Raw genomic sequence first — 144,179 nt, forward strand, 5'->3', positions numbered from 1 at the left:
AAATGACATAGCTGCTGGACTGGGTCTGCAGCAGGTGGTGAGGGAACTAACAAGATGGAAAAACATACTTGACCTCATCCTCACCAACCTGCCTGCCGCAGATGCATCTGTCCATGACAGTATCGGTAGGAGTGACCACCGCACAGTCCTTGTGGAGATGAAGTCCTGCCTTCACATTGAGGGTACCCTCCATCGTGTTGTGTGGCACTACCGCTGTGCTAAATGGGATAGATTTCAAACAGATCTAGCAACTCAAGACTGGGCATCCATGAGGTGCTGTGGGCCATCAGCAGCAGCAGAATTGTACTCAAACACAATCTGTAACCTCATGGCCCAGCATATCCCCCACTCTACCATTACCATCAAGCCAGGGGATCAACCCTGGTTCAAAGAAGAGTGCAGGAGGGCATGCCAGGAGCAGCACCAAGCACACTTAAAAATGAGGCGTCAAACTGGTGAAGCTACAACACAGGACTACTTGCGTGCCAAACAGCATAAGCAACAAGTGATAGACAGAGCTAAGTGATCCCACAACCAACAGATCAGATCTAAGCTCTGCAGTCCTGCCACATCCAGTCGTGAATGGTGGTGGACAATTAAACAACTCACTGGAGGAGGAGGCTCCACAAATATCCCCATCCTCAATGATGGAGGAGCCCAGCACATCAGTGCAAAAGATAAGGCTGAAGCATTTGGCACTTCTGGATAAAGATTGTAGCAAGTGGATGATCCTCTCGGCCTCCACCAGAGGTCCCCAGCATCACAGATGTCAGTCTTCAGCCAATTCGATTCACTCCACATTAGTTGAAAAGACTATGGGCCCTGACAATATTCTGGCAATAGTACTGAAGAATTGTGCTCCAGAACTCGCCGTGCCCCTAGCCAAGCTGTTCCAGTACAGCTACAACACTGGCATCTACCCGGCAATGTGGAAAATTGCCCAGGTATGTCCTGTACACAAAAAGCAGAACAAATCCAACCTGGCCAATTACCGCCCCATCAGTCTACTCTCCATATCTGTAAAGTGATGGAAGGGGTCATCAACAGTGCTATCAAGCAGCACTTGCTTAGCAATAACCTGCTCACTGACGCTCAGTTTGGGTTCCGCCAGGGCCGCTCAGCTCCTGACCTCATTACAGCCTTGATTCAAACATGCACAAAACAGCTGCACTACAGAAGTGAGGTGCCCTTGACATCAAGGCAGCATTTGGAGTCATATCTAGCACAAAGGAAGATGGTTGTGGTTGTTGGAGGTCAGTCATCTCAGGTCCAGGACATCACTGCAGGAGTTCCTCAGGGTAGTGTCCTCGGCCCAACCGTCTTCATCAATGACCTTCCTTCGGTCATAAGCTCCAAAGTGGGGATGTTCATTGATAATTGCACAATGTTCAGCACCATTCGCAACTCTTCAGATACTGAAGCAGTCCATGTCCAAAAGCAGCAAGTCCTGGACAATATCCAGGCTTGGGCTGACAAGTGGCAAGTAACATTCGCACCACACAAGTGTCAGGCAATGACCATCTCCAACAAGAGACAATCTAACCATCGCCCCTTGACATTCAATGGCATTACCATCACTGAATCCCCCACTATCAACATCCTGGGGGTTACCATTGACTAGAAACTGAACTGGACTAGCCATATAAACTCTGTGGCTATAAGAGCAGGTTAGAGGCTAGGAATCCTGCAGTAACTCACCTCCTGAATCCCCAAAGCCTGTCCGCCATCTACAAGGCACAAGTCAGGAGTGGGATGGAATACTCTCCACTTGCCTGGATGAGTGCAGCTCCCACAACTCAAGAAGCTTGACACCATCCAGGACAAAGCAGCCCACTTGATTGGCACCACATCCTCAAACATTCACTCTCTCCACCACCGATGCACAGTAGCAGCAGTGTGTACCATCTACCAGATGCACTGCAGAAACTCACGAAGGGTCCTTCGACAGCACCTTCCAAAACCACGACCACTACCATCTAGAAGGACAAGGGCAGCGGACAGATGGGAACACCACTACCTGGAAGTTTTCCTCCAAAAGTCACTCACCATCCTGACTTGGAAATATATCGCCGTTCCTTCACTGTCGCTGGGTCAAAATCCTGGAACTCCCTTCCTAACAGCACTGTGGGTGTACCTACACCACATGGACTGCAGCGGTTCAAGAAGGCAGCTCACCACCACCTTCTCAAGGCCAACTAGGGATGGGCAATAACTGCTGGCCCAGCCAGAGGAGTCCACATCCCGTGAATGAATTTTAAAAAATCCTGTTTTTCTCTAGGACAGATTCCTCTCGCCACTCGGTCATTCTGTTCACTGAGAAAGTGCACGAGCTGGTTTCGCAACTCAGGCCCCAGGTCACAAAGTGAAAACAATGGCTCAAGGACCCCACCCTGTCTCTCCCACCCTCCACACCAACTCTCCCCTCCCACTCCATCTCTCCCACCCTCCACACCATCTCTCCCAGCCTCCCGCTCCAACTCTTCCCCCCACCTCCCGCTCCATCTCTTCCCCCCACCTCCCGCTCCATCTCTTCCCCCCCCCCACTCCCGCTCCATCTCTTCACCCCCCCTCCCGCTCCATCTCTTCCCCCCCCCCCCGCTCCATCTCTTCCCCCCCCCTCCCCCGCTCCATCTCTTCCCCCCCCCCTCCCGCTCCATCTCTTCCCCCCCCCCTCCCGCTCCATCTCTTCCCCCCCCCCCGCTCCATCTCCCCCCCCCCCCCCCCGCTCCATCTCTCCCCCCCCCCCCCGCTCCATCTCTTCCCCCCCCCTCCCCCGCTCCATCTCTCCCCCCCCCCCCCCCCCCCCCGCTCCATCTCTTCCCCCCACCTCCCGCTCCATCTCTCCCACCCTCCCGCTCCATCTCTCCCCCCCACCTCCCGCTCCATCTCTCCCACCCTCCCGCTCCATCTCTCCCCCCCACCTCCCGCTCCATCTCTCCCCCCCACCTCCCGCTCCATCTCTTCCCCCCACCTCCCGCTCCATCTCTCCCCCCCACCTCCCGCTCCATCTCTTCCCCCCACCCTCCCGCTCCATCTCTCCCCCCCACCTCCCGCTCCATCTCTTCCCCCCACCCTCCCGCTCCATCTCTCCCCCCCACCTCCCGCTCCATCTCTCCCCCCCACCTCCCGCTCCATCTCTCCCCCCACCTCCCGCTCCATCTCTCCCAACCTCCCGCTCCATCTCTTCCCCCCACCTCCCGCTCCATCTCTTCCCCCCACCTCCCGCTCCATCTCTCCCACCCTCCCGCTCCATCTCTCCCACCCTCCCGCTCCATCTCTCCCACCCTCCCACTCCATCTCTCCCACCCTCCCGCTCCATCTCTCCCACCCTCCACACCAACTCTCCCCTCCCACTCCATCTCTCCCACCCTCCACACCATCTCTCCCAGCCTCCCGCTCCATCTCTCCCACCCTCCCGCTCCATCTCTCCCACCCTCCCGCTCCATCTCTTCCCCCCACCTCCCGCTCCATCTCTTCCCCCCACCTCCCGCTCCATCTCTCCCCCCCACCTCCCGCTCCATCTCTTCCCCCCACCTCCCGCTCCATCTCTTCCCCCCACCTCCCGCTCCATCTCTTCCCCCCACCTCCCGCTCCATCTCTTCCCCCCACCTCCCGCTCCATCTCTCCCACCCTCCCGCTCCATCTCTCCCACCCTCCCGCTCCATCTCTCCCACCCTCCCGCTCCATCTCTCCCACCCTCCCACTCCATCTCTCCCACCCTCCACTCCATCTCTCCCACCCTCCCACTCCATCTCTCCCCTCCCACTCCATCTCTCCCCTCCCCCTCTCACCAACCAACAGTTCACAGATTAAGGAGAAACCTCACTGACTCTTCAAAGAGTTACTGAGCAGAAGGTTCATAAAGACACAAATCAGACACTCAATGCATCCAAGTGTTGAGGATGTCGATCTTTATGATGTTTCTAGGATGCTGACAGTTTACTGAACATCCAGCATTTGCACTCTGTAATGACTAACACAAGGCTGAGATTGACAGGGGTAACAAGCCGCGAGATTATCACTTTATTTATTGTGAATACTGAACTCCCGGGGGTAGAAATGTAGATCGATACCCCCTGACCTGACTCTCAGCCCCTCAGTCTTTGGGGAATTGCATTGAAATGAAGCTGTGGGGGGGGTTTGGGGTGGGGCGTGGGGGATGTCTCAGGTGCCTGGTGAACTTGCCCCCACTGAGATGGTCCAGTCTCGGTTAATGTGAACTGTCCCAGAAACCCACTCACACCAACACAAATTTCAAAACCTTATATTAATCTTTCTCTCTATATATATATATATATATTTATATAATTAAACCTGGATGAAAAATTAAGGATTATGTAAATAAATAAAGAATTATTCATTCAACCACAGTCTGGATCTGAAATCATTTCAATCAAAAACAATCAGGAAGGGAGAATAATCACTGAGGTGTGGTCAGTGGTGAGAGAGTCCTGTCAGAGGGCGACTCTGTGCATCCCACACAGTTTGGCAGTTTCACTCCGACACTGGCACTGGTTTGAGGTGCAGCCTCACCAAGAGAAACGGAGAACCAGGAGCTGGTATCACATGGAGTGTGCACAGAGTCACCCCTAATCCCTGAATATCAGGATATGTACAGCTGGAGTCCAGGGACAGTGCAGGTTTTGTTGGGGTGTGTGACAGGCTGAACAGCTCCTGTAAATCCTGCTCTAGAAAGTGACTTTTATATCAAATCACATCATTTCTTTCTCATTGAAAGAGAGTCACTAATTTTTCGGTGTAATTGATAAAAAGACAGAACATAATTACAACACCACTCACACAGCAACTCACTGTACAGGAACATTTACAGAGAGTGACAGTCACGTTATGTTAGGGCACCGTCATGTCACAAATCACTGTCATGTAACATCCCAAAGCTGGAACTTCGCGTTACATTACAGAGCATCATCACATCACAGGACACTCACATAACGTTACAGAGCACAGTCAAATCATTGGTTGCAGTCACGTCACATTAATCTCCAACATGTGGTCATCCTGGCTGGGAATGACAAGAATCTGCATGCTGGCACTGGTGTTGAAGACCTGCCCAGTTGAGAATGGTAACAAGTGTGGCATCGGCACGCCCTTGTGCTCACTGCCGCCTGAGGAATGCGTGCTTCCCTTGCTCCGCAAACTGCTGCTTTCTACCTGGTCATCAAGGTTCCTGTCCAAGGACAAACTGTCGTTTTCAATCCAACTATCTGCAGGAAGCAGAGACAGACAATCAGACAATCATCACCACAGAGAGTGCCAACGGAGGGAAAAATACCAGCCCAGATATCACCCGAACCCAAACCCACCAGTACCCCAGTGTTATACAGTGACAGATCTGTCCCCACCAGTACTGTACCCCAGTGTTATACAGTGACAGACCTGATGCACCAGTACTGTACCCGTGTTATACAGGGACAGACCTGTCCCCACCAGTACTGTACCCCAGTGTTATACAGTGACAGACCCGTCCTCACCAGTACTGTACTTCAAAGACTGGTGGACCGTATCCCAGCTGCTGTCTACAACAGGCAAGGTACAGACTGTATCCAACCAGCCCGTGTTTGCACAACTGAAAACACAGTGTCTGACATTGGATGTGATTCTATGATTGGACAACATTTGCTAAATAATCCTCACTGTGCTAAGAATTATGCTGACAACCAATTTCAGATTGTCATCTGGGCTCCCGATGTGGTTCATTTGCATGTGCTGGAAGCTACATGTATTAACACATGGGGCCCTGTTCTTTGCAGACAGAAAGAATATGTACACATCATTGCGCCTGTTTCAGCTAAACAAAATAAGGAACAGCCATTCGCTGGCTCATTCCTCAGGGCAATGCTTTGACCAATCAGGGTCAAGCTGCCTGGTTTAAAATTTCAAACAATACTTGGGAGTTAACTGTTGGTCACCATTAACTGATGCATTCTCCATGGCAACGCCTCTACCAATCAGAGTCAACTTGCCAACCAGTCAGCACTCTCTTCTCATACAGTATAAAGTTGTTGCTTCCCTGACATTGGTATTTCTTGCGAATTGTCCTGATGAATGCAAGACGAAAAACTTCGACAAAATGTCTTTTTTCAGCAATACTCAAGCTCTGTACTTGCAAACGACTGTTTGTACTTTGAACTTCTTGCCATAAATCTCAGTATTCCATTAGGTTTTAATCTGACCATTACCATTTGAAATGCTGTTTTTAAGTTCTGATCAATCTGGCCCCTAAAGCCACATCCAGATCAGCCCTGACCTTATTGAATGGGGGAACAGGCTTGAGGGGCCGAGTGGCCGACTCCTGCTCCTAATTCTCATGATCTTCTGTTCCAAATCTCTCTGCTCTTCCACATCACCCAACATTTTCTCCGTGCAAAGTATAATTATTACTTTTTATAAAAATCTACCACCTCACCCGTAATGAGTTCCATCCAACATTTATCCCCATTCCAGCAACTTTTCAAGATTTTCCTGCCATTTCCTGCGGGTCTCGGAATTATTTACTCTGTTTCCTTTAGTGTTTTTTCTAATTTGGTCCCCATTCCCTCAGAGTCCAGTTCCAAATCAGCAACGTACACAGTGATCAGATCCAGGAGTGAATCCTGTTTGACACAGTCACCCACTCACCCTCAAACACTGGCCTTCTCTCTTGTTGGCCAATTCCTTCTCCTCTAACCAGCTTTTTAAACCAACTTGTGACCCTCCACACCCTTGCTCCTCTCTCGTGGTCTCCTGTGGGGATCCTTGATCCTTAAAGGTCCATTCCTCAATCTCTTACCCGTGTCCATTTGTCCGGTTGGGCTGGGCTGGAACGGGAGGTACTTGAAGAGTCTAACATCAGGAAATGGGAGGAATCCAGCAAACAGAGGCATCACTTCCATGTGAACTTTGTGAGTGGCACGGGCAGCAACTGGCATGGAGATAACTCCGGAGCTCTTCCCACACACTGCCCAGTTACTGCTGTTGTCAACAACTGCAAAAGGAAAAAACATTTCAAAGCTCTACACAGCTGAAGATAGTACCCGCAGGACTCAGGAGCCAGGGCATATACAATCTTAACCCAAATCACTTAGAAGCAATATTTCTGCTGTAGACCTTGTAGCATCAGGTAACAGAGAATGTTTCACTTCATATACAGTGTCAACATCAGCTAGATCACTCTACACTGTCCCCATCAAACATTCCCAGGACAGGTACAGCACAGGGTTAGATACAGAGTAAAGCTCCCTCTACACTGTCCCCATCAAACACTCCCAGGACAGCGACAGCACAGGGCTAGATACAGAGTAAAGCTCCCTCTACACCGTCCCCATCAAACACTCCCAGGACAGGTACAGCCCGGGGTTAGATACAGAGGAAAGCTCCCTCTACACTGTCCCTATCAAACACTCCCAGGGCAGGTACAGCACGGGGTTAGATACAGAGTAAAGCTCCCTCTACACTGTCCCCATCAAACACTCCCAGGACAGGTGCAGTACGGGGTTAGATACAGAGTAAAGCACCCTCTACACTGTCCCCATCAAACACTCCCAGGACAGGTACAGCACGGGGTTAGATACAGAGTAAAGCACCCTCTACACTGTCCCCATCAAACACTCCCAGGACAGGTACAGCACGGGGTTAGATACAGAGTAAAGCACCCTCTACACTGTCCCCATCAAACACTCCCAGGACAGGTACAGCACGGGGTTAGATACAGAGTAAAGCTCCCTCTACACTGTCCCCATCAAACACTCCCAGGACAGGTACAGCACGGGGTTAGATACAGAGTAAAGCTCCCTCTATACTGTCCCCATCAAACACTCCCAGGACAGGTACAGCACGGGGTTAGATACAGAGTAAAGCTCCCTCTACACTGTCCCCATCAAACACTCCCAGGACAGGCACAGCACAGGGTTAGATACAGAGTAAAGCTCCCTCTACACTGTTCCCATCAAACACTCCCAGGACAGGTACAACACGGGGTTAGATACAGAGTAAAGCTCACTCTACACTGTCCACATCAAACACTCCCAGGACAGATACAGCACGGGGTTAGATACAGAGTAAAGCTCCCTCTACACTGTCCCCATCAAACACTCCCAGGACAGGCACCGCACAGGGTTAGATACAGAGTAAAGCTCCCTCTACACTGTTCCCATCAAACACTCCCAGGACAGGTACAGCACGGGGTTAGATACAGAGTAAAGCTCCCTCTACACTGTCCCCATCAAACACTCCCAGGACAGGTACAGCACGGGGTTAGATACAGAGTAAAGCTCCCTCTACACTGTCCCCATCAAGCACTCCCAGGACAGGCACAGCACGGGGTTAGATACAGAGTAAAGCTCCCTCTACACTGTCCCCATCAAACACTCCCAGGACAGGTACAGCACGGGGTTAGTTACAGAGTAAAGCCCCCTCTACACTGTCCCCATCAAGCACTCCCAGGACAGGTACAGCACGGGGTTAGATACAGAGTAAAGTTTTTTTGGAAGGGTGGGTGTTGATGTCTCGGTGTGACTAAGGAAAAGGAAGTGAATTATAATACGAGAATGTTAAATATAAGAGCAGGAAGAGGTAATGTAACATCTTAAGGTCTCATCGCCAAAATCCCACATCAACCTCACTGTCCCAATCAATCCCTTGATTCCTTTCGAGTCCAAATATATATTAATCTCTGTCTTGAGCGTACTTAGCGATGGAGCTTCCCGAGCTCTCTGTGGTAGAGAATTCCATAGATTCACCATCTCAGTCCTTATTAATCAGCCCATTATTCTGAGACTGTGACCATCCCTAGACTCTCCAGCCAGCAGATACACCTGTCAGTGAGGTCAACTGTCATTCTTATAAACGCCAGAGAATCTGGGCTCAATCCACCCAATGACAAATTAGAGGTTTTAAGTGAATTGAAGAGGCGCCAGGTTCATTCCTATCAATGGTTCAGACACTGACTGACACAGGGAGCCATTATCCTGTAAACACTGCAGCTTATGGGTTAAAATCCGGTGCAGCTGAAAACACAGACTTTCTGAGAGTGGATAGAGCTGTGCCCCCAAGAAACACCGTTACCTTCATACATCAGCTTCGTGGTACAATACCCATCGCACTCCACTAAAGCTTCATCCTTATCCACCTCGGTGATGTCAGACAGACGCACAATCGACACTTCCAGGTTGCACAGTGTTCCCATTTTACACATCTCAGCTCCAAGGGGAGGGAATATTTCAGCTTTAACATCATATAGAGTCTGAGGAGAGAGAGCAGGGTTACAACACAGTACAGGGGGCAGGGTTACGGCACAGTACAGGGGGCAGGGTTACGGCACAGTACAGGGGGCAGGGTTACGGCACAGTACAGGGGGCAGGGTTACGGTACAGTACAGGGGGCAGGGTTACGGCACAGTACAGGGGGCAGGGTTACGGCACAGTACAGGGGGCAGGGTTACGGCACAGTACAGGGGGCAGGGTTACTGTACAGTACAGGGGGCAGGGTTACTGTACAGTACAGGGGGCAGGGTTACGGCACAGTACAGGGGGCAGGGTTACTGTACAGTACAGGGGGCAGGGTTACGGCACAGTACAGGGGGCAGGGTTACTGTAAAGTACAGGGGGCAGGGTTACTGTACAGTACAGGGGGTAGGGTTACTGTACAGTACAGGGGGCAGGGTTACTGTACAGTACAGGGGGCAGGGTTACTGTACAGTACAGGGGGCAGGGTTACTGTACAGTACAGGGGGCAGGGTTACAGTACAGTGCAGGGGGCAGGGTTACTGTACAGTACAGGGGGCAGGGTTACAGTACAGTGCAGGGGGCAGGGTTACAGTACAGTGCAGGGGGCAGGGGGCAGGGTTACTGTATATTACAGGGTCAGGGGGCAGGGTTATTGTACAGTACAAGGTGAGGGGAGAGACAGGCGCATTACATACACTGGTCCTTCACTGTCGCTGGGTCAAAATCCTGGAACTCCCTCCCTAACAGCACTGTGGGTGTACCTACACCACATGGGCTGCAGCAGTTCAAGAAGGCAGCTCACCATCACCTTCTCAAGGGCAACTAGGGATGGGCAATAAGTGCTGGCCCAGCCAGCGAAGCCCACATCCCGTGAATGAATTAAAAACATACATTGTAAATAGTTAGCAAAGAGCGAGCCAGTGTAATTGGAGCAAAGATAACCTCCAAACACAGAGAGAAGCAATGGGGAAATCTGAGATATTGTCAGGAACACAAAGAAACTGGGCAGTTCCTGTGAAGAAACGAGACAATGTTAATGGTGACCTACCCAGATCCACAACATCCTGTGGCTTCATTCCTTACCACCTGAAGACCCAGGATCTGCAACTTCAACTTACACAGAAATTGTCTAGTTTGAGCTCGTAGGTAAATGGTTTCATCGATCCAAGTTCCTGGCCTGGCAGCGGTCTGAAATCCACACTGAATTGGCAATGCACAGAGGCCCTTGGTTCCTGGCTCCACTTGAACTCCCACAGGAAAAAGGTGACTTGCTTGCTGTACATGTGCTGAGGCAATAAAACAGAGCACATGTAGATCCCATCCAACAAGACCACATGGCCAATGTTAATCTCTCCCTGCTTAAATGTAATATCTCCAAATTTGCAGATGACACAAAGCTGGGTGGGAGGGTGAGCTGTGAGGAGGATGCAGAGATGCTTCAGTGGGATTTGGACAAGCTGAGTGAGTGGGCAAATGCATGGCAGATGCAGTATAATGTGGATAAATGTGAGGTTATCCATTTTGGTAGCAAAAACAGGAAGGCAGATTATTATCTGAATGGCTATAAATTGAGAGAGGGGAATGTGCAACGAGATCTGGGTGTCCTCGTACACCAATCGCTGAAGGTAAGCATGCAGGTGCAGCAGGTGGTAAAGAAGGTAAATGGTATGTTGGCCTTCATAGCGAGAGGATTCGAGTACAGGAACAGGGATGTCTTGCTGCAGTTGTACAGGGCCTTGGTGAGACCACACCTGGAATATTGTGTGCAGTTTTGGTCTCCTTATCTGAGGAAGGTTGTACTTGCTATAGAGGGAGTGCAGCGAAGGTTTACCCGACTGATTCCTGGGATGGCGGGACTGACATATGAGGAGAGATTGAGTCGGTTAGGATTATATTCACTGGAGTTCAGAAGAATGAGGGGGGATCTCCTAGAAACCTATAAAATTCTAACAGGACTAGACAGGGTAGATGCAGAAAGGATGTTCACGATGGTGGGGGAGTCCAGAACCAGGGGTTACAGTCTGAGGATATGGGGTAGACCATTTAGGACTGAGATGAGGAGAAATTTCTTCACCCAGAGAGTGGTGAGCCTGTGGAATTCGTTACCACAAAAAGTAGTTGAGGCCAAAACATTGTATGTTTTCAAGAAGGAGTTAGATATAGCTCTTGGGGTGAAAGGGGTCAAAGGATATGGGGAGAAAGTGGGAGCAGGCTATTGAGTTGGATGATCAGCCATGATCATAATGAATGGCGGAGCAGGCTTGAAGGGCTGAATGGCCTACTCCTGATCCTAGTTTCTATGTTTCTATGTCCATCCCCATATCCCTAAATTCTCTTATAGCTTAAAAATCTATCAATCTCAGTCTGGAATATCCTCAATGACTGAGCATTCACTCTGGGATAGAGAGTTCCACCGAATCACAACCCTTTCAATGAAGAAACTTCCCCTCATCCTTGGATGAAGGGACTGAAGGAATGGTTGCTAAATTTGCTGATGACACACAGATAGGTAGGAAAGTAAATTGTGAAGAGGACATAAGGAGGCTACAAAGAGATATTGATAGGTTAAATGAGTGGGAAAAGATTTGGCAAATGGAGTATAATGTGGGCAAATGTGAAATTGTCCACTTTGACAGGAAGAATAAAAAAGCTCATTATGTAAATGGTGAGAGATTGCAGAGCTCTGAGATTCAGAGGGATCTGGGTGTCCTGGTACATGAATCACAAAAGGTTAGTATGCAGGTACAGCAGGTAATTAGGAAAGGTCATAGAATGTTATCACTTATTGTGAGGGGAATCGATTACAAAAGTAGGGAGGTTATGCTTCAGTTGCACTGGGCATTGGTGAGACCACATCTGGAGCATTGTGTACAGTATTGGTCTCCTTATTTAAAGAAAGATGTAACTGCGTTAGAAGCAGTTCAGAGAAGGTTTACCAGACTAATACCAGGAATGGGTGGTTTGTCTTATGAGAAAAGGTTGGACAGGTTAGGCTTGTATCCACTGGAGTTTAGAAGAGTAAGAGGAGACTTGATTGAAACCTTTAAGAACCTGAGGGGTCTTGACAGGGGGGATGTGGAGAGGATGTTTCCTCTTGTGGGAGAATCTAGAACCAGGGGTCGCTCATTTAAGACAGAGATGAGGAGATTTTTTTTCTCTCAGAGGTTAGTGAGTCTTTGGAATTCTCTTCCCCAAAAGGCGATGGATGCAGAGTCTTTGAATATTTCAGGCAGAGCTAGATAGATTCTAGATTAAGAAGGGGGTGAAAGGTTATCGGGGATAGGCAGGGATGTGGGGTTAAGATTACAGTCAGACCAGCCATGATCTTATTGAGTGGGAGAGCAGGTTTGGTGTGCCGAGCGGCCAACTCCTGCTGCTAATTTGTATATTTGTATCTCGGTCCTAAAAGGCAGACCCCTGACCCTGAGACTGAGATGCTCCACCTGCAGCCAGTGGAAACAGCCTCTCAGCATTGAGCTTCTCCAGACCTTTACATGATAGGCCCCTTCTCTCCAGCGGGGATTGTGATAGGCCCCTTCTCCCCAGCAGGGATTGTGATAGGCCCCTTCTCCCCAGCGGGGATTGTGATAGGCTCCTTCTCCCACAGCGGGGACTGTGATAGGCCCCTTCTCCCCAGCGGGGATTGTGATAGGCCCCTTCTCCCCAGCGGGGATTGTGATAGGCCCCTTCTCCCCAGCGGGGATTGTGATAGGCTTCTTCTCCCCAGCGGGGATTGTGATAGGCCCCTTCTCCCCAGCGGGGATTGTGATAGGCCCCTTCTCCCCAGCGGGGATTGTGATAGGCCCCTTCTCCCCAGCGGGGATTGTGATAGGCCCCTTCTCCCCAGCGGGGATTGTGATAGGCCCCTTCTCCCCAGCGGGGATTGTGATAGGCCCCTTCTCCCCAGCGGGGATTGTGATAGGCTCCTTCTCCCACAGCGGGGACTGTGATAGGCCCCTTCTCCCCAGCGGGGACTGTGATAGGCTCCTTCTCCCCAGCGGGGATTGTGATAGGCCCCTTCTCCCCAGCGGGGACTGTGATAGGCTCCTTCTCCCCAGCGGGGATTGTGATAGGCCCCTTCTCCCCAGCGGGGATTGTGATAGGCCCCTTCTCCCCAGCGGGGATTGTGATAGGCCCCTTCTCCCCAGCGGGGATTGTGATAGGCCCCTTCTCCCCAGCGGGGATTGTGATAGGCCCCTTCTCCCCAGCGGGGATTGTGATAGGCCCCTTCTCCCCAGCGGGGATTATTCCAAAGGTCTGGAGAGTGAAAACTTTTACGTCTCTCATCGAGGACCGGGATAAACTGATGATTTGAGTAGATGGTGGCTTAATGGCAATGTTACTGGACCAGCAAACCAGACGCTGAGGCTAATGGTCTAGGGACATGGGTCCAAATCCCACCACACCAGCTGGTGGAGTTTAAATTTAATGAATTAATCTGGAATTAAAAGCAAGCACGAAGCTATCACCGATTGCAGTAAACACCCATCTGGTCCTTTAGGGAGGGAAATCTGCCGTCCTTACCTGGTCTGGCCTACATGTGACTCCAGACCCACAGCAATGTGGGTGACTGTTAAATGGCCGAGCAAGTCACTCAGTTCAAGGGCAATTAGGGATGGGCAATAAATACTGGGCTTGCTATTGACACCCACATATCATGAAATGCTCATTACAGCCCCCTCCCAGTCTTGGGACCATCCCACTGACCATCAAACACGGAGAGTCAGGAACCCACTGGCGAGAGAGGAAGGGGGTGAGGGAGAGGGGAACAAGAGTGTCTCAGTCGCAGTTGGAGAAGGAAATCTTGTTAAACAGCCCAGAGGAACCTTACCTGCTGTTTGAGGGAATTCATTGACACAAAGCTTAGCTCCGAGCTATTGGAAACTTTCACCAGCTGAGGGTCAAACAACCTGAAATCAATGTCCGACAGGTTGCGGACACACACCTGCAGGTACTTCCTGTCGGGCAGAGGAGAGATAGAGAAACTGAATAACCAGTACAGAGCCATGGAATGGATCATCAAACATTCAGCACATTCAGTAATACAAAATAGATTATGCCAGAGAGAGCGAGAGACGGGGCGAGAGCGAGAGAGGGGGCGAGAGCGAGAGAGGGGGCGAGAGCGAGAGAGGGGGCGAGAGGGAGAGAGGGGGCGAGAGGGAGAGAGGGGGCGAGAGGGAGAGAGGGGGCGAGAGGGAGAGAGGGGGCGAGAGGGAGAGAGGGGGCGAGAGGGAGAGAGGGGGCGAGAGGGAGAGAGGGGGCGAGAGGGAGAGAGGGGGCGAGAGGGAGAGAGGGGGCGAGAGGGAGAGAGGGGGCGAGAGGGAGAGAGGGGGCGAGAGGGAGAGAGGGGGCGAGAGGGAGAGAGGGGGCGAGAGGGAGAGAGGGGGCGAGAGGGAGAGAGGGGGCGAGAGGGAGAGAGGGGGCGAGAGGGAGAGAGGGGGCGAGAGGGAGAGAGGGGGCGAGAGGGAGAGAGGGGGCGAGAGGGAGAGAGGGGGCGAGAGGGAGAGAGGGGGCGAGAGGGAGAGAGGGGGCGAGAGGGAGAGAGGGGGCGAGAGGGAGAGAGGGGGCGAGAGGGAGAGAGGGGGCGAGAGGGAGAGAGGGGGCGAGAGGGAGAGAGGGGGCGAGAGGGAGAGAGGGGGCGAGAGGGAGAGAGGGGGCGAGAGGAGAGAGGGGGCGAGAGGGAGAGAGGGGCGAGAGGGAGAGAGGGGGCGAGAGGGAGAGAGGGGGCGAGAGGGAGAGAGGGGGCGAGAGGGAGAGAGGGGGCGAGAGGGAGAGAGGGGCGAGAGGGAGAGAGGGGGCGAGAGGGAGAGAGGGGGCGAGAGGGAGAGAGGGGGCGAGAGGGAGAGAGGGGGCGACAGGGAGAGAGAGGGCGACAGGGAGAGAGAGGGCGACAGGGAGAGAGAGGGCGACAGGGAGAGAGGGCGACAGGGAGAGAGAGGGCGACAGGGAGAGAGAGGGCGACAGGGAGAGAGAGGGCGACAGGGAGAGAGAGGGCGACAGGGAGAGAGAGGGCGACAGGGAGAGAGAGGGCGACAGGGAGAGAGAGGGCGACAGGGAGAGAGAGGGCGACAGGGAGAGAGAGGGCGACAGGGAGAGAGAGGGCGACAGGGAGAGAGAGGGCGACAGGGAGAGAGAGGGCGACAGGGAGAGAGAGGGCGACAGGGAGAGAGAGGGCGACAGGGAGAGAGAGGGCGACAGGGAGAGAGAGGGCGACAGGGAGAGAGAGGGCGACAGGGAGAGAGAGGGCGACAGGGAGAGAGAGGGCGACAGGGAGAGAGAGGGCGACAGGGAGAGAGAGGCGACAGGGAGAGAGAGGGCGACAGGGAGAGAGAGGGCGACAGGGAGAGAGAGGGCGACAGGGAGAGAGAGGGCGACAGGGAGAGAGAGGGCGACAGGGAGAGAGAGGGCGACAGGGAGAGAGAGGGCGACAGGGAGAGAGAGGGCGACAGGGAGAGAGAGGGCGACAGGGAGAGAGAGGGCGACAGGGAGAGAGAGGGCGACAGGGAGAGAGAGGGCGACAGGGAGAGAGAGGGCGACAGGGAGAGAGAGGGCGACAGGGAGAGAGAGGGCGACAGGGAGAGAGAGGGCGACAGGGAGAGAGAGGGCGACAGGGAGAGAGAGGGCGACAGGGAGAGAGAGGGCGACAGGGAGAGAGAGAGGGCGACAGGGAGAGAGAGAGGGAAAAGAGAGAGGGGGAGAGAATTAGGGACAGGCACAATCGCAGTTACAATCCCTCCCCATTCCCCTCCCATTCCCGTTCCAGTTCCCTGTTCCTGTACCCGTCCCATTCCCCGTTTCCCATTCCACTCCATCGCTGTTCCTGATGACACTGTATTCTGCAGTTTGTAACAACTCCTGTACTGTCTGTAAGAACTGGTAAGAGAGATGGAAAGTCCTGTTAAGAAGCAGCTTTACCTGCGACCGGATGATAGGAGTGAGTGTTTGGCGTTGAATGGTATATTGAAGGTCAGGGAGATGAGCGTGGAATAAATGGACCAGGGACAGTCGATGGAAATCTGCTTATATAAAAAAAAGTTATTAAACACAACGGCATCTGAAGGACAGAGCTCAATACACCTCTCCGACACGCAGCAACCCTCCGACACGCAGCAACCCTCCGACACGCAGCAACCCTCCGACACGCAGCCCCCTCCGACACGCAGCAACCCTCCGACACGCAGCAACCCTCCGACACGCAGCCCCCTCCGACACGCAGCCCCCTCCGACACGCAGCAACCCTCCGACACGCAGCAACCCTCCGACACGCAGCAACCCTCCGACACGCAGCCCCCTCCGACACGCAGCAACCCTCCGACACGCAGCCCCCTCCGACACGCAGCCCCCTCCGACACGCAGCAACCCTCCGACACGCAGCCCCCTCCGACACGCAGCCCCCTCCGACACGCAGCCCCCTCCGACACGCAGCAACCCTCCGACACGCAGCCCCCTCCGACACGCCGCAACCCTCCGACACGCAGCCCCCTCCGACACGCCGCAACCCTCCGACACGCCGCAACCCTCCGACACGCAGCAACCCTCCGACACGCAGCCCCCTCCGACACGCAGCCCCCTCCGACACGCAGCAACCCTCCGACACGCAGCAACCCTCCGACACGCAGCCCCCTCCGACACGCCGCAACCCTCCGACACGCAGCAACCCTCCGACACGCAGCAACCCTCCGACACGCAGCAACCCTCCGACACGCAGCCCCCTCCGACACGCAGCAACCCTCCGACACGCAGCAACCCTCCGACACGCAGCAACCCTCCGACACGCAGCCCCCTCCGACACGCAGCAACCCTCCGACACGCAGCCCCCTCCGACACGCAGCAACCCTCCGACACGCAGCAACCCTCCGACACGCAGCAACCCTCCGACACGCAGCAACCCTCCGACACGCAGCAACCCTCCGACACGCAGCAACCCTCCGACACGCAGCAACCCTCCGACACGCAGCAACCCTCCGACACGCAGCAACCCTCCGACACGCAGCAACCCTCCGACACGCAGCAACCCTCCGACACGCAGCAACCCTCCGACACGCAGCAACCCTCCGACACGCAGCAACCCTCCGACACGCAGCAACCCTCCGACACGCAGCAACCCTCCGACACGCAGCAACCCTCCGACACGCAGCAACCCTCCGACACGCAGCAACCCTCCGACACGCAGCAACCCTCCGACACGCAGCAACCCTCCGACACGCAGCCCCCTCCGACACGCAGCAACCCTCCGACACGCAGCAACCCTCCGACACGCCGCAACCCTCCGACACGCAGCCCCCTCCGACACGCAGCAACCCTCCGACACGCCGCAACCCTCCGACACGCCGCAACCCTCCGACACGCAGCCCCCTCCGACACGCAGCAACCCTCCGACACGCAGCCCCCTCCGACACGCAGCCCCCTCCGACACGCAGCCCCCTCCGACACGCAGCAACCCTCCGACACGCCGCAACCCTCCGACACGCAGCAACCCTCCGACACGCCGCAACCCTCCGACACGCCGCAACCCTCCGACACGCCGCCCCCTCCGACACGCAGCCCCCTCCGACACGCAGCAACCCTCCGACACGCAGCAACCCTCCGACACGCAGCAACCCTCCGACACGCAGCAACCCTCCGACACGCAGCCCCCTCCGACACGCCGCAACCCTCCGACACGCAGCCCCCTCCGACGCAGCCCCCTCCGACGCAGCACACTGACACAGTGATCCCCCTTCCTCTACACAGCGATCACTGTCCCTCTCTCTGCCCTCACACTCCCCTCAACAACGCAGCACTCTGACTGCACCTTCTGTTCGATGGAAGTCATACAGGGGATGTCCAGTTTGGTTTTCTCGTGACCTTTGCGAATTGCCTTTAAGTCGGTGCTGGGCCTCTCCGAGTCTGGAGGAGTTGGCAGTGTGGACGGCATGTGACAGATAACATGAAGTTCAAACTCGATCTGGTGATAAGCAGCAGCCAGTGGCAGGGTGATGCTGGTGATCTTTCCAGATGACTCAATGGCTAAGGGAGCCTCAGAGATTTTGTCTATTTGAAAAGAACACACAAGTTGTTTTAAAATTAAATTAAAAAGACCTTTGTTATAAACTAGCAGTGTTGTGCTGAAGGCAGGGGATCCTACTGCCCCACTGTTCAACACACAGTTCAGATTGTTAACACAGTCAAATATCCTTTATCCCTACTTCCAAAAACCCAACAGACCCTCGGGACGTTTGTGACCCGAGCTGACACAATCCTTGCCGACCTTACCCTGCTTTTCTAGCTATTTTATTTACTTTAGACTATAGCTAGCCAAAGATTCAGCTGCTGTAATGTAAGTTTAATGTTGTAATGTAAGTATCCCCAGGCCGATTGTACATACATCCTGAAAAACAAAAACATCGGAAACTGAAACACAATCAGCCCCAAGAGTTTCAGATTAGGGATATCAACCTGTACCACACTCCTGCATTCCCAGGACAGGTACAGCACGGGGTTAGATACAGAGTAAAGCTCCCTCTACACTGTCCCCATCAAACACTCCCAGGACAGGTACAGCACGGGGTTAGATACAGAGTAAAGCTCCCTCTACACTGTCCCCATCAAACACTCCCAGGACAGGTACAGCACGGGGTTAGATACAGAGTAAAGCTCCCTCTACACTGTCCCCATCAAACACTCCCAGGACAGGTACAGCACGGGGTTAGAAACAGAGTAAAGCTCCCTCTACACTGTCCCCATCAAACACTCCCAGGGCAGGTACAGCACGGGGTTAGAAACAGAGTAAAGCTCCCTCTACACTGTCCCCATCAAACACTCCCAGGGCAGGTACAGCACGGGGTTAGAAACAGAGTAAAGCTCCCTCTACACTGTCCCCATCAAACACTCCCAGGACAGGGACAGCACGGGGTTAGAAACAGAGTAAAGCTCCCTCTACACTGTCCCCATCAAACACTCCCAGGACAGGGACAGCACGGGGTTAGATACAAAGTAAAGCTCCCTCTACACTGTCCCCATCAAACACTCCCAGGGCAGGTACAGCACGGGGTTAGATACAGAGTAAAGCTCCCTCTACACTGTCCCCATCAAACACTCCCAGGACAGGTACAGCACGGGGTTAGAAACAGAGTAAAGCTCCCTCTACACTGTCCCCATCAAACACTCCCAGGACAGGTACAGCACGGGGTTAGATACAGAGTAAAGCTCCCTCTACACTGTCCCCATCAAACACTCCCAGGGCAGGTACAGCACGGGGTTAGATACAGAGTAAAGCTCCCTCTACACTGTCCCCATCAAACACTCCCAGGACAGGTACAGCACGGGGTTAGATACAGAGTAAAGCTCCCTCTACACTGTCCCCATCAAACACTCCCAGGACAGGTACAGCACGGGGTTAGATACAGAGTAAAGCTCCCTCTACACTGTCCCCATCAAACACTCCCAGGACAGGCACAGCATGGGGACAGGTGTAAAGTGATGCTTTAAAATTTTGCACTTCTCATGCTCTTGAAGTGACTTCAGTTATTTTATATCTCTTTATTCCCCATTATTACTAAAAGGGCAGAGACCAACAGAAGCTGATTCAGGCCAGTCCCCTATTGGGAACAGATAGACAATTTCCATGAGTTGTCTGTTAGGCAGCAGCAGGCATTGGTAAGAGCAGTGGAACTCAGTCTGTCCAGGTTCTCCATCCCTGTCCCAAATGGCTCTGTGTCATGGCTGATCAGTATGTGAGTGACTCACCTCCGCTGTTGGTGGAGACAGTGGCAGTGCTGCTTGCCGAATGTAGAATTGGCAGAGTGTCAGTGATGCTCAGTTGCAGTGCGTCTCCAGGCTTCACTGTGTAATGTCCTGTCTGTATGGTGAACTTCACTGGCTGAGAAATACCTGCCAGGAGGCTGTCTGAATAAAATAGACAAACACAAATTGTCACATAGCACAGTGCATCTACTCCATGTCACTGACAGAATGCTACACTGTCAGAGGGTCAGTACTGAGGGAGTGCTGCACTGTCAGAGGGTCAGTACTGAGGGAGCGCTGCACTGTCAGAGGGTCAGTACTGAGGGAGCACTGCACTGTCAGAGGGTCAGTACTGAGGGAGCGCTGCACTGTCAGAGGGTCAGTGCTGAGGGAGTGCTGCACTGTCAGAGGGTCAGTACTGAGGGAGTGCTGCATTGTCAGAGGATCAGTACCGAGGGAGTGCTGCACTGTAGGAGGCTCAGTACTGAGGGAGCACTGCACTGTAGGAGGCTCAGTACTGAGGGAGCACTGCACTGTAGGAGGCTCAGTACTGAGGGAGCGCTGCACTGTCAGAGGGTCAGTGCTGAGGGAGCGCTGCACTGTCAGAGGGTCAGTACTGAGGGAGTGCTGCATTGTCAGAGGATCAGTACCGCGGGAGTGCTGCACTGTAGGAGGGTCAGTACTGAGGGAGCACTGCACTGTCAGAGGGTCAGTACTGAGGGAGCGCTGCACTGTCAGAGGGTCAGTGCTGAGGGAGTGCTGCACTGTCAGAGGGTCAGTACTGAGGGAGTGCTGCATTGTCAGAGGATCAGTACCGAGGGAGTGCTGCACTGTAGGAGGGTCAGTACTGAGGGAGCACTGCACTGTCAGAGGGTCAGTACTGAGGGAGCGCACTGTCAGAGGGTCAGTGCTGAGGGAGTGCTGCACTGTCAGAGGGTCAGTACTGAGGGAGCGCTGCACTGTCAGAAGGTCAGTACTGAGGGAGTGCTGCACTGTCAGAGGGTCAGTACTGAGGGCGCGCTGCACGGTCAGAGGGTCAGTGCTGAGGGAGTGCTGCACTGTCAGAGGGTCAGTACTGAGGGAGCGCTGCACTGTCAGAAGGTCAGTACTGAGGGAGTGCTGCACTGTCAGAGGGTCAGTACTGAGGGAGCGCTGCACAGTCAGAGGGTCAGTGCTGAGGGAGCACTGCACTGTCAGAGGGTCAGTACTGAGGGAGTGCTGCTCTGTCAGAGGGTCAGTACTGAGGGAGTGCTGCTCTGTCAGAGGGTTGGTACTAAGGGAGCGCTGCATCATCAGAGGGTCAGTACTGAGAGAGTGCCAGGCTGTCGGAGGGTTAGTGCTGAGGAAGCGCCGCACTGTCAGAGGGAAACTGAGGGAAACTTAGATGCATTACTCTTGGTCTCTTCATCTAAATCATTAATATAGATTGTAAATAGCTGAGCCCCTAGCACTGATCCTTGCGGCACTCCACTATTCAGTGCCTGCCAACTTGAGAAAGCCTCACTTATGCCCACTCTCTGCTTTCTGTTAACCAATCCTCTATTCATGCTAATATATTACCCCCAGCTCCATGAATCTTAATCTTGCCAATTAACCTTTTGTGTGGCACCTTATCAAAAGCCTTTTGGAAATCCAGCTATACTACATCTAGTGGTTCTTCTTTATCTACCTTACTAGTTACATCCCCAAAGTCCCTAATAAGTTTGTCAAACAGGATTCCGCCTTAGTAAAACAATGTTGACATGGTCTAATCATACCATGCTTTTCTGAGTGCATTGTTAAGACTTCCTTCATATCGCTGAAAAAAGACATACTATCTAAGCTTTACGTCCTGCACTCATTAGGACAGATTGCAAGATTACCAATAGTAAAGGAAACAACAATTTATACTACCTGAGAAGAGAGTGCTGATTGGTTGGCAAGTGGACTCTGATTGGTAAGGGTATTGCCATGGAGAATGCAGTAGGGACCAGTTAACTGCCCAGCTTTGTTCAAATTCAAACTGAGCAGGTCGACTCTGACTGGTCAAGGCATTGCCATGGGGAATGAACCAGGGAATGGCTGTATACCAAGGTTCTGTTTAGTTAAAAAAGGCACAAGGCATGGACATGCTCTTTCTGTCTGCAAAGGACAGGGCCGTGTGTGTGAATATATGTGGCTTCCAGCACACGTAAGTGAGTCACACTGTGAGCCCAACTGATAATCGTAAATTGGTTATCAGCATAATTTTTTAGCACACTCAGGATTGTTTAGCAAATGCTGTCCAATCGCGGAGTCACATCTAATGTTGGACACTGTGTTTTGAGTTTTGCAAGCACGGGCTGGTTGGCTGGGACATGTTGTTTGATACAAGAGAAAGTTGTGCTCACCAAGCAATGGTGGGTGACTTCGTCCATTGTGGCTGCAAGTCACTGTAATCTAATTCATTCAGCAACTTATGCCCTGGCCATTGTTAACTATTTATTGTAATAGGGCACACGATTGGATGGAACATTACAAATATCAGTCTTTGATATTGCTAAATGGATTAGCAATACTATTTGGTTCTGGGAGACAATGAAGGAAACTCATCAACCACTGGAGGCTGAAAACAAGGGGCACCTCTAATTACCACCTAAGCCAAATTCCTAACACCTCACTCAATCTACCTCTCACTCATGCATAGTCTTGTGTCTGCGCACCCCCTTTCTCCGTCAAATCAGTATAATCAGTAAAATCAACATGAAGTAGATGAACAAACTGCTGCATTTTGAGGTCACCACATTACTCAGCATTGTTGAGTAAAGAGCTGATTTTATAGTGTCCAAATGCAGCAAGACCTGGACAATATCCAGGCTTGGGCTGACAAGTGGCAATTAACATTCACACCACACAAGTGCCAGGCAATGACCATCTCCAACAAGAGAGAATCCAAACATCACCCCTTGATGTTCAATGGCATTACCATCGCTGAACCCCCCACTATCAACATCCTGTGGGTTACCATTGACCAGAAGCTGAACTGGACGAGCCATATAAATACTGTGGCTACAAGAGCAGGTCAGAGGCTAGGAATCCTGCGGAGTGTAACTCACCTCCTGACTCCCCAAGGCCTGTCCACCATCTAAAAGGCAAGTCAGGAGTGTGATGGAATACTCTAGTAAGAGATCATAGGCCTGGGGACGATTTAGCTGACCTTAGCAAATTGCAGAAGGAACCTGGACCCCAGAACCAAATGGAATTGCTAAACCATTTAGCATTATCAAAGACTGATATTTGTAATGTTCCATCCAATCCTGTGCCCTATTACAATAAATAGTTAACAAAGGCCAAGGCATAAGTTGCTGAATGAATTGTATCACAGTGACTTGCAGCCACAATGGACGAGGTCACCCACCAACTGATTAGTCACTGCGGCCGCCTGAAATCCTGCCAACATGAAGGAGCCATGCAGCAAAGAGGGATAATAAAACCTGTCAGCTTTCAGCCAGGGGAGGAGAAAGACAGGAGAGAGAGAGAACAGGAGAAGAAAGGAAGAAGAAAAAGACAGCTGATCTGCAGACAGACACAGGGAGAGGGGTTTGGCTGGTCACCAGCTCCATGGAAGACCGACTGAGCAGACGATAGTGAGCAGACCTGACCACGAAGTAAATTTTGTCTATTGTAGTTTTACTCAATAAACAACATTGAGAATGGGTTTGCAACCAAATTCTGGTGTTGGCATCTCATCTTGTAATTCTAGTATTTAATAACTACAAAAGGGGAATTGAATAGCCGCATGTCAGGATGTGTAGTCCAGGGGATTTGGTCACACGTCAGGGAGATGTTACACAGGGAGGGGTGCGGAAATTCTCCCGACTCTCCCCACTTGTCTGGATGAGTGCAGCTCCAACAACATTCAAGAAGCTTGACACCATGCAGGACAAAGCAGCCCGCTTGATCAGCACCCAGTCCACCACTGAGACAAACCCACAACCACGACCATCTAGAAGGACAAGGGCAGCAGATAGATGGGAACACCACCACCTGGAAGTTTCCCTCCAAGCCACTCACCATCCTGACTTGGAAATATATCGCCGTTCCTTCACTGTCGCTGGGTCAAAATCCTGGAACTCCCTTCCTAACAGCACTGTGGGTGTACCTACACCACATGGACTGCAGCAGTTCAAGAAGGCAGCTCACCACCACCTTCTCAAGGGCAACTAGGGATGGGCAATAGATGCTGACCCAGCCAGTGACACCCACATCCCGTGAACAAATACATTTAAAAAGCTAAAATTCCAAATGAACTCACCAGTCATTGGCTCGACTTTGAGCTGAGGTTCCTGTGAGTACACTTCATACTGAATGATTGGATAGATATGAGGAAGAGTGAACTGGACCCGTCCCACAGATGCACAAAGCTGCCGCAAGGTGTAGGTCCCAGCTTCCTTAGCCTGCACAAAGAAATTACAATCAAACCAAAGCTATGATACAAAAGCACCAACATCCTCTCAGAATCACTGCTTCATCACAACCTGGGATTGGTACTAATGCACACCTTACTGTGAGACAATGCAGGGACTTCCTCCACTCCTCTGCTCAAGAGACAGACTCTCACTGGGGTACGGGTCCCACACACACTGACTCTCACTGGGGTACAGGTCCCACACACACTGACTCTCACTGGGGTACGGGTCCCACACACACTGACTCTCACTGGGGTACGGGCCCCACACACACTGACTCTCACTGGGGTATGGGTCCCACACACACTGACTCTCACTGGGGTACGGGTCCCACACACACTGACTCTCACTGGGGTACGGGTCCCACACACACTGACTCTCACTGGGGTACGGGTCCCACACACACTGACTCTCACTGGGGTACGGGTCCCACACACACTGACTCTCACTGGGGTACGGGTCCCACACACACTGACTCTCACTGGGGTACGGGTCCCACACACACTGACTCTCACTGGGGTACGGGTCCCACACACACTGACTCTCACTGGGGTACGGGTCCCAAACACACTGACTCTCACTGGGGTACGGGTCCCACACACACTGACTCTCACTGGGGTACGGGTCCCACACACACTGACTCTCATTGGGGTACGGGTTCATAAGACCATAAGACATAGGAGCAGAAATTAGGCCATTCGGCCTATTGAGTCTGGTCCGCCATTCAATCATGGCTGATAAATCTCTCAACCCCATTCTCCCACCTTCTCCCCGTAACCTTTGATCCCCTTACCAATCAAGATCCTATCTATCTCGGTCTTAAATACACTCAATGACCTGGCCTCTACAGCCTTCGGTGGCAATGAATTCCATAGATTCACCACTCTCTGGCTAAAGAGGTTTCTCCTCATCTCTGTTCTAAAAGGTCTTCCCTTTACTCTGAGGCTGTGCCCTCGGGTCCTAGTCTCTCCAACTAATGGAAACATCTTCCCCACGTCCACTCTATCCAGGCCTTTCAGTATTCTGTAAGTTTCAATCAGATCCCCCCATATCCTTCTAAACTCCATCGAGTATAGACCCAGAGTCCTCAAACGACCCTCATATGTTAAGCCTTTCATTCCTGGGATCGTTCTCATGAACCTCCTCTAGACCATCTCCAGGGCCAGAACATCCTTCCTGAGATATGGGGCCCAAAATTGCTCACAATATTCTAAATGTGGTCTGACCAGAGCCTTATAAAGCCTCAGCAGCACATCCCTGCTTTTATATTCTAGTCCTCTCGAAATAAATACCAACATTGCATTTGCCTTCCTAACTACCGACTCAACCTGCAAGTTAACCTTAAGAGAATCCTGGACTAGGACTCCCAAGTCCCTTTGCACTCCAGATTTCTGAATTCTCTCCCCATTTAGAAAATAGTCCATGCCTCTATTCTTCCTACCAAAGTGCATGACCTCACACTTCCCCACGTTGTATTCCATCTGCCACTTCTTTGCCCATTCTCCTAACCTGTCCACATCCTTCTGCAGCTTCCCCGCCTCCTCATTACTACCTGTCCCTCCACCTATTTTTGTATCATCTGCAAACTTAGCCAGGATGCCCTCAGTTCCTTCATCTAGATCATTAATGTATAAAGTGAAAAGTTGTGGTCCCAACACTGACCCCTGCGGAACTCCACTAGTCACCGGCCACCATCCTGAGAAGGACCCCCTTATCCCCACTCTGTGCCTCCTGCCAGACAGCCAATCTTCTATCCATGCTAGTACCTTGCCTCTAACACCATGGGCTCTTATCTTACTGAGCAGCCTCCTGTGCGGCACTTTGTCAAAGGCCTTCTGGAAGTCCAAGTAGATAACATCCATTGGCTCTCCTTTGTCTAACCTACTCATTACCTCGTCAAAGAATTCTAACAGATTTGTCAGGCATGACCTCCCCTTGATGAAACCATGCTGACTTTGCCCGATTTTACCATGCACTTAGCTCCACACACACTGACTCTCACTGGGGTACGGGTCCCACGCACACTGACTCTCACTGGGGTACGGGTCCCACGCACACTGACTCTCACTGGGGTACGGGTCCCACACACACTGACTCTCACTGGGGTACTCGTTCTCTCCTTGCTGCATCCCCCATTCAGCCTCTGAATTGTTCAATGTTGGGCTACCTGCCCCATATCAAGTCACTGACCCTACAAAATCTCCTGATCCCTCATCGCTCTCTCTTATCTTCTTCATCGTTACTTCCCCACCCCCATCCCATGGTTTCCCATCTTTGGTTTCAGTCACGCACTTGCCTGTTTCCCAACATAAATTACATCAGTCCCGCTCTGTGAAACTCCATGTCCCAGCACCTCCCATATTCGGTTTCTCTCTCAACTGACCACCCCACCGCCACCCATTTCTGGCTCCCAGTTTCCTCTCTGGGAAGTTCCTGTGGGTGTTTTACACTTTGCATAAACATGAGTGAATTCTCCTTGACATTGACAAACCTACAGAGAGCGGGGATTATTTTGGTTTAAGTTGAGTTTTAAAAGCACTGGCCTCTGTCTTGAAGCAGATGGTGTTGATTCCTGGTTGCAGCAGAATGTCACTGGTCCGTAAAGCATACGCAGCATCTTCTACAGCCAGGCTTGAGGATCGTTCCAGGGAAGTGCTGCTCTCCTGCCTTCGTAACAGCAGGTGCATGTTCTTACAGATGATGCCGCTGGAATTCAGCGAGCTATCTGAGGGACTGCGGTCATAAAGCTCATACAGTTCAATGAAAGGCTGCTTGTTCCTGGAGAAAGGGTGGCCAGTGGGCTCACTCGGGAAGAGGAAGATCCCATTTGCATTCCGACTGCGGCCACCAAACTCACCGCTCCTCTTGGACGTGTCTTTACTGACAGTGAGGTGCAGGTGAACAGAAAGCTGATCCAGGTGCACAGGGAGGGGCATGAGGCTGTGCACAGTCAGTTCAACATCCAGGACCCCACCCACATGCACCATCGCACACGCTGGATTAAAGCATAAACTCTTCAGCTGGGCAAAGCCCTCCATCCCCAGCAGCAGCCGGTCATCTAAAAACACAGAGCAGAGCACAGTGGTTTAAACAAGTCTCTCTCCCCTGATCCAAACCTTGCCCCCTGCCCCTCATCTTCCCAACCAATCAAATCCCCCCCCACCCCAGTGACCCCAGTCTAACTCTACAGCCCCAAATTCTGGCATGCTGGGATTGGACAGTGCAGATTAATGAATCTGAGCACATGGTTAATGATCATCTCAGCTCTCACCTTGCCCACCGCCAGTCTGCTTAGCCAGCTTCACAATCTCCCGGCAGAAGTGTATCCGTTCTGTCTCGGTCAGCTTATCATCACCAGCCAGCAGGCTGCTGGTCTGGAGGTAGCTCGGAGGTTGGGTTAAGGGAGGGTAACAGAACGAGCCCCATCTCCTCCTGCAGACTGATCACAGAACAGCTCACTCCCTGGGGTTCCTGGCTCCCCCAGAGACCAGCCTTCATCACCCAATCAATCCCACAAAAACCCAAAGCTCAGGTCAGTTATTACACACAGCTTCAGCAAAAATGACAACTGTGGCACTGTTTTACTGAACACCACCGGACATGGACTTGATTATTCCTAGAATCACACAGCATTTACAACACTAAAGCAGGCCATTCAGCCCAACTGGTTCATGCTGGTGTTTCTGATTCCCACCAGCCTCCTCGTACCATATTCATCTCACACGTTCAACAAATCCTTCGATTCCTTTCTCCCCGTGTCAGTCACAGTCACTGCTGGGTTGAGGAGTGACAATGGCCACCAGTCTCCTGGGGCTGAGAGGAGGGAGATCAAACACTGGTTTGATCCCAAAACCCTGCCCCCCGCCGACCTTCATCTGGAGTGTGCACGTTTGGACGGAGCGGCGAGCCGGGGTGGAGGGAGCGGAGGGCCGGGGTGGAGGGAGTGGAGGGCCGGGGTGGAGGGAGTAATGGCACAGTCTGAGAAGGCCACACTAGCACAACAACAACTGGTATTGATATAGCACCTTTAGAAGTTGAGAGATCAGCCAGGAGTCTATTGGAATGGTTGAGCCTGGAGGTAAGAAAGAGGCTTTCGGGAAGTGAGCGGAGACAGGGGTGAGGTCAGGGGATGAGACAGCGGTGGGAATTAGCCAGTCTCAATGACACTGTGGATATGAGGTTGAGAGCTTGTCTCAGGGTCAAATCTGAGACAGGTTTTGAACAGAGTGGTTTCATCTCAGGCTGGTGCCAGGGAGAGGGATGGAGTTGGTAACTAGGGAATGGAGTTTGTTGCAGGATCCAAATTTCAAACTTCCTAAATTTAATTGGAGGGAATTTTTGCTCATCCAGTACTGGATGTGGGATAAGCGGGTCTGATAATTTAGGAACAGTGCAGGAGTTGGGAGAGGTGGTGGGGTAGAGCTGGGTGTTATCAGGGTACATGTGAAAACTAAAGCTGGGTTTTTGGATGATGTCACCGAGTGTCGTGTACAAGGATACTTCTGAGTTTGTTGAAGCCTCTTCTGACACTCAGCCAGTTGTTTCCTGGTGTGGGTGATCAGCAGGGGCCAACCCTCAGCCTGGTATGTCTTCAGTGCCTCCTGGAGATAGGTTTCGGCTATTTGAGGCTCTCCTTTTCTCCTAAAAACAAAAAAAAAATGGTCGGATTAAAGGGAAATAAACAGAGAATGCCAGAAATACTCAGCAGCTCGGTCAGTATTTCACTCCTGTAGCAGGTGACAGTTCTGGGTTTAAGAATTTGTGGTTCAGTGGTCAAAGAGGGGGGGGTTATAAAGGAGGATATAATGGGTCATTAACTGCTGTCTTTCTGTACAACCAGCCCTTCAGCTCACACGTGCAGCGCTTTGAGACATCACCTTTCACATTCATTCCAAGGATGTGGGCATCACTGGCAAGGCTGGCATTTATTGCCCATCCCTAGTTGTCCTCAAAGTGGTAGCAACGGTCCTTCTGGAAATACTGTAGTCCATGCGGTGAAAATACTCCCACAACCGATAAGGACCAATGCTGTCCTTGTCCTTCCTAGGTGGCCAAGCTCGTGGGTTTGGAAGGTGCTGCCAAAGGAGCCTTGGTGAGTTGCTGCATTGCATCTTGTATCTTCTTCTTAGGCAGATGAAGGATGACTTGCTTCCTCTCTGGTTCAATGGGGTTTGGAGATGGCTGATAATTCCAATAAATTAAGGGACACTTTGGCATCCAATCGGGGAGAGGGGGGCTACTGAACCTGTCAAAGCAGGGGGTTGGGGGGCCTCAGAGGGGCCTGTCAGGTCAGTGGGGTGCTTTTAAAGGTCAAAGAATGCAGGCAGTCCGGTACATAGGACAGCTGCCTCAAATACACACACAATCCCTTGAAATTTGAGATGGTTGGTCACCCTGGTCCCATGTGCCAATCTGCAGACTCTGCCACACATGGGACAGGTGGTGCTTGAAGGGTTGGGCAGTTGACATGTTTGGAGGTTTTTGCGCCCCCTCTGATGCCTCAACTTCACCTCTGCGTGCTCCCAATGAAGTCCCTCAATGCGTTCAGTGCCTTCCTGAATAAACCTTCTCCATTTTTGTCATTCAGAAACCAGGCTCGCTCATGAGGATGTTTGACCTCTTCAAGGATGCTTTGAGGTCATCCCTAAAGTGTTTCCGCTGTCCTCCTGGGGTCTCCTGCTGCGACCGAGTTCTGAGTAGAGCAGTTGCTTCAGGAGTTTGGTGTCAGGCATATGAATGACATGTTCCATACAGCGGAGCTGGTTTTGAGTGATTTGTGCCTCAATACTGGGCAGGTTGGCTTCGGAGAGGACACAGCTGTTGGACTGTCTTTCTTGCCAGTGGATTTGGAGGTTCTTGTGAAGGTAATTCTGGTGGTACTTCTCCAGTGCTTTGAGGTTCCTGCTGTAGCTCATCCAAGTTTTGAAACATCGCAGCACGGGGATCACTGCTGCCTGGTAAACAACGACATTAGTCTCGAATTTAAGAATATATATGTATATGGTACATACAGCTGCCACCATGCGTCATTGGTGCAGGGAGTGAGTGTTTAAGATGGTGGATTGGGGTGTGGATCTAGCTGCTGTGTCCAGGAAGGTGTCAAGCTTCTTGAGCTGCACTCATCCAGGCAAGTGGGGAGCATTCCTTCACATTCCTGACTTGTGCCTTGTAGATGGTGGACAGGCTTTGGGGAGTCAGGAGGTGAGTTACTCGCCACAGGATTCCTAGCCTCTGACCTGCTCTTGTAGCCACAGTATTTATATGGCTAGTCCAGTTCAGTTTCTGGTCAATGGTAACCCCCAGGATGTTGATAGTGGGGGGTTCAGTGATGGTAATGCCATTGAATGTCAAGATGTGATGGTTAGATGCTCTCTTGTTGGAGATGGTCATTGCCTGACACTTGTGTGATGCGAATGTTACTTGCCACTTGTCAGCCCAAGCCTGGATATTGTCCAGGTCTTGCTGCATTTGGACATGGACTGCTTCAGTATCTGAGGAGTCATGAATGGTGCTGAACATTGTGCAATCATCAGCGAACATCCCCACTTCTGACCTTATGATGGAAGGAAGGTCATTGATGAAACATTGATCCGAGAGTCTCAATAAGAAACTATTGAATCACCAGCATCCTGTGCAAAGCATTTTAGGCCATTCTTGCTTTGGGCTTTCATACATTGTTAAAGCTTTTTGTAGTAATTCTGGGATTGTATGTTGTATCATTATGAGTTAATGTTTACTACTCTAATCCTGGGGGTACACTTTTTGAGTTGCAAAACTAAGGCTTGAGGTGCTCAGCACCAAACCCAAAGAAAGCTTCATGAGCTGAGTCCTCTACCCTGATACAAGAAGCAGTGAAAAATGAACTTTCCTCTTTAATGCTCTCAAACCTGTGGTCTTAATCATCCAATATATAATTCTTGGTTCCGTTGTGTGGGAATGAAGTTGTCAGTCAGTCAGTCGCTAATGATCACTCTACACATTCACTAGGTCAGAGCGAAGAGACTGGAGCCAGTGCCTGAAGGCATCACCCCGACCCCCGCCCAACTGAGTGTTGGTGCAGTTTGTTCTGGAACATTCCATGTACGTACATGTAGAAATCAGCAAGGTCCTTCCCTAGCAGCTGAGCTGAACGGATCTGTCCAATGTTTTTGTACATCTCGATTGCAGCATGTGAAAGGTCCTAGAAAAGGAGTTAAGAAATATATCGATTAGCGTGCCAAGCAAAACCTTGTCTGTCTGAGCCATAAACTCCCGCTCCACCATCCCACAACTCCACTCAACTGCCTTGTGCCCACCATTGAAGCTAATGGCACTGAAACTATCCATAGCTGGAGAGCTGATTCGCTGAGTTAAAACTAAATACTTGCCAGGAAAAAGGAGAAAGATTCAAGGGAAGGATAATTGAGAACACATGGGTAGTTCAGTTCATTGTGGCCTGCTTTCAGACAGATATTGACATTGTGTGTCCAGTACATGCCTAAGCCAGATTACTAGGCGTGTTACACACAAATTGGAAGCTAATCTTAGTAATGGTGACCACGAAACCACCATTAATTGTCATAAAAATCCATCCTGTTCACTGATGTATTTTAAGGAAGGAAATTTGCCATCCTTACCTGCTCTGGCCGACATGTGACTCCATAGAAACAAGGAGCAGGAGTAGGTCATTCGGCCCTTCGAGCCTGGTCCACCATTTAATATGATCATGGCTGATTCTCTAGCTCAACGCCGTATTCCTGATCTCTCCCCATAGCCCTTGATGCCTCTAGAGTCTATTTCCTTCTTAAATATATTCAGTGTCTTGGCCTCCACAGCTTCTGTGGTAGAGAATTCTACAGGTTCACCACCCTCTGAGTGAAGAGGTTTCTCCTCATCTCAGTCCTAAATGGTCTACCCCGTATCCTGAGACTGTGACCACTTGTTCTAGACACCCCAATGAGAGGAAACATCATCCCTGCATCCAGTCTGTCCATCCCTGTCGGCCCAATCTCTCCTCATATGACAATCCTGCCATCCCAGGAATCAGTCTGGTGAACCTTTGCTGCACTCCCTCCATGGCAAGTATATCCTTTCTTGGGTAAGGAGACCAAAACTGCACACAATACTCCAGGTGTGGTCTCACCAAGTCCCTGCACAGCTGCAGTAAGACATCCTTGCTCCTGTACTCAAGTCCTCTCACAATGAAGGCCAACAGATCATTTTCCTTCTTAACTGTTTGCTGCACCTGCATACTTGCTTTCAGTGCCTGGTGTACAAGGACACCTAGGTCCCTTTGTACATCAACATTTCCCAATCTAACACCATTTAAATAATACTCTGCTATTCTGTTCTTCACACTAAAGTGGATAATTTCACACTTATCCATTTTATACTGATTCTGCCTTGTATTTGCCCATTCACTCAACCTGTCTAATTTGCCCTGAAGCCTCTTAACATCCTCCTCACCGCTCACATTCCCACCAAGTTTTGTGTCGTCAGCAAACTTGGAAATATTACATTTGGTTCCCTCATCCAAATCATTGATATATATTGTGAATAGCTGGGGCCCAAGCACTGATCCCTGTGGTACCCCACTAGTCACCACCTGCCATTCTGAAAAAGACCCATTTATTCCCACTCTGTTTCCTGTCTGCTAACCAATTCTCAATCCGTGCCAATATATTACCCCCAATCCCATGTTCTTTAGTTTTACACACTAACCTCTTATGTGGGATTTATCAAAAGGTTTCTGAAAATCCAAATACACCACATCCACTGGTTCTCCCTTTTCTATTCCACTAGCTACATCCTCAAAAAACTCCAATAGGTTTGTGAAACATGATTTCCCTTTCATAAATCCATGCTCACTTTGTCTAATCCTGTTGATATTTTCTAAGTGTCCTATTATCACATCAGATTCCAGACCCACAGTAATGTGGTTGACTCTTAAGCGCCTCTGATATGGCCGAACGAGACACTCAGTTGTATCAAACCACTACAGAAAAAGTTGATGAGAAATAAAATCAGACGGACCACACGGCATCGATCTAGGCGCCGGAAACGACAACGGCAAACCCAGCCCTGCCGACCCTGCAAAGTGCTCCTTACTAACATCTGGGGGCTCGTGCCAAGTTGGGAGAGCTGTCTCACAGACTAGTCAAGCAGCAGCCTAACATAGTCATCCTCACGGAATCATACCTTACAGATAGTGTCCCAGACACCACCATCACCATCCCTGGGTATGTCCTGTCCCACCAGCAGGACAGGCCCAGCAGAGGTGACGGCACAGTGATATACAGTCAGGAGGGAGTTGCCCTGGGAATCCTCAATATTGACTCTGGACCCCATGAAGTCTCATGGCATCAGGTCAAACATGGGCAAGGAAACCTCCTGCTGATTACCACATACCGCCCTCCCTCAGCTGATGAATCAGTGCTCCTCCATGTTGAACACCAACTGGAAGAAGCACCGAGGGTGGCAAGGGCACAGAATGTACTCTGGGTGGGGAACTTCAATGTCCATCACCAAGAGTAAGGCTTGGTAGCATCACTACTGACTGAGATGGCCAAGTCCTAAAGGACATTGTTGTTAGGCTGGGTCTCCCACAGGTGGTGAGGGAACCAACAAGAGAGAAAAACAGACTTGATCTCATCCTCACCAACCTGCCTGTCGCTGATGCATCTGTCCATGACAGCATTAGTAGGAGTGACCGCACAGTCATTGTGGAGGTGAAGTCCCGCCTTCACATATGCTCAATCGTGTTGTGTGCTAAATGGGATAAATTCGGAACTGGGCATCCATGAGGTGTTATGGGCCTTCAGCAGCAGCAGAATTGTAATCGACTGGAAAAATCAGATGGGTAAAGGTAGCCTAAATGAGGAATTCATACAATGTTTTTGGGATAGTTTCTGAGAACATCATGTTCTGGCACCAACCAGACAGCAAACTATACTAGACCTGACATTGACCAATGAGATCGGATTTATTAATGGCCTCATAGTCAAGGCGGCCCTAGATAACAGTGGTCACATGATGATTGCATTTTACATTCAGTTTGAGGGAGAAAAGAGTGGGTCTAAGACTAATATTTTAAACTTAAATAAGGATAATTATGAAGGCATGAAAGTGGAGCTAGTAAAAGAGAATTGGCAATTTAGGTTGAGGGATAAGACAATAGAGATGCTGTGGCAGACATTTAAGGGGATATTTCAGAATACGCAGAAGAGATACATTCTAACCAGAAAGAAAATTCCAAGAGAAAGACCCAACATCTGTGGTTAACTAAAAAAAAATTAAAGATAGTATTAAACTTAAAGAAAAAGCATATAATAATTATATAAAAAGCATATAAGATGAGTGGCAGGTCAGAAGACAGCAATGAATGGCTGAAAGATTAATAAAGTGGGAAAAATTAGAGTAGGAGAGGAAGATAGCTCAAAATATAAAGACAGATATTTAAGTAGTTATAGAAACTCTTACTAAATTAACAAAGTGAGCATTGGTCATAAAGAGAGTAAGTCCGTGGAATTAATAATGGAAAATAAGGAAACAGCAGGTGAATTGAACAGGTATTTTGTATCGGTCTTCACTATAGAGGATACAAGTCACATCCCAGGAATAGCTGTAAATCAGGAAATGGAAGGGAGGGAGGAACTCAAGAAAATTACAATCATCAGGAAAATGGTTCTGAGCAAATTGTTGGAGCTGTGGGCTGACAAATCTCTGGGTCCAGATGGACTTCATCCTCGGGCCTTAAAGATGTGGCGAGTGAGATAGTTGATGTGTTGGTTTTAATTTTCCAAAATTCACTAGGTTCTGGGAAGGTTCTATTCGATTGGAAAATAGCGAATGTGACTCCTTTGTTCAAAAAGGAAGTGAGACAAAAAGCAGGAAACTACAGGACACAAGTCATAAGGTAAATGCTAGAAGCCATTATTAAAGACGTTATAGCAGGGCACTTGGAAAAATTCTGGGTAATCAGGCAGAGTCAACACGGTTTTGTGAAAGGGAAATCATGTTTAATCAATTTATTGGTGCTCTTTGAAGAAGTGACATGTGCTGTGGATAAAGAGGGACTGGTGGATGTACTACATACAAACATAAGAAATAGGAACAGTAGGCCATTTGGCCCCTCGAGCCTGCTCCGCCATTCAAAAAAAAATCATGGCTGATCTGTCTGTGTTTTGATTTCCACGTTCCCATCTAACCCCGATAACCTTTGACTCACTTGCCTAACAAGAATCTATCTACCTCCGCCTTAAAAATATTCAATGATCAAGCCTCCATCGCCTCCTGGGGCAGAGAATTCCAAAGTCACACAACCCTCAAAAATCTTTCCTCATCTCTATCCTAAAAGGGCGACTCCTAATTTTAAAACAGTGCCCCCTAGTTCTGGACTCACCCACTGTACTTAGATTTCCAGAAGGTATTTGATGAAGTGCCACATCAGAGGTTATTGTGAAAAATAAAAACTCATTGTGTAGGGGGTAACATTTGAGCATGGATAGAAGATTAGCTAGGTAACAGGGAGCAGAGAGTAGGATAAATGGGTCATTTTCTGGTTGGCAGGATGTAATGAGTGGTGTGCCACAGGGATCAGTGCTGGGGCCTCAACTTTTTACAGCTCACAGAAATGATTTGGATGAAGGGATAGGAGGAATGGTGGCTAAATTTGCTGAGGGCACACAGATAGGTCAGAAAGGAAGTTGTGAAAAGGACACAAGGAGGCCACAAAGTGACAGGTAGGTTAAGTGAGTGGACAAGAATCTGGCAAATGGAGTATAATGTAGGAAAATGTGAAATTGGCCATTTTGGCAAGAAGAATAAAAAAGAAGCTTATTATCTAAATGGTGAGAGATTGAAGAGCTCTGAGATTCAGAGGGATCTGGATGTCCTCGTGCATGAAACACTAAAGGCTAATATGCAGGTACAGCAGATAATTAGGAAAGCTAATAGAATGTTACTGTTTATTGCGAGAGCAATTGAATACAAGACTAGGGAGGTTATGCTTCAGTTGTACAGGGCATTGGTGAGACCACATCTGGAATACTGTGTACAGTATCAGTCTCCTTATTTAAGAAAATTTGTAAATGCGTTGGACGCAGTTCAGAGAAGGTTTACAAGACTAGTACCAGGATTGGACGGGTTGTCTTATGAAGTAAGGTTGGAGAGGTAGGGCTTGTATCTGCTGGAATTTAGAAGAGTAAGAGGCAACTTTTTTTTATTCATTTACGGGATGAGGGCATCATTGGCCAGACCAGCATTTATTGCCCATCCCTAATTGCCACTCAGTTGTGACCACCACTTTCTCAACTAGGGATGTTCAATAAATGCTGGCCCAGCCAGCGAAACCCACATCCCGTGAATGAATAAAAAAAACCCTTCCAAACCCATGACCATTAACATCTAGAAGGACAAGGGCAGCAGATAGATGGGAACACTACCACCTGGAAGGTCCTCTCCAAGTCACTCACCATCCTGACTTGGAAATATATCGGCGTTCCTTCACTGTCGCTGGGTTAAAATCCTGGAACTCCCTTCCTAACAGCACTATGGGTGTACCTACACCACATGGAGTGCAGCGGTTCAAGAAGGCAGCTCACCACCACCTTCTCAAGGACAGTTAGGGGTGTACAATAAATGCTGGTTCAGCCAGCGATGAATGAATTAAAAAAACTTTCATCCCAAACAGCGGATTGAGTTAAATGATCCCACAATCAGTTCTAAGCTCTGCAGTCCTGCCACATCCAGTTGTGAATGGTGGTGGACAATTAAACAACTCACTGGCGGAGGAGGCTCCACAAATATCCCCATCCTCAATGATGCAGGAGCCCAGCACATCAGTGCAAAAGATAAGGCTGAAGCATTTGTTACAGTCTTCAGCCAGAAGTGCCGAGTGGGTGATCTATCTCGGCCTCCTCTGGAAGTCCCCAGCATCACAGATGCCAGTCTTCAGCCAATTCGATTCACTTCACGTGACATCAAGAAACAGCTGAAGGCACTGGATACTGCAAAGGTTATGGGCCCTGATAATATTCTGGCAATAGTACTGAAGACTGGTGCCCCAGAACTTGCCGTGCCCCTAGCCAAGCTGTTCCAGTACAGCTACAACACTGGCATCTACCCAGCAATGTGGAAAATTGCCCAGGTATGTCCTGTACACAAAAAGCAGGACAAATCCACCCTGGCCAATTACTGCCCCATCAGTCTACTCTCGATCATCAGCAAAGTAATGGAAGGGGTCATCAACAGTGCTATCAAGCAGCACTTACTCAGCAATAACCTGCTCACTGACACTCAGCTCCTGACCTCAGTGCAGCTTTGGTTCAAACATGGACAAAAGAGCTGAACTCCAGAGGTGAAGTGAGGTGAGAGTGACTGCCCTTGACATCAAGGCAGCATTTGACCGAGTGTGGTATCAAGGAGCCCTAGCAAAACTGGAGTCAATGGGAATCAGGGGGAATTCTCTGCTGGTTGGAGTCATACCTAGCACAAAGGAAGATGGTTGTGGTTGCTGGAGGTTAATCATCTCAATTCCAAGGCATCACTGCAGGAGTTCCTCAGGGTAGTGTCCTCAGCCCAACCATCTTCAGCTGCTTCATCAATGACCTTCACTCCAATGTAAGGTCAGGTATGGGGATGCTCGCTGATGATTGCACAATATTCAGCACCAATCGCCGGTCCTGAGATACCACATATGGACACCTCTCTAAGACCTGGACAATATCCAGGCTTGGGCTGATAAATGGCAAATAATATTTGCGCCACACAAGTGTCAGGCAATACCATCTCCAACAAGGCAGAATCTAACCATCGTCCCTTAACATTCAATGGCATTACCATCGCTGAATCCCCCACTATCAACATCCTGGGGGTTACCATTGACCAGAAACTGAACTAGACTAGCCATATAAATACTGTGGTTACAAGAGAAGGTCAGAGGCTAGGAATCCTGTGGCGAGTAACTCACCTCCTGACTCCCCAAAGCCTGTTCACCATCTACAAGGCACAGGCCAGGAGTGTGATGGAATACTGTTCGCCTGCCTGAGTGCAGTTTCGACACCATCCTGGACAAAGCAACCCATTTGATTGGCACCCCTCCCACCACCGAGCCAAACCCGCAACCTCTACAACCTAGAGGGACAAGGGCAGCAGACACATGGAACACACACACACACACACATGCAAACACCACCCTCGCCGCTGCACTCACCCCCCCAACCTCACCACCATCACATGCAACAGGGAAAACTGTGTAAGAACAGCCTTACCAGGTAGTGTTTTTCAAAGGCCTCTACAGATGACAGTGCTTCATTCAGTGTCTTATAGGGACTTTGTGGGCTATTCGCTGAAAAAGGACACAGGAAGAGATGTTAGTGTTTAGTGCAAATCCAAGAAGTGAAGACCAGCTGCATCCAAATGTTTATAGATCTCTCAAATTGAGAAACTGTCCATCACATTACCCAAGCCCAGCTGCTCATTATATCGCTATAGTGTGGCAGAGCCTTCACCCACCCCGGTGCTGTTCCTGAACCTCTCGAATCTCAGTTTCCACCATCTCATTGACCCGCCTTCCAGTCACCTTTCTCCATTCCTGATACAATCTCTGCTCTTCACATTCTCTGTAGTTCCTGGGACATTCCTTACATTAAAGGCCCTGTGTAAATACACAAGCTGTTATAACCTCCGGCCAATCAAGCCCTTCATTATCCAGAACAAATCCATTGGACTTTGTAAAACCCTTTCAACGCTCGAATGCAGTTTTGCTGCAGTAACATAACGGGATCTGGAGCACAGATCACTTCAGCGACTGTCCCTCGATTCGAGGATGACATCTGCCCTCAGGGTCGCCAGTTTCTGCCGTGGGTCTTCATGTGACTGAAGAGGCCGATTCTCGACCCGCAGATCTTTGGGTCATGGGGCAGGATGTCCCACGAGGTAGTGGGATCTGGAGTGTAGGATTTGCTTCCTTTTCTTTCCCTCTCTGCTGCTGCTCTGCCTCATCATGAAGATGTTGTGATACAAAGTGTGATGCAGTTTGATGGACAAGTTGTCACCATTCTGAACGATGGGTAGAAGGATCCTCCCAGTCATTAATGTCAACGCTGCCACACTTCAAGGAGAGCTTCAGAGTGTCTTTGAAGCATTTTCTTTGTCCTCCCCGGAAGGCTGGCCATTTGAGAGTTGGGAAAACAGGACCTGGTGGTGGTGGTGGTTTTTGGCCATCCAGACAGTGTCCAGTCCATCAAAGTTGATTTTGCAGGAGTTTTGCCGGAACGCTTGTGGAGCTGGCTTCAAGAAGGACACTAGCGTTTTGTTCAATGATCCTCCCACTGAATCCAGAGGATGTGGCGAAGGCATTGCTGATGGAGTTTCTCTAGCAGTGTGTGTGTCGCTGGTTCACAGTCCAGGTCTCACTGCGGTATGGGATTGTGGTGATGACAATGGCTCAGTACACTCCGGCTTTTGTTGACTTGTGGGGGGGGGGGTCTTTGCTGTCAAACACTCGCTGCTGCGGTTTGTAGATGGCTGAGCTGGCGCAGCTGGTCGGTTTTGGATCTCCTCGTCAATGGGGGCCTTTTGAGAGGAGTGGCTGCCAAGGTATGGGGAGTGCTCAACATGTTCCAGAGTCTCTCCTTCAACATATACGGGAGGTGGAATATTTGGCTGACCAGGTGTGGATAGATGTGTGAGTTTTGTTTTGATAATATTCAGGGACAGGCCAAGTTTCTTGTTTGCAAAATTGAAGAGATGGAGAGTGTTTTGCCAATCTGGTGCAGAGTGGACAATAACACTAATTCATCCACAGACTGCAGGCCATGTATATCCATGATGCTGAGTTTAGTTTTGGCAGGGAGGTGGCTGAGGTGAAAGAGTTTTCAACCTGGATGGTGTTTAATACTGACACCAGAGAGCAGTTGATCAATGTTGGAACCTATGTGTCGGAACAGATTGGACAGCCTCTGGGTGTTAATGTGAAAGATTGTATACACAGTGAGACAGGATTTGTGTAAGGCGCTAGGTGCCTGCTCAGGGGGTTCATGTGAAAGGAGCGCCTTAAAAGCGTGCTGATTTTTGGTGGTGAAGTACCTAGCTATACAGCTGCCATGATTAGTGAAGAGGAGTGCTGCATTACTTAATGCGGCCACATGAGAGCACTGCAGCACACAGTACAATCCCAGCTACTGTCCCATCAGTTAGACTGGAACAGGTGATTCACAGGGACTGATTCCTGTATCCCCGGAGAGCCCACTCCTTCTGGACAGGAACAGAATAAACAGCAACCACAAGGTCACCTTTTTTGTTTAAATAAAAGGGATAATAGAATCGAGACATCCTACAAACAATCCCAGAGCACTCAAAGCTGTGCATGTCAGTATGGCAACTCAGCATCATCGGTGAACCCAGCACATGCTCCAAGTTTACAACCCCAATGTACACCGTTACTCTGATACAAAAGTCTCCAAGTCAAATTCATCATTGTGTACAACTCATTTCGATAATCAGTGAAAGGGTGGGTGCAGCCAGAGCAGAGAACCCAGGGAAGAGAGAGTGTGAGTGAGGTAACAAGACAGAAAGGGCTGCAGATAGTCATTTACCAGTTTCAGGGCGTTCCTCTCCCAGTCCTGCTAAAACATCCACTGTCCTGTTCAGATCCTCAGAATTTGGTCCTTTCTCAGAGATCAGGCCACACAAGTAGCCCAGTGACTTCAGCTGGTGGGTTTAGAAAGTGAGGAGAGGTTATTGAATAGAGGTCAGTGCATTCTCACAAACACACAGCTGTGTCAAAGCAACCACACTCTAACCCCTCTAGGGCAATAAAGCTAAATGTACCCCCAGAACCCCTTCCCACTCCAAGGAGGGGCTGAATGTTTGTAATCTATCCTCAAGGGGAGGTGATGGTGTCACTGGACTGGTATTCCAGAGACCCAGGGTAATGCTCTGGGGACCAGGGTTCAAATCCCATCACAGCAGATGGTGGAATTTAAATACAATAAAAACCTGGAATTAAAAGGGAAACGATGACCATGAAACCATTGTCGATTGTTGTAAAAACCCATCTGGGTCACTAATGTCCTTTAGGGAAGGAAGCCTGTCCTTACCTGGTCTGGCCTACATGTGACTCCAGACCCACAGCAATGTGGTTGACTCTTAAAATGCCCTCTGAACAAGGGCAATTAGGGATGGGTAATAAATGCCTAGCCAGCGATGCCCACACCCCATGAATAAAAATTTAAAAAGGCAGAATAACTAACCCCCATTGCCCTCCAGTCCCACCCCAGTGAAGGGGACAGGGGTCTGGGTGAGAACCATAGGCAGGAGAGGAAAACATGTGAGAGGTGGTCACCCTCCCGAGACCCCCCCACAGGAGAGCAGCTGGACAGTTCTACCTCAGCCACTGATTCGCTCAGAAGATTCCAGGATATTTTTCACAAAGTATCAACTTGGTTCCAAACTGCAAATTCTCATGCGGTCTAAGCTTTGCTCAATTTCAAATTGTCGCTCCCCCCCTCCCCCCAGACAAGTGGCAAGTAACATTCGAGCCACACAAGTGTCAGCCAATGACCATCCCCAACAAGAGAGAATCTAACCATCGTCCCTTGACATTCAATGGCATTACCATCACTGAATCCCCCACTATCAACATCCTGGGGGTTACCATTGACCAGAAACTGAACTGGACTAGCCATATAAATACTGTGGCTACAAGAGCAGGTCAGAGGCTAGGAATCCTGCAGTGAGTAACCCACCTCCTGACTCCCCAAAGCCTGTCCACCATCTACAAGGCACAAGTCAGGAGTGGGATGGAATACTCCGCACTTGCCTGGATGAGTGCAGCTCCCACAATACTCAAGAAGCTGGACACCATCCAGGACAAAGCAGCCCACTTGATTGGCACCACATCCACAAACATTCACTCCCTCCACCACCGACGCACAGGGGCAGCAGTGTGTACCAGCTACAAGATGCACTGCAGCAACTCACCAAGGCTCCGTCGACAGCACCTTCCAAACCCACGACTGCTACCATCTAGAAGGACAAGGGCAGCAGACACATGGGAACACCACCACCTGGAAGTTCCCCTCCAAGTCACTCACCATCCTGACTTGGAAATATATCGCCGTTCCTTCACAGTCGCTGGGTCAAAATCCTGGAACTCCCTCCCTAACAGCACTGTGGGTGTACCTACACCACATGGAATAAAAAACAGGAACACAGGCACGGTCCGCGTTCCATCACAGTGCAGGGGGAGGGGAAAACACAGGCACGGTCCGCGTTCCATCACAGTGCAGGGGGAGGGGAAAACACAGACACGGTCCGCGTTCCATCACAGTGCAGGGGGAGGGGAAAACACAGGCACGGTCCGCGTTCCATCACAGTGCAGGGGGAGGGGAAAACACAGGCATGGTCTGCGTTCCATCACAGTGCAGGGGGAGGGGAAAACACAGACACGTCTAAGTGCAGCCACAGGGTCTTTTACTGTTGCTTTGTTTTTACACAACCAAGTGTCTCGCTCGGCCATTTCAGAGGCAGTTAAGAGTCAACCACATTGCTGTGGGTCTGGAGTCACATGTAGGCCAGACCAGGGAAGGACGGCAGATTTCCTTCCCTAAAGGACGTTAGTGAACCAGGTGGGTTTTTATGATAAATGGTAGATTCATGATTATTAATAATAATGAGGCAAGCTTTTTATTCCAGATTTATTAAATTCATTGAATTTAAATTTCCCCAGCAGCTGTGATGGGATTTGAACTGCTCTTGGGATCATTAAGTCATGCCCCTGGGTTCCTAACTCTGTATTGTTACCACTAAGCTACCATTCCTTGGCCTGGGGATAACTACACACTGATCATGAATGTAACCTGATCATGAATACTTAATAAGCACCAAGGGTTAAAAATAGAAATAATTAACACTCTTTTTGTCGATTTAGATCGATTGGGCACATGGCTGTCACCTTCAGCACTCGGTGTGTTTATCTCAGTAACTCAGAGTGAGTTCACAACCCGAAAGAGACAAGGAGCTTTCCTCACAGGTCAGCAGAGTACACCAGTCACTCAAATACCTTTTCTGTTGCATAGCTCCAAAGCCCAACAGTGTGGCAGTAATTGTTTTCCAGCTGAGCTTGATCACAACAGCCTTCAATTCTCTGCAGGACCTCAAGGCAGCTTAGGAAGACCCAACAATCCAGAGCTCCGACTGGGACAGATACCTGGACAGGAAACAGACAGGTGATGAGCTTTACTCTCTATCTAACCCCGTGCTGTACCTGTCCTGGGAGTGTTTGATGGGGACAGTGTAGAGGGAGCTTTACTCTGTATCTAACCCCGTGCTGTACCTGTCCTGGGAGTGTTTGATGGGGACAGTGTAGAGGGAGCTTTACTCTGTATCTAACCCCGTGCTGTACCTGTCCTGGGAGTGTTTGATGGGGACAGTGTAGAGGGAGCTTTACTCTGTATCTAACCCCGTGCTGTACCTGTCCTGGGAGTGTTTGATGGGGACAGTGTAGAGGGAGCTTTACTCTGTATCTAACCCCGTGCTGTATCTGTCCTGGGAGTGTTTGATGGGGACAGTGTAGAGGGAGCTTTACTCTGTATCTAACCCTGTGCTGTACCTGTCCTGGGAGTGTTTGATGGGGACAGTGTCGAGGGAGCTTTAAAGACTGTAAAAGAATCTTCAAGTTAATTAACAGAATCTGCCTGTCAGTGGTAATTAACTGTTTTTCAGCTCAGTGATTGTCTGAAAATGGGTCCACTGCTGTGGGCAGTGAGCAGGATGTTAAATCAGCAGCTGTAACATAGGCTGTGACACAAAAAGGTGTTTAAGAGTAAACAGTTTGCTGAAGTGGTCATTAACAGAGTGTATTGTAAACAGGGTGTCAGGGTTAGAAATTCAGTGCCGGGGTGGAAGGAGATTCTCTTTTCTGCCACCAATATCTGTCGTGATTGTGTTACAGGTAAACCTTCAACCTACAGATAACTTGAACTAGATCAAGTTAGTTCAAGGATGAAAAACTATTGGCGAAGTCGAGTAAATAATAGACTAATTAATCAAATAAATAAAGCAAGGTTATGCAGGTGATGTGCCACATCCACAGTACATGGGAGTAAATGAAGATCATTGTAATCCCAGACAATCACATCGACAGTGTTTACATCTTGAGGAACTTCAGCTCCAAGTTGCTGAGCTAGAGTCTGAGGTGCGGATGGTGTGGGACATCAGGAAGTGGGACAGTTACCTGGATACTTTGTTAGGAAGTGGTACAGGTCTGGTTCGTGATCAGGGGCAGGATGTGGGCTTCGCTGGCTGGGTCAGCATTTATTGCCCATCCCTAACTGCTCTTGAGAAGATGCTGGTGAGCCAATGTCTTGAGCTGCTGCAGTCCATCTGGTTCTGATTTTTCTGTAGCGGTTTTAGTACAACTGAGTGGCTTGCTAGGCCAATTCAGAGGGCACATTGCTGTAGGTCTGGAGTCACATGTAGGCCAGACCAGGTAAGGACGGCAGATTTCCTTCCCTAAAGGACATTAGTGAACCAGATGGGTTTTTACGACAATCGGCACTGGTTTCATGGTCATCATTACTGAGGCTAATAAATCTGGAATTGAAAGCTAATTAATCAAACTACAATTCCACCAGCTGCTTTGGTGGGATTTGAACCTGTATCTACAAAGTCTGCAGGGGGTGGATGCTCAAACTGACCATGGTACAGGAGGAATGAACAGGAGTGCGATAGTGACAGGAGACAGTATAGTCAGCGGGATAGACACTGCTCTCTGAAGCTGTGACCGGAGGCACCGAAGGTTGTCTTATCTGCTCTGTGCCACGGTCAAAGGCGTCTCCTCACAGCCAGAGAACAACACAAGTCATAATCTCTGGATTGTTCCCTGAGCCATGCACAAATTAGCATACACTGAACAGGTAAGAAGGTTAAATATGTGGCTGAAAGAGCAGTGTGGGAGACAGGGGTTTCACTTCATGGGGCACCGGAACCAGGCCTGGGAGAAGAGGGAACTATTTTGCTGGGACAGACTCCACTAAAAGCTGGGTTAGGACCAATACCCTGGGAATCAATTAACTGGGACAGTCAACAGAGCTTTAAACTAGTGAAGAGATGGGTGGGAGGATTCTGGAGTTTAAAAAGAGGTATTTACAGAGAGAGAGTGGATGCAATGGTCATGATCTATTCCCTGGATTCCAGAATGGTTTCCATGGTTAGCAGGAAAGGAGGGAGAGAGAAAATGAGGAACCACAGGCCAGTTAGCCTGACATCAAGAGGTGGGAAGATGTTGGAATCTATCAATAGGGGCCTGGTAACCAGGCACTTAAAAAATGATAATATGATTCAGCAGGGTTAACACATGGGTAGGAAAATGAAACCATTGTTTGTCAAGTTTGTTTTTTAAGGATGTAACTAACACACAGGGTAGATAAAGGGGAACCAGTGGATGTCATGTATTTGGATTTTCATAAAGCATCAATAAGATGCTACACAAGAGGTTATTAAAAATGAGGCCACAAAATCAGGACTCATGCGGTTGGGAGTAATGTATTGGCATGGATTGGGGACTGGTTAACAGACAGAAAACCGGCAGTAGGAATAAATGGGTCATTTTCAGATTGGCAGGTTGTAACTAGGCAGGTACCACAAATGTCAGTGCTGGGGCCTCAGCTATTTACAGTCTATATTCATGACTTCAATGAGAGGATTGAGTGTAACATAGTCACACATTGGCTGATGGTACAAAGTTAGTTGGGAAAGTAAGCTGTGAGGAGGATACAAAGTAATATAGACAGGTTAAGTGGGTGAGGTTGAAATGGCAGATGAAATATGTGGCAAGTGTGAACTATCCACTTTAATAGGAAAAATAGAAAAGCAGATTATTTATTTAAGCAGTGAGAGACTGAGAAATGTTACTCGGAGGGACGTGGGTATCTCAGAAGGTTAGTCTGCAGGTATAGCCAGCAATTAGGAAGGCAGGTGGTACATTTGTTTTTGGAGTATAGGAGTAAAGAAGCCTTACTATAACTACATAGGGCACTGGCGAGGCCACATACCTGGACTACTGTGTGCAGGGTTTTGGTCTCTTTACCCAAGGAAGGACATACTTGGAGTGTAACAAGGATTCATGAGACTGGTTCCTGGGAAGAGGGGATTTTCCTATGAGGGGAGTTTGAGTAAACCAGGCTCATTTTCCTGAGAATTTAGAAGAATGAAAGGTGGTCTAATTGAAGCATTCAAAATGTATAAGGGACTTGAAGGATAGGAGAAGTGCTAGTGAAAGGCTGAGGTAGTGTTTCCCTTGAAGGGCCCGTTCCTGTGCTGTACTTTTCTTTGTTCTTTGACTGGGTAATCTAAAACACAAGGTGAGAGTCTGAGTATGGGGTTGGCCATTTAGGACTGAGATGAGGAGAAATTTCTTCACTCAAAGGGTTGTGAATCTTTGGAATTCTCTACCCCAGAGGGTTGTGAATACTCCATCATTGTGTACATTGTAGCCGGAGAGCAATAGATTTTTGGACAGTTTGGGAGTAAGGGATGGGGGAATAGTGCAGAATGGTGGAGTTCAAGTAACTGAAGCTCCTTCGATTGCATCTTTCAAACCCACGACCACTACCATCTAGAGGGACAAGGGCAGCAGACACATGGGAACACCACCACCTGGAAGTTCCCCTCCAAGTCACTCATCATCCTGACTTGGAAATATATCGCCGTTCCTTCACTGTCGCTGGGTCAAAATCCTGGAGCTCCCTCCCTAACAGCACTGTGGGTGTACCTACACCACATGGACTGCAGCGGTACAAGAAGAACAGCTCACCACCATCTTCTCAAAGGCTATTAGGGATGGGCAGTAAATGCTGGCCCAGCCAGCAACGCCCACATCCAGTGAAAGAATTAAAAGACTATCCACCATGACATTAATGAATGATGGAGGTGAATGAGGTTTGATGGACCGGAGAGAAATCTTGTACATCATGCAATGCATATGGGCTCCTCTCTCCAATATCATTTCCCATTCATCTGCTCAGTTCAGCAGCTCTACAGGAGAATGAGGAAATCTCAGCAGCTCCTTTAGTAAAAGATCATTCCCCTGATGGTTTAGAAAGGTATTGGAGAGACGAAGTGAAGTTTCCAGTGTGCGTTACCTCCAGCAACTTCAGCTCCTGGACACAGTTGTGTAACAGCTCGAGGGCACGCTGTGCTACCTCCCAGGGCCTCTGCAGGAAGACCAGTAGTGTGCACTGCCTTGAGAACAGGTAACTCCGTAGATCCAGCAGCGTGGCCTTGTTCTTCTGGATCAGTTCCCTCTTCTCCATGTCGATTGGTTTGCGAAGGACCAGGCCATTCCAGCTCCGAACAGGTTGGCAGAATAAGGTCAGCCAATTGGCTCCATCTGAAATACAAGAGGAGCGAAGATCAGATTGTCATGGATTCCAACAGCAGCCCACATGGGCAGCAACGCACAACGCTCTCGATTTGGGAAGTGTGGAGGTGATATTGGGCTGCAGAGAGCACCCTGGGTTTAGCTGATGCACACAGCCACATGCTCTCTCGCTCACACACACGCACAGTCTGGTTTTCCCCAAATTTCCTCTCCCTTGCCCAGCTGCACTGAAGCTGATTTTTAATCGATTTTGCCGATGGTGGGGTGATCAGTTAGTTCAACACAGACCAGGATTTTGTCCTTGGATAACTGGGGAATGACAGACTAAACCTTACCTCCAGCACCATAGTTGACAACATATTGTGTGAAGAGTGCATCAAGCTCATCGTACTGTACCAGCGCATCCTCAAACTGCTGCAGCATCTCAAACACAAAGGCCAATTCCTCCTTTAACCAGAGAGACAGGAAACATGTTAGCACACCGAGAGGCACCCGTACCCCACCCCCCTCACCAAAAAACACACAAACATGGCAAACAAAAGCTGCAAGTTGAGGTAGAGGGAATCCACTGGGAGGCCTGTGGCAGTGTGATGGGTACAGGGTCAACAAACTCTCACAGCAAATCAACTGATGGTCAACTCAGAGAGAGAGAGAGAGAGAGAGAGAAAGAGAGAGACAGAGAGAGAAAGAGAGAGAAAGAGAGAGAGAGAGAGAGAGAAAGAGAAAGAGAGAGACAGAGAGAGAAAAAGAGAGACAGAGAGAGAAAGAAAGAGAGAGACAGAGAGAGAAAGAAAGAGAGAGACAGAGAGAGAGAGAGAGAGAGAGAGAGAGAGAGAGAGAGAGAGAGAGAGAAAGAGAGAGAGAAAGACAGGAGACCAATAAGTCCACAGCAAGTTCTTTGACCATGTAACTCTCTCTCTCCTCCACCACAGCTTGCACTGGGATACAAATGCAGCGGCCTGCAGGGCACTGGATACAGTTCTGTTTTTTAATTCGTTCACGGGATGTGGGTGTCGCTGGCTAGGCCAGCATTTATTGCCCATCCCCTAACTGCCCTTGTTCAGAGGACATTTAAGAGGCAACCACATTGCTGTGGGTCTGGAGTCACATGTAGGCCAGACTAGGTAAGGACGGCAGATTTCCTTCCCTAAAGGACATTAGTGAACCAGATGGGTTTTTACAACAATCGACAATGGTTTCATGCTCATCAGACTTTTATTGAATTCAAATTTCACCAATGCTGTGGTGGGATTTGAACCCGGGTCCCTAGAGCATTACCCTGGGTCTCTGGGATACTAGCCCAGTGACAATACCACTATGTCACAGCTCATGTACCCAGTGCTGCTCCTGTTCCCAGCAGAGCACTGGGTTACAGTGCTGGTCCTGTTCCCAGCAGCGCACTGGGTTACAGTGCTGGTCCTGTTCCCAGCAGCACACTGGGTTACAGTGCTGGTCCTGTTCCCAGCAGCACACTGGGTTACAGTGCTGGTCCTGTTCCCAGCAGCGCACTGGGTTACAGTGCTGGTCCTGTTCCCAGCAGCACACTGGGTTACAGTGCTGGTCCTGTTCCCAGCAGCTTTACAAACCCCACATGACTGATGATCTATTGTTTCCTCCTTTACAGCAGCAGAAAGTGAAAGATATATGAATAAAATGCTGATAAACTGTCCCCATCGCAGTCAGCCCTACCTGAACCATGAAATATTCACAAAAACTCCAGCCAGCTTCGGTCCTCTTCTCCCTCATTGTTCTCATCTCATCCTCGAACTTCCCCAGGTTCTTGGTAAATGACATAAGCAGCAAAGTCCTGAGCTTGGAGAAGAAAGCATTCCAAGATTCCTGAGTACGGGAAGAATCCTTCAGTGGATCCGTCAGCACCACACACCTGAGAGAGAGAACGACAAGCTATAACCTGGTCAGTAACGTCAAACAGACTCTCCCCAGCTCGCACGGTGCAGCCAGACCAGGAGGCTGCACTGTTAAAGCTACAGGTGTGAACTCACAGGATGGTTCAGACTGAGAAATCACCCCGAGCGGGGAACAGACTGAGAAATCATTCCCGAGCAGGGGGAACAGACTGAGAAATCATTCCCGAGCAGGGGGAACAGACTGAGAAATCATTCCCGAGCAGGGGGAACAGACTGAGAAATCACCCCGAGCGGGGAACAGACTGAGAAATCATTCCCGAGCAGGGGGAACAGACTGAGAAATCATTCCCGAGCAGGGGGAACAGACTGAGAAATCATTCCCGAGCGGGGAACAGACTGAGAAATCACCCCGAGCGGGGAACAGACTGAGAAATCATTCCCGAGCAGGGGGAACAGACTGAGAAATCATTCCCGAGCAGGGGGAACAGACTGAGAAATCATTCCCGAGCGGGGAACAGACTGAGAAATCATTCCCGAGCGGGGAACAGACTGAGAAATCATTCCCGAGCAGGGGGACCAGACTGAGAAATCATTCCCGAGCAGGGGGAACAGACTGAGAAATCACCCCGAGCAGGGGGAACAAACTGAGAAATCATTCCCGAGCAGGGGGAACAGACTGAGAAATCATTCCCGAGCAGGGGGAACAGACTGAGAAATCACCCCGAGCAGGGGGAACAGACTGAGAAATCATTCCCGAGCGGGGACCAGACTGAGAAATCATTCCCGAGCAGGGGGAACAGACTGAGAAATCATTCCCGAGCAGGGGGGACAGACTGAGAAATCATTCCCGAGCAGGGGGAACAGACTGAGAAATCATTCCCGAGCGGGGGGACAGACTGAGAAATCATTCCCGAGCGGGGAACAGACTGAGAAATCACCCCGAGCGGGGAACAGACTGAGAAATCATTCCCGAGCGGGGAACAGACTGAGAAATCATTCCCGAGCGGGGAACAGACTGAGAAATCATTCCCGAGCGGGGGGAACAGACTGAGAAATCATTCCCGAGCAGGGGGAACAGACTGAGAAATCATTCCCGAGCAGGGGGGACAGACTGAGAAATCATTCCCGAGCAGGGGGAACAGACTGAGAAATCATTCCCGAGCGGGGAACAGACTGAGAAATCATTCCCGAGCGGGGAACAGACTGAGAAATCATTCCCGAGCGGGGAACAGACTGAGAAATCATTCCCGAGCGGGGAACAGACTGAGAAATCATTCCCGAGCGGGGAACAGACTGAGAAATCACCCCGAGCGGGGAACAGACTGAGAAATCATTCCCGAGCAGGGGGAACAGACTGAGAAATCATTCCCGAGCAGGGGGAACAGACTGAGAAATCATTCCCGAGCAGGGGGGACAGACTGAGAAATCACCCCGAGCGGGGAACAGACTGAGAAATCATTCCCAAGCGGGGGGACAGACTGAGAAATCATCCCTGAGTGGGGGAATCATCCCCAATCAGCTGAGTGTAATCTGTTTTTTCTGTATTGTGGAAACGAGGAGGGGTAGTTACTGGACTCAAAAGCACCAAACTTCAGTGATAACTTTTAAGATTCGAAGAAATAAAGAATGTTTATTGATAAAAAAGATAAAACTTAAACACACAAGATAAAAGACACAGTTAGAAAAGATCTTACAAAATAACCTCAATGTTTTACCAAAGGTACACAATGAAACTATCTTTTTGGCAACAGCCCTTAAAGATTCTTAACGGTAAATGCAGGAAATATTACCCAAACCGAGAAATTGCCTTTCACTGTAACCAGAAGTACAATCCAGGACTTCCCAGAACCAAAACTCACTGATGTGGTTTTCCAAAGGCAGGTTCAAATGAACTGTTTAACAAGACAGATATTCTCCCAGCCTAAAACTCGGCTGCTTTCTTCAGTTAAAAATCTTTCACAGTGAGAAACAACAGAGCCGGCCTTGAGAGACATCCCCACAGCAACTTGAACCAGCTGAAAATCTGTAACTCAAACACTTTTTCCCCCTTTCATCTTCGTTCTCCACTGTCTTCACAAATCCCTTTCAACTTGGGTTCCCCAAATATTAAAACCTTTTAAGTTCCTATGTTACCTCTATTTTGGTTCAATAAAATTTAATGGGCAGAATCTTCTGGCTGGTGTGCGGGTGGCGGAGTCCACACGCCAGCGCTGAGAATGTTGCGCGCTGGTGTTGCGCGAGTGTTCCGCCGTCAGAGTGCAGCATTGCAATATTTCGGTCGGCGGGCGCGTTAAGGCCCTTAACTTACCGACGATTTTGAGGGGCCCGTGCGAAGGGCCCAACAGGCAGGCGGGTAGGTGATTTTTGTACAAACTTCACCCAGTGGCGGGATGAGGTTTAATGTCAGGTTTAAAAACGTTTAATAAAGTTTTTGTTTATTTCATTAACATGTCCCATCCCGCGTGACATTTTCACATGAGGGGGACACGTTAATGAATTTTTTAATGTTCTGTTTTTTATATTTGCCAGCCTTTCAGCGATCTCCCTGAGGCAGCACTTAGCCTCAGGGAGATGTGCGCTCTTTCGTGCGCGATACAGCGCACTCTGACAGTTGGAGAATCCCCCCGCCCGCACAGGGAGTGCATAGCGTTTCCCGTTGGGCGACACGCTGGGCGGGCCAATTAGGCCCGCCCACTTAAAATGGCAGCGGGGCCCATTTCGGCAGCAGCGATCAGCTGCCCGCCCGCCGCCAAGCCGGTGGGGCCCACCCACCCATCAAGGGCAAAATTCTGCCCAATATGTCTGCCCCAGTTTACTCACGATTCTCCTGGAAAGTGCAAATGTTCCTTGAGACCTTTGAACCCCTTTTGAAATGCAATAGCTGCACATCAATTTCCACACTTAACCCCAAATGTAAATTTCAAATCTACTGTTTACTTGTAAATTCAAACCCACAATAAGGCCTCATTACAAATGCAAACAGATAACACCTTTACTCTTTTATCCCTTAGACTCCACAGACAACAGGACTCCAAACATTTCTCCTTTGATTAACCCTGGACACACACAGACCTTCCCTTACCCACACAGAATATATACATAACATCTAAACAACGTTTAAAAAACTTACACCTATCATCACACACTGAGAAACGGTGAACTCCTTCTACCTGTCACTTTGTTTATTGCAGAAGTCATTTCTGATCTTATCAACAATTGATGTTCTGGGGAGAATGTTGGTTTTGTTCTTTTTTTTGGCATCACTTTCCACAACAACAATCAGCCAATCAGAGCTGCTATAAGCTTTCAAAATGTTTTGCCATTTTGTGATCTCGTCCTTCGCTGTCGCTTTGTAAACCTCTGTATCCTGGAAAATTCAAACGGGAGAGCATGTTTCAATAAAACACAGGGGTAGCAAGACACAACCCACAACACAGCTCTCACCTCTGGGATCAGCTCCTCGCTGGGCCAAGAGGGACTGGACACAGAGCCATGGCCACAGATCTTATCCCCAAATTACTTAGGGACACATTGAACTTTTAAGAAAGACATTTGTTTTATAGTAAAAAGGTTACTTAGTTCTGTTGAAGAGTCATTCGGACTCGAAACGTTAACTGTGTTCCTCTCCGCCGATGCTGCCAGACCTGCTGAGTTTTCCCAGGTATTTTTATTTTTGTTTTGTAATCTTCTGTGGTTGTGGAGGTGATGGAAAATGATTATCATCTCAGCCGAAACCACCTCCTGTTTAGTTATATCCCAGACTATGATCATGAACTAAGTTGGAAAGAAAACAGATCTGGGCGAAAGGCACGTTTGTTTTTTCCCATCCTGGAACATAGAAGGAAAGAGGTTTGAAAAAGCCAACTGCAACCCTAGTTGTGTGTGCTAGTCTGGTGTTCTGTTTTGGTGTGTGCGTGCTGTGAAGGTCACAGCTAAAGAACCACCATCTGGGGATCCCTGCACTTGCAGGTTAAAGAAACCCTCTCTCTCCCTGATTGCTGGATGGAAGTCACCAGTCAGCAAAGCCACAGTCAAAGAAGGAACAGGACAACTCCTTTCAGCTAACCTGCAGAACCAAGACTCTCCAAACCCAACTGCCCAAAATCAGTGCTACCAGAATCAACCCAACTTCACGGCCGCTATGTTTCATCATCTATTCCTCACAGGCAAGCCAAAGGACGGATTCATATATCTTTTTAACTTTTATTTTTGGACTCAATTTCTTATTTCTAATCTGCGTGTGTGTCTGTTGCATTTTTATTAATTTTTCTCGTGTTTTAGTAACTAATAAACTTACTCTTACTTTAACTCAAGAAAACCTGGTTAAATTAGCTCCTTCTAAAACATTAATGCATTTGGACTGGGAAAAGGAAAAGGGAAGGGATCCTTGTTGTAACCAGTCGAGGGGGTTGAGTTAAGAAGTGGAGCCAGTTCGCCCCTCCTCACCCGGGAGCATAACAATTTGGGGTACCTCGTCCGGGATCGTGAGAAATTGGGGGAACCTCGCCTGGGGACCGATGGTAACAACAGTGCAGTCACCACCTCTGGGACCAGCCCCTCGCTCAGCCAGGGGGATGAGACAAAGCACTGTAACACCACTCACACACATCCCTCCCAGTGACAGAGCAGGGAGTCCCAGACTCTCTCACTCCACAAGATCAGGTTTCTGGAGAGATAGGGAGCAGATGGCAACACATCGTCACTCCAGGGAAGGGGAGAGTAAAAGAGGCTTGCTTCCCTCACACACTTCTTCTGTAATTGGGTTTGAGACCATGAATCGGCAGCCTGTCTACTGGCGATGCAGAAAGGCCAAGGAGGAGGGAAAAAACATAGTGTCCAGCAGCCCTGTGCTCTCCAACTGGCCACCCACTTGCAAATCCGAGGAGGCTTTGCTCAGCTTCTTGTTGGACAGGTAGCAGTGAGAGATCAGGTCATTCATTACCTTTAATACTTGCAGTGTTTATCCATTGCTCAGAAACCACCACGCCAATTAGTTCATTAATGGTTATGATGATTAATTAATCCTTTCACAGAGTATACTCTCTCTCAAATCAGGGATGCTGAGCTTCACAGTATAAACGGCTAAATATGAGGGAAGGGGAGGTTCATGTTGAAGAGCAGACAGCCTGATAGGAATTACACAGTCAGCAAGCTCTTGGTGTCAACGGGAAGGAGGACAATCCAACAGAGTGTCTACACAGGTCACCATACTCACACAGCAGTCTGTCCAGAATATGTGCAGGAAGGGAAAGGTTAGAAGGGCTCGGTTTCCCTCTTTAGGTATCAGCTCTTCTTTAAACTGAACAAAATTCGCTTCAAGGTGAATCATCTTGGGTGGTCGTCCATAGGACCTGGAACATAGGAGGGAAACAAACATTAAACATTCTGCTGCCTTTCTCTCCAGCCAGCTGTGAGATGCCACACCCGGTTGCTCAGCTGAGAGCTGCCTCACTTGGTCGCTCAGCAGAGAGCTGCCAGGCTACTGAGGGCAGTGGACACTAAGCCCAGAGCATCTCCCCTTTAGAGCGATGGACACGGGGTCCAAACCTTCTAGAACCACAGGACACAGTTTAAAAATAAAGGGTATCCCATTTAGGACAGAGATGAGGAGAATTTTTCTCTCTCAGAGGGTTGTAAGTCACTGGAATTCTCTTCCCCAGGCAGCAGTGGAGACTGGGTCATTAAATTTATTCAAGACTGAGTTCAACAGATTTTTGATAGACAAAGGGTTCTGGGGGACGGACAGGAAAGTGGAATTGGGGCCACAATCCGATCAGCCATGATCTTATTGAATAGGGGAGCAGGCGCATGGGGCCGAATGGCCTCCTCCTACTGTGTGTCCATTGATCAGTTTACTGCCTTTGCCCCAGCGCTGCTGTGACTGAGATACTTCCATTCCCTGCAGAGTTTGAGATTGCTCACTGGTTCTGGTTTCTTCAGCTTCAATCAGGCCATGACCAGGACATCACTCGTCTGGGCTGAAGAACAAACCTCTGCTGCTTCTGCATTTTATGGTGTCCTCCAGCAGCAACCATCTTTTTGAACCTGCATTTGACTGTACATCTCCTGCATCCTCATTCCTGTGAATGTACCTCATTCAGTGTGTCCTTGGACACTCTCCCCTCAACTAATTTCTACACTTTGCTCACTTCTCCTTGCCTACGGGCTCACACAACAGCTCCTTAATGCTCCAGGCTGACTCCACCTAACTATATCATCATTATTCCACAACAGGACATCTGACTTTCACTCTGGAATCCTTCCTCTAACCTCTGAACTATTTCCGTTTGTCCGTTTACTATCAGGGTTTTATCTACCCTAATTTTTATGGAACTAGACCTATGTAACTTGAGTTTTCCCTGCCTGTGCATTTTGGCTACTGCTCTAAACCCAAGCCCATTCAATCCATTCCTACTTTTCCTCTTCCTGCCCCATCCTGCACCCTCCCTTTTCTGTTTATCCCTCTCTTCTACCATCATGCCTCCTTTGACTTCTTGACTCTCAGATACTTTACCCTCCCAATTCCCAACCCCAACTCTCTTTTTTGTCATTGCCCCAGGCTTGACTGTTTCTTTAAGTCTACAGCTTTCCTCTGCGCCTCTCTTGACATCCTCCAACCGTCTAAACGAGACACCGGCACCTGGGGCATTATAGCAGCAACTCCAACTGCTCGATCCTACTCTCTCAGTGACCGCCCCACACAGTGTACGCACTAGGGGCAAATCGTGTCAAGCTCCTTCCAATCCAACTCACCCCTCCCGCTGCTGATGCTGTGGACTCCCCCAGCGGATTAGCTCTCACTGGCCCTCCACACATCTCCCTCCAGAATGTCCATTCATTTGTGAACAAGACTCCTGCCATCTGTGAACTTACTGAGAGTGATTACATCAACATCTTGACCTTGACAGAATCCTAGCTGAGAGGTGATGACACCCTTCCTCCTTAATTAAACCTCCCCGCCTGGCTATATATTCCACTTCTTGCCCTGTCCAGAAGGTGACGGTGGCAGTGTGGGGCTTGGCCTGACCCCCACTCCTCTGGCACTTTCTCCTCATTTGAGCATCTCACCTTGTTCCGCCCCTCTCATACCTCATTTAAAACCCTCATTCTCTACCATCCACCCAATTATCATAAACATTTCCTCACCGTGATATCTTCACTGCTTTCCTCCCTCAGCCTTCCCACCACCTCATCCTCTGTGATTTCACCTTCCACCTCAACTCATCATGTTCTCTCTCCTCTCAATTCACTGCTCTCTTATCCTCCCTAAATCTCTTACTTCACGTAAATTCCTCAACCCATATTCACGGCCGCCCGAGACCTTACCATCTCATTGGCGTCTCTACTCCCATCATAACAGTTACAGATAAGGCCAATACTGATCACTTCCTTTTATCTATGTCCACTCACGTACCCCTCCCACTCCTGCTTCTTCTGTCTCTGTCCCTGGAGAAAATTATCCTTCAATTCACTAACAACTGCACTTTCAAAATCCAACTGTCTAGCCTTTACCCTCTCTGCCCATAGCTACTGATTTGTTCAGCTGCACTCTCACCTCCACCTTCGATGTCCTAGTTCCCAATCAAACCATTACTTGCTCTCACCCTGGCCATTCCCGCTTGGCATTGCCTTCATCTTCAGAGAGTCATAGAGGTCTACAGCACAGAAAAAAGGCCCTTCGGCCCATTGAGTCTGCACCAGTCAAACAAGTACCTAACTATTCTAATCCCATTTTCCAGCACTAGCCCCATAGCCTTGTATGCCATGGCATCACAAGTGCACATCCAAATACTTCTTCACTCCCTTAAGTCCAAGAGGTGCAGACTTAAAAGTATGTGGCAGACAACTGGTTTAGCCATTCATTGCCAGATCTAGCTGGAGCACATAAAGCACTATCAGGTCCTGCTCTTCTGCCAAAACTACTTGCTATTCCGGGCTCATCCTGGAATGTATCCTCTGGCTTATTTTCTCTACTGCAAACTGCCTTTTTAAACTCCCTCTCCCCACTCCTGTTGTCTCCATCCTTAGTCCCAACAAGTGTCAGGAGCTCATGAACAACTTTGTCACCAAGATTGAGGTAATCCCATCAACTGCATCTGCCAGTAGGCCACTGGGTTAAACTTCCTTTACAGCTCCTCTTTCTCGAGTTTCTCTCCTATCTCCCCTCACGCCTTCTCCAAACTCATCTTGTCCATGAGTGCATCACCTCCTGCTCCCTATTCCCACTAAACTGCTGGTCACCTGGCTTCCCCTCCTGATCTCCATGCTAGCCAATATGGCAAATGGTTCTCTCTCCCTTTTCAGTGTTGTCTCTCTCTCTCCTTTATATCTGCCGTCATCAGCCCTCTCCTCAGAAAAAAAATCCCTTGATCCCACCACCCTTGCAAACCACCATCCCATCTCCAAAGTCCTGATATTGTCACTTCCTAAATCCATGCCCATCTTTCTCAGAGCTCTATGTTTGAATTCCTGCGATCAGGTTTCTTCCTCTGCCACAGTACCAAAACAGCTCTCATCAAAAGTCACAAATAACACCCTTTGTGACTCCCACAAAGGTAAACTTTCCCTTCTCATCCTTCTCGACCTGTTTGCAGCCTTTGACCACATCATCCTCCTCCAGCACTAATTTAATGCTGGGAAAACTGGTGCCCACTCAAAACTCCGTTCCCCAGCTATCAATTCCACCCCTCTCTGGCAACAGTCTCAGATTAAACCAGGCTGTTCAAAATCAGTGTCATATTTGACTTCGAGATGAGCTTCCAAATATTCCACATATTCACACCTTATGAGGCCGCCTGTTTCCACCTTGGTAACAACTCATCTGCTGCTGAAACCCTCATCCATGTCTTTGTTACCTCCAAACCTGCCTATTCCAATGCACTCCCAGCTGGTCTTACACATTCTACCCTCTGTAAACCTGAGGTCATCCAAAACCCTACTGCCCACATCCTAACTCACATCAAGTCCTGTTCACCCATCGCTCCTGTCGCTGGCCGACATCAGCTCCCAGTCATGCAACATCTTGATTTGAAAATCATCATCCTTATTTTTAAATTCCTCCATGGTCTTCCAGTCCAGTCTTCAATGACCCTCCGCCTCTCTATCTTGCTTTCTGCCTTTAAGATGTTTTTTAAAACCGACCTCTTTGACCAAGCTTTGGTCACCTGGCCTAATATTCTTATGTGTTTTGGTGTCACGCGTGCTTTTGTAATGTTCCTGCGGACAGCCTGGGGACATTTTGTTTTGTTAAAGATGCTGCGTAAACAAAATAACAGAAAATGTTGGAAAAACTCTGCAGGTCTGGCAGCAACTATGCAGGGAGAGCCAGAGTTTCCAGTCCAATATGACTCTTCGGACTCAATGGGGAGAGTCATACTGGACTCGAAACGTTAACTCTGTTTCTCTCCCTACAGATGCTGCCAGGACTGCTGAGTTTTTCCAGCACTTTCTGTTCTTATTTCAGATTTCCAGTGTCCGCAGTATTTTGCTTCTATGTAAATAGAAGTTGTGGCTGTTGTTATTTGAATGCGGACATGGGACCAAGACCATCTCCCATCAAGCTGAATATTGATACAAACCCTGGGGGAACTGGAGACTAGAAGAGGTTTTAGTGGTGAATCACTGACTGTCTAACGTGGCCAGTGTACAGTAATGGGTATCTGTGCTCTTTTACAGGACATTGGCAGCGTTAGTAATATCAGCATTTACTGCTTGTCCCCAAAAGGCCTGAGAATGTGGTGATACAGAAAGGCAGTTAAGAGTTGGCCATGATGTTGTGGGTCTGGAGTGACATACAGGCCTAGCTGGATAAGGGCAGCAGGTTTCATCCACTAAACTTAAATCAAACTTACATGGTGGGATTTGAATTCACGCTCACCAGATTGTTAGTCCAAGCGGACAAGTCCAATACCATAACCACTAGACTAGCGAAGCCTCTGTGAGGGGATTGACTGTCTTTATCAGTACACAGTCAACACTCAAGCAATGCGAAATCTGCCATTAAATATTAAAAAAAACAATAGTGACTGAACTCCACAGGTCAGTAGTTCTGTGCGGTGTGGACTGGGCAGAAGTGGACCCAACCCTGTTCTGACCAAGATTGTGCCATTTTGAAGTACTTTCCCCAAGGAAATAGGGGGGAAAAATCTTCCAATTTAACTTTTTTTTTATTCATTCACAGGATGTGGGAGTCACTGGCTAGGCCACCATTTATTGCCCATCCTAATTGCCCTTGAAAAGGCCATAGATTGAAACAGGACAAGGGATACCATCAATTTTGGGGAGGCAGCTATAGCAAACAGGCCCTGTAACTCCCATCTGCTCCCAGGACACCTTTCTCAGCCCCAGGGAAGGGGAGGTCATGGCACCAACCACACATGGGCAGTACCTGAGGCAAGAGCAGCTACTGAGTCTAACGGGCAAGTGGTTGATGGCTGTGGGAATGAGTCTGGGATTTACAGCATTTAGCAGCCTGAACCCAGTTAGCAAATATTCGGAGGAGGAGGATAAACAACTCCAGAGTCTGTACCTTCTCCATTCCATAGGCTCCCGTGGAAGTTGCTGCATCAGTATAGAATAAACGGAGGAGAACAGAGCCTGATCACCCGCACCTGGAGAGAGAAAAAATAACAAGGATGGAGTGAAAGCAGAATACTGCGGATGCTGGAAATCTGATACAAAAACAGAAAATGCTGGAAAAGCTCAGCAGGTCTGGCAGCGTCTGTGGAGAGACACACAGAGTTAATGTTTCGAGTCCGTGTGACTCTTCTTCAGAGGAAGAGGAGTCGCTGAAGAGTCACATGAACTAGAAACGTTAACTCTGTTTCAATCTCCACAGGTGCTGTCAGACCTGCTGAGCTTTTCCAGCATTTTCTGTTTTTATTCCAAGGATGGAGTCCTGCCTCACAACCTCTGCTGGTCAGACACAGCCTCTCCAACCACCAGCTGCCTGGCAAGCCTATGTCCCCTTGACCGAGTGAAACAGCCAGCTCACCCTGAAATCACAAAGCTCAGCTGGGACAGAGTCCGAGGCCGAGCCCCACACAGCTCGCTGTGAGAAACCTCCAACAGGGCACCAGGAGATGTGATGAAAATCCATCTGCCTCCAGATACAGAGGGGAACACTGACACTTTCTTTCTCCCTTCCATTCCACAAGGTGCTGTACAGATCAAACACGCACCGGTACACAACCCAGTCAAGATGTTCAACTAACAGGGGCATCACAACCCGAGTATCTGTTATTCTATATATAAACCCCCCCGATTAGATTCCAGTCTGTAACTCACTCCCGGGTATCTGTTATTCTATATATAAACCCCCCCCGATTAGATTCCAGTCTGTAACTCACTCCCGGGTATCTGTTATTCTATATATAAACCACCCAACCCTTCGGTTAGATTCCAGTCTGTAACTCATTCCCGGGTATCTGTTATTCTATATATAAACCACCGAACCCTTCGGTTAGATTCCAGTCTGTAACTCATTCCCGGGTATCTGTTATTCTGTATATAAACCACCCCGAACCCCTCGATTAGATTCCAGTCTGTAACTCATTCCCGGGTATCTGTTATTCTGTATATAAACCACCCCGAACCCCTCGATTAGATTCCAGTCTGTAACTCACTCCCGGGTATCTGTTATTCTATATATAAACCACCCCAAACACCTCGATTAGATTCCAGTCTGTAACTCACTCCCAGGTATCTGTTATTCTATATATAAACCACCCCGAACCCCTCGATTAGATTCCTGTCTGTAACTCACTCCCAGGCTTTTTATATATTCATTCACGGGATGTGGGTGTCACTGGCTGGGCCAGCATTTATTGCCCATCCCTAGTTGCCCTTGAGAAGGTGGTAGTGAGCTGCCTTCCTGAACCGCTGAAGTCCATGATATCAGGTGGAGCGAACAGAATGGGCTGAAGACTGGTATCCCAGTACAGAGAGGTTTAGAAAGGGAATTCGAGGGGACTGAGGCACAGCTGTCAGTGGTGAAGCTGACAGTGCCTGCAATCTTCCCATATAGCTGTAGCTGATATTATCGACAGACAGTGAATAGATGATGAAGAAGCCAAGGGCAGACTCTTGAGGAACTCGAGGCAATGGAGTGTGAGTGGGAAGAGAAGCCATTGCTCTAACTACAACAAAGGTGGAATAGTCCCAATGCTCTGGGTGCCACAGGAGGATGGTGCAGTCGAGAGGGTGAGGGAGGACATTATTTGTGGCTTAGGTTTAGCAATGCTACCGTGCTATGGTTGTAGCTGAAGCCTGATTGGCAGGGTAGATCACAAGTGATTCTAGAGTTCAAAACACAAAGCAAGTATTTAAATTATGATGCACTGTCCTGGGGGTGGGGACACTGTCGCCGGGGGAGGGGGGAAACACACTGACCTCAGGGAGGGGGAGGGGAGAGACAAACTGACCGAGGGGGAGGGGTGGACACAGTGTCCTTGGGGAGGAGGAGGGGGAGGGGAGGACAAGCCGACCTTGGGGGAGGGGGAGGGGAGAGACACACTGACCTTGGGGGAGGGGGAGGAGAGGACAAGCTGACCTTGGGGGAGGGGGGAGGGGAGAGACACACTGAGCTTGGGGGAGGGGTGGACACAGTGTCCTTGGGGAGGGGGAGGGGGAGAGACACACTGGCCTCGGGGAGGGGGAGGGGAGAGACACACTGACCTCGGGGAGGGGGAGGGGGAGGGGGAGAGACACACTGACCTCGGGGAGGGGGAGGGGGAGAGACACACTGACCTCGGGGAGGGGGAGGGGGAGAGACACACTGACCTCGGGGAGGGGGAGGGGGAGGGGGAGAGACACACTGACCTCGGGGAGGGGGAGGGGGAGGGGGAGAGACACACTGACCTCGGGGAGGGGGAGGGGGAGAGACACACTGACCTCGGGGAGGGGGAGGGGGAGAGACACACTGACCTCGGGGAGGGGGAGGGGAGAGACACACTGACCTCGGGGAGGGGGAGGGGGAGGGGGAGAGACACACTGACCTCGGGGAGGGGGAGGGGGAGGGGGAGAGACACACTGACCTCGGGGAGGGGGAGGGGGAGGGGGAGAGACACACTGACCTCGGGGAGGGGGAGGGGGAGGGGGAGAGACACACTGACCTCGGGGAGGGGGAGGGGGAGGGGGAGAGACACACTGACCTCGGGGAGGGGGAGGGGAGAGACACACTGACCTCGGGGAGGGGGAGGGGAGAGACACACTGACCTCGGGGAGGGGGAGGGGGAGGGGGAGAGACACGCCGACCTCGGGGAGGGGGAGGGGGAAGGGGAGAGACACACTGACCTCGGGGAGGGGGAGGGGGAGAGACACACTGACCTCGGGGAGGGGGAGGGGGAGGGGGAGAGACACACTGACCTCGGGGAGGGGGAGGGGGAGAGACACACTGACCTCGGGGAGGGGGAGGGGGAGGGGGAGAGACACACTGACCTCGGGGAGGGGGAGGGGGAGGGGGAGAGACACACTGACCTCGGGGAGGGGGAGGGGGAGGGGGAGAGACACACTGACCTCGGGGAGGGGGAGGGGAGAGACACACTGACCTCGGGGAGGGGGAGGGGAGAGACACACTGACCTCGGGGAGGGGGAGGGGAGAGACACACTGACCTCGGGGAGGGGGAGGGGAGAGACACACTGACCTCGGGGAGGGGGAGGGGGAGAGACACACTGACCTCGGGGAGGGGGAGGGGGAGAGACACACTGACCTCGGGGAGGGGGAGGGGGAGAGACACACTGACCTCGGGGAGGGGGAGGGGGAGAGACACACTGACCTCGGGGAGGGGGAGGGGAGAGACACACTGACCTCGGGGAGGGGGAGGGGAGAGACACACTGACCTCGGGGAGGGGGAGGGGGAGAGACACACTGACCTCGGGGAGGGGGAGGGGGAGAGACACACTGACCTCGGGGAGGGGGAGGGGGAGAGACACACTGACCTCGGGGAGGGGGAGGGGGAAGGGGAGAGACACACTGACCTCGGGGAGGGGGAGGGGGAGGGGGAGAGACACACTGACCTCGGGGAGGGGGAGGGGGAGGGGGAGAGACACACTGACCTCGGGGAGGGGGAGGGGGAGAGACACACTGACCTCGGGGAGGGGGAGGGGGAGAGACACACTGACCTCGGGGAGGGGGAGGGGGAGGGGGAGAGACACACTGACCTCGGGGAGGGGGAGGGGGAGGGGGAGAGACACACTGACCTCGGGGAGGGGGAGGGGGAGAGACACACTGACCTCGGGGAGGGGGAGGGGGAGAGACACACTGACCTCGGGGAGGGGGAGGGGAGAGACACACTGACCTCGGGGAGGGGGAGGGGGAGGGGGAGAGACACACTGACCTCGGGGAGGGGGAGGGGGAGAGACACACTGACCTCGGGGAGGGGGAGGGGGAGGGGGGGAGACACACTGACCTCGGGGAGGGGGAGGGGAGAGACACACTGACCTCGGGGAGGGGGAGGGGAGAGACACACTGACCTCGGGGAGGGGGAGGGGGAGAGACACGCCGACCTCGGGGAGGGGGAGGGGGAAGGGGAGAGACACACTGACCTCGGGGAGGGGGAGGGGGAGGGGGAGAGACACACTGACCTCGGGGAGGGGGAGGGGGAGGGGGAGAGACACACTGACCTCGGGGAGGGGGAGGGGGAGAGACACACTGACCTCGGGGAGGGGGAGGGGAGAGACACACTGACCTCGGGGAGGGGGAGGGGGAGGGGGAGAGACACACTGACCTCGGGGAGGGGGAGGGGGAGGGGGAGAGACACACTGACCTCGGGGAGGGGGAGGGGGAGGGGGAGAGACACACTGACCTCGGGGAGGGGGAGGGGGAGAGACACACTGACCTCGGGGAGGGGGAGGGGGAGAGACACACTGACCTCGGGGAGGGGGAGGGGGAGGGGGAGGGGGAGAGACACACTGACCTCGGGGAGGGGGAGGGGGAGAGACACACTGACCTCGGGGAGGGGGAGGGGGAGGGGGAGAGACACACTGACCTCGGGGAGGGGGAGGGGGAGAGACACACTGACCTCGGGGAGGGGGAGGGGGAGGGGGAGGGGGAGAGACACACTGACCTCGGGGAGGGGGAGGGGGAGGGGGAGGACACGTCGACCTCGGGGAGGGGGAGGGGGAGGGGGAGAGACACACTGACCTCGGGGAGGGGGAGGGGGAGGGGGAGGACACGTCGACCTCGGGGAGGGGGAGGGGGAGGGGAGAGACACACCGACCTCGGGGAGGGGGAGGGGGAGGACACGCCGACCTCGGGGAGGGGGAGGGGGAAGGGGAGGACACGCCGACCTCGGGGAGGGGGAGGGGGAGGGGAGAGACACACTGACCTCGGGGAGGGGGAGGGGGAGGGGGAGGACACGCCGACCTCGGGGAGGGGGAGGGGGAAGGGGAGGACACGCCGACCTCGGGGAGGGGGAGGGGGAGGGGGAAGGGTTGCCACCCTCGGGAGACAATGAGGTAAAATGAACCGAGGGGATTAAAATGGGGAGGAGTTAGTTGCCAAGTCCTGAGAATGAGGTTTCGGACGATATTGATAACCAGGCAGTGACGGCTCATCAACCAAATCCCAAACTCCGGGGACAGCGACATCACAACCGAGCTGTTGCCATTGACAACGCATTGTGTAGTTAAAATGATGGTATTAAACCCTAGGTAGAGGGAGAGCAGCCAATCTAAAGGAGACTAAATTCAGTGCACAGTAATTCCAGCTCTGAATCCTACTGCTCCGGGAGAGCCAGCAACTGCAGTAAGTAATCCTCCTGTCGGGGTTCAGTGACACTGCATCCCAAACTCTGTCTCACCAGAAACAGCCAATGATATCTCACTGATCCCAAAAAACATCAGCGAAAGGAGAAGAGCAAATAAAGAGAGGGAGCGGGAAAAAGAGAGAGAGAGTGGGGATATATAGGGAGAGAGAACAAGGTGAATAGAGAGAGAATAGAGAGAAGAATGAGAGAGAGCAGCAGGAGAATAGAGAGAGAAATAGAGGGGGGAGAGGGAGGGGAATAGAAAGAGAGAGAGGGAGAGAGAGGGGAAAAGGAGAGGGAGGTGGGGGATAATATAGAGGGGGGGGTTGGGGGGACAGAGATGGAAGTGGGATAAAGAGGGAGGTAGCGTAGAGAATGAGGTGGGAAGAGATGGAGGGGGAAATGAGGGAGGGGGGATTGGGGAGGGGTAGCTGAATAGAGCTTACCCGGAAGGCTGCGGAATCTCAGCAGGTCTGGCAGCATCGGTGGAGAAGAAATCAGTTAACGTTTCGAGTCTTCATGACCCTTCGGCAGAACTGTTCTGTTGAAGGGTCATGAGGACTCGAAACGTTAACTGATTTCTTCTCCACCGATGCTGCCAGACCTGCTGAGTTTTTCCAGGTAATTCTGTTTTTGTTTTGGATTTCCAGCATCCGCAGTAGCTTTTAGCTTTTTATTTTTAGGCTGCGGAATCTGTTTGGACGGGCAAAACCAGGAGGAGTTTCGGAATAGAAACATAGAAAATAGGAGGAGGTCATTCGGCCCTTCGAGCCTGCTCCGCTTTTTAATATGATCATGGCTGATCCTCTACCTCAACACCGTACTCCCACTCTCTCCCCATAGCCCTTGACGCCTTTAGAGTCTAGAATTGTCTATTTCTATCTTAAATATATTCAGTGACTTGGCCTCCACAGCTTCTGTGGTAGAGAATTCCACAGGTTCACCACCCTCTGAGTGAAGAAGTTTCTCCTCATCTCAGTCCTAAATGGCCTACCCAGTATCCTGAGACTGTGACCCCTTGTTCTAGACACCCCAACCAGAGGAAACATCATCCCTGCATCCAGTCTGTCCACCCCTGTCAGAATTTTATATGTTTCAATCAGATCCCCTCATTCTTCTAAACTCCAGAGAACATAGGCTTAGTCGGCCCAATCTCTCCTCATACGACAATCCTGCCATCCCAGGAATCAGTCTGGTGAACCCTCGCTGCACTCCCTCTATGGCAAGTATATCCTTTCTTAGGTAAGGAAACCAGAACTGCACACAATACTCCAGGTGTGGTCTCACCAAGGCCCTGTACAGCTGCAGGAAGACATCCTTGCTCCTGTACTCAAATCCTCTCGCAACAGATTTGTTTCTTCAGTAAGAGATTTTCACTTGGAGCTGGTGTACTTGGTCACCGCCTTTGTGCCCTCTGACACGGCGTGCTTGGCCAGTTCCCTGGGCAGTAGCAGATGCACTGCGGTCTGGATCTCCGGGGAGCTGATGGTGCTGCTGCTTGTTGTAATGGGCCAGTCGGGAAGTCTCACCCGCGATGCACTCGAAAATGTAACTGACGAATGAGTTCATGATGCTCATGGCCCGGGAGGAGATGCCAGTGTCCCGGTGAACCTGCTTCATCACTTTGTAGATGTAGATAGAGTAACTCCCCTTCCTGGCTCTCTTCCTCTTCTTGTCACTCTTGGGTGGCGTCTTTTTCATGACTTTCTTGGCGCCCTTCTTGGGAGCTCCTGCTTTCTTCTCGATACTATTTGCCTTTTTAACTGCTTGCTGCACCTGTATGCTTGCTTTCAGTGATTGGTGTACAAGGACACCCAGGTCCCTTTGTACATCAACATTTCCCAGTCTATCACCATTTAAATAATACTCTGCCATTCTGTTTTTTCTACCGAAGTGGATAACTTCACACTTATCCATGTTATACTGCATCTGCCATGTATTTGCCCACTCTCACAGCCTGTCTAAATCACCTTGAAGCCTCTTAACATCCTCCTCACCGCTCACATTCCCACCAAGTTTTGTGTCGTCAGCAAACTTGAAAATGTTACATTTGGTTCCCTCATCCAAATCATTGATATATATTGTGAATAGCTGGGGCCCAAACACTGATCCCTGTGGTACCCCACTAGTCACCACCTGCCACTCTGAAAAAGACCCATTTATTCCTACTCTCTGTTTCCTGTCTGCTAACCAATTCTCAATCCACGTCAATATATTACCCCCAATCCCATGTGCTTTAATTTTACACACTAACCTCTTATGTGGGAATTTACCAAAAGCTTTCTGAAAATCCAAATATACCACATCCACTGGTTCTCCCTTATCTATTCTGCTAGTTATGAACTCAAAAAACTCCAGCAGGTTTGTCAAACATGATTTCCCTTTCGTAAACCCATGTTCACTTTGTCTAATCCTGTTGATATTTTCTAAGTGTCCTGTTATCACATCCTTTATAATAGACTCTAGCATTTTCCCCTTCCACTGATGTTAGACTAACCGCTCTGTAATTCACTGTTTTCTCCCTCCCTCCTTTTTTAAATCGTGGGGTTACATTTCCACCCTCCAATCTGCCAGGACTGTTCCAGAATCTACAGAATTTTGGAAGATGACAACCAACACATCCACTATTTCCACAGCCACCTCCTTTCAAACCCTGGGATGTAGATTATCGGGCCCTGGGGATTTATCATCTTTCAGTCCCATTAATTTCTCCAGTGCTATTGTTGTTTTGGCACTAATTTCCTTCACCTCCTCCTTCTCACTAGAACCTTGGTTCCCTAGTATTTCTGGGAAGTTATTTGTGTCTTCCTCTGTGAAGACAGAACTAAAGTAGTTGTTTAATTGCTCTGCCAGTTCCTTGTTTTCTATTTTAAATTCTCCTGTTTCAGACAGTAAGGGACTTACATTTGTCTTCACTAATCTTTTTCTTTTTACATACTTATAGAAGCTTTTACAGTCCGCTTTTATGTTCCTTGCAAGTTTACTCTCATACTGTATTTTTCACCCCTTAATCAATCTCTTGGTCCTCCTTTGCTGAATTCTAAACTGCTCCCAATCCTCAGGCTTGCTACTTTTTCTAGCAACTTTATAAGACTCCTCTTTGGGTTGAATACTATCTTTAATTTCTTTTGTTAGCCATGGTTGGGCCGCTTTTCCTGCTGTGTTTTTGCACCAGAGAGGAATGTATAACTTGCATTGCATACATTAGTTCCTTAGACATTAGTCATTGTCTATCCACCTTTTAATGAAGTTCCCCAGTCTATTTTAGCCAGCTCACACCTCAGACCCTTGTAGTTTCCTTTGTTTAGATTTAGGACCCTAGTTTCAGATTGCACCATTTCACTTTCCATCCTAATGAAGAATTCTACCATGTTATGGTCACTGTTCCCTAAAGGACCCTGCACAACAGGATTATTAATTAAACTCTTCTGATTGCACAATACCAAATCTAGGATAGGCTGTTTCCTCGTCGGTTCCTCGACATACTGGTCTAAAAAACCATCTCAAGCACACTCCAGGAATTCATCCACCACAGTATTCATGCTAATTTGGTTTAGAATCATAGAGGTCTACAGCACAGAAAAAGGCCCTTCGGCCCATCGAGTCTGCGCCGGTTAAACAAGTACCTAACTATTCTAATCCCATTTTGCAGCACTAGGCCCATTACCTTGTATGCCATGGCAATGCAAGTGCACATCCAAATACTTCTTAAATGTTATGAGGGTTTCTGCCTCTGCCACCCTTTCAGACAGAGAGTTCCAGATTCCCACCACCCTCTGGGTGAAAAAATTCTTCCTCACATCCCCGCTAAATCTCCTGCCCCTTACCTTAAATCTATGTCCCCTGGTTATTGATCCCTCCAGCATGGGGAAAAGTTCCTTCCTGTCTACCCTATCTATACCCCTCAATTTTATACACCTCAATCATGTCCCCCCTCAATCTCCTCTGCTCCAGAGAAAATAACCCCAATCTATCCAATCTCTCCATAACTAAAACTCTCCAGCCCAGGCAACATCCTGGTAAATCTCCTCTGCACTCTCTCTAGTCCAATCACATCCTTCCTATAATGCGGATTCCAGACCTGCATGCAATACTCTAGCTGTGGCCTAACCAGTGTTTTATACAGTTCCAGCATAACCTCCCTGCTCTTATATTCTATGCCTCGGCTAATAAAGGCAAGTATCCCATATGTCTTCTTAACCACTTTATCTACCTGTCCCACTACTTTAAGGGACCGGTGGACATGCACACCAAGGTCCCTCTGATCCTCGGTACTTCCCAGGGTCCTACCATTCATCGTGTATTCCCGTGCCTTGTGTGTCCTGCCCCAATGCATCACCTCACAGTTATCCGGATTAAACTGAGAGGAGAGAGCGAGAGGGGGACTCTGGGACAGGCAGTCAGCAGCACCTAGAGGGGTTTGGAGTTGAAAAGGAGCGCGAGAGGAGCCGGGAGTTGAAGAGAAGCGCGAGAGGAGCCGGGAGTTGAAGAGAAGCTCGAGAGGACTCGGGAGTTGAAGAGAAGCGCGAGAGGAGCCGGGAGTTGAAGAGAAGCGCGAGAGGAGCCGGGAGTTGAAGAGAAGCGCGAGAGGAGCCGGGAGTTGAAGAGAAGCGCGAGAGGAGCCGGGAGTTGAAGAGAAGCGCGAGAGGAGCCGGGAGTTGAAGAGAAGCGCGAGAGGAGCCGGGAGTTGAAGAGAAGCTCGAGAGGAGTCGGGAGTTGAAAAGAAGCGCGAGAGGAGCCGGGAGTTGAAGAGAAGCGCGAGAGGAGCCGGGAGTTGAAGAGAAGCGCGAGAGGAGCCGGGAGTTGAAGAGAAGCGCGAGAGGAGCCGGGAGTTGAAGAGAAGCGCGAGAGGAGCCGGGAGTTGAAGAGAAGCGCGAGAGGAGCCGGGAGTTGAAGAGAAGCTCGAGAGGACTCGGGAGTTGAAGAGAAGCTCGAGAGGACTCGGGAGTTGAAGAGAAGCTGGGAGAGCAGGGGTGACTGAGGGAGTTCGGTGAGGAGGGAACGAGGTGATCCTTTGAGTACCGTGAGTGCGGCCAGGTAAGCATTTACTACTTTTATTGCTGCTAGTTTTTAAAGTCTTATTTTGCGGTTCATCATTTGTAGGGGCTATATTCTGTAACAACGAGGAGCAGGGAAGAAGGGCCCGAGAGTAATTGATAGTAAGTATCTTCCAAAAGGTTTAATTTAATTTAAAGGGGTAAGTCATGGCAGGAGAGCTCAAAGCCGTGGTGTGCTCCTCCTGCTCTATGTGGGAAGCTGGGCACATTTCCAGTGCCTGGGGCCAGTATGTGTGCGGGAAGTGTCTCCAGCTGCAGCTCCTGGAAGCCCGGGTTTTGTAGCTGGAGGGGCGGCTGGGGACACTGTGGAGCATCTGCGAGGCGGAGAGTATCGTGGATAGCACGTATAGAGAGGTGGTCACACCGCAGGCTAAGAGTCCACAGGTAGGAAGGGAATGGGTGACCACCAGGCAAAGCAAGAGGACTAGACAGGCAGTGCAGGAATCTCCTGTGGCTATTCCCCTGCAAAACAGGTATACCGCTTTGGATACTGTTGGGGGGAATGGCCTCTCAGGGGAAAGCAGCAACAGCCAAATTCGTTGCACCGCGGTTGGCTCTGCTGCACAGGGGAGGAGTAAAAAGTGTGGGAATGTAATAGTTATAGGGGATTCAATAGTAAGGGGAATAGATAGGCATTTCTGTGGCCGCAAACAAGACTCCAGGATGGTATGTTGCCTCCCTGGTGCTAGGGTCAAGGATGTCTCAGAGCGGCTACAGGACATTCTGAAGGGGGAGGGTGAACAGCCAGTGGTCATGGTCCACATTGGTACAAACGACAAAGGTCAAAAAAGGGATGAGGTCCTAAAAGCAGAATATAGGGAGTTAGGAAGTAAGTAGGACCGCAAAGGTAGTGATCTCAGGATTATTACCAGTACCACGTGCCAGTCAGAGTAGAAATAGCAGGATATATCGGATGAATACGTGGCTGAAGAGATGTGTGAAGGGGAAGGTTTCAGATTCCTAGGGCATTGGGACCGGTTCTGGGGGAGGTGGGACCAGTACAAACTGGACAGGTTACACCTGGGCAGAACCGGGACTAATATCCCAGGGGGGATATTTGCTAGAGTGGTTGGGGAGGGTTTAAACTAAAATGGCAGGGGGATGGGAACCTATGCAAGGAGTCAGAGGAGGGGATATCAAAGACAAGAAACAAAAGGCAGAAAGTGGAATAAGAAAAGTGATAGGCAGAGAAATCAAGGGCAAGAATCAAACAGGGCCTCAGTGAAAAATAGTGGGAACGGGACAAGTAATGTTAAAAAGACAAGCCTTAAGACTTTGTCCCTTAACACGAGGAGCATTCGCAATAAAGTGGATGAATTAACCGCGCAAATAGATGTAAACTGGTATGATATAGTCAGGATCATGGAGACATGGCTGTAGGGTGACCAGGGACGGGAACTGAACATCCAGGGGTATTCAGTATTTAGGAAGGATAGACAAAAAGGAAAAGGTGGTGGAGTTGCATTGCTGGTTAAAGAGAAAACTAACGCAATAGTGAGGAAAGTTATTCGCTCCAACGATGTGGAATTTGTATGGGTAGAGCTGAGAAACACTAAGGGGCAAAATACGTTATTGGGGGTTGTATATAGACCCCCAAACTGTTGTGGTGATGTTGGGAATGGCATTAAACAGGAAATTAGAGACGCATGCAATAAAGGAACATCTGTAATTATGGGTGACTTTAATCTGCATACAGATTGGGCAAATCAAATTAGTAACAATACCATAGAGGAGGAATTCCTGGAGTGTACACAGGATGTTTTTCTGGACCAATACATTGAGGAACCAATGAGAGAACAGGCCTTTCTAGACTGGGTATTGTGTAATGAGAAAAGAATAATTGGCAATCTAGTTCTGTGAGGCCCCTTGGGGATGAGCGACCATAATATGATAGAATTCTTCATCAAGATGGAGAGTGACGTAGTTGATCCTGAGACTAGGGTCCTGAACCTCAATAAAGGAAACTACGATGGTATGAGGTGCAAGTTGACTATGATGGATTGGGAAACGTTACTTAAAGGGATGACGGTGGATAGGCAATGGCAAACATTCAAAGAGCGCATGGGTGGACTGCAACAATTGTTTATTCCTGTCTGGTGCAAAAGTAAAACAGGAAAGGTGACTAAACCATGGCTTACAAGGGAAATTGGAGATAGTATTAGATGCAAGGAAGAGGCATACAAATTGGCCAGAAAAAAGAGACCTGAGGATTGGGAGCAGTTTAGAATTCAGCAAAGGAGGACCAAGGGATTGATTAAGAAGGGAAAAATAGAGTACGAGAGTAAGCTTGCAGAGAACATAAAAACTGACTGTAAAAGTTTCTATAGGTATGTGAAGAGAAAAAGATTGGTGAAGACAAATGTAGGTCCCTTACAGTCAGAAACAGTGGAATTTATAATGGGGAACAAAGAAATGGTTGACCAACTAAGTACATACTTTGGTTCTGTCTTCACAAAGGAGGGCACTAATAGCATACCAGAAATGTTGGGGAACACTGGGCTTAGTGAGAGGGAGGAACTGAAAGAAATCAGTATTAGTAGGGAAATGGTGTTGGGGAAATTGATGGGATTGAAGGCCGATAAATCCCCAGGTCCTGATAATCTACATCCCAGAGTACTTAAGGAAGTGGCCCTAGAAATAGTGGATGCATTGCTAGTCATCTTCCGAGATTCTATAGACTCTGGAACAGTTCCTACAGATTGGAGGGTAGCTAATGTAACCCCACTATTTAAAAAGGGAGGCAGGGAGAAAACAGGGAATTATAGACCAGTCAGCCTGAAATCAGTAGTGGGGAAAATTCTAGAGTCCATTATAAAAGATTTAGTAGCTGAGCACTTGGAAAACAGTGGCAGAATCGGACAGAGTCAGCATGGATTTCGGAAAGGGAAACCATGCTTGAAAAATCTACTGGAATTTTTCGAGAATATAACTAGTAGAGTTGATGAGGGTGGGCCAGTGGATGTGGTTTATTTGGACTTTCAGAAGGCTTTCAACAAAGTCCCACGTAAGAAATTAGTGTGTAAAATTAAAGCGCATGGGATTGGGGGTAGTGTATTGAGATGGATAGAAAACTGGTTGGCAGACAGGAAACAAAGAGTAGGAATAAACGGGTCTTTTTCCGAATGGCAGGCAGTGACTAGTGGGGTACCGCAGGGATAGATGTTTTGACCCCAGCTATTCACAATATATATTAATGATTTAGATGAGGGAATTAAATGTAATATCTCCAAATTTTCAGATGACACAAAGCTGGGTGGGAGGGTGAGCTGTGAGGAGGATGCAGAGATGCTTCAGTGTGATTTCGACAAGCTGAGTGAGTGGGCAAATGCATGGCAGATGCAGTATAATGTGGATAAATGTGAGGTTCTCCATTTTGGTAACAAAAACAGGAAAGCAGATTATTATCTGAATGGCTATAAATTGAGAGAGGGGAATGTGCAACGAGATCTGGGTGTCCTCGTACACCAGTTGCTGAAGGTAAGCATGCAGGTGCAGCAGGCGGTAAAGAAGGCAAATGGTATGTTGGCTTTCATAGCAAGAGGATTCGAGCACAGGAGCAGGGATGTCTTGCTGCAATTATACAGGGCCTTGGCGAGACCACACTTGGAATATTGTGTGCAGGTTTGGTCTCCTTATCTGAGGAAAGATGTTCTTGCTATAGAGGGAGTGCAGCAAAGGTTTACCCGACTGATTCCTGGGATGGTGGGACTGACATATGAGGAGAGATTGAGTCGATTAGGATTATATTCGCTGGAGTTCAGAAGAATGAGGGGGGATCTCATAGAAACCTATAAAATTCTAACAGGACTGGACAGGGTAGATGCAGGAAGGATGTTCCCGATGGTGGGGAAGTCCAGAACCAGGGGTTACAGTCTGAGGATACGGGGTAGACCATTTAGGAATGAGATGAGGAGAAATTTCTTCACCCAGAGGAGTGTTGAGCCTGTGGAATTCGCTACCACAGAAAGCAGTTGAGGCCAAAACATTGTATGTTTTCAAGAAGGAGTTAGATATAGCTCTTGGGGCGAAAGGGGTCAAAGGGTATGGGGAGAAAGTGGGAGCAGGCTATTGAGTTGGATGATCAGCCATGATCATAATGAATGGCAGAGCAGGCTCGAAGGGCTGAATGGCCTACTCCTGATCCTAGTTTCTATGTAAATTCCATTTACCACTGATCAGCCCATCTGACCAGCCCGTCTATATCCTCCTGTAATCTAAGGCTATCCTCCTCACTATTTACCACCCCACCAATTTTCGTGTCATCCGCAAACTTACTGATCAACCCTCCTACATTCAAGTCTAAATCGTTTATATATACGACAAACAGCAAGGGACCCAATACCGATCCCTGTGGAACCCCACTGGACACAGGCATCCAGTCACAAAAACACCCCTCAACCATCACCCTCTGCTTCCTGCCACTCAGTCAATTCTGCATCCAATTTGCCAAATTGCCTTAGATCCCATGGGCTCTTACCTTCGTTGTCAGTCTCCCATGCAGGATCTTATCAAAAGCCTTGCTGAAGTCCAAGTAGACTACGTCAAATGCATTGCCCTCATCTACACACCTGGTCACCTCTTCGGAAAATTCAATCAAATTGGTCAGACATGACCTCCCCTTAACAAAACCATGCTGACTGTCCTTGATTAATCCCTGCCTCTCCAAGTGTAGATTAACTCTGTCCCTCAGGATTGCTTCCAATAGTTTCCCCACCACTGAGGTTAGATTGACTGGCCTGTAGTTCCCTGGTTTATCCCTTCCTCCCTTCTTGAATAACAGTACCACATTGGCTGTCTTCCAGTCCTCTAATCCTCTGGCACCTCCCCTGTAGCCAGAGAAGCATTGAAAATTATTGCCAGTGCCCCTGCTATCTCCTCCCTTGCCTCACTCAACAGCCTGGGATACATTTCATCCGGGCCTGGAGATTTACCTACTTTTAAGCCTGCCAGACTACTTAAAACCTCCGTCGTTTCTATGCTAATTTCTTTAATTATAGCACAGTCCTTCTGCCCGATTTCCATACCCACGTCGTCCCTCTCACTTGTGAACACCAACACAAAGTATTCATATAGAACCCCACCTACGTCTTCCGACTCCACACACAAATTACCACTAAAGTCTTTAATGGGCCCTACTCTTTCTCTCGTTATCCTCTTACTCATAATGTACTTGTAAATTAACTTTGGATTTTCCTTTATTTTACCTGCAAATGTTTTCCCATGCCCCCTTTTTGCTCTCCTAATTTCCCCCCTACACATATTCTATACTCCTCTAGGGCTTCCACTGTTTTCAGCCTTCGGTATCTGCCATAAGCCTCCCTTTTTCTCTTTATCCAATCCTGTATATCCCTCGACATCCTGGGTTCCCTGGATTTGTTGCTCCCACCCTTTACCTTTACTGGAATATGTTGGCCCTGGACTCTTCCTATTTCGTTCTTGAATGAGTCCCACTGCTCTGACACAGATTTACCTAATAGTAGCTGCTCCCAGTCCACTCTGGCCAATTCATATCTGATCTTATTAAGATCAGCCTTCCCCCAATTTAGAACTCTGATTTCTGGCCCATCCTTGTCCTTTTCCATAACAACCTTGAATCTAACTATCTATGATCACTATCTGCAAAATGCTTCCCCACTGATACCTCTACAACTTGCCCGGCTTCATTCCCTAAAACTAAGTTCAGGGCCTCTCTTGTAGGACTTTCTACGTAGTGGCTTAAAAAGCTCTCCTGGATGTATTTTAAGAATTGCGCTCCCTCTAAACCTATCACACCATGACTAACCCAGTTACTGTTGGGGAAGTTGAAATCCCCCACTATTACTACCCTATTATTTTTACACTTATCTGAAATTTGCCTACTTATCTGCTCTTCTATTTCTCTCTGACTGTTTGGAGGCCTATAGTACACCCCCAGTAATGTGATTGCTCCTTTTTTGTTTTTAAGTTCTACCCATATGGCTTCATTTGAGGAGCCTTCTAAGATGTCATCCCTCCTTACTGCTGTAATTGATTCCTTGATCAATATTGCGATAACCCCTCCTCTTTTACCACCTTCCCTGTCTCGCCTGGAGACCCTATATCCTGGAATATTGAGCTGCCAATCCTGCCCCTCTCTCAACTATGTCTCTGTGACAGCAAGTCATATGTTAATTTGTGCCCTCAGCTCATCAGCCTTATTCGTCAGACTCCTTGCATTAATTAAATACCACCCAACTTTGCCAAACTCCCTCGTGCCTTAACTGGCCTATAATTTCTAAGCCTTCCAGACTCACTTGCTCTCTCTTCTAATTTTGGCTGTGCAGCTCCCCCTGCCGAACCTCCTCTCAGGATCCCACCCCCCTGCCGAGTTAGTTTAAACCCTCCCCAACAGCACTAGCAAACCTCCCCGCAAGGATGTTGGTCCCATTCAGGTTCAGGTGCAGCCCGTCCGCCTTGTGCAGGTCTCACCGCCTCCAGAAATGGTCCCAATGTCCCAGAAATCTAAATCCTTCCCCTCCTCCACCATCTCTCCAGCCACGCATTCATCTGGACTAACCTCCTATTTCTATACTCACGAGCGGGTGGCACTGGAAGTAATCCAGAGATTACTACCTTTGAGGTCCTGTTTTTTAATATTTCCTAGCTCCCTAAAATCTGCTTGCAGGACCTCATCCCTCTTTCTACCTATGTCGTTGGTTTCCTCAGTGTATGTGCAGATTAAAGTCATCCATGATCACTGTAGCATCCTGGTTATGAGCATCTCTAATTTCCTGTTTAATGCTGTCCCCTACCTTATCACTACTGTTTGGAGGCCAATAGACAAATCCCACCAATGTTTTCCGCCCCTTGTTGCTTCTTAGCTTCCACCCAGACTGATTCTACATCTAGATTTTCTGAGCCGATATCCTCTCTTACTATCGCACTGATTTCATCCTTAACAAACAACACCACCCCACCTCCTATTTCTTTCTGTCGGTCCGTCCTAAATATCAAGTGCTGTTGGATATTCAGTTCCCAGCCTTGGTCACCCTGCAGCCATGTCTCCGTAATCGCAATCATATCGTACCCGTTTATAACTATTTGCATTGTTAATTCACCTATCCTATTGAGAATGCTCCGTGCATTCAGATACAGTGTCCTTAGACTTGTCTTATTAACATTTGTACACATTTTTTTGTACGATGGCCCGATTTGCTGTTAGCCCTCGTTTCCTCTGCCTTCCACTTTTGCTTTCTGCTTTTCTGTCTTTCATTCCTGTGTCTGTTTCCCTGTCTCGTGTCTCCCCGCTCAGACACCCCTGTCAGTGTGATTGGTATTTCTGACACTTCACCTGGGAACTATTGACTGGGGATGTGGGGAAATCAGAATACAGTCGACGGAATGAACTTCTTTAATGAAAGAATGGTGAGGGACAGTTTGGAGGGAAGAGGAGAGATGCACTGAAGGAGAAGCTAACAAGCCATCAGGGGAATTCCAACAGATGGTAAAGATAAGTGGCTCAGCTGAGAGAAAATGGGAGGCGGCGAGGCAGGAACATAAATGTCCGAATGGTGTGCGGAGCCCAGGCGAATTCTTATCGTGCCAATTTAGCAATGTGAAGCTTTGTTAGAGACGGCAGGTGGTAAATTGGCTACATAGCACACTCTACAGGAGACAATTGTCCACAAAAGCCAAACTATACAGCTAACTTATAATTCAGCATTATACAGTTAAAGGCCCGTGCCGTCCAGTACAGTGCTCCAGTGTTATACACTGACAGATCATCCCCACCAGTACTGTACCCCAGTGTTATACAGTGACAGACCTGTCCCCACCAGTACTGTACCCCAGTGTTATACAGTGACAGACCTGTCCCCACCAGTACTGTACCCCAGTGTTATACAGTGACAGACCTGTCCCCACCAATACTGTACCCCAGCGTTATACAGTGACAGACCTGTCCTCACCAGTACTGTACCCCAGTGTTATACAGTGACAGACCTGTCCCCACCAGTACTGTACCCCAGTGTTATACAGTGACAGACCCGTCCCCACCAGTACTGTACCCGTGTTATACAGAGACAGACCTGTCCCCACCAGTACTGTACCCGTGCTACACAGAGACAGACCTGTCCCCACCAGTACTGTACCCCAGTGTTACACAGTGACAGACCTGTCCCAACCAGTACTGTACCCCAGTGTTATACAGTGACAGACCCGTCCCCACCAGTACTGTACCCCACTGTTATAGCGACAGACCTGTCCCCACCAGTACTGTACCCCAGTGTTATACAGTGACAGACCTGTCCCCACCAGTACTGTACCGCAGTGTTATACAGTGACAGACCTGTCCCCACCAGTACTGTACCCCAGTGTTATACAGTGACAGGCCCGTCCCCACCAGTACTGTACCCCAGTGTTATACAGTGACAGACCCGTCCCCACCAGTACTGTACCCGTGTTATACAGAGACAGACCCGTCCCCACCAGTACTGTACCCGTGTTATACAGAGACAGACCCGTCCCCACCAGTACTGTACCCCAGTGTTATACAGTGACAGACCCGTCCCCACCAGTACTGTACCCCAGTGTTATACAGTGACAGATCCGTCCCCACCAGTACTGTACCCCAGTGTTATACAGTGACAGACCCGTCCCCACCAGTACTGTACCCCAGTGTTATACAGTGACAGACCCGTCCCCACCAGTACTGTACCCCAGTGTTATACAGTGACAGACCCGTCCCCACCAGTACTGTACCCCAGTGTTATACAGTGACAGACCCGTCCCCACCAGTACTGTAACCCAGTGTTATACAGTGACAGACCCGTCCCCACCAGTACTGTACCCCAGTGTTATACAGTGACAGGCCCGTCCCCACCAGTACTGTACCCCAGTGTTATACAGTGACAGACCCGTCCCCACCAGTACTGTACCCCAGTGTTATACAGTGACAGACCCGTCCCCACCAGTACTGTACCCCAGTGTTATACAGTGACAGACCCGTCCCCACCAGTACTGTACCCCAGTGTTATACAGTGACAGACCCGTCCCCACCAGTACTGTACCCCAGTGTTATACAGTGACAGACCCGTCCCCACCAGTACTGTACCCCAGTGTTATACAGTGACAGACCCGTCCCCACCAGTACTGTACCCCAGTGTTATACAGTGACAGACCCGTCCCCACCAGTACTGTACCCAGTGTTATACAGTGACAGACCCGTCCCCACCAGTACTGTACCCCAGTGTTATACAGTGACAGACCCGTCCCCACCAGTACTGTACCCCAGCGTTATACAGTGACAGACCCGTCCCCACCAGTACTGTACCCCAGTGTTATACAGTGACAGACCCGTCCCCACCAGTACTGTACCCCAGTGTTATACAGTGACAGACCCGTCCCCACCAGTACTGTACCCCAGTGTTATACAGTGACAGACCCGTCCCCACCAGTACTGTACCCCAGTGTTATACAGTGACAGACCCGTCCCCACCAGTACTGTACCCCAGTGTTATACAGTGACAGACCTGTCCCCACCAGTACTGTACCAGTGTTATACAGTGAAAGACCCGTCCCCACCAGTACTGTACCCCAGTGTTATACAGTGTCAGACCTGTCCCCACCAGTACTGTACCCCAGTGTTATACAGTGACAGACCCGTCCCCACCAGTACTGTACCCCAGTGTTATACAGTGACAGACCCGTCCCCACCAGTACTGTACCCCAGTGTTATACATTGACAGACCTGTCCCCACCAGTACTGTACCCCAGTGTTATACATTGACAGACCTGTCCCCACCAGTACTGTACCCCAGTGTTATACAGTGACAGACCCGTCCCCACCAGTACTGTACCCCAGTGTTATACAGTGACAGACCCGTCCCCACCAGTACTGTACCCCAGTGTTATACAGTGACAGACCTGTCCCCACCAGTACTGTACCCCAGTGTTATACAGTGACAGACCTGACCCACCAGTACTGTACCCCAGTGTTATACAGTGACAGACCCGTCCCCACCAGTACTGTACCCAGTGTTATACAGTGACAGACCCGTCCCCACCTGTACTGTACCCCAGTGTTATACAGTGACAGACCTGCCCCCACCAGTACTGTACCCCAGTGTTATACAGTGACAGACCCGTCCCCACCAGTACTGTACCCCAGTGTTATACAGCGACAGACCCGTCCCCACCAGTACTGTACCCCAGCGTTATACAGTGAGAGACCTGTCCCCACCAGTACTGTACCCCAGTGTTATACAGTGACAGACCCGTCCCCACCAGTACTGTACCCCAGTGTTATACAGTGACAGACCTGCCCCCACCAGTACTGTACCCCAGTGTTATACAGTGACAGACCCGTCCCCACCAGTACTGTACCCCAGTGTTATACAGTGACAGACCCGTCCCCACCAGTACTGTAACCCAGTGTTATACAGTGACAGACCCGTCCCCACCAGTACTGTAACCCAGTGTTATACAGCGACAGACCCGTCCCCACCAGTACTGTACCCCAGTGTTATACAGCGACAGACCCGTCCCCACCAGTACTGTACCCCAGTGTTATACAGTGACAGACCCGTCCCCACCAGTACTGTACCCCAGTGTTATACAGTGACAGAGATATAAAAACAAAAAACTACTGCGGATGCTGGAAATCCAAAACAAAAACAGAATTACCTGGAAAAACTCAGCAGGTCTGGCAGCATCGGTGGAGAAGAAAAGAGTCGACGTTTCGAGTCCAGATGACCCTTCAACAGTTCTGCTGACGGGTCATCTGGACCCGAAACGTCGACTCTTTTCTTCTCCACCGATGCTGCCAGACCTGCTGAGTTTTTCTAGGTAATTCTGTTTTTGTTTTATACAGTGACAGACCCGTCCCCACCAGTACTGTACCCGTGTTATACAGAGACAGACCTGTCCCCACCAGTACTGTACCCGTGCTACACAGAGACAGACCTGACCCACCAGTACTGTACCCCAGTGTTATACAGTGACAGACCTGTCCCCACCAGTACTGCACCCCAGTGTTATACAGTGACAGACCCGTCCCCACCAGTACTGCACCCCAGTGTTATACAGTGACAGACCCGTCCCCACCAGTACTGTACCCCAGTGTTATACAGTGACAGACCTGTCCCCACCAGTACTGTACCCCAGTGTTATACAGTGACAGACCCGTCCCCACCAGTACTGTACCCCAGTGTTATACAGTGACAGACCCGTCCCCACCAGTACTGTACCCCAGTGTTATACAGTGACAGACCCGCCCCCACCAGTACTGTACCCCAGTGTTATACAGTGACAGACCCGTCCCCACCAGTACTGTAACCCAGTGTTATACAGTGACAGACCCGTCCCCACCAGTACTGTAACCCAGTGTTATACAGCGACAGACCCGTCCCCACCAGTACTGTACCCCAGTGTTATACAGTGACAGACCTGTCCCCACCAGTACTGTACCCCAGTGTTATACAGTGACAGACCCGTCCCCACCAGTACTGTAACCCAGTGTTATACAGCGACAGACCCGTCCCCACCAGTACTGTACCCCAGTGTTATACAGAGACAGACCTGTCCCCACCAGTACTGTACCCCAGTGTTATACAGTGACAGACCCGTCCCCACCAGTACTGTACCCCAGTGTTATACAGTGACAGACCCGTCCCCACCAGTACTGTACCCCAGTGTTATACAGAGACAGACCTGTCCCCACCAGTACTGTATCCCAGTGTTATACAGTGACAGACCTGTCCCCACCAGTACTGTACCCCAGTGTTATACAGTGACAGACCTGTCCCCACCAGTACTGTACCCCAGTGTTATACAGTGACAGACCCGTCCCCACCAGTACTGTACCCCAGTGTTATACAGTGACAGACCCGTCCCCACCAGTACTGTACCCCAGTGTTATACAGTGACAGACCCGTCCCCACCAGTACTGTACCCCAGTGTTATACAGTGACAGACCCGTCCCCACCAGTACTGTACCCCAGTGTTATACAGTGACAGACCCGTCCCCACCAGTACTGTACCCCCGTGTTATACAGTGACAGACCCATCCCCACCAGTACTGTACCCCAGTGTTATACAGTGACAGACCCGTCCCCACCAGTACTGTACCCGTGTTATACAGTGACAGACCCGTCCCCACCAGTACTGTACCCCAGTGTTATACAGTGACGGACCCGTCCCCACCAGTACTGTACCCCCGTGTTATACAGTGACAGACCCATCCCCACCAGTACTGTACCCCAGTGTTATACAGTGACAGACCCGTCCCCACCAGTACTGTACCCCAGTGTTATACAGTGACAGACCCATCCCCACCAGTACTGTACCCCAGTGTTATACAGTGACAGACCCATCCCCACCAGTACTGTACCCCAGTGTTATACAGTGACAGACCCGTCCCCACCAGTACTGTACCCCAGTGTTATACAGTGACAGACCCATCCCCACCAGTACTGTACCCCAGTGTTATACAGTGACAGACCCGTCCCCACCAGTACTGTACCCCAGTGTTATACAGTGACAGACCCGTCCCCACCAGTACTGTACCCCAGTGTTATACAGTGACAGACCCGTCCCCACCAGTACTGTACCCCAGTGTTATACAGTGACAGACCCGTCCCCACCAGTACTGTACCCCAGTGTTATACAGTGACAGACCCGTCCCCACCAGTACTGTACCCCAGTGTTATACAGTGACAGACCCATCCCCACCAGTACTGTACCCCAGTGTTATACAGTGACAGACCCGTCCCCACCAGTACTGTACCCCAGTGTTATACAGTGACAGACCCGTCCCCACCAGTACTGTACCCCCGTGTTATACAGTGACGGACCCGTCACCACCAGTACTGTACCCCAGTGTTATACAGTGACAGACCTGTCCCCACCAGTACTGTACCCCAGTGTTATACAGTGACAGACCCGTCCCTACCAGTACTGTACCCCAGTGTTATACAGTGACAGACCCGTCCCCACCAGTACTGTACCCCAGTGTTATACAGTGACAGACCCGTCCCCACCAGTACTGTACCCCAGTGTTATACAGTGACAGACCCGTCCCCACCAGTACTGTACCTCAGTGTTATACAGTGACAGACCCGTCCCCACCAGTACTGTACCCCAGTGTTATACAGTGACAGACCCGTCCCCACCAGTACTGTACCCCCGTGTTATACAGTGACGGACCCGTCACCACCAGTACTGTACCCCAGTGTTATACAGTGACAGACCTGTCCCCACCAGTACTGTACCCCAGTGTTATACAGTGACAGACCTGTCCCTACCAGTACTGTACCCCAGTGTTATACAGTGACAGACCCGTCCCCACCAGTACTGTACCCCAGTGTTATACAGTGACAGACCCGTCCCCACCAGTACTGTACCCCCGTGTTATACAGTGACAGACCCATCCCCACCAGTACTGTACCCCAGTGTTATACAGTGACAGACCCGTCCCCACCAGTACTGTACCCGTGTTATACAGTGACAGACCCATCCCCACCAGTACTGTACCCCAGTGTTATACAGTGACGGACCCGTCCCCACCAGTACTGTACCCCCGTGTTATACAGTGACAGACCCATCCCCACCAGTACTGTACCCCAGTGTTATACAGTGACAGACCCATCCCCACCAGTACTGTACCCCAGTGTTACACAGTGACAGACCCGTCCCCACCAGTACTGTACCCCCGTGTTATACAGTGACAGACCCATCCCCACCAGTACTGTACCCCAGTGTTATACAGTGACAGACCCGTCCCCACCAGTACTGTACCCCAGTGTTATACAGTGACAGACCCGTCCCCACCAGTACTGTACCCCAGTGTTATACAGTGACAGACCTGTCCCCACCAGTACTGTACCCCAGTGTTATACAGTGACAGACCCGTCCCCACCAGTACTGTACCCCAGTGTTATACAGTGACAGACCCGTCCCCACCAGTACTGTACCCCAGTGTTATACAGTGACAGACCCGTCCCCACCAGTACTGTACCCCAGTGTTATACAGTGACAGACCTGTCCCCACCAGTACTGTACCCCAGTGTTATACAGTGACAGACCCGTCCCCACCAGTACTGTACCCCCGTGTTATACAGTGACAGACCCGTCCCCACCAGTACTGTACCCCAGTGTTATACAGTGACAGACCCTCCCCCACTAGTACTGTACCCCAGTGTTATACAGTGACAGACCTGTCCCCACCAGTACTGTACCCCAGTGTTATACAGTGACAGACCCGTCCCCACCAGTACTGTACCCCAGTGTTATACAGTGACAGACCCGTCCCCACCAGTACTGTACCCCAGTGTTATACAGTGACGGACCCGTCCCCACCAGTACTGTACCCCAGTGTTATACAGAGACAGACCTGTCCCCACCAGTACTGTACCGCAGTGTTATACAGTGACAGACCTGTCCCCACCAGTACTGTACCCCAGTGTTATACAGTGACAGGCCCGTCCCCACCAGTACTGTACCCCAGTGTTATACAGTGACAGACCCGTCCCCACCAGTACTGTACCCGTGTTATACAGAGACAGACCTGTCCCCACCAGTACTGTACCCCAGTGTTATACAGTGACAGACCTGTCCCCACCAGTACTGTACCCCAGTGTTATACAGTGACAGACCTCTCCCCACCAGTACTGTACCCCAGTGTTATACAGTGACAGACCTGTCTCCACCAGTACTGTACCCCAGTGTTATACAGTGACAGACCTGTCCCCACCAGTACTGTACTCCAGTGTTATACAGTGACAGACCCGTCCCCACCAGTACTGTACCCCAGTGTTATACAGTGACAGACCTGTCCCCACCAGTACTGTACTCCAGTGTTATACAGTGACAGACCCGTCCCCACCAGTACTGTACCCCAGTGTTATACAGTGACAGGCCCGTCCCCACCAGTACTGTACCCCAGTGTTATACAGTGACAGACCTGTCCCCACCAGTACTGTACCCCAGTGTTATACAGTGACAGACCTGTCCCCACCAGTACTGTACCCCAGTGTTATACAGTGACAGACCCGTCCCCACCAGTACTGTACCCCAGTGTTATACAGTGACAGACCCGTCCCCACCAGTACTGTACCCCAGTGTTATACAGTGACAGACCCGTCCCCACCAGTACTGTACCCCAGTGTTATACAGTGACAGACCTGTTCCCACCAGTACTGTACCCCAGTGTTATACAGTGACAGACCTGTCCCCAACAGTACTGTACCCCAGTGTTATACAGTGACAGACCTGTCCCCACCAGTACTGTACCCCAGTGTTATACAGTGACAGACCTGTCCCCAACAGTACTGTACCCCAGTGTTATACAGTGACAGACCTGTTCCCACCAGTACTGTACCCCAGTGTTATACAGTGACAGACCCGTCCCCACCAGTACTGTACCCCAGTGTTATACAGTGACAGACCCGTCCCCACCAGTACTGTACCCCAGTGTTATACAGTGACAGACCTGTTCCCACCAGTACTGTACCCCAGTGTTATACAGTGACAGACCTGTCCCCAACAGTACTGTACCCCAGTGTTATACAGTGACAGACCTGTCCCCACCAGTACTGTACCCCAGTGTTATACAGTGACAGACCTGTCCCCAACAGTACTGTACCCCAGTGTTATACAGTGACAGACCCGTCCCCACCAGTACTGTACCCCAGTGTTATACAGTGACAGACCCGTCCCCACCAGTACTGTACCGCAGTGTTATACAGTGACAGACCCGTCCCCACCAGTACTGTACCCCAGTGTTATACAGTGACAGACCTGACCCCACCAGTACTGTACCCCAGTGTTATACAGTATTATTATTATTAGTGTTATACACTATTACACTGTGTTACTCAGTGTTATTCAGTATTGTACAGTCTGTATACAGACCCCCCCCCCCCCCGGTCTCCCTCTCACTCACAGGTCGCCAGGGGCCGGTTCTCCATGTTAAAAATCAGCAGCTTCTCCTCCATCCGCTCACAACATCCCCACTTCCGCTTCCGGGTCACCCGGCCCCGCCCATTAACTGTCGGCCAAGAACAGCCTTAAAGGCAACGTCCCATCACACCTGAAACTGATTCCTGTCTGATCCCAGATTGATTCCAGTCTGATCCCAGAGTGAATCCTGTCTGATCCCAGATTGATTCCTGTCTGATCCCAGAGTGATTCCAATCTGATCCCAGATTGATTCCTGTCTGATCCCAGAGTGAATCCTGTCTGATCCCAGATTGATTCCTGTCTGATCCCAGAGTGAATCCTGTCTGATCCCAGATTGATTCCTGTCTGATCCCAGAGTGATTCCAGTCTTATCCCAGATTGATTCCTGTCTGGTCCCAGAGTGATTCCAGTCTGATCCCAGATTGATTCCAGTCTGATCCCAGAGTGATTCCAGTCTGATCCCAGAGTGATTCCTGTCTGATCCCAGAGTGATTCCAGTCTGATCCCAGAGTGATTCCAGTCTGATCCCAGAGTGATTCCTGTCTGATCCCAGAGTGATTCCAGTCTGATCCCAGATTGATTCCTGTCTGATCCCAGAGTGATTCCAGTCTGATCCCACAGTGATTCCTGTCTGATCCCAGAGTGATTCCTGTCTGATCCCAGATTGATTCCTGTCTGATCCCAGAGTGATTCCAGTCTGATCCCAGATTGATTCCTGTCTGATCGCAGATTGATTCCTGTCTGATCCCAGATTGATTCCAGTCTGATCCCAGATTGATTCCAGTCTGATCCCAGATTGATTCCTATCTGATCCCTGAGTGATTCCTGTCTGATCCCAGATTGATTCCCGTCTGATCCCACAATGATTCTTGTCTGATCCCAGAGTGATTGCTGTCTGATCCCAGACTGATTCCAGACTGGTCCCAGATTGATCCCAGGTTGATTCCTGTCTGATCCCAGAGTGATTCCAGTCTGATCCCAGATTGATTCCAGTCTGATCCCAGGTTGATTCCAGTCTGATCCCAGAGTGATTCCTGTCCTGTCTGATCCCTGAGTGATTCCCGTCTGATCCCAGAGTGATTCCATTCTGATCCCAGATTGATTCTCGTCTGATCCCACAGTGATTCTTGTCTGATCCCAGAGTGATTGCTGTCTGATCCCAGACTGATTCAAGACTGATCCCAGATTGATTCCAGATTGATCCCAGAGTGATTCCTGTCCGATCCCAGGTTGATTCCTGTCTGATCCCAGGGTGATTCCAGTCTGATCCCAGATTGATTCCAGTCTGATCCCAGAGTGATTTTAGTCTGTACCCAGATTGATTCCAGTCTGATCCCACAGTGATTCCATTCTGATCCCAGATTGATTCCAGTCTGATCCCAGAGTGAATCCAGTCTGATCCCAGATTGATTCCAGTGTGATCCTAGAGTGATTCCAGTCTGATTCCAGAATGCTTCCAGTTTCATCCCAGTCTGATTCCAGACAAATCACAGACTAATTCTAATTTGATCCCAGACTGATCCCAGACTGAAATCAGACTGATCCCAGACTGAAATCAGACTGATCCCAGACTGAAATCAGCTTGTTTCCAGCCTGATTTCAGACTGATTCCAGTTCGAATCCAGTCTGATCCCAGAGTGATTCCAGTCTGATTCCAGATTGATTCCAGTCTCATCCTAGCCTGATTCCAGACTAATTGCAGACTAATTCTAATTTGATCCCAGACTGAAATGAGACTGATCCCGGACTGAAATCAGATTGATTCCAGCCTGATTCTAGACTGATTCCAGCTCGAATCCAGTCTGATTCCAGAGTGATTCCAGACTGATTCTAGCTCGAATCCAGTCTGATTCCAGAGTGATTCCAGTCTGATCCCAGAGTGATTCCTGTCCTGTCTGATCCCTGAGTGATTCCTGTCTGATCCCTGAGTGATTCCTGTCTGATCTCAGAGAGATTCCTGTCTGATCCCACAGTGATTCCTGTCTGATCCCAGACTGATTCCAGACTGATCCCAGATTGATTCCAGATTGATCCCAGAGTGATTCCTGTCTGATCCCAGGTTGATTCCTGTCTGATCCCAGAGTGATTCCAGTCTGATCCCAGATTGATTCCAGTCTGATCCCAGAGTGATTTTAGTCTGTACCCAGATTGATTCCAGTCTGATCCCACAGTGATTCCATTCTGATCCCAGATTGATTCCAGTCTGATCCCAGAGTGAATCCAGTCTGATCCCAGATTGATTCCAGTCTGATCCCTCAGTGATTCCAGTCTGATCCCAGATTGATTCCAGTGTGATCCTAGAGTGATTCCAGTCTGATTCCAGAATGCTTCCAGTTTCATCCCAGTCTGATTCCAGACAAATCACAGACTAATTCTAATTTGATCCCAGACTGATCCCAGACTGAAATCAGACTGATCCCAGACTGAAATCAGACTGATCCCAGACTGAAATCAGCTTGTTTCCAGCCTGATTTCAGACTGATTCCAGTTCGAATCCAGTCTGATCCCAGAGTGATTCCAGTCTGATTCCAGATTGATTCCAGTCTCATCCTAGCCTGATTCCAGACTAATTGCAGACTAATTCTAATTTGATCCCAGACTGAAATGAGACTGATCCCGGACTGAAATCAGATTGATTCCAGCCTGATTCTAGACTGATTCCAGCTCGAATCCAGTCTGATTCCAGAGTGATTCCAGACTGATTCTAGCTCGAATCCAGTCTGATTCCAGAGTGATTCCAGACTGATTCTAGCTCGAATCCAGTCTGATTCCAGACTGATTCTAGCTCGAATCCAGTCTGATTCCAGAGTGATTCCAGACTGATTCTAGCTCGAATCCAGTCTGATTCCAGACTCATCCTGGCAAGGAACGAGCTGGCTCCTCTTCTTTCGGTTACAAAATCCTTGTAACTCTCAGGGATCTGTTTAACCTCACCCGAACTCTCAGCAGTGCCCCTACAGGGTTTTGCAGCCACAGTCAGAGCCATAGCCGGGTCTGCAACATTCTCTGACTGACTCCCATTCTCTGCACGGTGGGTATGTGCCCCGATAAATCCCACTCGGTTTTCCCGGAACCTCCAGCAGTTGGCCCAGTGGTGGCTTACCTTTTGGCAGTTAAAACACATGGGCTTCTTGGCCTCACTTTTCACCTCAGCACCACCCCACCCTTTCTGTCCTGAGGAGGGCCCCCAGCATTTCCCTCTCTCCCATGGGTGCTCATTTTCCCATCACTCTCCCCCCACCCCCCCACCCTCTTTATCCTTCCCAGTTGGTTGGGGGTGAACAGGGGAGGGTCTCTTCTGGAACAGGGGCTTGTGGATCAGCTCATAATCATCAGCCAGTGTGACTGCCTGCCTGCCTGGCCCCTGTGACCCTCTGCTCCTCTAGGTGTGTTCTTATTGGGAAGGGTAGGGAGTTTATCAACTCCTCAAGGAGAATTATTACACGGAGGTTTTCGTAAGTAACTTCTGTTTTACGTGCCCACACCCGCCAGTCAAAAGCAAATTGCTTAAGCCTTTCAAATTCCAGGTACGTCTGGTCAGGGTGTTTCGTGAGGGTGAGGGGTTTCTGGCGGTACACCTCCAGCACTAACCGGTACGCACTTCAAATATCCCTTTTTACTGCCTCACAGTGAGTGGCACTTTCGTCAGGCTGGAGGGAGTAAACCTCATGAGCCTTCCCCAAAAGTTTACTCTGCAGGAATAAGGACCAATGTTGGACTGGCCACTTTAACTGTTGTGCTAACTGATTGAAAGAGATAAAGAAAGCTCCCACCTCTGCTTTATCAAACTGCGGGATGAAATGAGCTAACCGGATTGACTCAGCCCTTAAATCTGAGCAAGTGGTGTCTTCAAGGGATACATTAGGATTCCTGCCACTCAGCTCGAGCTGTTTTAGTTTAAACTCCCTTTCCCTCTCTGTCCTGAAATCCTCTCTCTTCTCTCCATGCCCTTTCCTGTCTTCCCTCTTTCTCTCTCTCCCTTTCCCTTTCCTTTTCTCTTTCCTGAAATTCTAACTTCTGCTGCTCCAATTTTAATGTCTCTACAGCCACTCTATCTGTTTCATCGTCCTCAATGTCCACCTGTAGGCCATTGGCCGCCCCTTTCAAAATTTCAGGTTTTCCGGCCTTCATGCGAAATTCTAATCCTAGGTGCCTCGCTAACTCTTTTAACTCTTTGAGGGACAGAACTGTTAAATTTTCATAACTAACGTCCCTTCCATCTGTAAAAACGCTGGCATCAAATGTGGACATTTTTACACTTTGGCAGGACAGAGTCAAGAAAACCTTTTCGCATTTTTTAGATTTCGCTTCAGAAGGATTTCAACTATCACTGGTTTTCTACCACACAGCGGCACCAATATTCAGTAATGTGCTGGAGAATGGAAAGTAGCATCAGAACTGTTACTGCAAATTCACTTTGGGAAGTGCACGACTGGATTGTAGCAGTCTCTGCACCTCTCCTTTTTAAAAGGTTTAAAACACAACTAACCAAGGCCTTTTTGCAGCCTTAGTATATTTGGAAGTGATAATTATTGATTTTCTAATGTCCATCTTTGTATATGGACCTTCATAGTTTACTTTCTCTTTGATTACGATATCATTACGATGATATCTTGGAGGGGACATCGAATTAAGCTTTGTGGGTAGAGCTTATGAATAAAAAAGGGGGCAGCCACATTGTTAGGTGTTTATTATAGACCCCCAGATAGTCAGTGGGAAATTGAGGAGCAAATATGTGCACAATTTGTGGAGGTGTGTAAAAACAATAATAGGGTAATTATATTAGGTGATTTCAACTTTCCCAACATTAATTGGGATAGACATAGTGTTAAGGGCTTGGATGGAGTGGATTTCTTGAAATGTGTACAGGAGAACTTTTTAGGTCAATATGTAGAGGATCCAACAAGGGACGGCGCATTGCTGGACCTAATTCTGGGGAATGAAGCCGGACAGGTGGCTGAGGTGGTGGTGGGGGAGCATTTTAGTGATAGCGACCACAACATGATACAGTTTAAGTTTGTTATGGACAAAGAAATAGACAAGTTGCAAAAAAATGTTTTGGATTGGGGGAGAGCGGATTTTAATAAAATAAGGCAGGATCTGGCCAAGGTAGACTGGGAACAGCTACTTGTGGGGAAATCTACAGAGGAACAGTGGGGGGCATTCAGAAAGGAAATAGGGAGGGTACAGTCTCAACATGTTCCCTCTAGGGTGATAGGAAGGAGTAACAAGCCCAGAGAACCATGGATGACCAGAGATATTCAGGATACGATGAGAAGGAAAAGAGAGTCTTTTAGCAGGTACAAGGAAAGCAAATTAGTGGAGTACAGAAAGTGCAGGGTGGAGCTTAAGAAAGCAATTAGGAGAGTAAAGAGGGGATATGAGAAAGCTCTGGCTGGGAAAAGCAGGGAAAATCCCAAGATATTCTATAAATATATCAATGGGAAGAGGATAACCAGGGAAAGAGTAGGGCCCATAAGGGACCAAGGAGGCAATCTATGGGTGGAGCCAGAGGACATCGCTAAAGTGTTGAATGAATACTTCACATCCGTCTTCACCCAAGAGAATGAGGATGAAGGTATCGAACTCGTGGAGAGAGACTGTGAGGTTCTTGAACAAATTGATAGCGGGAGTGACAAGGTATTGGAGGTGTTGGCAGGCTTAAAAGTGGACAAATCTCCAGGTCCAGATGATTTGTGTCCCAGACTGCTGAGGCAGGCAAGGGAGGAGATCACAGGGGCTCTGGCCCAAATTTTTAACTCCTCTCTGGCCACGGGGGAGGTACCAGAGGACTGGAGAACAGCTAATGTGGTTCCGCTATTTAAGAAGGGTTGTAGAGAGAAGCCAGGGAACTACAGACCAGTGAGTCTCACATCAGTGGTAGGGAAACTATTGGAGAAAATTCTGAAGGAGAGAATCTATCTCCATTTGGAGAGGCAAGGTTTGATCAGGGATAGTCAACATGGCTTTGTCAGAGGGAGGTCATGCCTAACAAATTTGTTTGAATTTTTTGAGGAGGTGACCAGGTGTGTAGATGAGGTTAGTGCAGTTGATGTAGTTTATATGGATTTCAGCAAAGCCTTTGACAAGGTCCCACATGGGAGACTTATAAAGAAGGCAAATGCACATTGGATACAGGGTAATTTGATAAGGTGGATTCAAAATTGGCTTAGTTGTAGGAGGCAGAGGGTGATGACAGAAGAATGCTTTAGTGACTGGAAGCCAGTGTCCAGTGGCGTACCACAGGGATCTGTGCTGGGTCCCCTATTATTTGCCATTTATATAAACTACATAGATGACTATGTGGGGGGTAGGATTAGTAAGTTTGCGGATGACACAAAGATTGGCCGGGTGGTTAACAGTGTGGTTGATTGTCTTGAGCTACAGGAGGATATGGATGGGATGGTCAAATGGGCAGATAAGTGGCAGATGGAATTTAACTCTGAAAAGTGTGAGGTGATACACTTTGGAAGGAGTAATTTGACAAGGAAGTATTCAATGAATGGCATGACACTAGGAAGTTCTGAGGAACAAAGGGACCTTGGCGTGTGTGTCCATAGATCTCTGAAGACGGAGGGGCATGTTAGTGGGGTGGTGAAAAAGGCATATGGGACACTTGCCTTTATCAATCGAGGCATAGATTACAAAAGTAGGGAGGTCATGTTGGAGTTGTATAGAACCTTGGTGAGGTCACAGCTGGAGTACTGTGTGCAGTCCTGGTCACCACATTATAGGAAGGATGTGATTGCACTGGAGGGGGTGCAGAGGAGATTCACCAGGATGTTGCCTGGGATGAAACATTTAAGTTATGAAGAGAGGTTGGATAGACTTGGGTTGTTTTCGTTGGAGCAGAGAAGACTGAAGGGTGATCTGATTGAGGTGTACAAGATTATGAGGGGCATGGACAGGGTGGATAGGGAGCAGCTGTTCCCCTTAGTTGAAGGGTCAGTCACAAGGGGACATAAGTTCAAGGTGAGGGGCAGGAGGTTTAGGGGGGATGTGAGGAAAAACTTTTTTACCCAGAGGGTGGTGAGGGTCTGGAATGTGCTGCCTGGGAGGGTGGTGGAGGCGGGTTGCCTCACATCCTTTAAAAAGTACCTGGATGAGCACTTGGCACGTCATAACATTCAAGGCTATGGGCCAAGTGCTGGTAAATGGGATTAGGTAGGTAGGTCAGGTGTTTCTCATGTGTCGGTGCAGACTCGATGGGCCGAAGGGCCTCTTCTGCACTCTGTGTTTCTGTGATTTTTTTTAAAAATTGGTCTCAAAGGAACAATTTACTTTCCTCAGTCTAATTCTTTCATTTTGTCTGTGGGAACCATCTCGGTATGAGCCTCCGATTTGTTACAACCAGTTCCCGGGCAAGGTCCCCAATTTGTTAACTTCCCGAATGGGACCCCGATTTTGTTCTGCTCCCGGGTGGGGAGGAATGAGCTGGCTCCCCTTCTTTATTCAACCCCCTCGGTTGGTCGCAACAAGGTTAATTTAAAAGGGATCCTTTCCCCCGTGGATACCTTTTCCCAGTCCAAATGTATTTATGGATTAGAAGGAGCCAATTTAACAAGGCTTTCTTGAGCCAAAGAAAAAGATGGTTTATTAATGACTAAAACCCAAGAAAAATAATAAAATGCAACACACGCATACAGAGATCAGAAATACCAAGTTAAGAGTCCAAATAAAAGTTTTAAAAATATATGAATAAGTCTTTGGTTTGTCCATTAGGTGGAGATGGTGATACGTTGCGGCCGTTAAGTTGGGTGATTCCGGTAGAGCTGACTTTGACAGTTTGACAGTTAGTTTGGAGACACTTGGTTCTGCAGGGGGCTGAAAGGCTGTCCTATTCCCTTTTGTTTGTGGCTTCTGCTGAGCTTTGCCTCCGGCAACAGAGAGGGGGCGAGCTGCAGGGGGGTGAGTAGCTTGTCCTTCCGCTTGCTGTCACACACTGTCACACACCAGCACGCCAGCTTTTTAACTGATTCTTTTCCCTGTGTATTCTGGAAGGGAAAAAAAAATGCTTTGCACCCAGACTCCATGTTCTTTCATCTCTGACCATTTTACACATTATGAGATATGAATCAACTGGAGATGGATTTTAGACGTCTGCTGAGATGTGATAATCAGTCTTTTATCTCTGCAACCACAGGAGGTTAAAGTTCAGTCTTTTGCATCTTTCCTATCTCCCTTTCGAGTGTCTCTGTTTGAAGAAGGCCCTGACACCTTTCTGGTGCGACATTCCATGTCCCCTCAGGACCAGTTGGTCAACTATAATCCACATAGAAATTTCCAGAAAGTGGTCACTTTACATCACCAGCCATCTTTTCCTCAGTGTCTTTACTTGTATTTCCTTTTTTAAAAAAAGCACAGGTCTTCCTTAAAAGGTTCAAATTGCCGTAGGTAATTGGTACATTAGTCCACTGTCATAACACAAGGAACGCCAGCTCCAACAACTTATGGGTGTCGATTTTTCAAATTTCCCTAGATTTTCCAAAATTCACTAGATTTTTCAAATTTTCCTAGATTCGGGGAAGGTTCCATCAGATTGGAAAGTAGCAGATATAACTCCTTTATTCAAAAACGGAAGGAAACAGGAAGCAGGAAACCACAGGCCAGTTAGCTTAACATCTGTCATAGGGAAAATGATAGAAGTTATTATTGAAGACATTATAAAAGGGCACTTAGAAAAATTCAAGGTAACCAGGCAGAGACAACATGGTTTTGTGAAAGAGAAATCATGTTTATCCAATTATTATGACCGGGATGGGAGGAGTGCGTGAATTATCCAACCCCGCTACTCCACAGGCCCTACCATTAATTTAAAAGTTTTATTTTATCACCGTAATAGTCAATCATCTATTTCCCTTCCTGGTGCCCAGGATAAAGCAGTCTTCAACCAGGTTTCTGTCAAAAACTCGGAATGGTTAATTTATTTTTAAAACAAAACTTCTTTTCACAAGTTGCAAGTTCTGGTTAACACACAATTGTCACCGGGAAGTATAACTATCTATCTCTTCATAGAAAATTCCCCCAGTGCACAATGGGGGGTCCTCAGGGTCACAGGTGGCTCCTGTAGATGGCCCATGTCGGAGGAAGGAAGGCAAAAGATCAGTCCTTCAATCATCAAAGTCACTGCGCGTGCTGGGCGGGCTGAGGAGACAGTGGAGACCTGCAAACAAAGGACAAACAGACAGGCCTGAATTTTACCCTCAGGGTGCGCCTGAAGTCAGCGGGACAGGCCGAAAGCAGGTGTCAATCCCACTCCCGGCCGACATCGCACTGTGAACCTGACCTTACGCTGGGTAGCCAATGAAGGCCCGCCCAGCGTGAAACCTGCCTGCAAGTTGGTGTTTCTGTGCTCAGGGGGTGGGGGCACCTCAGGCGCCAGGTCCAATGGGGACCCAGTGGAGTGTTAAAAAGCGGAAGAGGCAGCAGCTCCCTGAAGCTACCAGGAGTTGTGGGGGAGGATGAGGGGGCTGTTTGGAAGCTGTCCAAGCAGTGTCCTGGCGTGTGCAGTCATGGCCTCAGCACCTGGTGGTCATGGAAGGTGGGAGGGCAGGTCAGGTGGGCACTTTGCCCCCCATTTCTCAGGTGAGTGGGAGTGCTGGTGGAGGAGGTCAGTGCCAGGCGGCTTACCCTAACGCCCAGGGACGGCAAGAGAAGGCCGCCCCACCTGACCAAGACGGCCTGGACAGAGGTCGCCGCCCAGGTCAGTGGGCAGGACATGATGTGCCGCATGTGGCTTCAGTGCCACAAAAGGTTCAATGATCTGCTGTGGTCAGCAAGGGTCAGTGCAGAAACAGCATGGACCTGTGCGGAGAACTTTAGTCAGGTGCCCGTTCCTCAGAACATTCAGGGATCTAAGAGTGTGATGCCACCTGGCACTGAAACCTGCCCTGCCAAGGCTGGGATGTCAGCACCACTGACCTCAGTGCATTGCAGGGTGAGATGTGCCACAGTGACACAGCCCACCTAATGCCCGGGTGGGAACCAGGAAAGGAGCTTCAGGGAGATGGAGCAACAATGAGGCTTTCTATTTCCCCTGACAGGAGAAGAGGAGTCATAACGCTGCGGAGTGCCGCACAACAGGTGGAGGAGCCAAATCTGTGCATCCTCACGGAGCACGAGAGAGACTCACTGGAGCTGGACTGTCACTGGCCAGCTCACTCCTCCACTCACGGTGAGGCGGGGGTCTCAGATGAAGGTAAGGGTGCAGGTGACAGACGTGTGTCTGGTGGGTACTGGAAACATAATGGGCTCCTCTCGTCAGAAACTGAACTGTTGTAGCCAGAGAGCCCACTGAAGCTCCAATGCAGATAGCACCATACAGCAGCTCTCCACTGTCTCCTCAGCCCGCCCAGCATGCAGAATGACTTTGATGATTGAATGTACTAATCTTTTGCCTTGCGCCATCTGCAGGAGCTGCTGGTGACCCCGAGGACATCGCATTGAGCTCCAAGGAAGATATCACACCTACACCAGCGTCACACTGTCTCTCTGAACCAGGCACCAGCACAGGTACTCACACGTCAGTGGGCATTAGGTATTTGGCTCCACGGGTAATGCACAGCAGTGAGGGCACATCACACTCACATGAGGAACTGGCAGAGGCAGAGAGGTCCCAGGGAGCCCAAAGTGGGAGTACAGCTGGAGACCAGGACCATGCTGCGTCCGAGGCATGTTGACAAGCCTCTGGAGTTGTCCATCAGGTGGCAGATGCTGGATAATCAGTGGGATGCGCAGGGACAACTCGCGGAGCTCCATGAGGGTCTGCGTGCCATGGTCTCTGTCATGGAGGAGTCCATATGGTGCATGGGTTCTGCATTGACCCTTAACACCGAGCGCACTGTCTCCTCCATTGACAGAGTGGCGACTCTCATGGAGAGGCAGCTCCAGGGACAGAACCGGGTTCCTGGGGTTGCACTCGGACCTGCAAACCCTCACACAGGCAATGATCTCAAGAGGGATGAGTGTGAGAGATGGATGAGTCTCTCTGCTGGGTACCCGTCCATCAATGGTGAGCAGGGAGGTGCAAACACCCCTCATGCTGGCAGGTGAGCTGCCTGTCGTCTCTGTGGGTCCTCTCAGGGTTCTCCGGACAAGGGTACCAGTTCCTCTGCCCTTCTGCCAGTGGCCACTGCATCTGATGATGCCGTGGTGAGTGAGGAGTGCCCAGTTATGGGGCTGGATGCACCCTCCTAGGCAGAGTCTAGTCAGGCTCCAACAGCCCAGGGACAGCTGCCAAGGTCAGCACCAGGACAGCAGAGTCAGCAGGGCTGCCCCCAATGCCACTGTCAGCGAGGAGGGGCTACCAAGATGCAACACTTGCAGATGTAGGTTGAAGGCACCTTGAGCACAGCAGCCACCTCTCCAAGGGATAGCCCTCATCACCCAGGAGCCATCCATCCACCCATACAGGAGCCACAAACAGCCTGGGTACCTGTCAGTGCCGCAGGATGTAAACCTCGTGTGAGCTCCCAGGGTAATGGGCACAAACTTGGAGAATCTGTGCCCTGTGGTCACAGACGATCTGAACATTCATTGGGTGGAGCCCTTTCTCTTGATGAAAGCTCCCGGCTCACCTGCTGGTGCCTCGATGGCCATGTGAGTGCAGCAAGATATTGCACCCTGGACATGGGGGAACCCAACCATCGCAGTGAAGCCTCCTGCTCACCCCGCCTGGCCCTCCCCACCTGACTCTCTCCGCCTGACTCTCTCCGCCTGACTCTCCCCGCCTGGCTCTCCCCGCCTGGCTCTCTCCGCCTGGCTCTCCCCGCCTGGCTCTCCCCGCCTGGCTCTCTCCGCCTGGCTCTCTCCGCCTGACTCTCCCCGCCTGGCTCTCCCCGCCTGGCTCTCCCCGCCTGACTCTCTCCGCCTGGCTCTCCCCGCCTGGCTCTCCCCGCCTGACTCTCTCCGCCTGGCTCTCTCCGCCTGGCTCTCTCCGCCTGACTCTCCCCGCCTGGCTCTCCCCGCCTGACTCTCTCCGCCTGGCTCTCTCCGCCTGGCTCTCTCCGCCTGACTCTCCCCGCCTGGCTCTCTCCACCTGACTCTCCCCGCCTAGCTCTCTCCGCCTGACTCTCCCCGCCTGGCTCTCTCCGCCTGACTCTCTCCGCCTGGCTCTCTCCGCCTGACTCTCCCCGCCTGGCTCTCTCCGCCTGACTCTCTCCGCCTGGCTCTCTCCGCCTGACTCTCCCCGCCTGGCTCTCTCCGCCTGACTCTCTCCGCCTGACTCTCTCCGCCTGACTCTCTCCGCCTGGCTCTCCCCGCCTGGCTCTCCCCGCCTGACTCTCTCCGCCTGACTCTCCCCGCCTGGCTCTCTCCGCCTGACTCTCTCCGCCTGGCTCTCTCCGTCTAGCTCTCCCCGCCTGGCTCTCCCCACCTGACTCTCTCCACCTGACTCTCTCCGCCTGGCTCTCTCCGTTTGGCTCTCTCCGCCTGGCTCTCCCCGTCTGGCTCTCTCCGTCTGGCTCTCCCCGCCTGACTCACTCCGCATGGCTCTCTCCGCCTGACTCACTCCGCATGGCTCTCTCCGTCTGGCTCACCCTGTCTGGCTCTCTCCGCCTGGCTCTCCCCGCCTGGCTCTCCCCGCCTGGCTCTCTCCGTCTAGCTCTCCCCGCCTGGCTCTCCCCGCCTGACTCTCTCCGCCTGACTCTCCCTGCCTGGCTCTCTCCGTTTAGCTCTCCCCACCTGACTCTCTCCGCCTGGCTCTCTCCGTCTGGCTCTCTCCGCCTGGCTCTCCCCGTCTGGCTCTCTCCGTCTAGCTCTCCCCGCCTGGCTCTCTCCGCCTGACTCTCTCCGCCTGGCTCTCCCCGCCTGGCTCTCCCCGCCTGACTCTCTCCGCCTGACTCTCCCCGCCTGGCTCTCTCCGCCTGACTCTCTCCGCCTGGCTCTCTCCGTCTAGCTCTCCCCGCCTGGCTCTCCCCACCTGACTCTCTCCACCTGACTCTCTCCGCCTGGCTCTCTCCGTTTGGCTCTCTCCGCCTGGCTCTCCCCGTCTGGCTCTCTCCGTCTGGCTCTCCCCGCCTGACTCACTCCGCATGGCTCTCTCCGCCTGACTCACTCCGCATGGCTCTCTCCGTCTGGCTCACCCTGTCTGGCTCTCTCCGCCTGGCTCTCCCCGCCTGGCTCTCCCCGCCTGACTCTCCCCGCCTGGCTCTCTCCGCCTGACTCTCCACGCCTGACTCTCCCCGCCTGGCTCTCTCCGCCTGGCTCTCCCCATCTGGCTCTCCCCGTCTGGCTCCCCGTCTGGCTCACTCCACCTGGCTCTCCCCGCCTGGCTCACCCCGTCTGGCTCTCTCCGTCTGACTCTCTCCGCCTGGCTCACCCTGTCTGGCTCTCCCCGCCTGGCTCTCCCCGCCTGGCTCTCCCCGCCTGGCTCTCCCCGCCTGGCTCACCCCGTCTGGCTCTCTCCGTCTGACTCTCTCCGTCTTGCTCACCCTGTCTGGCTCTCTCCGCCTGGCTCTCCCCGCCTGTCCGGAAGTGGATGAATGTGCGGATGTGTCTAAAGTTAGCACCAGTCACCAGCTTGACACAACTGTGTGCAGCTGATTGAGAAATGCCGCACAGATCCCCCACTGAGCCCTGAAAAGGACCGGAGGCAGGGAGGGTCAGGGCCACTGTGACCTTCAAAGCCACTGGCATGGGGTGTCCACCCGTGCAGTTGGAGATGATTTCCTGACCTATCATGTGACATGTTGCTGTCACTGCGTCCCTGGAGAGGCGATGTCTCCTGTGGCACTGGACCTCGGACATCTGGAGGTAGTTGGCATGCTGCCCGAACACTCTAGATGCTGGGCAGTGGCAAGGTAGAGAGAGGGAGAGCCAGTCAAGGTAGTCTTCGTTTCTCAACTTGTTCTCCAACAAAACTGCCTTCAAAACAAGCAGGTTCACAACTTAAGTTTTTTCCTGTCATGTGATTTCCAGCAGGTTACCAACCTTTGTCTTTTCAGTTTCTTCCCCATCAATCAAAACGTTTTGCAGTTCAACACAAACAAACAACCCCTTCTCAAATACCATAAAGATCAGGTGATCTCTTGGAAGAGGCCTACTTGTTTACAGTTCCAAGGTGAACTCATGACCTTCTTTTAAACAAATCCCAGGTTAGCACCCACATGTCCAGATCATGCCAAATTATTCCATTTTGTAAAAGAAAACTTCAGTCTTGAGAGGTATGATTCTGACACACCTCCGCCCTTAAGGGATAAAACACCTTTTCCAAGTGTGTTTCATCGCCAAGTATACAGAAAAAGATGTGGACAACATATAAACAGAATTCCAACATACACTCACTCAGCCAGTCGCTCCGGATACAGAATCGGTTCCGTTTTCTGACTTTCTTGCTTTCCAGACAATTATAAATAATTTACATTGTTGATAAAGCCTCAGCAATTATATTATCTTTTCCAGAAATAGGAACAACCTTCAAATTGTTAGGCTGTATTAGCAAGCTCCACCAGAACTGTCTGTCATTCTGAGTCTTAAGTTTTTCCACAAAGGCCAAAGGTCAGTGTATACTAATGCTCCTTTACAGTCATGATGGATTTATATCTCAAAATGTTTAGGAGCCAGTAATAATCCCAGGGTTTCCTTTTCTACCATAGAGTATCTCTTTTGATGCTGATTTAACTTTTTAGGAAAGTACCCCACTGGCTTCTCTAGGCCTGATTCATCTCCCCTCAATAAGACCGCACCCACCCCCAAGTCCCCAGCATCGAGTGTCCACAGCTTGAAGGGTTCAGTGAAGTTAGGGGTGGCTAACACTGGTTCATTAGTTAGAATCACCTTCAGCTTCTCTCTTGGCCAAGCACCTTTATTTTCTTTTGCAATTAATCTGTTTGTGGAATTGCTATTGTTCTGAAGTTTGGCACAAATTTACAATAGAATCAGCATATCCCCAAAAATCTCATGGGGCAGGATTTTCAGGTTGGCGGCCGGGCGGGATTGGGTCTGGGATCGGCGAGGGAACAGACCCGCCAAGCGTGATTGGGCCCTGACCGTGAATTCATGCTGGCTGGCCAACTAACGGCCAGTCTACATGGAGCGCGTGCTGAAACACTCAGTGCTGCCAGGGCGGGAACGGGAGGAGGGCGAGCAATGCCCTCTGAGCGTGGGCATACGGGAGCACCGAGTGAAAGCTCCCCGAAGGCAGAGAGCTGCCTCGGAGCTGAAAACCTGAACAACTTAAAATAAAGGTCACAGAAACCGGAATAAATCAGAATCAGTCACCTGAAAATGTAGGTAATGAAAACGTTGTCCACAGCAATTTATTTTTATTTTAGTTTATCACGGAAACCTCATCCCGCCTGTGGATGAGGTTTCCTGAAAAATGCAAATGCCAACCATAACATTGGACAGGCAACGAAAAATCTCTGTTAATTACACCGTTAATGGGCTTAATTTCCCCCTTAATTGTCAGCTGGTGGACTTCCGCGTTTAGCACCTGCCGCCGACTAAAATATCGCACAATGACGTTGGGACACTCGCCTGATGTCATCAGGAGCTATTTTACACTCAAGCAGGTGGGACACGCGTCTGCCCACTCAGTGAAAAATTCTGCCCATGATTTCCTCTTTAGTTTTAGCGACAGGGAATTCTATCCAAGCCTGTCCTTTCGCTGTTCTTGGCAAGACTTGTCCCTGCCCTAAAGAAGTTACTCGCGCTTTGGTGAACACACTCTCGGCAAGACTTATCTCTAGATCTGCCAACTATAATTGATTAAATAAACATAGAAACATAGAAAATAAGAGCAGGTAATAAAAACAGAAAATACTGGAAAAACTCAGAGCTCTGAAGAAGAGTCATATGGGCTCAAAACGTGAATTCTGTTTCTCTTGCTACAGATCCTGCCAGACCTGTTGAGTTTTTCCAATATTTTCTGTTTTTATTTCAGATTCCAGCTTCTGCAGCATTTTGCTTTTAGCAGGAGTAGGCCATTCGGCCCTTCGAGCCTGTTCCGCCATTCAATATGATCATAGCTGATCCTCTATCTCAATGTCATATTCATGCTCTCCCTATAGCCCTTGATTCCTTAAGAGTCCAGAAATCTTTCTATTTCCTTCTTAAATATATTCAGTGACTTGGCCTCCACAGCTTCTCTGGTAGAGAATTCCACAGGTTCACCACCCTCTGTGTGAAGAAGTTTCTCCTCATCTCAGTCCTAAATGGCCCACCCCGTATCCTGAGACTGTGACCCCTGGTTCCAGACCCCCAACCAGAGGAAACATCATCCCTGCATCCAGTCTGTCCATCCCTGTCAGAATTTTATATGTTTCAATCAGATCCCCTCTCAATCATCTAAACTCCAGTCAATACAGGCCTAGTCGGCCCAATCTCTCCTCATACGACAATCCTGCCATCCCAGGAATCAGTCTGGTGAACCTTCGCTGTGCTCCCTCTGTGGCAAGTATATCCTTTCTTAGGTAAGGAGACCAAAACTGCACACAATACTCCAGGTGTGGTCTTACCAAGGCCCTGTACAGCTGCAGTAAGAAATCCTTGCTCCTGTACTCAAATCCTCTCACAATGAAGGCCAACATACTATTTGCCTTCTTAACTGCTTGCTGCACCTGCATACTTGCTTTCAGTGACTGGTGTACAAGGACACCCAGGTCCCTTTGTACATCAACATTTCCCAGTCTAACACCATTTAAATAATACTCTGCCATTCTGTTTTTCCTACCAAAGTGGATAACTTCACACTTCTCCACCTTATACTGCATTTGCCATGTATTTGCCCACTCACTCAACTTGTCCAAATCACCTTGAAACCTCTTAACATCCTCCTCACCACTCACATTCCCACCAAGTTTTGTGTCATCAGTAAATTTGGAAATATTACATTTGGTTCCCTCATCCAAATTATTGATATATAATGTGAATAGCTGGGGTCCATGCACCACATCCACTGGTTCTCCTTTATCTTTTCTGCTAGTTACATCCTCAAAAAACTCCAGTAGGTTTGTCAAACATAATTTCCCTTTCGTAAACCCATGTTCACTTTGTCTAATTGTTATGAAATAGAGATAGTTTAAGTAAATTATATGTGTATTTTGGTGTGTTAGGAGTAAGGTTTACCTTTTAATTATTTGTGGGTTAAAAGGTGAAACCAGGGATCTAGTTTCACTTTTGAGTAGTGCAGGTCTAAAGCTGTTTGTATATTTGTATTTCTAATCAGTTTTATGACTCTTGAAGAGAAGTTAAAGCAAACACAAGAGTTGAAGAAAACTGTGCTGTTGCTTAACAACAGGGGTCCAGAAAAGGAGACCCAACCACACATGCACACACACACAGTGAGAAAAAATAGCAGTTTGAGTTCAGTTGGAAGAAGGTGCCAGGACAGGCAGAACATGAAAAGGGACAGATGGCAGTTTCCAAACTAAAGAAGAAAGTCGCCAAAATCCAGGGGAGTGGAAAAGGAGAAAGTCCTAAGAAGACTTTCTAGATAAAGGAGGACAGGAACCTGGGAAAGGCCCTGTCAAGTGAAATTAAGAGGGAGGAGCAGAGAAAGCTCAAAGCTTCAAGCTTAAAGGAAGAAAAGCTGCAGGAAGCAGATTTAAAGAGATAAAGGCTTGTGAGAAGTCAAAAGGTCCAAGGAGGAGGCTGAAGGTCTGTAACTCTGTCATGGGCATGTGAAGCAGTGATGTACTTTGACGGCTGAGTCAGAGAGACAGGGTGTGTGGAAGACAGCTTGAATGCATGTGGTGACCCAGGGAAGAGGAACATCAGAAGAAGAGTTTGAATCCTTGGAGGTGGACCCTTGCAGAAGGTGTCAGAGAGAAAGCGTAGATTTGGGGAGAAGATTCCAAAGCGATTTCTTGGAGAGTGGAGATTGGAAACCCTAGTGTGAAAGACGGAGCTCAGTGAGGCTGGTTGGCTCACAATGTGACAAGCACCTGGGGGGACTTAAGGAGAGACCCATAGCATCTGTTTGGGGTGGCATCTGTCACTATATTTCAGAGTGTGGTGTGTCTGACCACAGGTCGTCTATTGGTTTATATGGACTGTGTACTTACTGTGAACATTAGAGTGTAAGACAAATTTTGTAACTTGTGTTATCCTTACAAATCTGTATATGTTTGTAAAGGTATAGTTGTGGGGGTGAAGGAGTATTGTAAAGTAGTTCATCTTTTCTTGTTGAATAAATGTTTTATTTGTTTGTTAAATGTTCATCGGCTGACTCCTGTGACTCTGCTCAGTAACTACTCTCCAAGTATGAAAACAAAAAATAAAAGTTAGGATCTACAAATCCAGGTTCCACCCTGGAATCAGACTTGTCCAGGAATAACAAAAACAAAAAGTGCTGGAAAAACTCAGCAGGTCTGACAGCATCTGTGGAGAGAAAGACAGAGTTAACGTTTCGAGTCCAGATGACTCTTCATCAGAACTAAAGAGAAGTAGAAATGTGGTGAAATATATACTGTTTAAAGGGGGTGGAGCAGGGACTGTTCCAGAATCTACAGAATTTTGGAAGATGGCCACATCCTTTAGTACCCTGGGATGTAGATTATTGGCCCTGGGGATTGATTGGCTTTCAATCCCATAAGGCTTCCAATTCTTTTACATGATCTTTCCATGTGTTACTGTAAATCAATGCATCATCTACGTTAACCACATGGTCAGAAACATTAGTGATCACCTGATTCATTAGTCTTTGGAAAGTGGCTGGAGCATTTTTTAGCCCAAATGGCATTACTCGGCATTGGTATAGCCCATTCGGTGTGGCAAAAGCTGATATCTCCTTAGTTCATGGCGTTAAGGTTCTTGCCAGTATCCTTTCAATAAATCTATCTTAGTAAGGAACGTGGCACTGCCAACCCTGTCAATACAATCTTCTAAATGAGGGATTGGGTAGGAACTCATTTTTATTACTGCATTAACCTTTCTATAATATATGCAGAATCTGCTTAACCCATCAGGTTTAGGCACTAACACCACTGGAGAACTCCAACTGCTTTGACTAGTTCAATTAGGTGATTTTCCAACAGATATTGAACTTCTGCCTTCACCTGAACTTCTTTCTCTGGACTTAAATGATAAGGATGCTGCTTTGTAGAAGGGGATTCTTCTACATCCACATCATGTATGGCTAAGGTTGTACATCCTGGTTTGTCCCTACAGATCCCTTTAAATTTTGTAAGTAACCTCACTAGATCTTCCCGTTGTCCTGCCTCTGGGTATGAGAATATAGTATCTAACTATCCTAATATTTCAGTGTGAGCTAACCGGATAGTAGAGGGTTTAATTTGGGAACTGTCTAAGTCTCCTTCTGCCTCACTCTCACTGTCTCTTCCGTCCTCCACTATGCTTACTACTCGATAAACCTGCTTCTTCTTATCCTCCTCCCATTATGTTTCAACATATTGATATGATACAGCTGATTATTTTTCCAATGATCTGGGGTGTCTATCAAATAATTTACTTTACCAACCTTCCTAATTACCTTGTATGTAACACTGAATCCGTGCTTTCAGAGGATCCCCCTGTAAAGGCAATAACTCTAACACTTCATCCCCTGGTTGTAATGTTCGGGTTGTAGCTTGCTTATCTGCCCATTTCTTTACCTTTATTTGAGAAACTTTAAAGTGTTCCTGAGCCACCTTGAAGGCTCCCGTGAGTCGCTCCTGGAACATGGACACATGATCTAACATAGAGGATTTGTCCCTCTCTCCTAAAAACTTTTCTTGGGTTAATTTCAAAGGACCTCTTATCTCAGGTCCATAAACTAAATCAAAAGGGCTAAACCCATTAGATTCATTCGGTGAATTTCGGGTAGCAAATAAAAGAAATTCCAGTCCTTTGTTCCAATCATGGGGATATTCATGACAATTTGCTTTAATCATTGTTTTGAGAGTTTGATGGTACGTCTCTGAAGCTCCCTGTGTCTGTGGGTGATATGCTGTGGATCTTAACTGTATTATTCCCAAACTAATCAATATGTTCTGAAAAATTTTAGACATAAAATGGGAGCCTTGATCCACCTGGATCTCTGTCGGTAATCCATAGAGTAAAACATTGGGTTAACTTTCCAACTACTACCTTAGCTGTAATTGTCCTTAAAGGGATGGGCTCTGGAAATCGAGATGTCATATCCATACTAGTAAGGATATACTGATGTCCAGCTTTCGTTTTTGGTAACAGTCCCACATAGCACCCTGCTAAATTGCTCCTCAAAAACTGGTATGGGAATTAAGGGCGCCAGATTGATTGTAGGTTGCTGTTTTCCCACCATATGATACGTACGGCACGTTTTACAAAACTGCACCACATCCTTGTGAAGACCTGGCCAGTAAAAATGTCGGTTTATCCGTACTTGAGTTTTCCGTATCCCTACATCTCTGGCCATAGGAATTTCACGTGTGATCGGTAATATCTGTTTCCGATATTTGGGTGGTTCACTCTTTGTCTGCAGGGGGAGAATTTTCTCCCCGTCTGGGTGGGGGGGGGTTGGGCGGGAGCAGGCGCACAGCCGATTGCTGCCCGGGATTGGCTGTGTGCCGCTATTTTATGTGGGCAGGCCAATTAAGGCCCGCCCAGCGTGGTGCGCACCCGGAAGCACTGGGATCTCCCTGTGCGGGTGGGGGGGAGGAAGCTGAGTCAGGCCCTGTGTTCTTTCGCATGCACATGAAAGAGCGCAGAAATCTCCCTGAGGCACAGAGCTAACTCAGGGAGATTAGTTTGATCTTTTAAAATTTTAATAAAGACAGAAAAAATGTTGAAGACCTGTCCCCACATGTGACAGTGTCACATGAGCTGGGACATGTCAATGAATTTTTAAAAAAAAGTTTTATTAAACTTTAAAAACCTTTAAAAATGTGAAGGCCGCCTGGACTCTTCGCCTGCCCGCCAAGCTTGAGGTTGGACGGGCAGCTCTGTTAAGTATTTTAATTGATATTTAAATGGCCTTAAGGTCTTTGACAGTTTGGCGGGCAGGCAACCAATTCCGATGTGCACTCGCTGAACTGAATATCTGAATGATACGCGGTGAGGTAGGGACACACGCCCAATGTCACCGGGTGTCAGTTTACACATCGGTGAGCAGGGCCCACCTCCTGCTCCCCAACCTGAAGATTCTGCCCCAGGTCTTAGAGGAGGTCTCCCACTTCCTCATCAGAATTCCACTTTAATGTAGTAACATTCTGGAACTTCCTTAGCTTCAGCTTCAATTTGGGCTGATTGTGCTGTTTTACTTAACTCTGGATCTGCTTGTTGAGCCTCAGCTAGAGAAGATTTATTAAACATCTCTTTTGGATTATCAAATCTTTAAAGAAAGTTTCAGTTAGACAAATGTCTGTCTGTGGTATCTCTTTGACTTCGCATGATAAGCGTTGCTTAGCCATTGCTTGGGTCATCACACACAAAGGAAAAATTCCTGGAATCTTTTCCTGTAACTGCTCCATCTCTTTAACCTCACTTGGGCTTTCTGTAATTGTGGGAGAAGCTACTACCTTCGCTCCAGCTAAATTATTTCCCTGGAGTAAATCGACTCCATTTAGGGAAACTTCTGAACAACCCCTATCGTCACTGTCCCAGACATTAAGTCACACTCCAAGTGCACCTGGTAAAATGTACGGGTATATAGACCCCGCCAATACCATTTATTAAAACTTTGGCTTTTAATGTGTACTCTGGTGGAAAAGTCATGTCTTTCCCCAGCAAAAGTGTTTGAGTGGCTCCTGTATCTCCTAATGTAATATGATTAAAGGTTTAGCTGTCTCATTTGAGGGATAAGGGGTTACTTTTCCTTTTATAGCTCTCACGTATCTTGTTCACCTCTCCTGAACTCACAGCAGTGTTCACACTCGTTTTCACAGCTGTAGTTAATGCTACAACTTTATCTGTTGTATTTCCAGAACTAGGGGGCACTGTTTTAATATTAGGGGTTTCCCTTTTAAGACAGAACCGAGGAGAATTTTTTCTTTTTTTACTCATTCACGGGATGTGGGCATCGCTGGCTGGACCAGCATTTATTGCCCATCCCTAGTTTCCCCTTGAGAAGGTGGTGGTGAGCTGCCTTCTTGAACCGCTGCAGTCCCTGTGGTGTAGGTACACCCACAGTGCTGTTAGGGAGGGAGTTCCAGGATTTTGACCCAGTGACAGTGAAGGAACGGCGATATATTTCCAAGTCAGGATGGTGTGTGGCTTAGAGGGGAACTTCCAGGTGATGGTGTTCCCATCTATCTGCTGCCCTTGTCCTTCTAGATGGTAGTGGTCGTGGGTTTGGAAGGTGCTGTCTAAGGAGCCTTGGTGAATTCCTGCAGTGCATCTTGTAGATGGTACACACTGCTGCTGCTGTGCGTCGGTGGTGGAGGGAGTGAATGTTTGTGGATGTGGTGCCAATCAAGCGGGCTGCTTTATCCTGGACAGTGTCAAGCTTCTTGAATGTTGTGGGAGCTGCACTCATTCAGGCAAGTGGAGAGTATTCCATCACACTCCTGACTTGTGTCTTGTAGATGGTGGACAGGCTTTGGGGAGTCAGGATGTGAGTTACTTGTCGCAGGATTCCTAGCCTCTGCCCTGCTCTTGTAGCCACAGTATTTATATGGCTAGTCCAGTTCAGTTTCTGGTCAATGGTAACCCCCAGGATGTTGATAGTGGGGTATTCAGTGATGTTAATGCCATTGAACATCAAGGGGTGATGGTTAGATTCTCTGTTGTTGGAGACGGTCATAACTGGCACTTGTGTGACGCGAATGTTAATTACCACTTGTCAGCCCAAGCCTGGATATTGTCCAGGTCTTGCTGCATTTGGACATGGACTGCTTCAGTATCTGAGGAGTTGCGAATGGTGCTGAACATTGTGCAATCATCAGCGAACATCCCCACTTCTGACCTTATGATGGAAGGAAGGTCATGGTTGGGCCGAGGACACTACCCTGAGGAACTCCTGCAGTGATATCCTGGAGCTGAGATGATTGACCTCCAACAACCACAACCATCTTCCTTTGTGCTAGGTATGACTCCAACCAGTGGAGTTTACATGCTCTTTTGCACCTAACTCTTGATAATTTAACCTTGCAGTCTATCCATCTCTAATTTAATTAAATTAGCCACTCAGACAGACAAACACACAAATATAAACCTACTTTACAATACCCCACAATAATATTTTAAAAAATGACAGTTTTGTGATGAGTCTGTGAGACAGCTCTCCCAGTTTTGTCACAAGCCCCGAGGTGTTAGTAAGGAGGACTTTGCACGGCTGAAAGGGCTGAGTTTGCTGTGCCTAGGTCAATTCCATTTTATTGACTTTCTAGAGGGCATTTAAGAGTCAACCACATTGCTGTGGGTCAAGTCACATGTAGGCCAGACCAGGTAAGGACGGCAGATTTCCTTCCCTAAAAGACATTAGTGAACAAGATGGGTTTTCACAACAATCGACAATGGTTTCATGGTCATCATCAGACATTTAATTCCAGATCTTTATTGAATTCAAATTCCACCATTTGCTGTGGTGAGATTCAAACCCGGGTCCCCAGAGCATTACCCCGGGTTTCTGAATGACCAGTCCAATGATAATACCACTACACCATCGCTTCAACCTCGTGTGACTTTGGAACTCTCTGCCTCAGAAGGTGGTGGAGACGGGGTCATTGTATATTTTTAAGGCAGAGGTAGATAGATTCTTGTTAGGCAGGGAATCAAAGGTTACCGGGGTTAGATGGGAATGTGGAAATCGAAACACAATCAGATCAGCCATGATCTTATTGAATGGTGGAGCAGGCTCGAGGGGCCGAATGGTCTACTCCTGTCCCTAATTCGTATGTTTGTAAAAGTAGGGAGGTTATGCTTCATTTGTACAGGGCACTAGTGAGACCACATCTGGAGACTGTGTACAGTATTTGTCTCCTTATTTAAGGAAGGATGTACATGTGTTGGAAGCAGCTCAGAGAAGGTTAAAATTGGCCAGGGGAGGGGATTCGGAGTCAGGATTGAACTCTATATCTAACAGCTCTACCAGTACGAGAGATCCAAATAGTTCACCAACAACTGGATCAGTTCACGCCTTTTAATCTTGCTGTATTTTATGTATTTTGCTGTATTTAATTTTAACTGGATCTCCCTGGCTACCACTTTCAATTAAAATAAAAGCAAAAAACTGCAGATGCTGGAAATCCAAAACAAAAACAAAAATACCTGGAAAAACTCAGCAGGTCTGGCAGCATCTGCAGAGAGGAGCACAGTTAACGTTTTCAGTCCGAATGACTGTTCAACAGAACTAAGTAAAAATAGATGAGAGGTGAAATATAAGCTGGTTTAAGGGGGGGTGGGACAAGTAGAGCTGGATAGAGGGCCAGTGATAGGTGGAGATAACTAAGAGATGTCATAGACAAAAGGACAAAGAGGTGTTGAAGGTGGTAATATTATCTAAGGAATGTGCTAACTAAGGGTAGAAAGCAGGACAAGCAAGGTACAGATAGCCCTAGTGGGGGTGGGGGGAAGGGATCGAAATAGGCTAAAAGGTAAAGATAAAACAATAGGTGGGAAAAGAAAAATCTATATAAATTATTGGAAAAAAGGGGGATCGGAAAGGGGGTGGGGATGGAGGAGAGAGTTCATGATCTAAAATTGTTGAACTCCACTCTGATATGGAATTCCAAAAGGAGGTCCAGAAACAAACTGTTTCCAAAAACAAAGACTCTCCTGGCTTCACACCGAGTGGCTGCTTCCAATTCCAAAACTCTGACAGTTTCCCAGCAGCTCACACACGAAGAAGCTGCCTGTCAGTGTGTTCCCCTGACAGCAACTCCCAACAGTTAAACATCCCTTTCCTTAAATATCTTTTCCCCTTTCATCTCAGGTTGTGTTGTCCTCAGACACCTCATTGAAACTCAACTTCTCCAAACGTAAAAATCTTTCATGTTTTCTATTTTGCCTCTACTTTCAGGTTAATAAAAATTTAATAAACCTTCCCTGTTTATTCATGGAGCCCCTGTAAGATGCAAATGTTCCTGTCGCCTCTGAACTCCCTTTCGAAATTCAACAGCTGAAAAATCAATTTCCCCAATTTCTCAAATTGTAAATTTCAGATCCAGCCGATTGACTTGTAACTCAAACTCACCTCTCATTACAAATACACAAACCTAACACCTTTAACCTTTCATCTCTTAGACCTCACGGACTGCCTGTCTCTAGTAACCTTCCTTGTTTAATTAACACTGGACACACACACACTCACCCACATCCTCCTACACCAGACAACACAATCACAAATATATAAAACTATACATCTCTCATACACAACAGATTCCAGTAAGCAGTTTTAAAATGGTACTGGATAAATGTCTGAAAAAGAAAAGATGTAAATGGTGTGGGGAAATTGGACTAATTGGATAACTTTCAGAGACCCATTGTACATACTGCTACACCTCTGTATGTCTGACACTACTGGTGTACATGCAACTTAGCCCATGTCCAAATGCAGCAAGACTTGGACAATATCCAGGCTTGGGCTGACAAGTGGCAATTAACATTTGCGCCACACAAGTGTCAGGCAATGACCATCTCCAACAAGAGAGAATCCAACCATCGCCCCTTGATGTTCAATGTCATTATCATCACTGAATCCCCCACTATCAACATCCTAGGGGTTACCATTGACCAGAAAATGAACTGGACTACCCATATAAATACTGTGGCTACAACAGCAGGTCAGAGGCTGGGAATCCTGTGATGAGTAACTCACCTCCTGACTCCCCAAAGCCTGTCCACCATCTACAAGGCACAAGTCAGGAGTGTGATGGAATACTCCCCACTTGCCTGGATGAGTGCAGCTCTCACAACACTCAAGAAGCTTGACACCATCCAGGACAAAGCAGCCCTGCTTGATTGTCACCCCATCCACAAACATTCACTCCCTCCACAACCGATGCACAGTGGCTGCAGTGTGTACCATCTACAAGATGCACTGCAGGAATTTACCAAGGCTCCTTAGACAGCATCTTCCAAACCCGTGACCACTACCATCTAGAAGGCCAAGGGCAGCAGATAGATGGGAACCCAACCACCTGGAAGTTCCCCTCCAAGCCACACACCATCCTGACTTGGAAATACATCAGGTTGCCAACTGTGATTAAATGTATTCCTGGAGGTTTCATCACATGACATTCCCCCTACGCTCCAGCCAATTGTCGACTGACACACCCATCCTTGTGACACACTTCCTACACCAACTGGAAAGCAAAAAGACTCATTTTCCAATTGGATGATGATTGGCAATCTGCCAAACAGCTTTTTTACAATGTTTTTATATTTGGTAAAGAGTAATGTTCAAAGAAAATGACACAAAAAAATCATTTTTAATGTCCTGATGATTTTTCTCCAGGGTTACACACAGCAGTGTCCCAACTGATCTACAATTCCTGGACACTCCAGATCAATCCTGGAGGGTTGGCAACCTTATCTACACACAACCCTACCCTGTGTGCACACAATCCTATCCGTGTGCACACAATCCTATCCGTGTGCACACAATCCTATCCGTGTGCACACAATGCTGTCCGTGTGCACACAATCCTATCCGTGTACACACAATCCTATCCATGTGCACACAATGCTGTACGTGTGCACACAATCCTATCCGTGTGCACACAATCCTATCCGTGTGCACACAATGCTGTACGTGTGCACACAATGCTGTCTGTGTGCACACAATCCTATCCGTGTGCACACAATGCTGTCCGTGTGCACACAATCCTATCGTGCACACAATCCTATCCGTGTGCACACAATCCTATCCGTGTGCACACAATCCTATCCGTGTGCACACAATGCTATCCGTGTGCACACAATGCTGTCCGTGTGCACACAATCCTATCCGTGTGCACACAATCCTATCCGTGTGCACACAATCCTATCCGTGTGCACACAATGCTGTACGTGTGCACACAATCCTATCCGTGTGCACACAATCCTATCCGTGTGCATACAATCCCATCTGTGTGCACACAATGCTGTCCGTGTGCACACAATCCTATCCGTGTGCACACAATCCTATCCGTGTGCACACAATCCTATCCGTGTGCACACAATCCTATCCGTGTGCACACAATGCTATCTGTGTGCAGACCACCCTTCCCATGTACACCTGAGCTACAGCTTCTCTGCCTTTCCAATTTGCCTGCTGTCACAGGTGTCAGATGTGCTGGGGTTTATAGGTATACAACACTTTGGGATTTGGGATTTGGGATTTGGGGATGTTCTCATGTTTCCCATTGACTATCCTTTGGGGTTTTTCCAGCCTCCACATTGTTGAGCAGAGATGGGGAGGAGGAGGCCCTGATGTTGCCGGGCTGACCTGTCGTAATTCTCTTGCCCTCCCAGAGGGATATTGGGTAATATTACCTCCGATGTTGGCGTTTTCAAACACAAAAGTAGCTTTCAGGCGGAAGGGTATGTTTATTTATTTTTCCACAGGATGTGGGTGTCGCTGGCTAGACCAACATTTATTGCCCATCCATAATTGCCCTTGAGAAGGTGGTGGTGAGCTGCCCCCTTGAACCGCTGCAGTCCATGTGGTGTAGGAATGGAAATGGCTGAAGGGCAGGGGGTCAGCGTGTTCTCACCTTGAGCTCAGTGAGACGAATATTCACCCTGAGGGGTTCCTAAGGGGGCATCTATCTGTACCTGAGGAGAGCAGAACTAATGGGAGCCATTGCGAGATGCCTGGGAATGGGGACTGGGTCACACTGCCCGTCTGGGAACGGGGACTGGGTCACACTGCCCGTCTGGGAACGGGGACTGGGTCAGACTGCCCGTCTGGGAACGGGGACTGGGTCACACTGCCCGTCTGGGAACAGGGACTGGGTCACACAGCCCGTCTGGGAACAGGGACTGGGTCACACAGCCCGTCTGGGAACGGGGACTGGGTCACACTGCCCGTCTGGGAACAGGGACTGGGTCACACAGCCCGTCTGGGAACGGGGACTGGGTCAGACTGCCCGTCTGGGAACGGGGACTGGGTCACACTGCCCGTCTGGGAACAGGGACTGGGTCACACAGCCCGTCTGGGAACGGGGACTGGGTCAGACTGCCCGTCTGGGAATGGGGACTGGGTCACACAGCCCGTCTGGGAATGGGGACTGGGTCACACAGCCCGTCTGGGAACGGGGACTGGGTCAGACTGCCCGTCTGGGAACGGGGACTGGGTCAGACTGCCCGTCTGGGAACGGGGACTGGGTCAGACTGCCCATCTGGGAACGGGGACTGGGTCAGACTGCCCGTCTGGGAACAGGGACTGGGTCAGACTGCCCGTCTGGGAATGGGGACTGGGTCACACAGCCCGTCTGGGAACAGGGACTGGGTCAGACTGCTCGTCAGGGAACAGGGACTGGGTCAGACTGCCCGTCTGGGAACAGGGACTGGGTCAGACTGCCCGTCTGGGAACAGGGACTGGGTCACACAGCCCGTCTGGGAACGGGGACTGAGTCAGACTGCCCGTCTGGGAATGGGAACTGGGTCAGACTGCCCGTCTGGGAACGGGGACTGGGTCACACAGCCCGTCTGGGAACGGGGACTGAGTCAGACTGCCCGTCTGCGAACAGGGACTGGGTCAGACTGCCCGTCTGGGAATGGGGACTGGGTCAGACTGCCCGTCTGGGAACGGGGACTGGGTCACACAGCCCGTCTGGGAACGGGGACTGAGTCAGACTGCCCGTCTGGGAACAGGGACTGGGTCACACAGCCCGTCTGGCAACAGGGACTGGGTCACACAGCCCGTCTGGGAACGGGGACTGGGTCACACTGCCCGTCTGGGAACGGGGACTGAGTCAGACTGCCCGTCTGGGAATGGGGACTGGGTCAGACTGCCTGTCTGGGAACAGGGACTGGGTCAGACTGCCCGTCTGCGAACAGGGACTGGGTCAGACTGCCCGTCTGGGAATGGGGACTGGGTCACACTGCCCATCTGGGAATGGGGACTGGGTCAGACTGCCCGTCTGGGAACAGAGACTGGGTCAGACTGCCCGTCTGTGCAGGGAATGACTGAACAGATTGGGAGGAGGAGGAGATTTCAGTCCATGTTGTCCTGAATACACGAGTTCTGATGTGTCTGCTGCAGTTTCTGAGTCTCCCATATGCAGCATCCACTCGCACAGACAGTGACACCTCAACCTGTTCCTCTCTGTTCACAGGTCCCAGAGTAACACTCGCAGCCTCAACTCCATTCGGAAGTCAACATAACCGAGAATGTTGCAGGTGAGTGGCTGGGTCACCGGGTCCCACAACACAAACAGCACAGAGAGCGATCAGAGAGTGATTGTGTGGACATGCAAAACGTTCCATCCAACACCCCACCCTCACACACACACACACTGTACCCCATCCAACTCCCCACCCTCTCACACACACACACTGTACCCCATCCAACTCCCCACCCTCTCACACACACACACTGTACCCCATCCAACTCCCCACCCTCTCACACACACACACTGTACCCCCATCCAACTCCCCACCCTCTCACACACACACACTGTACCTCATCCAACTCCCCACCCTCTCACACACACACACTGTACCCCATCCAACTCCCCACCCTCACACACACACACACTGTACCCCATCCAACTCCCCACCCTCTCACACACACACACTGTACCCCCATCCAACTCCCCACCCTCTCACACACACACACTGTACCCCATCCAACTCCCCACCCTCTCACACACACTGCGCCCCATCCAACTCCCCACCCTCTCACACACACTGCACCCCATCCAACTCCCCACCCTCTCACACACACACACTGTACCCCCATCCAACTCCCCACCCTCTCACACACACACACTGTACCCCATCCAACTCCCCACCCTCTCACACACACTGCACCCCATCCAACTCCCCACCCTCTCACACACACACACTGTACCCCATCCAACTCCCCACCCTCTCACACACACTGCACCCCATCCAACTCCCCACCCTCTCACACACACACACTGTACCCCCATCCAACTCCCCACCCTCTCACACACACACACTGCACCCCATCCAACTCCCCACCCTCTCACACACACTGTACCCCATCCAACTCCCCACCCTCTCACACACACACTGTACCCCATCCAACTCCCCACCCTCTCACACACACTGTACCCCATCCAACTCCCCACCCTCTCACACACACTGCACCCCATCCAACTCTCCACCCTCTCTCACACACACTGTACCCCATCCAACTCCCCACCCTCACACACACACACTGTACCCCATCCAACTCCCCACCCTCTCACACAAACTGTACCCCATCCAACTCCCCACCCTCTCACACACACTGTACCCCATCCAACTCCCCACCCTCTCACACACACACACTGTACCACATCCAACTCCCCACCCTCTCACACACACTGTACCCCATCCAACTCCCCACCCTCTCACACACACTGTACCCCATCCAACTCTCCACCCTCTCTCACACACACTGTACCCCATCCAACTCCCCACCCTCACACACACACACTGTACCCCATCCAACTCCCCACCCTCTCAAACAAACTGTACCCCATCCAACTCCCCACCCTCACACACACACTGCACCCCATCCAACTCCCCACCCTCTCACACACACTGTACCCCAACCAACTCCCCACCCTCTCACACACACTGTACCCCATCCAACTCCCCACCCAATCACACACACTGTACCCCATCCAACTCCCCACCCAATCACACACACTGTACCCCATCCAACTCCCCACCCTCTCTCACACACACTGTACCCCATCCAACTCCCCACCCTCTCACACACTGTACCCCATCCAACTCCCCACCCTCTCACACACACACTGAACCCCATCCAAAAACCCCACCCTCTCACACACACTGTACCCCATCCAACTCCCCACCCTCTCACACACACTGTACCCCATCCAACTCCCCACCCTCTCACACACACCGTACCCCATCCAACTCCCCACCCTCTCACACACACTGTACCCCATCCAACTACCCGCCCTCTCACACACTGTACCCCATCCAACTCCCCACCCTCACACACACACATTGTACCCCATCGAACTCCCCACCCTCACACACACACTCTACCCCCATTCAACTCCGCACCCTCTCTCACACACACTGTACCCCATCCAACTCCCCACCCTCTCACACACACACTGTACCCCATCCAACTCCCCACCCTCACACACACACTGTACCCCATCAAACTCCTTACCCTCTCACACACTGTACCCCATCCAACTCCCCACCCTCACACACACACTGTACCCCTTCCAACTCCCTATCCCCTCACACACACACTGTACCCCATCCAACTCCCCACCCTCTCACACACACACACTGTACCCCTTCCAACTCCCTATCCCCTCACACACACTGTACCCCATGTAACCTCCCACCCTCTGTTACAACCCAGTTGTTTGTAAAGCTGAGTAATTTAATCAACTGTCATAACCAATAATTTTAAGTGGTATGTTTGGGATGCGTCTCTAAATTCAGGAATCAGACCATCAGTTCTCGAGAGGTTTTTTTAACCAAACTACATGGGACATTTATTAATTTACACAATTTAAATATGTACACATGGCTACAAATTACTGCTATCATAACTTCTAACAAATTCCCAAACTAATCTCTGCAGACGTAACAATAGCCAATAGACTTAACCAGACACCAGGCAAAGCATTTTCACCGTATAAATTTAAAATGAGGTTCCTTTCACTTTTATCCCTTTGCCGGCACAGTGGTAGTAACCAGTTTTAATAGTAATATAAACATTGCTTGGTCTCTGTAGCTAGTTTCCAGATTTCACTCCCCCTCTTGAATGCTCTATTCAACAAAATGCAAATGCACTCTACCTCCCTTACATCTCAAAACTCGTATATATCAAAGCACCCAGCTTTAATCCAATTAAAACGCACACAGACTAACTCTCTACTTTTAAAAAAATAATTTCCAATAACGTTATATACATTAATAGCTTCATGACATTGCCCTTCCTATCGAAAAATCAACCGTCAGAATCCTAAAAGACGGCTTCATTTTAATAATCCATCTCACACTATCTCCTATACTTATTACACTATTACATTACCAGGTGCCTGCATTAACATAACAATATATACACACAAGTCCTTGGTATCAACAGAAATCGCTCCAGTTCAGTGTCTAGGTTTAAAAACAATGCCCAATTTTCCTTGAAGCTTCAAACTCTCGATAACGTATCTGTGAACAGATTTTCTCTTCCAGCTATATATTATCTGTAGATTAAATGGTTGTAATAATAAACCCCACCTAAACAGTCTTGCACTTTTGTCTCCAAATTTGCCCAAAAACTTCAAAGGATTATGGTCTGTACGAACAATTGTTTCTGACGAATTGTTTGCAACATAAATCTCAAAATGCTGCAATACTAACAGCAAACCCAAAGTCTCTTTCTCAATCATTGAATAACTTCTCTGTTGTACATTCAACTTCCGTGAAAAATACCCTGTCGGTTTTTCAACTCCAGTGTCACCTTCGTGTAACAGCCCCAATGCCTATATCGCTTGCGTCAATGGCCAACTTCAATTGCTTGGGTACTGCCAACACTGTTGTCGTAGTTAATACAGTTTTCAAACTAACGAATGATTTCTGACACTCCTGTGTCCATTGAAACTTCTTGTTTTTTAATAGTTCAGTCAGTGGAGCAACCACTTGGCTAAAATTTGTTACTAATTTCTGGTAAAACCCACTCATGTCTAGAAATCTCAAAACTTCCCGTTTTGTTGTAGGCACTGGGAAATCCACAATAGCCTTGACTTTCACATCTCTCAGAGCCACCTTACCATGTCCAATGGTGTGGCCTAGATATGTAACTTGTGCTTTTGCAAATTCACTTTTAGCCAAGTTCATCACCAAATTAACTTCTTGTAGTTGATTAAATAATTCTTCCGGATGCTGTAAATGCTCCGCCTACGTCTGACTGAAAACTATTAGACCATCAATATAAACAGCACAATTGCTTAGACCCGCAATTACTGAAGCTCTGAAGAAGAGTCATATGGACTTGAAACATTAACTCTTTTTTTCTCTCCGCAGATGCTGTTAGACCTGCTGAGTTTTTCCAGCATTTTCTGTTTTTGTGTCTGCAATTACTTTGTTTTTCAGTCTTTGAAATGTTGCAGGTGCATTTTTCATACCAAATAGCATAATTTTAAACTGATATAGTCCACTTGGCGATACAAAAGCCAATATCTCCTTTGCTCTCTCCAACAATAGTACCTGCCAATGTCCTTTTAGCAAGCCAATCTTTGTGATAAACTTTGATTGTCCCACTTCTCAACGCAATCTTCCAACTGTGGTATAAGATATGAATCTGCTTTTGTCACCGCATTCACTTGTCGATAGTCCACACACAGTCTTTGTGTTCCACCCGGTTTCGGTACCAGTACAATAGGTGAACTCCAGTTACTGCAACAAGACTCAATATCATTTTGAAGCATGAAATCAATTTATTTTTGTACTTGTGATAACTTTGCCGGATTTATTCCATAACGATGTTGCCTTATTGAAGATGAAACTTGTACAGAGACATCGTGTGTAGCTAAATGTGTCTATCCCAATTTATTTCCACAAATAGGTTTGTGTGACTGCAATAGTTTTTGCAAATCACTTTGACACTTGCTTGGAAGGTAACTCAAAATTTCATTTAAATTTTCAAGCACCCCCTCATTATCCAATTTGATCAGAGGAAAATCAATTTCAGAGCCCTGCACTTCTACCTCTTTCTCATCATCTACCACCATTAAGACCAGAAGACATAGGAGCAGAAATTAGGCCCTTCGGCCCATCGAGTCTGCTCTGCCATTCAATCATGCCTGATAAGTTTCTCAACCCCATTCTCCCGCCTTCTTTTTGTTCCTCTTCCCTATCAAAGTATTTTTTAAGCATATTTACATGACACTCCCTCTGCTTCTTTCTTATATCTGGATTATTTATTAAATAGTTTAATTCACTCAATTTCTTTTCAACCCGAAATCTTGCACTAAATCTCGCATTTAATGAATCACCTAATACTGGTAACAAAACTAGCACTTTCTCTCCAGAAACAAAACTGCAAGTTTTAGCTTCCTGTCTGCTTTCACTTTCATCACTTGCTGTGATATCTTTAAATGTTCCCAACTCACATGCTCTTATCAATCTTTCCCTGAAATTTGACATGTAATCCAGGAGAATAGTTTTTGAATTTTGACCCACCAATTTCTCATCAATCAATTTCAGTGGTCCCCTTACCCGACTGATTCCTGGGATGGTGGGACTGACATATGAGGAGAGTTTGAGTCGATTAGGATTATATTCACTGGAGTTCAGAATAATGAGGGGGGGATCTCATAGAAACCTATAAAATTCTAACAGGACTAGACAGGGTAGATGCAGGAAGGATGTTCCCGGTGGTGGGGGATTTCAGAACCAGGGGTCACAGTCTGAGGATATGGGGGAAACCATTTAGGACTGAGACGAGGAGAAATTTCTTCACCCAGAGAGTGGTGAGCCTGTGGAATTTTCTACCACAGAAAGTAGTTGAGGCCAAAACATTGTATGTTTTCAAGAAGGAGTTAGATATAGCTCTTGGGGCGAAAGGGATCAAAGGATATGGGGAGAAAGCGGGAGCAGGCTATTGAGTTGGATGATCAGCCATGATCATAATGAATAGTGGAGCAGGCTCGAAGGGCCGAATGGCCTACTCCTGCTCCTAGTTTCTATGACCATAAACCAGTTCAAAAGGGCTAAATCCAGTCGATGTATTAGGAGTGTCTGTAATAGCAAATAACAAAAATGGAATTCCTGTATCCCAATCCTGTGGATAATCCTGACCGTACGCTCTCAGCATAGTTTTTAAAGTTTGATGCCATCTTTCCAAAGCTCTTTGTGACTCTGGATGATAAACTGTTGATTTAAACTGTTGTATCCCCAAACTGTTTGTTACTTCCTTAAACAGCTGTGACATGAAATTTGACCCCTGATCTAATTGTATTTCTTTAGGAAAACCATATCTTGTGAAAAATTTAATTAACTCCTCCACAATCATCTTGGTTGTAATATTTCTTCAAGGTATCACTTCAGGGAAGCTGGTAGACACATCTATTATTGTTAATAAATACTGATTTCCACTTTTAGTCCTAGGGAGGGTCCTACACAATCAATCATGACCCTGGTAAAAGATTCTTCAAATGCTGGTATTGGGATTAAAGGTGCCAGATTAATCCCTTCTTGTGGTTTTCCTGTTACTTGACATGTATGACAGGTTCTACAGAATTTAACTACATCCCTATGCAATCCTGGCCAAATAAAAACCTCCATCTTTTCCTGTGTTTTCCTAATTCCTAAATGTCCCCCCATTGGAATTTCATGAGCAATCCTCAGAATCTCATTTCTATACCCTAATGGGTAACAATCTGATGCACCTCCCTCCAGATTTCATTTGCTGAGTCATGATCTGGCCCCCATTTTCTCACTAAAATACCTTCCTGAAGATAACATACTGGATTACATTTTGCTTCTGTTTCTGAACAAGCTTTCTGATATAACTGTTTTAATGGCAAATCATTTTTCTGTAACTCCACTAACCTCATTGAGTTAAACATTTCAGCTGAATTGCACTGCTTTCCTTCCTCCTGAACAATGTTATCAAACACAGTGTCAGTGAATTGGATTTTGACACTTTCTTTTTGTCTTTGAACTGCCTTCTTGTCTCTTATGTCTCGTTCTTCCCTATGAACCTTTGATCTCGTGACAACACAATCAGGAAACAATCCAGGGTGTTCCTTCTGTAACACCTCTGTTGAAAACACTTCTACAGGCTGCTCAACTACCATAGGCATCACCCACATTTGCGATCCAGCTATATCATTACCAAGAATAAATTGAACCCCTATAATGGGCAATTTTTTCAACATTCCAACTATAACTTCATCAGTCTTCCATTTGCTCTTTAAATTTACCTTCCTCAATAGAATAGATTTAACATCTCCATTAACCCCACTTATTATTACCTGCTCCTGCAATACTCCCTTTGAACAACAAATATCACTATCCCACAACATTAAGGACTGACTAGCCCCTGTGTCTCTTAAAATTTTAACATCTTTACCTACTCCACCCTGTACACATGGAAAGACTTTCCCTTCACATGAAGTCTTTAAACATTTCTGCAACAAAGAACGAAGAACAAAGAAAAGTACAGCACAGGAACAGGCCCTTCGGCCCTCCAAGCCTGCGCTGATCATATTGTCCGTCAAACTAAAACATTTTGCACTTCCGGGGTCCGTATCCCTCTATTCCCATCCTATTCATGCATTTGTCAAGCTGCCTCTTAAACACCACTATCGTACCTGCTTCCACCACCTCCTCTGGCAGCAAATTCCAGACACTCACTACCCTCTGTGTAAAAAACTTGCCCCACACATCTCCTCTATAGTTTTCTCCTCTCATCTTAAATCTACGTCCCCTAGTAATTGACTCTTCCACTCTGGGAAAAAGCTTCTGACTATCTACTCTGTCCATGCCACTCATAATTTTGTAAACTTCTATCAAGTCGCCCCTCAATCTCCGTCGCTCTAGGGAGAACAATCCGAGTTTCTCAAACCTCTCCTCATAGTTAATAACCTCCAGACCAGGCAGTATCCTGGTAAACCTCCTCTGCACCCTCTCCAATGCCTCCATATCCTTCTCGTAATGTGGTGACCAGAATTGCACGCAATATTCCAAGTGTGGCCTAACCAAGGTTCTATACAGCTGCAGCACGACTTCCCAGTTTTTATACTCAATACCCCTGCCAATGAAGGCAAGCATGCCATATGCCTTCCTGACTACCTTATCCACCTGCGTTGCCACTTTCAGTGACCTGTGGACCTGTACACCCAGATCCCTCTGCCCATCGATGCACTTAAGGGTTCTGCCATTTACTGTATAATTCCTGCCTGTATTAGACCTTCCAAAGTGCATTACCTCGCATTTGTCTGGATTAAACTCCATCTGCCATTTCTCCGCCCAAGTCTCCAACCGATCTATATCCCGTTGTATCCTTTGACAATCCTCTTCACTATCTGCAACTCCTCCAACCTTAGTGTCATCTGCAAACTTACTAATTAGCCCAGTTACATTTTCCTCCAAATCATTTACGTATACTACAAACAGCAAAGGTCCCAGCACTGATCCCTACGGAACTCCACTAGTCACAGCTCTCCATTCAGAAAAGCACCCTTCTACTGCTACCATGAGGAATGAAAAGACAGAACGACAATGTGTGTATGCTTAATTTTTATTTATACATTCATCCGATCTGGGCATCGCTGTCTAGCTCAGCATATATTTCCCATCACTGATTGCCCTTGAGAAGGTGGTGGTGAGCTGCCTTCTTGAACCGCTGCAGTCCATGTGGTGTAGGTACACCCACAGTGCTGTTAGGGAGGGAGTTCCAGGATTTTGACCCAGCGACAGTGAAGGAAAGGTGATATATTTCCAAGTCAGGATGGTGAGTGACTTGGAGGGGAACTTCCAGGTGGTGGTGTTCCCATGTGTCTGCTGCCCTTGTCCTTTTAGATGATAGTGGTCATGGGTTTGGAAGGTGCTGTCTCAGGAGCCTTGGTGAGTTTCTGCAGTGCATCTTGTAGATGGTACACACTGCTGCTACTGTGCGTTGATGGTGGAGGGAGTGAATGTTTGTGGATGTGGTGCCAATCAAGCGGGCTGCTTTGTCCTGGATGGTGTCCAGCTTCTTGAATGTTGTGGGAGCTGCACTCATCCAGGCAAGTGGGGATTATTCCATCACACTCCTGACTTGTGCCTTGTAGATGGTGGACAGGCTTTGGGGAGTTAGGAGGTGAGTTACTCGCCGCAGGTTTCCTAGCCTCTGACCTGCTGTTGTAGCCACAGTATTTATATGGCCGGTCCAGTTCAGTTTCTGGTCAATAGCCCAGGATGTTGACAGTGGAGGATTCAGTGATGGGAATGCTTTTGAATGTCAAGGGGCGATGGTTGGATTCTCTCTTGTTGGAGATGGTCATTGCCTGGCACTTGTGTGGCATGAATGTTACTTGCCACTCGTCAGCCCAAGCCTGGATATTGTCCAGGTCTTGCTGCATTTGGACATGGACTGCTTCAGTATCTGAGGAGTCATGAATGGTGCTGAACATTGTGCAATCATCAGCGAACATCCCCACTTCTGACCTTATGATGGAAGGACATTGATGAAACAGCTGAAGGTGGTTGGGCCGAGGACACTACCCTGAGGTACTCCTGCAGTAATGTCCTGGAGCTGAGATGATTGACCTCCAACAACCACAACCATCTTCCTTTGTGCTAGGTATGACTCCAACCAGCGGAGAGTTTTCCCCCTGATTCCCATTGCCTCCAGTTTTGCTAGGGCTCCTTGATACCACAATCAGTCAAATGCTGCCTTGATGTCAAGGGCAGTCACTCTCACCTCACCTCGGGAGCTCAGCTCTGAATCCTGGAACTCCCTCCCTAACAGCTCTGTGGGTGTACCTACACCACATGGACTGCAGCGGTTCAAGAAGGCAGCTCACCACCACCTTCTCAAGGGGCAGTTAGGGATGGGCAATAAATACTGACCAAGGCAGTGATGCCCACATCCTTTGAATGAAGATAAAAGCTGTGCCGCATCGGACTCCTCACATTTTTTTGCCTGGCCAGTCAGATGGATTTTTCTGTGGCCTTGCCCACAAGCTGAAGCCTGCCTCTGCTCAATGGCTATGGACAGGTGATATCCCTTAGCAGTTAGCACTGGGTCTGTGCCTGGCTTCCTCTGTTGCGCCTCCTTCTCTTCCTGGTACCGACAGGGATAGTGCGGAAGTCCTAGTGGGACCTTTCTCGTACCAGGGGAGAAAGCAGCAGCACATCCTCAATGGCCTCCTTAAAGCGAGTGCTGTTGGAGCACTGCTCTTACTGAACAGAATGTACACAGGAGGGGAGGGAGGGTGAGACAGAGACAGGAACCAGGGCAATGAGCTTTCAGAACATTGCAACACAGCCAGAAACTGACAGGTAAACAGAGGCAGTGAAAATCACCGAGCAATCAGCTGAATTTACACTGGAACATGCAGGGTTAGGGATGAGATAGATAACCATTGACCTGCATGAAACTGAACCAGTCACTTTCTGATTCCTCAGGGAAGGAGAGAGAATGAGAGGAGAAATCTGCAAACACCACCAGGGGATGTTGGAGGTGGAGGGAGTCCAGGTGTTTTTGGTGGTCTCCAGAAAGGTTTCTTGCTCAGGGACTCTGAGCTGCAGCAACAGAGCACGGACAGAAACATTGCTGGCCTGAGGAAGGGGTTTCTTTTGGGGAAGGGGGTCCGTCTGTCTTCAGATACACACGAGGTGTCCCCTCACTCGCAGAAAAAGGAGCCAGTGAAGGGTGAGGGCCCAAATCACAGCCTGAGCACCGGGTCTCGCCAGACCCCGACCGGGAGGGAGTCACCTTCTCAGCAAAAGCTGGATCTCGGGGAGAGTCAGCTGAAGAGTAAGATGGCAGCTCAGAGCGGAATCCCAAACCAGGGCGATAAGGAAAACAGGAACAAGGTCAAACTCAAATGCAAGAATGTTTTCAAGATGCAGCAGAAGCTGAGGGAATATATGGACCAGATAAAGACGATTGGTATGTGACCTTTCTCCAACCCTACAAGTACCACACTTCTGTGGTGCTTAATGTTAATCTCTCTCATTATCCATTCAGAACCCAACACGTTGCTGGTTTCTCTTTGTTACCAGCTGCTGTTATCCATCCAACTCGATTCCCTTCAAATCTCTCTGAATGTTCTCCAGTCCCCTCCCTCACCCAAACTTTTATTATTCTTTCACATTTTCACAGTCAGGTCACAATTTCCTAAATCCCCCAACCTCACTTTGTTTATTTGCCCCTCTGCATTCCCCTGAATGAAATCAGGTATCTTTTCTATTCCATTGTTCCTCCCTGTGCCTCTCTCTTGTCGACTGTCAATCGGTGTTTGGTGAATCTCATGGAGATATCTCCCTGATTCCAGATCAGCTTCACTGAGGGTCACCATGAGGAGGGCCAATCGCTCCAACATCCCTCCCTGTGTGAGGGGAGAGGATTGTGGATTGTCAGCAAACACTCGAGAAAACGCCCAGTCCATGTGCGAGAGAGCCCCGGGGATGGAGGGGAAGCAAAACCCCGGGGGGAGGGGAAACCGAGCCCGGGGGGAGGGGAAACCGAGCCCGGGGGGAGGGGAAACCGAGCCCGGGGGGAGGGGAAACCGAGCCCGGGGGGAGGGGAAACCGAGCCCGGGGGGAGGGGAAACCGAGCCCGGGGGGAGGGGAAACCGAGCCCGGGGGGAGGGGAAACCGAGCCCGGGGGGAGGGGAAACCGAGCCCGGGGGGAGGGGAAACCGAGCCCGGGGGGAGGGGAAACCGAGCCCGGGGGGAGGGGAAACCGAGCCCGGGGGGAGGGGAAACCGAGCCCGGGGGGAGGGGAAACCGAGCCCGGGGGGAGGGGAAACCGAGCCCGGGGGGAGGGGAAACCGAGCCCGGGGGGAGGGGAAACCGAGCCCGGGGGGAGGGGAAACCGAGCCCGGGGGGAGGGGAAACCGAGCCCGGGGGAGGGGCCACGGAGCCTGGGAGAGGGGAGCCTGGGGGAGGGGGTGGGGAAACAGAGCCTGGGGGAGGGGGGCACAGATGGACACAGTATGAAAAGGGCCTCAGTGCTGTGTGGCTGGGGTGCAGGGGGGAATTGGACACTGTCAGCTTGGTTAAAATTGAAATCCCAGGGCCTGACTACTACCCCCGCCCAGGGTCAGGGGTTTTTGCCTTGGGGAAGGGTCAAAGGGAGTGAATGCAGAACCACAATAAACCTGGTCCCAAACCCATGGTATCCACACAGGGGCGCGATGATTCTGTACAGTGGTTGGGAAAATATCCTTGTGAAGATGTAACGACATCACCGACATCGCTGTCACTCCCCAGTCAGGAATATTCTGTGAGCCTATCTGACCTTTCCTTTAGATTGGGGACATCCAGATGTGGAGGCTGCAATCAACAGACACTCCCGCCTACGCTGGCAGATGCGAGACCCCCGCTTTGTCCACACCATGAAACGGCTTCATGAGGATCCTGAGGGATTTATGCAGCATTTTGAAGAAAGTGATGAGGAGCTGATCTTCATCAAAGATCTGCTTGAGATTATGGGTGAGTATTGATGTCCTTCCCTGTCCATGGGGAAGAATGTGACAGTCGCTTCCCCACAGATTGTGTGTAGATAGTGAGGCTCTTAAAGCTGTTGGACCCAAAGCAATAATTTGATGCAGAGGCAGACAGTATAGGCCAGTGTGATATCGTCTAACTCTCAGTCCCATATTTATAAAGATCACTGCCCTGTTTGACGATTGGCTGTAGTAACACTCCTGCCTCTGAATCAGGTGCTCCTGGGTCCAAGTCCTACTCCAGGTCTTGAGCCCACAAATCAAACTGACACTTCAATGGGGTGTTGAGGGAATGCTGCACTGTCAGGGGTGCTATTTTTCCACGACTCTCTCAGGTGAGTGTAAAAGATCGATTTGCAGCAGGGATGTTATCTCCTAATGATCTGTCCAGAGAGTGAGGCAATCGCACTCTGTGTGGTTTGACCATGGTTTGCTGTTGCTTTTCCCTGGTTGATTTATTTGGACTGTTTTGGATGCTCGTGGTCCTCCGTTGTTAACTCTGTGTTGGTCACACGTTTACGCATCTTCCCAAATCTGCCAAGTTACAGAATCATTCAAATCTAGCCCAAGCAGCTAAAGCTGGGACAGACTGGCCGACAGCGGCTCTGAGTGAGCGAGTGAGGAGTTTTCAGAGTGGACAGATGTAGAAACAGTTTCCAGTGGCGGGAGGGTCGGTAACCAGAGGGACATAGATTCAGGATAATTGGCAAAAGAACAGAAGAGAGATGAGGAGAATTATTTTTACACAGCTAATTATGATCTGGAAGGTGCTGCCTGAAAAGGATGGTGGGAGCTGATTCAACAGGAACTTTTAAAAAGAAACTGGATAAATATTAAAAAGGTTGGAATTTCCAGGGCTATAGGGAATGAGCAGGGGCAAGTGGTGCTCATTGGACAGCCCCTTCAAAGAGCCAGCACAGATACGATGGACCGAACAGCCTCCCTCTGTGCCGTGACATTCCATGAATCAGGAAATACTGATGCCCCAAAGGCAGTCCACTGCTTTTCAATAAATGAAGTAGTTCGGAGTGAGGAGCAGTTAGTCCTGTTCCCACATAGAGCACTGGATTCAGCAGCTTCCTGAACCCCAGTCACAAGTTCCAAGAGAACTTCTAAACTGGAAGAGGCTAATTTCAATACAATGATGAGAGATCCAGCCAGGGGAAAATGGAACCAGAGACTGGCAGGAAAAACTGTTAACAGAGCAGGTGATCTTTAAGGAAGAGAAGCTTTAGGTACAGGCTAGGTACATTCCAACAATCCCAGGGGGGCTGCATGTGCATCAATCACTTCAGGTGGCATAATGTTGAGAGGTTAGTGAAGCAGATGGGATTATGGCATCATAAATAGAGCTATTGAGTATAAAAGCAGGGAAGTTATGCTGAACCTTTATAAAACTCTGGTTAGGGCCCCTACTAGAGTATTGTGTCCAGTTCTGATCACCACACTTTAGGAAGGATGTCAGTGTCCCTGAGAAGGTGCAGAGGGAATTTACCAGAAACGTTCCAGGGTCGATGGATTTTAGCAACAAGGTTAGGTTGGGGAAGCTTCGCTGTTCTCCTTGGAGCAAAGGAGATTGAGTGGAGATTCGACAGATGTGTCCAGGATTAACAGGCTTAGATCAGGTAAACAAAGAAAGTTCTTCCCCTTATCCGATAGTACATGGACAGGAGCACAGATTGAAAGTTTTAGGTAAGAGATGCAGGGGAAGGTGAGGAAGGTTTATTTTATGCAGCGAGTGGTGATGACCTGGAGCTCGATGCACATGAGGGCGGTGGAAGCAGAAACAATCAATGATTTCAAAAGGAAATTGGATGGACATTTGAAGGGATGAACCCTTCAGAGGGCGACAGGGAGCGAGTGGGGCTGACTGGATTACTCTGCGTAGAGCCATACATGGACTGGATGGGTTGAACGGCCTTGTTCTGTGCAGTAAATGACTCGATGATATTAGACCCAGATAGAGCTGCAGGCAGGACAGGATTTTATTGACCCTCAGCTGAATTTAACACTGCTCCTGGGCTATTTCATGAATCTCATGTCAGTTTTGATCTAATAGGACAACATCTTCAGAGATGTAACAACACTTCAACAAAACACTTTGTCCAATCACTTGGTCTCAGCCCAGAGAGTGAGGAAAAGCTAAACGCAATTTCACAGCATCCTGAGATAAACTCGATAATCAATGATCCACACTTCAGACAGACGCTAAGGGACATGAGCAAAAATCCTGTTCAAGCACAAAGGTAATCAATTTAATACTTTAACTTCACCTCCCCATCACCTGAATGCACTGACTCTCACTGGGGTACGGGTCATACACACACTGACTCTCACTGGGGTACGGGTCATACACACACTGACTCTCACTGGGGTACGGGTCCCACACACACTGACTCTCACTGGGGTACGGGTCCCACACACACTGACTCTCACTGGGGTACGGGTCCCACACACACTGACTCTCACTGGGGTACGGGTCCCACACACACTGACTCTCACTGGGGTACGGGTCCCACACACACTGACTCCCACTGGGACAGGGGTCCCCCACACACTGACTCTCACTGGGACAGGGGTCCCCCACACACTGACTCTCACTGGGGTACGGGTCATACACACACTGACTCTCACTGGGGTACGGGTCCCGCACACACTGACTCTCACTGGGGTACGGGTCCCGCACACACTGACTCTCACTGGGGTACGGGTCCCGCACACGGAGCAGAATTTTATGCCTCGAGGGAGGGCGCGTGTCTAACCTGAACGGATGTGAAATAGCAGAAGATGCCATTGGGCGAGTGCCCTGACATCATCCTGCACATGAGCAAATTCAGGTCACCAGGCGTGTGCGGGTATCTGACCCGCACCCACCAACAATTAAAAGGCAACTTGAGGCCATTAAAAAGGCAATTGTTTGTGATTCTACGTTACCCGTGTGTTTTCACACTCGTCGCACAGGCAAAACGGGCAGTGCAGTTTGAACAAAACCTCACCCAAGGGCAGGATGAAAAGGGTCAGCAGCATTGCCAGTGAGTGGTGAGGAGTTTAGGAGACAGTTTGCTGCTGGTTGCTTATTTGAACTTGGCAGCTTCATCTCAGGTTCTGAGCGTTTCTCAGCTTCAGTTCAGGCTGATGGATGTTCTCCAAGGCCCCCGGCAGATTCAAATCGTCTGGGCCCTGCAGGTATCAATCAGACAGCATTCTGTCACCCTGGTGATGGGGATTGTGGTCTCTGCTGGAGACACCTCCTCTGAGCAGGAAGAGAGGGGCAGAAGGGAGAGGAGGCCAGATGATCGGGCCTGAGATCAGCTCCGACTGTGTGGGTGGACACCCCATGCCAGTGGCTCTGCAGGTCCTGGTGGCTTCAACTTCTATGCCTCTGGCTCTATCCAGACTATTGGTGTAGAATCTCCCAATCAGCTGTCCCAGTTAGACCATAAGGCGTAGGAGAAGTAGGCTGTTCGGCCCATCCAGTCTGCTCTGCCATTCAATGAGATCATGGCTGATCTGATAATCCTCAACTCCACTTTCCTGCCTTTTCCCCATAACCCTTGATTCCCTTACTGATTAAAAATCTGTCTATCTCAGCCTTGAATATACTTAACGACCCAGCCTCTATAGCCCTCTGCAGTAAAGAATTCCACAGATTCACTACCCTCTGAGAGAAGAAATTCCTCCTCATCTCTGCTTTAAATGGGTGACCCCTTACTCTGAGATTATGCCCTCTGGTCCTAGACTCTCCCACAAGGGGAAATAACCTCTCAGCATCTACCCTGGCAAGCCCCCTAAGAATCTTACATGTTTCAATAAGGTCGCCTCTCATTCTTCTAAACTCCAACAAGTACAGACCCAACCTATTCAACCTCTCCTCATAAGAAAATCCCTCTATACCCGGGATTAACCTAGTGAACCTTCTCTGGACTGCCTCCAATGCCAGTATATCTTTCCTTACATGAGGGGGCCAGAATTGTTCACAGTATTCTAGGTGTGGTCTGACTAGTGCTTTGTATAGTTTTAGCAAGACTTCCCTATTTTTATACTCCATTCCCTTTGAAATAAAGGACAACATTACATTTGCCTTCCCTATTACCTGCTGAACTTAGATGTTAGCTTTTTGGGATTCATGCACGAGGACCCCCAAATCCCTCTGTGCTGCAGCTTTCTGCAGCCTTTCTCCATTTAAAAGATATTCAGCTCCTCTATTCTTCCTGCCAAGGTGCATATACTTAAAATTTTCACACATTATATTCCATCTGCCACATTTTTGATCACTCACTTAACCGTCTATATCCCTCTTATAGACTCGTGTCATCCTCATCACTTGCCTTCCCGTCTATTTTTGTGTCATCTGCAAATTTGGCTATAGTACATTCATTTCCCTCATCCAAGTCATTAATATATATTGCAAATAATTGTGGCCCCAGCACTGATCCCTGTAGCACTCCATTAGTTACAGGTTGCCATCCTGAAAATGCTCATCTTATCCCAACTCTCTGTCTTCTATTAGTTGGCCAATCCTCTATCCATGCTAATATACTACCCCCAACACCATGGGCTCTTATCTTAAGTAGCCTTACGAGTGGTATCTTATCAAATGCCTTTTGGAAATCCAAATATATTACATCTACTGGTTCCCCTTTATCTATCCTACTTGTTACCTTCTCAAAGAATTCTAATAAATTTGTCAGGCATGATTTCCCCCTCATGAAGCCATGCTGACTCTGCTTGATTAGACTATGTATTTCTAAATGCTCTGCTATTACATCCTTTATAACAGACTCTAACATTTTCCCAATGACAGATGTTAAGCTAACTGGCCTATAATTACCTGATTTTTGTCTCCCCCCCACTTTTTGAATAAGGGTGTTACTTTGGCAGTTTTCCAATCTTCTGGGATTGGTGCAGAATCTAAGGATGCTTGGAAGATTACTACCAGTGCATCCACTATCTCTGTAGCTACTTCCTTTAATATCCTAGAATGCAACCCATCAGGTCCAGGGGACTTATCGGCCTTTAGCCCCATTAGTTTCCCCGGTACTTTTTCATACATCAAGCTGGTGACAGACGCTCTGTTTAGGCGGGTACTGACCTTTATTAATTTCCGTATGGACGAGGCCAGTCAGACACAGGGAACCAGAAGCTTTGCGGCCATTGCTGGCTTCCCCTGTGTCCAGGATGCTAAAGACTGTACACATGTGGCCATCAAGGCGCCAGTGGGTGAGCCCGGTGCCTTCATCAACAAGAAGGGCTCCCACTCCATGAACATATAGATAGTGTGTGATCACGGGATGCAGATTCTGCAAGTCTGTGCAAGGTATCCAGGCAGCTCCCACGACACCTACATCCTCAGACACTCCCAGGTGCCGGGGCTCTTCAGTGCTCCAGCCCGGCTGGATGGATGGCTGGTGAGTGACAAGGGCTATCCATTGAAAAGGTGGCTTATGACACCTCTCCGCTATCCAAGAACAGAGGCAAAGCAGCGGTATAACAGGGGCTGTGCCTCCACAAGGGCATTGATAGAGAGAACCATAGGTCTTCTGAAGATTTGCTTCCGATGCCTGGTCCAGAGGGGGCATTGCAATACCCCCCAGAGCGTGTGTCACTGATAGTGGTTGCCTGCTGCACTCTCCACAATCTGGCACTGGCAAGGGGGGACCCACAGGAGGAAGAGGATGTTGTCGCAGCTGCACAGGCCACAGAGGATGAATCCAGTAGTGAGTCAGAAGAGGAGCACAGTGAGGAGAACGCTGATGGTGTAGAGGCAGACCTCTGTATCCCCCAGGGAGGCAGGGACACCAGGGATGCCTTGATCCGATGCTCCTTCAGCTGGGCTACTAAAGATCTGCTTCCCCCTCATGCCAGGGCTGCCACCTCCATCCCGGATGTCTGAAATGACCCCAAAGTCCACTCAGTGCCTGTGCAATAAAGTTTAGAGCCACCCACGTCCAGCGTTACATACTGGCGTATCTGCACGTACCAAACAAGTGAAACATACTCAGGCCATTATGACAATAGAAAATTCATCTCATGTTGACAGTCAAAACAAATTAACAGAACCTTCTCTGGTCTTCAACCCCAGACCAGTTAACTAAACAAAACCTTGCACAACAGAAGATCACCCGTGACCAGCCCCTCTTGTGCTCATGGTGCCTTAAACTTACGTTTACGGGTGCTACGTCTAGGTGCTCCCCCCTCGCTGGCACCGGCATTGGAGACAGCGGCTGCCTCTGCTGTCCTGTTGACCTTGATGACCTTGATGGTCGTCCTCTGGCCAGTGGAGCCTGTGCTGGCCCCGCCTGGGAGGGAGCGGCCAGTGCCATGGCTGGCATCTCCCCAGCCAACGCAGCTTCATCAGATGCCACGGTCACTGGCAGAGGGGCGGAGGAGCTGTTCCCATCATCCAGAGCGCCCTGAGAGGAGTCCGCAGAGACGACAGGCAGCTCATGCACCAACGTGAGGTCGCTGTGGACCTCTTTGCTCACTGTTGATGGACAAGCACCTAGCTGGGATACTGGGTGCCTCATCCATCTCCCACACGGACACTGACCACCTGAGGTCATTGCCTGTGTGAGGGCTGCAGGTCCGAGCGCAACCCCAGGAACCCCTGATTCTGTCCCTGGAGCTGCCTCTCCATGAGAGTCACCACTCTCTCAATGGAGGAGGCAGCGCGCTCAGCCATGAGGGTCAACGCAGTCCTTGTGCTCCGCATGGACTCCTCCACAACAGAGACCAAGACACACAGACCCTCATGGATCTCCGCCAGATCCTCCTGCACATCCCGCTGGATATCCAGTATCTGCTGCCTAATGGACGACTCCAGAGGCTCATCACCTGCCTTCGACCGAGCACAATCCTGGTCCCCAGCAGTCCCCTGACTGCCGGTGCCCTGCGCACTCTCTGCCTCCGCCTGCACCTCAAGTGAGTGTGAAGTGCCCTCACCACCGAGCACCAACATTCTTGCCGATGATCCAATGCCTGAGGTGCTGGTATCTGCTCTGGTGCCTGGATCAGACATGGTGTGAGGCAGCTGCATCTATATGGTCCTCTGGTGTCGGGGTGGGTCTTCAGAGTCCTGCGATTGGGTGCATGGTGGCAAACCGAAGGGAGAACAAGGACATGTCATTAGTTAAAGTCATCACCTGTCACTGTACATGCCAGGCACCCTGGTGAGACCTTAGAGATCTGCATCATGGTGCCATCATCTTTTAATGATCAATGGGGAATCCAGGTTTGAGACTCCCATCAATGATGAGACTACACAAGAATGTTTACACCATCCAAATTTCTCACCTCTGTGCACTGCACTCTGACCTTCATCTGACACCCCAGCCTCTCCATGAGAAGCTCACTGAGGTGGGTGGTGGCTCTCCAGCCCCAGGGCGTCCATCTGGTACCTTGTAAGAATGAGGAGGTTTGGGGGGGGGGGGGTCTTTGCCTGTCTCTCAATGTCTCTCAATTATGGCTTATCTTCTCCTGAAAGGACAGAGGAGCATTGATTAGTCCACTCTCTACCTGCAGCACCATTGCAGCCTGGCCAACCACACCTGAGGAACACCTTGCAGGACACATCCGGGTCGTGACCCTCGAGCAGTCCAAGCAGCCAGGGCATCATTGGTAGTTGGCACACACACTCTAACACCCCTGAGCTCCAGGGGGGACAGCCAGACCTGAACACTTCAACACGCTGACCCATGCCAACACAGTACCCACTTCTGCTGAGTGCAGCAGATTGTTGAATCTTTTGCAGCACTGCACCCATGCATCAAGGAGCCCTCGCAAAACTGGAGTCAATGGGAATCAGGGGGATAACTTTCCACTGGTTGGAGTCATACCTAGCACAAAGGAAAATGGTTGTGGTTGTTGGAGGTCAGTCATCTCAGCTCCAGGACATCACTGCGGGAGTTCCTCAGGGTAGTGTCCTCGGCCCAACCATCTTCAGCTGCTTCATCAATGACCTTCCGTCCATCATAAGGTCAGAAGTGGGGATGTTCGCTGATGATTGCACAATGTTCAGCACCATTCACAACTCCTCAGATACTGAAGCAGTCCATGTCCAAATGCAGCAAGACCTGGACAATATTCAGGCTTGGGCTGACAAGTGGCAAATAACATTCGTGCCACACAAGTGCCAGGCAATGACCATCTCCAACAAGAGAGAATCCACCCATCGTCCCTTGATGTTCAATGGCATTACCATCACTGAATCCCCCACTATCAACATCCTCAGGGTTGCCATTAGCTAGAAACTGGAAACTGGACTAGCCATAAAGCCATAGTCAGAGGCTAGGAATCGTGTGGTGAGGACTCACCTCCTGACTTCCCGAAGCCTGTCCACCATCTACAAGGCACAAGTCAGGAATGTGATGGAATACTCCACACTTGCCTGGATGAGTGCGGCTCCCACAACAATCAAGAAGTTTGACACCATCCAGGACAAAGCAGCCCACTTAGACCATAAGACATAGGAGCAGAAATTAGGCCAGTCAGCCCATCAAGTCTGCTCCGCCATTCAATCATGGCTGATAAGTTTCTCAACCCCATTCTCCCGCCTTCTCCCCGTAACCTTTGATCCCCTTACCAATCAAGAACCTATCTATCTCGGTCTTAAATACACTCAATGACCTGGCCTCCACAGCCTTCTGTGGCAATGAATTCCATAGATTCACCACTCTCTGGCTAAAGAAGTTTCTCCTCATCTCTGTTCTAAAAGGTCTTCCCTTTACTCTGAGGCTGTGCCCTCGGGTCCTAGTCGCTCCTACTAATGGAAACATCTTCCCCACGTCCACTCTATCCAGGCCTTTCAGTATTCTGTAAGTTTCAATCAGATCCCCCCTCATCCTTCTAAACTCCATCGAGTATAGACCCAGAGTCCTCAAACGTTGCTCATATGTTAAGCCTTTCATTCCTGGGATGCTTCTCGTGAACCTCCTCTGGACCATCTCCAGGGTCAGAACATCCTTCCTGAGATACGGGGCCCAAAATTGCTCACAATATTCTAAATGTGGTCTGACCAGAGCCTTATAAAGCCTCAGCAGCACATCCCTGCTTTTATATTCTAGTCCTCTCGAAATAAATGCCAACATTGCATTTGCCTTCCTAACTACCGACTCAACCTGCAAGTTAACCTTAAGAGAATCCAGGACTAGGACTCCCAAGTCCCTTTGCACTCAAGGTTTCTGAATTCTCTCCCCATTTAGAAAATAGTCCATGCCTCTATTCTTCCTACCAAAGTGCATGATCTCACACTTCCCCACGTTGTATTCCATCTGCCACTTCTTTACCCATTCTCCTAACTTGTCCAAATCCTTCTGCAGCCTCCCCGCCTCCTCAATACTACCTGTCCCTCCAACTATCTTTGTATCATCTGCAAACTTAGCCAGGATGCCCTCAGTTCCTTCATCTAGATCATTAATGTATAAAGTGAAAAGTTGTGGTCCCAACACTGACCCCTGCGGAACTCCACTAGTCACCAGCCGCCATCCTGAGAAGGACCCCCTTATCCCCACTCTGTGCCTCCTGCCAGACAGCCAATCTTCTATCCATGCTAGTACCTTGCCTCTAACACCATGGGCTCTTATCTTACTGAGCAGCCTCCTGTGCAGCACCTTGTCAAAGGCTTTCTGGATAACATCCATTGGCTCTCCTTTGTCTAACCTACTCGTTACCTCCTCAAAGAATTCTAACAGATTTGTCAGGCATGACCTCCCCTTGATGAGACCATGCTGACTTTGCCCGATTTTACCATGCACTTCCAAGTATTCTGAAATCTCATCCTTAACAATGGACTCTAAAATCTACCAACGACCGAGATCAGGCTAATCAGCCTGTAATTTCCCGTCTTTTGCCTCACTTCCTTCTTAAACAGGGGGGTTACATTAGCGATTTTCTGGTCCTCTGGACCCTCCCTGACTCCAGTGATTCCTGAAAGATCACCACTAACGCCTCCACTATCTCTTCAGCTATCTCCTTCAGAACTCTGGTGTGTAATCCATCTGGTCCAGGTGATTTATCTACCTTCAGACCTTTCAGTTTTCCTAGCACCTTCTCCTTGGTAATGGCCACCATACTCACCTCTGCCCCCCGACTCTCTTGAACTTTGGGGATGTTACTCGTGTCTTCCACTGTGAAGACTGACGCAAAGTACCTATTTAGTTCCTCCGCCATTCCTTTGTTCCCCACTACTACTTCTCCAGCGTCATTTTCCAGCGGCCCAATGTCCACTTTTGCCTCTCTCTTACCCTTTATATATCTAAAAAAAACTCTTGCAATCTTCTTTTATATTACTGGCTATTTTACGCTCATATTTAATCTTCTCCCTCCTTATTTCTTTTTTAGTTGTCCTCTGTTGGTCTTTGTAGGCTTCCCAATCCCCTGGTTTCCCACTGCTCTTCGCCGCATTGTATGCTTTCTCTTTAGCTTTTATGCTGTCCCTGACTTCCCTTGTCAGCCATGGTTGCCTCGTCCTCCCTTTAGTGTGCTTCTTCCTAGGGATGAATTTTTGCTGTGTCTCCCAAATTACTCCCAGAAACTCCTGCCATTGCTGTTCCACTGTCTTTCCTGCTAGGCTCATCTCCCAGTCAATTCTGGCCAGCTCCTCCCTCATGCCTCTGTAGTTGCCTTTATTCAACTGTAATACCGTTACATCTGATTCCAGCTTTTTCCTCTCAAATTGCAGGGTAAATTCTATCATATTATGGTCACTTCCTCCTAAGGGTTCCTTCACCCTAAGCTCCCTTATCAAATCTGCATCATTACACATCACTAAATCTAGAATTGCCTGTTCCCTAGTGGGCTCCACCACAAGCTGCTCCAAAAAGCCATCTTGTAGACATTCCACAAATTCCTTTTCTTGGGATCTACTACCAACCTGATTTTCCCAGTCTACCTGCATATTGAAATCCCCCATGATCACTGTAACCTTGCCTTTCTTACACACCTTTTCTATCTCCTGGTGTATCTTGTGCCCCACATCCTGACTACTGTTCGGAGGCCTGTACAAAGCTCCCATTATGGTTTTTTCCACCTTTGCGGTTCCTCAACTCTACCCACACAGATTCTACATCATCTGACCCTACGTCATTTCTTGCTATCGATTTAATTTCATTTCTTACTCACAAAGCAACCCCACCCCCTCTGCCAACCTGCCTATCTTTTCGATAGGATGTATATCCTTGGATATTTAGCTCCCAGTCCTGATCCCCTTGCAGCCATGTCTCCGTGATGCCCACCACATCATACCTGCCAATTTCAATCTGCGCCACAAGCTCATTTACCTTATTTCATATACTGCGTGCATTCAGATACAACACCTTCAGTCCTGTATTTCCCATCCCCTTTCTCATTGTCGTCCCTTTATCTGATGTGCTTGAAGTTAGATTCCTAGCCCTTTCCAAACACTCTGTCCTATTTTGTGTTCTGGATACTTTAACAGCCTCTCCTGGGCTCTCCTTTCTTTTCAGTTTTTTCATAATTTTCCATGAAGTTGAATCCACCCCTCCACACGCTAACCTGCTGCTTTGTTTCCCATTAGTCATACTGCTTGGAGTTTTACCCTTCCCTCTCCCCCACTTTCTAGTTTAAAGTCCTGTTGACCACCCTATTTACCCTTTTCGCTAGAACATTGGTCCCAGATCGGTTCAGGTGGAGACCGTCCCAATGGTACAGATCCCTCCTGTTCCAATACTGATGCCAGTGCCCCACGAAATGGAACCCCTCTTTCCCGCACCACTCCTTTAGCCACGTGTTTACTTCCCTTATTCTCGCGTCCCTATGCCAATTTGCCCGTATCCCGAGATTATAACCCTTGAGGACCTGTTCTTTAATTTAGTTCCTAGTTCCTGATAATCCCCAAACAGGTCCTCTTTCCTAGTCTTGCCTATGTTATTTGTCCCGACGTGGACCACAACAACTGGATCCTCCCCCTCCCTCTCCAATATCCTTTCAAGCCGGTCAGAGATGTCCCTCACCCTGGCACCGGGCAGGCAACAGACCATGCGAGACTCTCGATCCTGCTTACAAAGGATGCTATCAATTCCCCTAATTATAGAATCCCCAAAACTACCACTTGTCTTTTTGCTCCCCCCTCTTGAATGGCCTCCTGTGCCACGGTCCCGTGATCAGCTGGCTCATCCTCCTTACAGCCCTGTTCCTCATCCACACAGGGAGCAAGTACCTTGTACCTGTTGGACAAGGTCAAGAGCTGAGGCTCCTCTGTTCCTGAACACAGGATCCCTCTACCTGCCTCACTTGTAGTCACACCCTGCTGACCCTGACCACTGACCGGACTCGAGGTACTTAATCTACCGGGTGTGACCGCCTCCTGAAACAAAGCGTCCAGGTAACTCTCCTGCTCCCGGATGTGCCGCAGCGTCCGGAGCTCGGACTCCAGCTCATCAATTCTGGGCCGGATTTCCTCCAGCAACCAACACTTGTTGCAGATGTGGCCACTGCGGCTCGCAATGGGATCTGCCAGCTCTCACATCATACAGCTACAGCACATCACCTGCCCAGCCATCTCTACTTAGATAATTAATTTATTAATTAGCTTTGCAGTGTTTTTTTTTCAAATTTGGTGCAGATTTCCTACCATCCAATCAGGTCACAGCTTTCCTGTGACGTCACTTTTTCAGTTTTGGCTTCACTTACTCTGTGCCCCAAGGTCACCGCTCCGGTGCTCCTCCCTCCGAGTCTGCTCCCTGGAGACAAGGCCGCGAATCCCCGAGGTAAGCTAGATTTATACTCACCGCTCTGGTGCTCCTCCCTCCGAGTCTGCTCCCAGGATTACTCACCAATCAGCTGCTTTTTCTTTAAAATCCACTTTCAGAAGAGTGCCCCTCACAGGTCTGGTGCACTCCTGAAGGCACTGCCTCTTCCTCTCTTTTTTTTTAGGTTTGAGGAAGAGGGAGGGATGGAAACACTACAGCAAAACCACTTGATTGGCACCACATCCACAAACAGTCACTCCCTCCACCACCAATGCACAGTAGCAGCAGTGTGTACCATCTACAAGATGCACTGCAGAAACTCACCAAGGCTCCTTCAAAAGCACCTTCCAAACCCATGACCACTACCATCTAGAAGGCCAAGGGCAGCAGATAGATGGGAACACCACTACCTCAAAGTTCCCCTCCAAGTCACTCACCATCCTGACTTGGAAATATATCGCCTTTCCTTCACTGTCACTGGGTCAAAATCCTGGAACCCCCTTCCTAACAGCACTGTGGGTGTACCTACACCACATGGTCTGCAGTGGTTCAAGAAGGCAGCTCACCACCACCTTCTCAAGGGCAACTAGGGATGGGCAATAAGTGTTGGCCCAGCCAATGAAGCCGACATCCTGTGAATGAGTAAAGAATAGATGGTATTTGCGAAGTGACTTAGAGAGCTGATGCCTGTCTGAATGAGTCTGTGGTAAGTTTCTGACCCACTCTCAGCTGCTGAGGGAAAGTTATGACCTGGAACTTGGCCTGGTTGAGTGATGGAGAACTGGAGAGATGTTGTTCTTCTGCTGTAGTCAGTTAGAACCTGTACTTCACTCGCTTTCAGTCTCCTTTGCTCCATATCCTGAGATACCTTAACTCAACCAATCAATCATCCTAACACAGTCTAAAGATTCATCCTCAGCACACACAGCCCTCTGACTCTCTCCTTCCCCCATTTCCCACTTCATTAATGACAGAAATGCTCTCCTGGGCTATAATGTGACTCGGGGATACCTTCTGCACAAAGTAGTGGATTGCTCTTGCAGAGAGGAGAGGAGAGATCACCATTTCTGTAACTAGGAGCCAGGAACTAGGTAACTTGGAGCCTTGGCTTCACATGGGAGACAAAGAAAGGATAGAAACTGAGACACATAGAAAATGAGAAGTGCAGAAATGAGTGGGAGAGGTGCAGAAAGGAGGAGAGCGGAGGGACACAGAGTGAGGGTAGATTATCAAATGGAAAGGGAACAGCAGAAGTTTATGGGGAGAATACCAAACAGAGTCTTCCTGAAAAGTAGAGAGGCAGAGCAAGAGAGTAACAAGAAAGAAAAGTAATGAGACTCAAAAGACCCACTACAGCTCCTAATTTGTATCTGAGGACAGGAGTAGGAGTGAGTTATAGGAAGAGAGAAGCTGGATGAGCAATGCCATGGGTGATTAAATGAATTGTTATTCTAATTTTGTTTGGAAGAACACTGGAAGCTCCAGATCCAGAATTCCGAGCTAAACTGACGACGCTGGTGTCTGCCGGAGTGATGGACATTCTACTGAGAAACAACAGCTCCATCTGAGTCCAAGGGTGAGCAAAGTGTCTGCAACAAATGATTCCCACCAACAAGAACCAATATGTGACAGATTGGTTTGGATTTGGGAATTGTACAACTTTGTCCTGTAAATAAACCAATTCATGCAGCTTATCTCCTCCACCAAGTGACTGAATGGCCAATTGTAAACACCACATTCCAGTACTAACATCATCCTGAATTTGTACAAAGCCCTCTACCCAAAAAACAGGGGAAGCTCGCACTCAACAAATGTACTCTTCTCTTCTCTGGAAGGTGCTGACTCTCACTGGGGGGCAGTTCCTGAAGGTGCTGACTCTCACTGGGGGGCAGTTCCTGAAGGTGCCGACTCTCACTGGGGGGCAGTTCCTGAAGGTGCTGACTCTCACTGGGGGGACAGTTCCTGAAGGTGCTGACTCTCACTGGGGGACAGTTCCTGAAGGTGCTGACTCTCACTGGGGGACAGTTCCTGAAGGTGCTGACTCTCACTGGGGGACAGTTCCTGAAGATGCTGACTCTCACTGGGGGACAGTTCCTGAAGGTGCTGACTCTCACTGGGAGACAGTTCCTGAAGGTGCTGACTCTCACTGGGGGACAGTTCCTGAAGGTGCTGACTCTCACTGGGGGACAGTTCCTGAAGGTGCTGACTCTCACTGGGGGTTAGTTCCTGAAGGTGCTGACTCTCACTGGGGTACAGTTCCTGAAGGTGCTGACTCTCACTGGGAGACAGTTCCTGAAGGTGCTGACTCTCACTGGGGGACAGTTCCTGAAGGTGCTGACTCTCACTGGGGGACAGTTCCTGAAGGTGCTGACTCTCACTGGGGGGGGGGGGACAGTTCCTGAAGGTGCTGACTCTCACTGGGGGACAGTTCCTGAAGGTGCTGACTCTCACTGGGGGACAGTTCCTGAAGGTGCTGACTCTCACTGGGGGACAGTTCCTGAAGGTGCTGACTCTCACTGGGAGACAGTTCCTGAAGGTGCTGACTCTCACTGGGGGACAGTTCCTGAAGGTGCCGACTCTCACTGGGAGACAGTTCCTGAAGGTGCTGACTCTCACTGGGGGACAGTTCCTGAAGGTGCTGACTCTCACTGGGGGACAGTTCCTGAAGGTGCTGACTCTCACTGGGGGGGACAGTTCCTGAAGGTGCTGACTCTCACTGGGAGACAGTTCCTGAAGGTGCTGACTCTCACTGGGGGACAGTTCCTGAAGGTGCTGACTCTCACTGGGGGGCAGTTCCTGAAGGTGCCGACTCTCACTGGGGGACAGTTCCTGAAGGTGCTGACTCTCACTGGGGGACAGTTCCTGAAGGTGCTGACTCTCACTGGGGGGCAGTTCCTGAAGGTGCTGACTCTCACTGGGGGACAGTTCCTGAAGGTGCCGACTCTCACTGGGGGACAGTTCCTGAAGGTGCTGACTCTCACTGGGGGACAGTTCCTGAAGGTGCTGACTCTCACTGGGAGACAGTTCCTGAAGGTGCTGACTCTCACTGGGGGACAGTTCCTGAAGGTGCTGACTCTCACTGGGAGACAGTTCCTGAAGGTGCTGACTCTCACTGGGGGACAGTTCCTGAAGGTGCTGACTCTCACTGGGGGACAGTTCCTGAAGGTGCCGACTCTCACTGGGGGACAGTTCCTGAAGGTGCCGACTCTCACTGGGGGACAGTTCCTGAAGGTGCTGACTCTCACTGGGGGACAGTTCCTGAAGGTGCCGACTCTCACTGGGAGACAGTTCCTGAAGGTGCTGACTCTCACTGGGGGACAGTTCCTGAAGGTGCTGACTCTCACTGGGGGACAGTTCCTGAAGGTGCTGACTCTCACTGGGGGACAGTTCCTGAAGGTGCTGACTCTCACTGGGGGACAGTTCCTGAAGGTGCCGACTGTCACTGGGGGGGGGGGACAGTTCCTGAAGGTGCTGACTCTCACTGGGGGACAGTTCCTGAAGGTGCTGACTCTCACTGGGGGACAGTTCCTGAAGGTGCTGACTCTCACTGGGGGACAGTTCCTGAAGGTGCCGACTGTCACTGGGGGGGGGGGACAGTTCCTGAAGGTGCTGACTCTCACTGGGGGACAGTTCCTGAAGGTGCTGACTCTCACTGGGGGACAGTTCCTGAAGGTGCCGACTCTCACTGGGGGACAGTTCCTGAAGGTGCCGACTCTCACTGGGGGACAGTTCCTGAAGGTGCTGACTCTCACTGGGGGACAGTTCCTGAAGGTGCTGACTCTCACTGGGGGACAGTTCCTGAAGGTGCTGACTCTCACTGGGGGGCAGTTCCTGAAGGTGCTGACTCTCACTGGGGGACAGTTCCTGAAGGTGCTGACTCTCACTGGGGGGGACAGTTCCTGAAGGTGCTGACTCTCACTGGGGGGCAGTTCCTGAAGGTGCCGACTCTCACTGGGGGACAGTTCCTGAAGGTG

The 144,179-nt window shown here is 49.4% G+C and overlaps 1 protein-coding gene across 1 annotated transcript; it reads right to left on the bottom strand.

The window, feature by feature from the left end:
- Positions 1-3,894: 3,894 nt before the first annotated feature.
- Positions 3,895-86,397, bottom strand: trappc10 (trafficking protein particle complex subunit 10). The gene is made up of 23 exons (XM_078560424.1): positions 86,311-86,397; positions 60,138-60,219; positions 54,825-54,960; positions 52,780-52,976; positions 49,431-49,626; positions 48,077-48,188; positions 47,503-47,750; positions 43,422-43,568; positions 40,954-41,068; positions 38,626-38,702; positions 31,465-31,556; positions 28,877-29,017; positions 27,648-27,760; positions 26,920-27,434; positions 24,223-24,364; positions 19,953-20,111; positions 18,019-18,257; positions 16,140-16,240; positions 14,056-14,182; positions 10,343-10,510; positions 9,064-9,241; positions 6,791-6,985; positions 3,895-5,225 (listed from the first exon to the last, which is right to left on the bottom strand). Exons 1-23 carry the CDS (start codon positions 86,360-86,362, stop codon positions 4,987-4,989), a joined length of 3,771 nt encoding a protein of 1,256 aa, XP_078416550.1. The 5' UTR covers positions 86,363-86,397; the 3' UTR covers positions 3,895-4,986.
- Positions 86,398-144,179: the final 57,782 nt, after the last annotated feature.

This window comes from Cetorhinus maximus, chromosome 16 (genome assembly GCF_964194155.1).
Source record: "Cetorhinus maximus chromosome 16, sCetMax3.hap1.1, whole genome shotgun sequence".
Classification (NCBI taxonomy): domain Eukaryota; kingdom Metazoa; phylum Chordata; class Chondrichthyes; order Lamniformes; family Cetorhinidae; genus Cetorhinus; species Cetorhinus maximus.

Excerpts from the sequence above, each read along its gene's own strand:
- trappc10 (XM_078560424.1), bottom strand. The coding sequence starts at position 86,362 with ATGGAGGAGAAGCTGCTGATTTTTAACATGGAGAACCGGCCCCTGGCG. Across the intron at positions 24,365-26,919 it reads CCATCTGCTTCAAGACAGAG|GCTAAGGAAGCTGGGACCTA; the intron begins GCCAGTGCTTTT and ends TTCTTTGTGCAG. Across the intron at positions 14,183-16,139 it reads CTCCTATCATCCGGTCGCAG|GAAGTACCTGCAGGTGTGTG; the intron begins GTAAAGCTGCTT and ends TCTGCCCGACAG.